General features: G+C 41.9%; 2 protein-coding genes across 2 annotated transcripts; both read left to right on the top strand.

The window, feature by feature from the left end:
* Positions 1-9,306: 9,306 nt before the first annotated feature.
* On the top strand, positions 9,307-55,833 carry GUCY2C (guanylate cyclase 2C; the record flags this gene model as incomplete). The annotated part of the gene is made up of 27 exons (XM_082014443.1): positions 9,307-9,517; positions 10,461-10,573; positions 11,868-11,935; positions 14,986-15,201; positions 17,566-17,687; positions 19,563-19,659; positions 22,377-22,491; positions 23,697-23,832; positions 26,059-26,144; positions 26,579-26,690; positions 30,637-30,718; positions 33,052-33,157; positions 33,707-33,769; positions 34,357-34,428; positions 35,369-35,473; positions 36,731-36,817; positions 40,944-41,076; positions 42,879-43,016; positions 46,668-46,756; positions 47,496-47,587; positions 49,205-49,363; positions 50,748-50,940; positions 51,332-51,506; positions 52,450-52,548; positions 53,309-53,403; positions 54,029-54,105; positions 55,659-55,833. 27 exons carry the CDS (start codon positions 9,307-9,309, stop codon positions 55,831-55,833), a joined length of 3,216 nt encoding a protein of 1,071 aa, XP_081870569.1.
* Positions 55,834-58,800: 2,967 nt separating this feature from the next.
* Positions 58,801-100,031, top strand: PLBD1 (phospholipase B domain containing 1; the record flags this gene model as incomplete). The annotated part of the gene is made up of 11 exons (XM_082014164.1): positions 58,801-59,067; positions 67,630-67,849; positions 75,126-75,209; positions 77,150-77,288; positions 82,911-83,075; positions 84,239-84,383; positions 92,303-92,503; positions 92,616-92,756; positions 96,812-96,997; positions 98,171-98,277; positions 99,864-100,031. Exons 1-11 carry the CDS (start codon positions 58,992-58,994, stop codon positions 100,029-100,031), a joined length of 1,632 nt encoding a protein of 543 aa, XP_081870290.1. The 5' UTR covers positions 58,801-58,991.
* Positions 100,032-109,307: the final 9,276 nt, after the last annotated feature.

Here is a 109,307-nt window from a genome sequence, read left to right as displayed (position 1 = left end):
CATAGGCACCTATGACTTGTGGTCTAATTCCAGCTGCTGGCACTTAAACCTCCGTACACACACACGTGCAGAACAGATTGTCCCTTCACCCAGGAAAACAGTTAGAAATGGAGTTCAAGGTGAAGACGAGACACTGTGCTGATCAGGTGCAGGGCACGGCTGGAGAAATGTACTGTTGAGCAACACGTTTGCACATCACCAGCCCCTTTTATCCCCTCGTCCTGTGTCCCATACCGGTTCCTCCCCAACCTCCCTTGATCTTTTCTTTTACCCACCTTTCGTCCTTCACTTAAACATCCGGCAATATATCTTGTGCAATCCCAAAATACTCTTCCCTGGCATGCCGCAGGGAAGTCTCATGTGCTTGCAGGCAGCAACCCCTCGCAGTCTGTACAGTGATCCAAAGAGCTTCTTCCACTGAGCAGAGACCTTCTCCCATTGATCTTGATGGGTTGATCACTCTCCTGTGACAGCCTTATAGGGAGGGAATCCCTCAGCTGTTTATACTTTTTCGTTAAATGTAGCCACTCCATCTGTATATCTATCATTATAAAGATGGAGAGCATAACATAAAATGTAGGTATGTGGGTTGTGTACATTTTAACTGCATACAGTAGCTGATCTCTCCGGCTAACTGGATAACTTTCAAGCACGGCTTGTTTCCTGTAGTGTCTCTGACATCGCAGGTTGCTGCAAATAAAACATATCTGTCCTCGTTACAGAGGAACACCATGTGGTGGAATTCCCCAGACTTTCGTTTTTATTTTGCCTGAATTGCACCATTAGCAATTCCGGCGCAGGGGACCAATACATTACACTACTGTTGACAGCATGCCCATGGACAGGACTGATCTGTGTTTCTACCATTTTTCCTTCCTTGAGAAGAAAAATTTTTTTCACTCCATCAGAAAAAAAAAGAGGCTTCTTCTGTATGAATAAATATATCATGTCACACTGCAATCATCTGTAACATAGCCCAGCAGTAAAGGACTCTGTGCTGCTGCTTCAGAGTGTGGATTCCACGCTCACCTTCTCCTGATCACTTCAAGATGGCTTGACCCAGGAACAATACACCCGGCTTGAAACTGTCCTGGAGAGGTTACTCTGCAACCAAGAACCTCGGGAACACAGCAGGACAATGATGGTGTCCCTTGCTTAGGAATGTGCTTTCATACCACAGGCCTTAAAGAAGGCAGGCAAATAATCCACTCTCCCACAAAGGATTTCTCTGCAAGAAATTAATTTTCAGTTAGTCAGTCAAAGTGATAAAGAATATGTGCCACTGCTTTGGTCTCCTTTTATAGCTCATCTCTACTAAGTAAGGTATTATTTCTGTCAGGAGAAAATTAATTTTCCATAAATAATTCTGAAATTATTTGCCTTTTCAGAGATTTGATTTTAAGTGTTTTTTAATGTTCTCAGGATTGTATGTATAGACTAATTCATATAATACAGATATCTGTCCTCTTATCAGTTGTCTAGAATTTTCTATTACCTAACAGAGAAAAAAATTGAGCAGGCTAGAAGGCTTAAGATTCTCCTCCATAAGAACCCGGTGAAATCAAGAAAAACATCTAGATTGACAGGGATATTGTAAGATGCCATTTTCCTTTCAGATCTTAAACAAGGCCTCAGAAGCGCTTCATTTCAACTGAAAGAAAATAATATCTGTTGTAATTACCTTGCAGTAACTTTAAGTACTGCCATAGAATATTCTGGCTCTGTACAGTAAGCTCAGAAAACTGAAGATTTTGGTTTCAGGTTTTTTTACTATACAAATGCCGAAGTAAACTCGGTAAAGGAGGAGAAACAGATGGAGCAGAAGGTGTCACTGATGAAGGTGTTATATTTTTGATTGAAATGCAAGCAAGCAGACAGTATAATTAGGCAAGATTCCTATTTTTTAAAACAAGTAACTGAAAATATAATTTTACTACATTGCCGTCTTCCACTTTTTATATAGATTCTTTCAGAAGGTCGTGCTGTTCTAAGAATCAACATACTAAATACAGCTAAAATATCGACTCAAATGGAAGAAAGCTCTCAGCTGCTCCCCTGGTTTCTCCCATTTTCCAGTGGCTTCCTGAATTCTTACGTGGTGGGTCCAAAGCTGGGGAATGTGTGAGAGCAGTGCCAGTGGGTTAGGGATGGGCGCAAGAAGGGCAGTGTCAACTAAGATAAAAAGTAGTAGCAGCCAAACCAGTTCCTTTTTTATTTGCAGACAGTGTTTTGCATGGCACCAGTGGGATTCCAGCATCTATCTGCATTGTAGGGGGGATTTTCTTGACCAGAAGTTTTGTGATCATGCAGAGTGGGGAGTGCTCAGAAGCACAACATGCTGCCAGCTCTCTGCCTGTCAGGGGGAACTCAGATGGGAGACATCTTCTAACCTTAACTGTGCTTTGGAGGCAAGTCCCCTAAGCGCTGCCTGTGCACTCATACCTCTTTATGTGTAATTTCTTTGCATCCAAAAAGATAACTTGTTCCATAAGAGTTAGCTTCAATTGAGCTTCAACTCATCTTCAAGATAAGAAAGTAAATATTTATTCTGACTGGACATAACGATCTGGCTTCCAGTTACAAAACTGGAGACATGTTATACGTAAAGCAGAACTGTAGGCTGCATTTAATAGCAAGAATCTTTCTTAGCTGCTTCAGCATGACTCAAGTGAGTTCTGGCATGTTCTCAGCAGGCAAAGCTGTGACTCTGCCTGTCAGATCATTCCCTCATAGGTGAGGTCTACAGCAGTATTAAAGGACAAAGTGGTGAGTTTAGTTGTGATTGTCATCAATCAAAACCATAGACTTTGCCATCAGAAGGATTGCTAATTATAAATTCAACAACTCAACATGTGGGCCATGGATTGAACACAGTGTAAAAATTAAGTTGTCTTCTGACTTGTAGAGGTGCTACATGTACATAGTGTGTGAGCAATATAAGAAGGGGGCAAAATTTGGCATTATGGCAATTGCTGTGGACTCTCTGCATACAGGAGTAGTCTAAAACCCATTCAGAGCAGTAGGAGTTGAACATCATATGTAATGTTCACTAAAGTCAATTGTGTAGGAGGACACATGTAATTTAATTCTGTATTCTCACTAGCATCAAATTGACCAAAATATTTTTAGCATGTCTGGTGCAGAAATTATTATTAAGATGCAGACCAAAGTAGGTAGAGATGTTTTAATCTTTTCCTCATATGAAATGCCAAGATGACACTTCATAAATTAAAGACAAGTCAAGAAGTTCAGCTACTCTATTAATAATGCTGGAAAACTGCTGCAGTTTTACCATCACCATTCTATTAGCCAGTGGCATTACCTTGGAGGTTGTGAGCTGTAAAATGATTAATGATCATGTTTATTCCCACACAGAATTGCTGGGAGAGAGGGAATTGGGGAAAAGGGAAGCAGCAAAAGGGAAGTCATGCACCTGTGACTAAACACCAAGATAAGCATCAGAGAGCATAATGAGTGTCTAAATAAAAAATCAGAGAGTGGAAAGTGAGTTCTAAGAAAAGGAGAGGAAGGAGGGGAAGGAAAGAAAAAAGGGAGAGAAAGGAAAAGCAAGAAATGGAAAAAAAAAATCATATAACCAAAGCAGGAGGTTAGGAAGTGACCTTTGTATCAGCAGCAATCACATGCTTCAATTTCTGTAATGTCTGGATAAGATAATGTTTTTTCAGTAATGACGTTTCACCATGTTCTGCGTCTTGTACCTTTGAAAATGCATCTGACAACATCTCAAGATAAATGATATACAAAAGTGAGAGAATTGAAATGCTTCCCTGATAAAGCTGCAAAGGCAGTCCCCTGAGATGAGTAAATGGGAAATGCTTCCTTTAAAAGCAAGGAACTTGAAGAATATTTTCTTCTTTTTCATGTGCTCAGCAACACCTGAGCCTTAATCTGCCCTGGATAGACCATCCATGATGAGACAAGGTGAAATATGTAAGTTGACAGCAAAGACCAGCCTGCAGAGGTGACAGATCATGTGGATGTTTAGGGCACTTGTCAGGTCTCTAGAGAGAGACCAGCTTGTCTGACCACTTGCCCAGCTCAAGAGAGCAAACAATGGTCATGTCAATTAAAGACCTCCAAACAGTGAAATGAAAATTCATAATTTTTTTCTTTATTTTGGTAGGGGAACCTCTTTCTTTAGTTTTCACTGGTGTTTATGTCTGTGATGTATGGGTTTGTGGGAACTGCACCTTCAGAATTTTCCTGATACTTCCAGCACCCAAACTGTCATCAAGATTCAGTCAAGTTAATAAAAGTAACTTAAAAGCTGTCCTTGTATTGGATTTCAGCATCACATTTAGGTAAGTTTTTGGAAGTTTATGTATGTAGAACCAAGGGAGGGGAGGGGAGACAGTCTCAGATCCAGCACAAGTCAGTGTCAGAACTGAAAAATCCAGTGCATGATTAGCTGGATCCACACAAATTTACCCAAGCCGGAAAGCCACATCATTGCAAATGCTATGTCCCAAAGAATGCAGTTGTACTGGTCCAGGATGCATGCTGGTACATCTGCACAATATTCCACTGCCATATTGGTCCATTACAGGTCCATTACAGGACCAAGTGTATTAACTTGAAGATCTCATAGCTCCATCCCATCACATAGTATAGATGGGCATAATATTTAATAAAAAGAGTTTAAGGAAACTGAAGTATGTGTTCAAGACTTGCAGCGTCTCTTTTATTTTAGTGGAACCTCAGATTCTTGTGTACTACCAAAGTTCCCAGCTCTGGAGAAAATAAAAGATAATGTACAATTGTGAAACTCATAAGTTGATCATAACAATTGTAATTAAATGACAATGAGAAAATAAATAATTGTAGCAAATATGTAGAAGAATTTTTCATTTGAAAGGACACTGTCAAAATATTTTATTCTGCAAAGTAAGATGATTTTATCACAATGCATGTTTCTCTACAAAATAGTGGCTTGAAAAATGCTACATTGGTTGTCTTTGGTACCAAAGAAATTGAAGATGAGCTGACACTATGTCTACATTCTTCAGACTTACTAGGGCTATTGGTGCCAACTTCCACAGTAGTAGTTTCACTGACCAGGGGCAGCTGATACTTTCACATAACTCTTGGGCTTTTCTGAGCTTTCTGAAATTTTCGTTCCATATCTTGTGTCTATTTGCTCCTCTCTGAGTCGTCAAGTGGAAGTAATGATTTATAATCAAGTAAAAAAGAAATTAGGCTACATGCCAATGAAAAGACCCTAAAAATTAATTGGTAAAGGTATTGGAAATACAGTGCCTTGTTCTGAGTGTGGTTGCACTTTTACAATATGAGCTGGATAGGCAAAGGGACTCTGTGATGCCGAGGTTGGCCTATCATTCCCATTTTTCAGCACTCTCCAACTCTGTACAGAAAAGAAGCCATTGAAATGAGGAAAGCCCTGTCACATGGACCATTAAAAAAGGACTAGAAAATATTCTGTAGACCATAATCTTACATGGGCTGAGAGACTTAGAGATAAAACTCTTGGCAATTTTTTGCTCTTCTGGTTTCTTTTTCTCTGAGTGTCTTTGAATATTCCAGAAGACTGAGAGAACCTCTCAGAGTAGTTTTAGATCAGGAATTCAGTGCTGATTATCTGTTTCAAACACACCCTGTAATATCTGGTTGTTTATTATCCAATAAACCAGAGGGCAGGACAAACAAATACTGCTGTAGAATCAGGCACTAAACATCACTTTTCACTAAAACCAGTGATACAGTTCTCCAGGGAGTTAATCTGAGTTGGTATTTCTAATCTAACACAGAACACCCACAGAGACCTATTATGGTGTTTTGTAGCTATGCAGTATATACACAGGTATTGTTGTTGTTGGCAAGGGACTGAATTTTGGCTTCAGACAAATGAAGGCCGGGCCTGCCTATCTGAATCTTTATCGTTGCTGTGCTTCTGATGGAAGAATAAATGGTAAACTACAGGGTTTGTATTGAGTGATTCAAGGGGAGACCTCCGTCAGCTGTTAAAATAATGCTAGGATTACAAAGATGAGGTACTCAAACTGATGTACACCTAAGAACTGACTTTTGGGTAAATACTTGCACATAGTGAAGATATTTAATGCTGGGATCTTTTATACCTTTCTGACAAGATTATAAAGGTATGTAATTCCTAGAAGCCGCAGCTAGAAAAAAATGCACTGGGGACATCAGATACAGTTTCTTAGCACCTTATTCCTTAGAAGGTTATTAAACCTCGACTATTTTAAGAGAGAATAAGTAGTTCTAGAAGTACTTTAAAGATGTTTTTGGGATAAATTTTGTGGCTTATCCTGGGAGTGTCAGGAGAGGTTACCTTAGGAAGGCTATTCCTGGTGTTTGAGTCTCTTGCTCTGCTTCTCCATGTTATTAGATTCTTTCAGGGGAAGGCAAAATCATTTGCATTGCCTTCAGGATGCTCCCATTACTTGTAGTTTTGTTGTAAGACAATATTTCTAATTAAAGCTGTAGTCGCCTATAGGAGTCAAAAAGCTTTTTTTTTCTTTCCTCTGATACGTAATTTGACTTTTAGGTTTCTAAACTGTATTTCTTCCTGACTAATCTTTGAACTGTGAGAGCTGGTTCACGGTTGGAGAACAGTTACTGAGGTAGCAAGGGCAGTGCCCTGAAGATATATGAAGACTTTTTGGGGTATCTGGCTGGTTTGTGTCACTGGTAACCTCTTCCTTTTATACACTGCTAGATTGGACGTTACAAAAGAATTAGATGAAGTTGGCTGGGATCCTTGGGAGCTTAGCTTTATTCTGCAGCCAGGGCAGTATGAATGGACTGGCATTGGTGTCTCACCTTTTCTGTTCCCCAGGAACTAAAGATTCCTTGGGCACAGACAGCAACAAACACAAATAAACATAAGTTTTTGCTTTTGCTTGTGGCAGGCCTATCACATTTTGTGCTTTACACATATGACTCACTCGTCTACTTTTTCTTCTCTCTACCCTTGCGATCATCTATAGTATCAGTAACTGTCACGTTTACAGCATGATGCCACAGCTTTTCCTTGTCTCTCTTATGCCATGAAGCAGATGTTACTGATCAGTCTGCCAGGCAACTGTGTCTGATGTGTACAGCCCGGAGGTACAAGGGAAAGCGTGGTGTACAGCTGGTTCCAGGGAGTGCTGGCTTCACCCCAGCTGCAACCTCCTGCTGCACTCCCTCCTGCTCCATGTCACCCGATGCTCAAGGTGCTCCCATCATGGGACTTGACTACACACACTGGGCAATTAAAAAGTTGAGAGGTCAACAATTCATTTATAACATGTTCTGTCTGGGACTCCCTATGGCACCGTGAAGGCAGGGGGCAAGGGAGAGAGTAAAAAGAAATGCTGTGCTAAGGCTATAGTTGATTTGTCCTCATGTTTTTAAAGGACATTTTTAAGCAGCTGCTCTGAAAACCAAGTAAATACATGAATAGATACAAAACCAGGGAGATCTCAGTGCCATTACATACTCCCTGTATGACCAGCAATGTAAAATGCTCAGTTCTACTTGCATTATCCACCCTATAGTATAAAAATGCAAATCTTGCTCTGCTGAAGTTAACAACAATCTCTTATAGACTTATATGGGATCAGTTTCAAGGACTTAAATACCTGTAAAATGGGTACATACCCTGCAAATACCTGTAAAACAGGGCAGTGATTGGAAGATGATCTCAGCATGAAAAGCTATATTCCATTCTCAGTCTGTGACTCTAGCCAGCCATACTAGTCCAGATGTTTACATGACAGACTGCTAGTTTAGAATGACTGTATTAGATATGCTGTGGTCTTCAAGGTCTGCTCTTAAATGCTGGCTCATGGTGTCCTCTGTTGTTGGGTATAAGAAAGAGTCAAGCAATAATAATTTGGTATTAAAATAGGATCATGTAAAAAGTCTGTGCAAATATATTTGAAGTATATCCAACACCTTTTAAATACAGGCTTTGAAAGAAACCATGGTATTGCAGTTCTCTTTTATAGCAAAAGAACTGTTACTTACACTGTTGCAAATTATTTTCCTTGTTTGTCTTAAAATAATTTCAGGAAATAATAAAAGTAAACTGATTTATTATCTGACAGCCTCAGTCCAGGTTTCAGCAGAAAACCAGAAGCTGCTGTAGGTGTGCACAAACACTACAAATTCAGAGCAATCACACTCAGTATTTATTTTAAATTGCCTGTTGATTCTTTTTATCTTGCAGTTCTCCTTTGTGCCCAAACTTATCCATAAGGCTTGTGGGTTTTTTGTCTTCCCTTCATTCTACCTGTCTTCCCTGAGACAATTCTCAGGAAAAATACTCAGGCAAGCCCAAGAGCCTTACCCAGGAACAATACTGCAGTGTCCTTTAGTGTATGCCTTTTAGCAATGCCATTTATAGTTTAGCTTTGGTCCCACAGGTCTGAGACGTGGCCTTCAGCTTTGCTAATCCTTACTTGATGCAAGAGGTTGCATCACATAGAGTATGAATATATTTGGCCCCCATTTGAGGAGCTGTCTGATGAGGTGGGAATGGGCAATGAGACCTGTGCTGCCTGGGAGCAGTGTGTCTGGAGCAGACCTGGAGCACTTTGGGGCTCAATGCTGGCTAAGTACAAATGAACAAGCTTTGTGCTGAGTCTACTCTGTAAGTAGAAATGAAGGTCGAGAGGACGGGAAGTCAGACATTTTTGACAACACAAAAAGTGCTTCGATGGTAAAAGTTAAAGGAATTAAATTATCACAGAAGAAAATATACCCTTAATTTATGAGCCCAGGCAGGAGAGATGGTGTGGCAATGTAACCAGAGATGTGGGGCAATGCAAACATGAAGTAACCATCTGTTTTCCTCTAGGCTTTAACAGACTTTGTATTTTATTTCCATTTTAAAGAGTCATCTTTACAGTCCATTTGTCCCCTCCCCTTCCTTCTTTCAGCTCATCCCTGTGATGAAGAGCTAGTGCCCTTATCAGGCAAGATTTCACGTAATGCTTCAGTTTTATAGCCTCAGCCATTCCATGAGCAAACATTCACAACAACCTTTAGCCTCTCTCCTTTCCTGAGTTTTGCTGTTGATAGATTTTCACAAACAGAAGTGCCACCTAGTACACCGGAGGGGCGGGCAGAGGTGAAGGCAGGGAGGGGGATAGGGAAGTGCCTGAGAGAAGGATCGTACAGCCTGTCTTTGAATCTACAGTGTGGAGATCTCTTTCATCCTACCCAGGAACAAAACCAATGTAGAGTATCTGAAAGAAAGAGGGTTGGAAGAGAAAAAGAAAAGAGAGAGCACACACAATGGGTCTAAACTGAGCAATAATGAAGCAACGGATTTTGGGTCTGGCCCTTTGGCCTTTGTTTTTCTCGCTCCAGCTGCAGCAGCAAGTTGGTTCAAATGAGTGTAGCAACAACAGTTATCTGATCAATGTGATGCTCATGAACTACTCGGACTTCCCATCAACTACCGATAGTTTGAAATCAGCTGTGAAGCAAGCCTTGAAAAGGGTACAAAATGAATTCCAGGTGACAGGTAAGGCAATGGTGTTGGTTATCCCTCTCCTCCTGCAGTTTCTTGTCAGACTTTGTGCCACAGCTTGCTACTCATCTGACCTCCAGCAAACTGCTCCTCAGACAGGCTCCTTGCCTGTCTGTTCTGCTTATGTAGGTCTTACAGAAATAACGACCTCCCTCTGTAAAAACAGAAGTGCTCTACAGATGGGCAGAACATATTTGCTTTCATGGTGTTTGGGCAGACTTTTCCTGCATGCTTTTCTGGAGGTGTTCAGTTGGGATTGGGAACATGGGAATTGCTGAACTGGATCAGACAAGACCAGCGATCCATCTACTGCAGTAACTGGGATGCCCTTGCTTCGTCCCCTGGCTGGATTAGCTTCTACTTTCTTAAAATAATTTTCCTCCTGACCCCATCTGTTGATCACATTATGACTTGAAGTGTGAAGAATCTTCAGTCTGTATATTTTTCCCTAATTTGGAGTCAGTGCAGATGATGCTTTATTTATTATGATATCTTGCCTCTCCTTTGAATAGCACCAATCTACTGTCACTCTCTAGAATATCATGGGAAAAAGAGGTTCCAAAGAAATCATATCTATTCCCTTTCTGCCCTCTAGTTCAAGAGATTTTGTCCAATTTTATTGGAAAGTGGTCTCTCAGTTACTTCCTACAGAGCCTCAAAAAATGTCTCAAATAATGGTCAACACTAGTTGGCCAACAAAGTACTTGGTACTGAAAGTCTTAACACTCAGCAGAAGTCAGTAGTTCGCACTAGAGCAAATTTTACAGTCTTATCCCAAATAGTGGGAGTTAGGTGGTAGGTGGACTTTCTAGCAGCTTTTTGGTGGGAGACATCCTAGCATAAGACTGCTCAGACCTGTGTCAGAAGAAGAGGGATACAGTGTATTAGTGGTTATCTGCAACTCATGATGCTGTTTACTTTTATGTTTGCGTTACAGGAGAAAATGTTACAGTCAATGCCACCTTCCACAGCTTTACCTCATCACTCTATGTCTCACAAGGCTGTCGTACCAGCACCTGTGAAGGTGTGGAGCTCATCAAGGAAATTTATGTGAGTAGCAGGCTTCTTTAAGTTGATTTCCTAAGAAGACAAGACTTTTTTTCTTTCTGTGTGTGTGCATGCATGTGCCTCTCTGTCTTTCCTTATTAACTTTTGATCCTGTTGTTCAGTTCCAAATAAATTTGACAGGGAAGTGAAGTTTTCAAACAGAAGATGTTCCTGTAGGTTTTGTGAGGACAAGAAGGCAAGTACTCGAGTGAGATTCTATGCATGCTTCCCAGAGGCCGTCATTAGACATTTGGTGGCAGTGCCGGCTAATGAAGCCTTCTGCTTCTGGCTCCTTTGCCCATGCTTAAGTTGTCCTCTTTTTTATATCTGCACAGCTCTTTGTGTGGCCACATAGCCAAAGCAATCCACTAAAAAAACCCCAACCAACCAAAAAACCCCCCAAAACCCAAACACTCCAACAGCCCAAGCAGAGCAAAAAAGGTCCATTTCCCACTAGATCAAACCCTGATCTGGTTCACCGTCAGTTTACACAAATACACAAAGGAGAGAGCTGTGCGAGAACGGGAGCATGAGGACAGAGAGATTATTAGGCTGTCAGTGATACTGAAGAAATGCTTATGGAACTATGCCCAGAGGGCAAAGATGAAGAGCTCACTTCTCACTAGAAATCACAGAAGTCACGTGGGAGAAACTATGTGCATACGCTAATACGTGGAAAAGCTTCAGTTAGAATTGGTGCCTTACAAGAAGCTGTGTTTCGGTGGATTTTCTCATGTCTGATAACTGTCACCTCTGAGTGAAGCTTTGTCAATCCAATGTGAATTCTCAAATATACCGATGTATGAGCACCTGCTATAGTCTTTGTCAGGACGAAGTCCCTCGTGACACACAAAGCTACTGGTCAGGCCTCATCTGGTCGTCATGGAAGGATTTCTTTTCATTCAAGCTTCATGTGCACATAACCAATTGCTTTCCGCATACACGGTATCTTGTAATTCCAGCCCCTCTTTCTTCTGCAAATGGAAGCACTGCTGGGGTGTGTAATTGCATACGTGCAGTTGTAACAATTGCAACATTTTAATCCTAACTTGTCTCTTAACATACCATTGCTATTCTGTCCCCTGCCTTTTCTTAGCTTTCTGTGATTCCTCCCTCCTTCACTCTAGATTTGTTCTTTTAACCTTTCTGTAGCTCCTTTGCTACTCTGTTCTTGCTTTTGCTGGGCAAATTCCATGACTCCTTCTCAAATCCTGAAGTTTTCTTCATTCTCCCATGCTCCTCCCTCTGCCAGTCCTCTGCACGGTCCCCACTACTGACCCCTTCTGATCCCTTGCAGAAAACTGGCACACTTGGCTGTGTCGTCATAGGACCTGCTTGCACGTATGCCACCTACCAAATGGTCTCGTAAGTACCACCGCTTCCCCCTAATATGGTGATGTTGAAGATACCAACTGCTGAACAAAGTTGTTTTGTGTACAACAAGCCAGAGAGACATTGGGATTTAGGATACATGAGACACCTCGAAGTCTACAGTCAAGGCAGTAAGACTCTCATGCATAGCCACTATGTTTGGTAGGGAGAAGAAAATCCCCTTCCAAAGCCCACTGATCAAATCCCATTGCTAGCAGGGAAACTGGCTGACAGTAAGTTGATTGATTGATTAAGGGCTCAAAAGACTTAACTCTTCAGCAACTGCAGCAGGAAAGAGGTGTTAGCTTGAGGCGCGTAGACATCACAATACTGCAGCAACAGGAGTCCTTTTGTGTGGGTGTTCAGTCATTGAGAGGGACCTGTGTTATATGTGTCAAGAAAAGACCCAAAAACTCCAATCACCTTCAGTAAAGAGTGTTTATATGGGGAGCAGCCTGTTTCATCCTAACTCTTCTGCTTGGTGAAGCATTCCTGCAGAATAAATTTCTCTACTATCGTATTATACATGAACCTGTATAATTCTACTCTATATTATACTATACATTAATATGTTCATTCTCAGATATTAGGAGAAGTGTAAGATGAGTCTGCAGACTTCTAGCATAAATGGGTTAAATTCATCAGTCATGACGTACAAATCTGTATTGCTACCCAAGTGAATCAATTCTCTTTTTAAACTTTGGTAGCCTTTTGGTTTCACTCAGAGATACTGGGAAGATTGAGACACTTTTACCTCAAGCTTTATCTGCTCTTAGCTCTATACTTTTCTCTGAGTGGCATGGCCAGATGTAAATAGTGAACGCGTGTGATTGATTTATAGAAGAATCGGAAGAATAAGTCTTACACCTACCTAGGTCCATCATAAAATATTATGCAATATGCCCTATTTTATTCATTGTGCCTCCTAACTTTATGTTTGCTTTTCTATCTGCTGGATATGGAGCTGCCCAGAATGATGCCAAAGTCTTTTCCTCGGACTCTGACAGAGTTTAACCAGTGAAAAGTATGAATAGCGGAAGAGTATGCAAAGCAATGAAGAACACTGAAAAACAGGCAGCTGGCATTTGCCCATGGTGCAGTAGCTTTGCAAATCGGAACAAGTGCCTTACTGCACAGCACTTTCGCCGTGGGGAGGGTGCTCCGTGGGCGGTGGCCCGGCTGCTGCCTGCACTCGGCCGCCGCTCTCTGGGCCTCATCTTTGGCTTGTCAACTAGACATTAAGCAACATGGAGTGTTAACTGCAAGAGCTCTATAAGCACAATGGCTGCTGGGATGTTGCGACAGAACGGTGGAAGTAACAAGCACGGTTGGAGATTAGCCCAACTGCCTCCCTCCAACTTCTTCACCATCTCTAATTCAGGAAATCGTTGGGCAATGATTAATGGGATGAAATTTAACAAGTCCAAATAGTGGCTCCTGCACCTAGGACAGAGTAACTGTGGGCACAACTATAAATTGGGAGAGGAGTGGCTGGAGGGCAGCTCTGCAGAAAGGGATCTGGGGGTGCTGGTCGGCAGCGGGCCCAATAGGAGTCAGCAGTGTGCCCTGGCAGCCCAGAGAGCAAACCCCATGTTGGGTACATCAAACACAGTATGACCAGATGGTCAAAAGAGGTGGTTATCCCGCTGTATTCAGCATTGGTGCGGCCTCACCTTGAGTACTGTGCGCGGTTCTGGGCCCTACAATTTCAGAAGGATGTGAAGGTCCTTGAATGCATCCAGAGGAGGGCACCAAAGCTGGTGAAAGGACTGGAAGGAACATCCTGTGAGGAGCATGGCCAAGGACTTTGGGCTTGCCTAGTTTGGAGAAGAGGAGGCTGAGGGGCAACCCCATTGCTCTCTACAGCTTCCTGAGGAGGGGAAGTAGAGTGGGAGGTGCTGTTCTCTTCTGCCTGGTATCCAGTGATAGGATGAGTGTCAATGGTTCAAAGCTGCACCAGGGGAGGTTTAGTCCAGACGTTAGGAAGCATTTCTTTACTGAGAGGGTGGTCATACACTGGAACAGGCTTCCTAGAGAGGTGTTCAATGCCCCAAGCCTGTCAGTGTTCAAAAGACATTTGGCAATGCCCTTAACAAGATGCTTTAGCCTTTGGTCAGCTCTGAGTTGGTCAGGCAGTTGGACTAGATGATCACTGCAGGTCCCTTCCAGCTGAAATAATCTATTCTCTTCTATTCTAAGTCAGTCAGAAAAATGTCCATTTCATTAGTGAAATACTCTCCCTGGCATTATTTATTACATCATCTGGGTCTGTTTCTGTTGCAACAAGTACAAACCCTGTAACTTGGTAAGAGGGCTTTACCTGGAAAATAAAGTTTTGTCACAATAATGCCAACAACTCTAATGGCCATGGTTTTTGCAGGCAAAATTCCCTGTCGTAGAAAAACACTTACCATATAAGAACGAAAATATTTTGAGTTTAGTCTGATAAGATTGCAGCATCTAGGAAAGTACTTTTATCCTTAAAAACTTATTGTCTCTGTGGATAAAAAATATCTTAGTTTTATAAATTCCCTGCCAGCAAAGAGTTGCCTTAGGCTTTCTCCCTGACTGGTGCTGTTGTACAGCTCCTAAAATATGCCATAGTGAAACTAAAAGACTTTTCCTTTGAGCTGTAGGAGTAAAGCTTTTTTGATAGCAAAAAGCTCTCATTGTCCAGCACTGCCCCAATAAAGAGATCATATCCATCCCATGTTACTGGCAGCCAGGGAGCAGAATCAAATGTGTCCTTGAAACTTTGGACTCCTGTCACAGCCCGTGGGCTGAAATGGTGCATAGTACCAAAAGGGCACGGGGAATTGGGGACAGTGGGAGAAGCTGCCTGGGCCAGTTCGACAGGGCTTTTCAGTGCCAATACTGGCTTGAAATCTGCTTGTGTTCTTGAGGAGCCTTCTGTTTCAGGTTCAAATTGCTGTTAAACTAATGCAGGGCACAGGAGGAGAGGGAGCTGAGGATGGAAATCACGCAGTAGCTGCCTTGGTGCGACAGCAATCCGTTCAGACTTGTCCTCTTGTCTCTCCCTTCAGAGTTGAAACAATATTGAGCCTGCCTCTGATCTCTGTAGGGAGTTTTGGACTGTCCTGTGACTACAAAGTAAACCTAACCCGCCTTCTGACCCCAGCCAGGAAAGTGACTGAATTCTTCTATTATTTTTGGAAAGAATCTCAGCTGCCATTTAAAACCACAGCCTGGGAATCTGCCTACATTTACAAGAGGAACGAGAACTCAGAGGCATGTCTCTGGTAAGATCTGGATCCACCTCTGACCTGGCTGTTGATAAACTGTCTCCATCATCGGACATGGTTCTTACAAGCTGTCCTTCAAGTCCTACATTTTGGGAAGTGCCTTACAGCTACCAAGCAATGAGAAAAGGAAAACATGAATTATACCCTTTAGCTGTTCTGCGTATCTGAATGTTTCACGCAGTCTACTTTTAAGTATTCCCAAGCCTTGGCTGTTCCTCTGGACAGCATAGCTCACATGTTGTCCCTGCTGGAAATACCTGTTTGCTGCATCCTTGATGTAAATAGTGTGACATGAGAGGCTCCCCTACCAGGGTCTCCATAGATGCTTTTTTATGTCAGGGGTCTTAGAAAGCTCTTGTAATGTTTCTCCACACTAATGGCTTCTATCTGTAGGCACTATTGTTGCTCCAAAACATTTCCAAAGTTCAAACTGTATCTTTCTTTGAACAAAATGACCCCCAATGATTGCAGAGTTTAAGCTATACTCTCAGCAGTTTGGAGCAAAGGAGGCAAACATCAGCCTGTTCTTGGTTCTCAAGAATGCTGGGTTTTCTCCTTGCCTAAAATCAAAGGCTGTTTTTAGTCAAATAGTCTCCTTAATATACTGATATTTATCATTACTCTCCTATTATTGACTCTGATTGAGTTTTCAGCTCATGTGAGTGTTTCTATGGTCCTTTGAATTTTTTTCCAATTTTAGGACATAAAATGTTGATTAATGAAAATAAAAATGCATTTCTCCTACTAATGTTATAAATGTACCTCAAAGGCAGCCAAGAATTCATGGGAATACATATTATTTATCTTTCCAATTCATAACCTGAGAAACTTGCAGAATTTTCAGGAAAATTTATCACTGTATTGGCTTCAGAGTGATATAAGCATATACTTACAGAATATTTTGTATACAGATTTTTTTTTTTCTGAATTAAGGGGCCTAAAAACTGATCTCTAATTCATTGTTTTAGATATTTAGGGTCTGTTATTGTTTCCTCCTTCTTTTTTAGTATCAATAGCAACTTAATCACACGATGTAATTGCAATGATTTCCTCTCTTTGATGCTTTGAAACATCAGTTCACCTATCTCTTACTACAATCCCTATTTCTCCATGTTTGCAGATATAATTGCCAACGCACTACATATGGTTTAGCTAAATCCCTTGAATCCTGCAGTTTTTGTACCTTTCAGGGAAGTCAATGCTTTTAAGTTATTTCCCAGGTGTTTCTTACCTTGTCTTTATTAATACTCCTGTTCAGGATCTTCTTTATGATTTCAGAATCGTTCAAGCTCCTTTATTGCTGAATTAACAAAAAAAAAGTAAAATTAATTTTGTATCTCTGCCTGTTTTTCATCCTAATATAACTGCAAAAATGCATCTCATTCTGCTTTAATAGAAACTGTCAGCTTGAAGGTTTTTGAACTGTCTAATTTTCTAATCTATTTTTTCTAAAGCACAAGTTATAATGTATGGCTAATTGTCTTCCCCATATATGTATAAAAATAAGTGAATACGCACAGTGATAGCAAAATCAAGTTATGTCTCAACTATGCATACGTTCCTGTAAATTAATATTTAATGATTCTGTTCCTGAAAAAAAAAGGGAAGCAAAAGATATTTAGTAGTTTATAGAACTAGAATTTTAGTGTTGCTAGATCAAAAGTTAAGCAGTTTGAAAACAAAGATATTTCTTTTGATTTTCCATCTGCATTAACTTTATTTCAGACAGAATGTCTCTTCTCAGACACAACGTGTTGAGGAAAGAATAGGATTTAGGAGTTCGCTGATTTTGCTTAATCTTTTAGCTAGCTTTTACTCACTTGGAGTTTTTTTTGCTGTCCTTATTTTTCCCCTTCAAGTTTTAACTGACTCAGTATAGGGTTCTTTTGTGCTACTTTCCTTCCTTTGCTTCTCTGACAGTCAGGGTACATGTGTGTTTTTTATCCCCGTTCTTTCTGCAGCTCCCATTTACTCCTTTGAACCTTCACATGTGTCTTCTAAGATTACCACTGATGTCTCAAACCAGCAGAGCTTCCTGGCTCTGCCTCCCAGTTAGTCTCACTTACTGTAATTAATTTCCCTATATCCCTGATTTCTTTTCTTAATTGTTAATGTCTTATGACATCACTGTATCCTCCAAACCCATCCTTTGTACAACTAAGCTTAAATACCTCTGTGTGACTTTCCAAACACTTCTAAGTCTTTCATGCCCTTTATTTCTATTGCTGCAGGAAAAAATGTTCCACACCAACTTACAAGCACTCTTGTGTGCTGTAAAAAGCCCATCTTGCATTTTGGCTTATTTAGGAGAATGTGAGGAGTTAGCAATTTTCTAACAATATCTGTGCTCCCTCGTGTCAGGTACATGAATGCGCTAGATGCTGGCATCACACACTTCTCTGAAAAACTGAAATTCAAGGAGATTTTAAGGACTCCAGAGCAGCTTAAAAAAACTGTGACAGATCCAAATCGGAAAAGCAATGGTAAGGGGGGGACCTGAGGGTGCACTCTCTCCTGCAGGTAAGTTGCTTTTCCCAGGAAATCAGAACTACCCCTTAGTTACATTTTAGTCTTTCCACAGAAATGGTGGAGAAATGCAGATATGCCATTTCACATGGATGCAAACTTGGTGGTGAATGGAGTTAAATCCAATTGGTGGCCGGTCACAAGCGGTGTTCCCCAGGGCTCAGTTTTGGGGCTGGTTTTTTTTAATATCTTTATCAATGATCTGGACGAGGGGATCGAGTGCTCCCTCAGTAAGTTTGCAGATGACACAAAGCTGGGTGGGAGTGTTGATCTGCTGGAGGGTAGGAGGGCTCTGCAGAGGGATCTGGACAGGCTGGATCGATGGGCAGAGGTCAACTGTATGAGGTTTAACAAGGCCAAGTGCCGGGTCCTGCACTTGGGTCACAACAAACTCATGCAACAATACAGGCTTGGGACAGAGTGGCTGGAGAGGAAAAGGACCTGGGGGTGCTGGTTGACAGCCGGCTGAACATGAGCCGGCAGTGTGCCCAGGTGGCCAAGAAGGCCAACAGCGTCCTGGCCTGTATCAGGAATAGTGTGGCCAGCAGGAGTAGGGAAGTGATTGTGCCCCTGTACTCGGCACTGGTGAGGCCGCACCTTGAATACTGTGTTCATTTTTGGGCCCCTCACTACAAGAAGGACATTGAGGTGCTGGAGCGTGTCCAGAGAAGGGCAACGAAGCTGGTGAGGGGTTTGGAGAGCAAGCCTTATGAGGAGTAGCTGAGGGAACTGGGGTTGTTTAGTCTGGAGAAGAGGAGGCTGAGGGGAGACCTTATCGCTCTCTACAACTACCTGAAAGGTGGTTGTGGTGAGGGGGGTGTCAGTCTCTTCTCCCAAGTAACAAACGACAGAACAAGAGAAAATTGCCTCAAGTTGCACCAGGGGAGGCTTAAATCGGATATCAGGAAAAATTTCTTTACTGAGAGCGTGGTCAAACATTGGAACAGGCTGCCTAGGGAAGTGGTGAAGTTACCATCACTGGAAGTGTTCAAAAAGCGCGTAGACGTGGCACTTTGGGACATGGTTTAGTGGGCATGTTGGCGCTGGATTAATGGTTGGAGTTGATGATCTTAAAGGTGTTTTCCAACATTAATGATTCTGTGATTCTCTGAAACATAAAATGGCACAAAGTTACTAGATTCCTCTCTCCATCCCCACAAAATATAGGGGAACATCCTGGTTCCAGAGAGCTTTGGGGGTGAATTATCCCATCTAGGCACAAGCTCTGTTTTGTGAAAGATTCAGAAATCCAGGAATCACAACTCCTCCTAAGAAGGCCTTAGGTACTACAAGAATGCTTAGCTCTCTACTATACCTGTGTTTGCAGCCCTGATACATATATGGTCCTCATTTGTGCCATCAAGGGGCACTTCTTCTGGAAGTGATCCACCTAAACTAGAAAAATGGATGAGTAAATACCTCATCTTCTCCTAAAACTGAGCACCTGGCATCAGCGGTCCAAGTGAGTGCAAGAGTAATAAGTAAGCCAATGAAACTATTACTTGAATGCCATTTAATTTAGAAATGTTCATATTCAGTAGCCCGTATTGCATCAGAACTGCTAATGCTTATTTGAGTGAGGTAATGGCAGTGCTCTGGTGCAATCAGACAGAAAATGGTGCAGGCGTTGAGGCACCTTTTACCACTTCCCCTCAAATATCCTGGTCTTAGTGCAGGCTGTAGCTCTGTGCCTGGGTCCCAGCACAGTGCAGGTAATGTGCCTTAGCCCAGCATTGCTCTACTGCCTACTACTCAAGCATGGGGGAGCAGGCAAATGTCCTCTTCTTGTCTGTACCTTTCACCAATCTGTCTCATTTTTGCCCCATCTGTAGTGATCATCATGTGTGGCTCTCCAGCTGATGTCAGCACAGACCTGGGGACGGGGGAAGTGGATAAGGACATTGTTATCATCCTGATAGATCTCTTCAAGTAAAGTATCACCTTCGCTTTTCCTCTTTTCTTTGCAGTTTGCTGAAGGATGGAGATAATGGAAATAGTCTGAGTAGAACTGTTTTGTTGAAGAAATGCTGTCTCACAAAATGATTTCCATTGCTATCTTTCCTCATGTCTTGTCATTTGTCTAAGTTGCTTAGTGTTTAATTCATGGCACATCCCCTACAACACCCCCTTTAGTTCACATAATATTTTTCTAAGGCAGTGATAGAGCAGGTAGGGTTAATGTCACCCTATGGACTCAGTGGAGGAAGCCATGAGAGAACAAGAGAGACAAAAGTCAGAATGGTCATGAGCTGTTCATATGAGATTTTGTACATTTTTCATACACTCTGCCCAACCAGACAATGATGTAAATGTGGCTTACAGTATATTTTTCTAGGCTCCATTTATTCCATTTTTAAATGATTTAAAAGAGTGGTACAACTGTCTCTCCCACTTTATAGCTCTTCCACTTTATAACCCTCCCACTTTATAACCCACTTTATAACTGTCTCTTCAACACCTTTATAACTACATAAATCTAAGTTTTCAGAGACGTTTCTTAGTATACAACCTAAGTTTTCTGTTGTTCAATTTCATCTTTATATTACTAATTACAAAATCTTTATAGGTGAGGACTGATATAAATTGGTCTCATCAATGGTAGCCTCAAAAGCTTTATCTGTACATGAGGACCGAGAGCTGATCTCTGTCTCTAAGCCTAAGTGACACAGCACAGCTCACATCCATATGGCCAAGTGTAGATGTCCAAACTGCTTTTTGGGTATGGCTCCGGTCACTGTAGCAAGTCACAGTGTGGGAGAAAGCTAGCTGTCCTAGACCAAAATCATGCCTCGGACTGTGCTGGCAGCTTAATGTTATGGATGATCACAAGGCAAATATATGTGTCCATGTCTCGATCTTAGTTATTTCACTGTTGATGTAGCAAAAGAATCCATAAACTTCCAGCGCCTGTGGGACTTCCCAGTCCTCACATCTAAAGCTGACCTTGACAGGGCAGGGCTGAGGTTCTTTGGATTAATGACTTGAGTAACTTAACCTTTGGGTCCAAACTGGAGCCTGTGGTTCAAGTTCTAACAGGATCTTTGCTGTCCTGTACACTTTCAAGTTCACCATATATATTTTTCAGAAGCGCCTTTAAGAGCTTTAGACTTTCCACCACTTTATCCAGGAACTAGGAATCCCCAGTTGCTTTTCCTGAGGCAATTGGCCACAGTTCCTGTTTCTTTGCAAATGCATAATGGGAACTACGTACATGAGTGGTTTTACTTACTGGTGTTGCATATATAATTGTTGCCTCACAATAGGTGAGGATGATTAGGGGCTTCTCTGCTGTGATATGCATCCTTCTGATATACACAGCTGCCTCAGCCCATTTTATATGCTGTCCTCCTTAAATTTGCTGCACATCCCTGATTTTGCTGAATATCTCAAATGATGTTCTTCTTAAAACAGAAACAAAATACAGACACGTGTTAGATCCAAACTCAAGCTGTAGGAGAAGACAGTAGGCAAGGTCCTATGCTTCTCCAGGAGTCAAGTCCCTCAGACAAAGTGATGGATTTAAATTTTCTTCAGCTCTGGCCTCTCTGGCAGCCAGGACACAAACAGTGTTTAAGCCTCCCTCAGGGGAGGTGGGATGCTGTGGGATTATCCAGTCTGGTGGAGTCCAATGAAGTTTCCTTTTCACCTGGCTAGTTCAGTCCAAGCCTGAATGAAAAGTACTTTGAAATTCTTCAGGGTGAAAAGAGCAATGTAATAGTCAGAAGGTTCAGGGAAAGGCAGGGACAGGTCTCTAGTTTCAGGATCCCATCTGATGGCCGTGGAGCAGTGCCTGTGGTCTCCAAAAATTCTTTATACAGTACTGACTGAAAAAATAAAGGGATGACCAAACATGAATAATGAGAGAAGACTTATACAAAATTTTTTTTATTAATCTAGCTATAGCAATGACAGATGCTGCCACTTGACACTAATATCTATTGCTAAATTGCTCTGTAACATGTGAATCCTATGGTTGCCAGTCTGTGAAGCACTTCCAGATGGCCTGTCAGGGTGATGAAACCAAAGATACCTGCAAGCTACAACCTTTTTTGCCTGTTTTAGCATAGTTTTCAAGTTCACATAGTTTCCTCTGATTTTCTTAGCTCACTGAATTAAACATATAAATCAATAAGCTGCTCTCTGCACCTCTCCAATTGTTTCATGCCCTCCTGTTAAATGCTTTTGGTGCAAATCCTGCTGTGATCAATTCTAGCAGGAAATACCAAAATCAGAGGAACATGCAAAAGAGTGCAGAAGAGGTGAGAAATATGCACAATAACATGAAGAAGCTACAGATTGCAGTGCTGTGGATTCCAAGAAGAGACTCAGTTTTAATAAATACAAACTCCTGCTTGAAAGAAGAGGAAAGAGGACAGAAACCAAACAGTTACAATAATAACAATAACTCACTACAACCTTTGAGTTTCAGATTGCCAGAACTCTTTGATATTACCTTTTAATGTAGCTGAGTACAGAAGCTGGCGTCAGACAATGAACAACATAGTTTTGTCCATGATGAAATTTTATTTTTAGAGCTACTGTTTTAACCTGTTGAATAACAGTGCTGCTGGGGAGAGGAGAGTGATTCTGTCATGGTTACTACTGCCTCTGTTTCTCATTGTTCGTGGGGTTCTTGTGCTTTGCAGTAACATGTACTTCAAGAACAACAACTCAGCCCGTTACATGCAGAATGTACTTGTCCTGACTCTGCCACCAGCTAATTACAGCTTGAATACTGTAAAGACTGAGGACGGCGTCCTGGTAACCACACTATTTTATATATGATTATTGCATTCAGTTCATTCATGTTCATGCACTAGGAAATGAAAACTAAAAATGCAGCTGTAATCATCCCCCATCATGCTTCTATGCTGATATTTTCTTACATTATTGCAGGATGACATTTTGCCCTGCTGTAATGATGTAAAAATATAATATCATAAGGCAAACATGCAGGCTCTCATACTCCTGCTTTGTGAAATTCAACTTAAGCTTTTAATTTGCTCTGCAAGTGTCATGTGCATGGGGCGTGAGGGAGAATTAGAGGTACATGGTCTTCTACCCCTCTTTTGAGTGACTGACCTTCTTATATGTAGCTGCAAGGCATCGCTGAAGGAAGATCTATAGGTGTAATTGAGATGTGAGTGTGGAATGTTCAGAACTAATAATTGTTGACTGATTTTTGTGTGCCCATATGTACAAGTGGTAGCAACCATCGCTGTTTCTGTGCAGGGGCTTTCCAGCTAAACTTCAAAAACAGGAACTTTTTTTTTTCTGTAGGAAATATGTATCGTTTTAATTTCCTGAAAAGCAGAAACTATGCAAACCCTGTATCTGCTTAATGAAACTGATACTCCTGCCATCTGCCCAGGAACCAGACTCTACATGTAGAGTTCCTCTCAGGTTTTGTGGCTTTGAGCTCCAGCTCTCCAGCAGGCAGCCTGAAGCTTCTGGCTGGATTTACAGGTCTTCTAGATCCCCCAGCCTGGGCTCAATGCTTTTTGGGTGCCAGCTCTATGGCAGGGTGCTGGAAATTCTGGCACAGCTCCTTGCCCCTGAGCTGTGGCCATCTGGAAGCCCAGATTTGCGGGGACCACACCAGATTATCTGCACTGAAAGTCTAATCCAAAGCCATGGGCTTTAGGTCCCACTGATCAGACCTGCTCAGAAGCTACAATGTAGGATTTCTCAAATCCTTTGCACACTAGGATCAGCATGCCAGAGCTTTACATTGGCCTCTCATAAGTTTTCACTACCTCTCTGTCTTCATACACCAAAAAAATAATTTGTTTACTGTTATTTTTCCAAATGAGAATGCTGATGTGGCATTGCCCATCTACTTACTCAGTGTTCAGCAGATTATGGTCTTCCATGCTGGAGTTTTTGCGAAATGGAGACCACCAAGGCAGCTTTAAGGCAGAAACATGAACACTCAAATTGCTGTTTTTCTTTCTCTCCTGTTCTAGATTGAAGATGACTTTGTTTTTGGCTATTTTAATGCAGTCTTGCTGTTTGGGCATATTCTGAAGAAATTTATCTTCTCCCAGAGCCCAGTGTCACCTCTCAGTTTCATCACTGAGTTACGAAATACCACTTTTGAAGGTAAAAAAAGTACAGTCCTGTGCAGGGTTCACTAAATTGATGAGGGGAAAGAAATTTGTTTTTAAGCACTCTTAGGATAAGTCACTTCTACACTAACCAAATCCAAGCCCTTCAATAAGTTTCACTTGCACTCTTTTTTCTTTTTCTATCACTGTTTCCAAGGATGTTATCTTCCGTATTAGCAGAAGCACTACATAGCAGTTGTGCAGAATCACCTCACTGTGTACAACACAGAAGAGATAGAAAGTAAAAATAACGATCATTTGAAACATTGCAATTAGCAACAAACTGAGGACCAGGCTCCTTTCTGGGCTGTTGCATCTTTCCTGCTGCTTTGAAATACAAAGGACATTTAAAGAATATTGCTGTCTAAGGAGGGGTGGAGGAAGGAAGCGAGACAGAGCTTCCCAGACAGCAGAGATGGAGGACAGGGACGAGGACCTGAAGCTGGTGTCATTCTTTTGGCAAAGGGCTGAACTCTCTATAGGGAAACTAGTTGGAGAATGAGAAAGGAGCGGGAGAGTGAAGCATATAGGTGGGTTTCAGAGTCCATGCTTCCCCCAGAAGCAACCTGGCATTCAGGTTGGCATTTCTTAGCTTTCCCTCAAAGGTCTAGTCTTGACTTGAGGCCAGTATGTATGAAATATGACTGATGTTCAAAATGACTCTGAAGTCCACTTAGCTAAGCTTTAATGAACTAGTTTCAAACTTTTTCCAGTTTACAAAGCCATTGTAGGCCTGGGTGCCTGCAGTGCGAGTGTAAGCCAGCTGGCAATGGGTTGGCTCTGCTTAGTCAACTTTCTTGTTCCTCTCACAGGTTGTCTAGCACAGGGGGCTTTTGTAGGCCACCTGTTTAAAATCACAGAATTCGATCATTAGGAAAAGACAGAAGCAAGGCTTACACAAAGAAGTGACAACATTACCTCTCTGGGACCAGAGTCATAACTGTCACTTCACATCAGAGATCTGTACTGTAATGACAACTCAAAGCTTTGTGTTTATGTCCCCCACCTGCTTTCAGCAAACACATTTGTAGAAGTTTCCCAGATTTTCCTAATATGACCTAACAGGTTTTAGGATTATCTTTGCTTCAATCATGGTATCCCAAACCTAGCAAATTATAGTTTACTAATTTCTCCTGGAGACAGCATCCTTTTTTTGATAATCAGTAGACCCATCTCTTCAGTTTCACTCTAAATTTGAAAGGTAAGTTGCACAAACATTTTACTTATCCAAAATATATCTTGCACTGTAATGCTCTACATTAGTTATAGGTTTATTTTAAAAGAAAAAATCCTGAAAGTGAAAGGTGTTGAACCACCTTCATTCTTTCTTGTGCTGGAGGCTGGTAGAGTAGGGAGTTTATGCAATAATTTTTTTGGTATTAAGAAGGTGGACCATGAAAAACTTAGCATCAGTTTTTGAGATGAAAAGGGAGAAGATAATTCCCAAAATAAAATAATGAAGATGCTGAACTTTAGGAAAAATAAAATAAGTCATCAGCAACAGTAGCAAAAGAGCAATCTGAAGCTGATCAAAAAAACTCTCCTGAAAAAAGAAGGGAAAAAATGAAGGTGAGACTTTCAGGAGTGGTGAGTATTGGCTAAGCTTGTGCTCTTGTTGAAATGACTGACTTCATGAGAGCAAAGTCAAGCCATGGTGAGGGACTGAGGAAGTTCCACCTTAAAGTCCTTGGACTGTGCTACATAGGCGATTTCTCAATCTGCACATTTGCTGACATATAGAGGCAGAAGGTTAAAGGCAAAAAGAACCTGGTTAAAATAATATTAGCGCCAAGCAGGTAGCTCTCAAAAGAGTAAGGAGAATTAAAGTATCCCTATATTTCCTTTCTTACTGGTAGATTCAAACTGCAGGTGGAAACAGGCAATTTCCCTTCTCACTTCTAAAATGGTCCCTTCAAGGAAGGTTAATCTGACATTCTTGGTATGCTGAAGAAACATGACAAATATATTTTTCCTATAGCTGGAGAGAGACTTTCCTCTTCAGTGCAGTCAGTTCAACACCTTTTATTGGATTTTGTAGAGAAAATGTAGCACGCTATTAAGGGAAAAGTAGTGCCATGCTAAGCTGATATGTATTCAGCTATGTACATGAACAAGAAAAATATCCCGAGCATCAGAAACCCTTTTATTTATCCCATCTTTCCTGCCACATATTTGTGTTTCTGAGAATGCAAGCCCTCTGACTAATTCCTTGTGTCCGCAGGTGTACTGGGTCCTGTGACTCTAGATGAATTTGGAGACATTGATACCAATCTGACCCTGCTGTACACGTCACAGACTGCAAATCATGTATGTATGTCCAGGGAGCAACTGTTTGACCTTACATATGAAAGGAGAAACAAAATGCCCTGTACTATTGCATACGAATAATGAAAATAACTACAGCAGAAATGGTGGCGTGCCCAGGGCATGCGGTGCGTGCCAGGAGGGGGTCATGAGGGGCGTGCTGGAGGCTGGCAGGATTGATGTCATCTGGTGATTCAGTAAGTGGAGCGCAGCTGGTATTTTGTGGGCCTGATACATTTCTTTTCAGAGAGAGGGCAGGAATGAGGAGGAATATAGCAGCCAAACATATGGCTAAGCTGAGGAATGCACCACTGTAGCAGAAAAAGGAAGAATTACTTTGAGTTTAGGCAATGCATTCATTAGAGGTAGTTTGAAACAAGGGACAAAAGAGGGAGAGCACACCTGCTGACTGCATTTCTTCCCTCCTACACCCACAGTTCAGAACTCTTTTGTATTTCAACACTCACAAGAACGAGACACACATGATGACTACCAGTCCGGATTTTGTCTGGAAGAACCACAAGCTGCCCAGTGATACTCCAGGCGCTGGTGAGGCACCCATTAAACCTTCCTCTTCTTCGAAGACAAGTCACACAGTCCTAAGATCCACCTACTGTGCAATCCAGCAGGTGGGACCTGGGGATCAGCAGGGCAGCAGAACAGCATCTTTCCTTCCTCTGCCCCAGCCCTCCACGTTCTCTGCATCTAGACCAATTCTAAACCTGCAGTTCTGTTTAGGTGCTACTAAGTCTCTCATAGACTCCGTACTGTACCAGTGATTGTGGGGAATACCATGGCATGTTTTGGAAGAGGTCACCCCTGAACATAAAACCTTCACTAGAAGATGGTGTTGGTGTGAATTTTTGAACAGTTTGAAAGGCTGTTCAGGAAAGGCAGCAGAATTAAGGTTATGATGGATTATCTGACTCTGCACTTCTGTATCGCTCATGCAGTGTGGTGGCTTCTGCTTGGCCCTTTATCCTTGTTTGTAGGGAGCTGGGGAGAGGACACAGCACTGTGCAGATTCAGGGTTTCTCTGCAGGGGTGTCTTAAATGAGCTGGCTCCTTGGAGAAAGGCAATGGGAAACTAGGTTATTGCTCTATCTCCACTCAAACATTGAATCTAAAATTCCAGAAATCACCACCTCATTTTCTTTTGAGTTTTTTTGTGACTCCTGGATAAAACAATTGAATCCCCTTTAGCACAGCAGAGTACAGCCTTGTTGGTCTGAGCAGATTGGGATTGTTTCTCCATGTAGACTGCTGCCACATGGTGATTGGCAATGGAAAGGTATATTCTTCAGAGCATGATATACAGGATAAAAATTACTGCAGTAGTGGTGGTTTCAAGGGTTAGGGCACAGTGGGTTAGTTTTCACCTAAGTCATTCCCATCAGTGAGTGTCCAAAGGTGCCACTGTTCGAGGTCGCTGCTAAAGGCCTCCATTAGTTTGCTGTACTGCTTATCTCCACTAGGGAATATTACAATGCAAGCCACTAACTGGAGGAACAAACACCTTCTGATAACTAAAAGTCCATTCATGGTAAGGTGGTAAATGGATTCACTTTTATTCCTCAGTAAAGTAAATCAAATGGCTTTGAATTAGGGCTTGCTGCTTGGCCCCAGCATTCTCAATGTGTGCTCCAGTCCCATTCGCATGCATCCCTTCATCCTCACAACACACTGTGTTGTCAGAGGATCGCTGTATCTTTAAAACATTCCCCTGAGTACATCCTTGTTTGAAGTTGCTGTATAAGGGCAAAAGAAAAGTGTTTGGGAATTGCAGAAAGCCAGTGACTACAAACTAGTAGCTTAACATTCAGTGCTTAATGAAGGCCTGACTTTGTGGCCAGGCTATACTAAATCAAAGTAAAACCACCTCCCATAGACATTTGATTATTTTGTTTTCACATTTTAAAAAAATAAATATTTCTTCACTGTGATTTTAAACAAGTATACTCATCCAAAGGGCAACTTTTTATGGCCAAAGTTTAAGTAAGTTTAAGTATGGATGAAGCCAGTCAAAACTTTCCAACCAGGAATATGTTTTTTCCTCCAGGGAGGTGAACAAACACAGCAACCAGAGCCCTGCTCCTTCCTAAGCTGTAACTGAGAACAGCTGATGCAGTTCTGCTACACTCCTTCCTCCTGGCATCCCTTAAAAAGGGGGGCTTTATCCACATTTTGCCATTATTCAGAAAGTTTGAACCCTCACTCCAAACATGGATAAGGTCAGCCTTCAATACACAAACGTTTCTGGTTTCAGAGGACCGGTAAACAGTTGATTTGTGATGCACTCTCCCTTTGTGTGTTGTAATACTAAGAGCCAGGAGGTGGTAGCAGAGCCTCAGGAACGTGAAACTCCGGTCCCACTGCGCTTCCCTGCGCAACTTCAACCTGCTGATTGTTAAGCTGCAACTCACTATTCACAAAGCTCAAATTTTAGAGAATTCGTAGGAAATGGCTTTGCACATTCTTATGTATACGTCCTTTTATAGTGGCAGCTTAATGGCCTTCCTTGGTGGAGGGAAATGTGTAGTACTAACAGTTTTCAACGGACAGCGTCAGACTAGTACTAAATTACTAGGAGGCCCTGAGACTGATGCTGGGGTGAACACACAGAAAGAAGGTGGGGAAACATGATACACAGAACAAAAAATCAAAGCCAGAAATCTGGGTCCAAAATCCAGGGTTCCTCAACTGAATTCTATGTCAGATGCAGACACACTGGTATGTTCAAAATGCCCGCCCAGCTGGTGTTTGATTCTGGAGGTAGCTAGTGTGTGTCTTGTTGCTTGTTATTTATTTATTAATTTTTACACTTTATAGTTTTCCTGTGTGCCTTTATTTCTGTTCCTGGGCACATGCAGAAGTGCATTAGCCTTAGTAAGGCTGAGCAGCTTGGCGCTTTTACTATCCATAACCAACCTGGCAATCTGTGAAACTAGATTCTCCTCTGCCACCTTTGCCTGAGAAACTTGCTCAGTAGAGCAGGTACACTCTAGACATGTGGCCAGCAGACGAAGCTCTGCACTAATAGCCTGTTGCTCTTCAAAGGAAGTTGGTGGCTACAACTTTCCTTCCCAGTACCCCTGAGCTCCAAGAACTGACCCAAGAGAGGCTTCAGTTCACTTTTGCACATTAAGACAATCAAAATTACAACCTTAAATCAGTTCCCAGCCTCGCCAGTTCTGTCTGCCTGCTCAGGACTAGGACTCTTGTGTGCTCTGTTGATTTTGGATCTAAGTCCTCAGATGCCTGAACAGCCCCATTTTCAAATTGTTTGGCACCTGGCAGCTTCCAAGGACACCTTCTATAGCATACAAATTCCATATTGAAGACTAGAGTCCACTCAGTACCACTTGTCATCCCAACACAATGTCTACAGATGTGTTCAGAAATGAGTCCACAGTCTCCAAAACTCTGTCTACAACAACTACAGAATCACTTCAAACAATTGGGCCAGTGAGGGGAGAACCCAGGTGCAAAAGGTTGAAAAGTTTGTGTATGTTAAAAGCTGTACCGTGATTTTCATCTTGACCTCTTCTTAGATTACAAGTTCTTGTAAGAAATGCCTTTCAAATCCGCAAGAGTCTGTACTCTGTATCAGCTGAAATTCTGGGTAATCTTCATATGTATCCCATCCTGAAGCAACTTATATCAGTAAAGACTGATTCTGACTGATTCTGACTGATCAAGTTATAAAGTAAAGAGTGACAAAGGTATGGGTAGTTGTGGAAAATCCACTGTCAAAGAGGCGTGGCTTTCTCACTGTGTGGGTACCCAGCATGACTGGAAAGGAAGAGACATACGTTATAAAGCCTGAATCAGAAAGTCATCACCGAGTATTGTGTTTACTGATAAAAACCATAGGGACCAAACCTTTGTTCCCCAGTTCAAAGAAAGCCTTATCCAAAGAAGTCAATGAAGAGCCTATTTTGCATTCAGCCCTGAGTATGCTGGGTGAAAATGCTTCCTGCCTGCCAGTGACTCTGACTGACTTCAAATGGTCAACTGCTAATTCCATCTACATCCCTATCCCACAGAGAGTTGTAACCAAGGTTTGCCTCCACCATCCACTATTAAGAAGTTATTGAAAGGATAAATTTGGCTGCATCATTTTTTAAAATGTGGTTACTAAGAAAAGTCAGCTTTATTCCTGGACTATCCTAGTTTGTTTTTAAAGAGGACAAGATCTGGAAACTCTCTGCTGAGCTGATGTGAGATCTAGTGCTGTTAAATTCATTTCCCATCTGGGTGTCCCTACAGGGTGCCCCTGCTTCATACTTCATTCTGCAATGAAAGAGGCAGGCATGTGTCATCTCTAGGCACTGCTGGACTTTACCAAAGTGTCTCAGTTGGATGCAACCAAAGAATACCCCTGCTCAGCTACTGTGACTTGCACATGTGTGGGTGAGGGTAATTTCTTAAATATAACATTGTTTTTCAGTGCCCTCTGTCAACTTGTTTATTTTTCAATTTTTCTTTTCTGCAGGCCCACACATCTTGACCATTGCTGTTTTTACACTCACGGGAACTGTGATCCTGGTTCTGATCATCTCTTTGCTGATTCTAAGGTACCAGCCCCTTTGGCCCTCTGTTTGTCCTTGAACAGTTTTCCTCCTTGGGCAATGTCTTTGATCTCTCCTTGAAGAACCATTCATTAGCTTACCTTACATACCTGGGTGGTTGCCCTCAGTGTGAACTCTTTAGCATATGCCAAATAGTGTCTGCATCCATGGCATTGCTATGTCAGATTAATAATCAAGGGAAAAGATGGAGCAAGGCTTAGAGTTTTTGCATCTGCTAAAAAGCTCTGATTCCTACAAATACACAGAAACATATGTCTCAGATCAATCTTCAAACCTTTTCCACTTACTGCCCATCTTTAGCTTACTTGGTGTTCACTTCCATTTCTTTAACCTATTGGTGATATAAAAGTTCAGTCTAGAAGGAGGTATTTGTCTTGAGTTACTATAGGAATCAAAACACCATGAGGTTTTGGTGTTTTCATTGCATCCTGTTTTTCAGTTTGCTCCGACTCAGTCCAACTCCTTGCATAGTGACTTTTCTAACAGCTAGAATTTCATAAGTATAACACAGTTCAGCTTTATCGTGATGGAAAAGGAGAAATAGAAATCAATGATGTCTCCTTTTGCTGGAACAAATGCCACACCATTTCCAAAGTATATGGTTTTCTTTCATATTTAAAAATTGTCTTACCTGCGCATCTGTTTTCAGTAGCTCAGCATCCCTCTTTGCTTTTCAGAGAACTTCAGAAAAAGTAAGAAAATCCGGTCTTAAGAAAACTTGGTTAGAAGCAGATCCTACCCAGGCTCCCTTATTTTGAGTGGAGCAATCTGCCTTGCTAACTAAAGCTTTGCACAAGGGAAAAATCAAAGAAGAAGGTATACTCATCCAGTTGTACTCAAGAAGTGGAAGAGCTAATCATTACCACATCTAAGCACTAACATATAAACAGACAAGTAAATTTTGTAATGGCTATAACTATTGATAAAAAATTGTCTGGACACAGTTTGGATTTGTTGTAAAGGGTTCTGTACTTTTCCATATTTGCAGATGCACAAAATCTAAAGATTCTCTTTAGATTATTAGATCATTATTGTATACATATTGTATACAATTGTAATATTCCCAAGCATCAAATGTAGAAGAGATTCCTGAAGACTTTTTAAATAAAGCTTGGCCTTTTAGTTTTGAAATAATAGCAAACTTCTCAACTATAATTGCTACTGAAGATTTTCCCCTAGCAAGCAAAGGAGAAGAGAGACTCAGCTATCAAAATTGACAAAATACCTCATTATTCTTTCTTTATCTCCCAAGTTTCTAGGACACTTGAACTATCCCACATCTCCCTGTGTAGTTCTGACTGCTAAGTAAAAACGTAAAGCCCTCAAAACCCCATAACTAAATATTAGATCTAGTAGATTTTCATTCAGTCTGATATATGCTTAGTCACCAGCTGATATCAGTTTGAATTGAGGTGCATCCTGGTGATACAACACAGTTCTACAAGATTGAACTGAGAAAAACAGTTCTTACTACAATTACTGGTCTCCCTTTTCTATTACATGTGTGAGTTAAAATATGTTGGAAAAGGGAATATTTGTGTTATTAGTTAATACTATGGGTTGTCCCACTTGGAGCATTTGCCAGCGGTCATCAGGGTGTTGGAATTCCCCTGCAATCTCTCCAGTTAGTCCTGTGTTTTTTTTAGTAGAGGAAGGACTTGCACGGGTAAGTCTGTGGTTTGATGAGTGCTAGTCTTCTTGCAGCTTTTCTCTAAAGAGAAGACAGTGTCTGCTCTGAAGTTCTGCATGGAAGACAGCAGCTTCCTTCTCCCTGTTCTGAAACCTCTTCCCTCATTTTCACAAAATGTGCAGAATAGAAGGGACATGCACAAAAAACCATCTCATCTCAACACTGTTGTTACCTCCTCTCCTGGCATTTTAGTCAGACCAGTTCTTACCATCCAGTGTTGATGCCAGGATTTCCTCTGGCTTGTATTGCTTGTGGGACCTCCCTTCAGAGTACATTCAATAACATGGAGGAGAAGACTATATAAAATCCAGACAGCCCTTTGTGCTTTAAATTGTTCTGACCTCCTTTGAGACTCTGGCAATTGCCTAGCAGTTGTTCTGCTAAATCTGTTCTGTTCTGCTATGTCTATGGAATTGAATGAGCATTTAGGTTTTCCCAAAGCTAGAGGAATTAGATCAGCCTCAAACTGCAAAACTGTACAAGAGCCACAGGTCTTGTGCTCAAGCCTTGCTCACCTGACACTCTGTCCTTGTGTCATCCTGACACTGGAAGCTTCCCTGTCCTAGCCTCCTGTTGTGGGTTTCGGTTCACTGGGAGGATATTCTGAACACGTTTGCTCGTTTTGCAGGAAGTACAGGAGAGATAATGAGCGTCGGTGGAAGAAATGGTCCCATATACCGCCTGAGGAAATCTTGCCTCTGGAGACCAGTGAGACAAATCATGTCAGTTTGAAGGTAAGCACGATGAAGCACGATGCCTGAAGCTGGGTGTTGGATTCTGTCCTCTAAACACCATTGATGGCAGGGTGTTGGCACGCTCTGACTACAATGCAGGCTATGGCTCTGGTAGAACTAGGATCTGTTAAAATTTTTTTTTTTTTTTGTAACCCTCACTTGCTGTATTGAAGAAAAAAGAGATTATTCCCCATCTGTTCCTCCCTAATAGAAATATATCTGTTTCCCAATGGTAAAGCTCATTTTGTGATGGGGGAACAGGCTCTGTATTGATTTTCAGTCTCTTCCACACCACCACTGTTACAAATTATTTTCCTGTGCCTTGTTATGCCTCTGTAACGCCCAAGAGCATGAAAGCAGCAGGCGGAGGCCCCGGCAGCTTGGGAGTGGCATGGATGTCCTACACTTTCTGTGGCATGTAGTGGCACTCCCTAGAGAGAGAGGCTCATGCTTCTCTGTGTGGCACACACTGACATTACTTATCTCTCTGGACCTGCCAAGTGGGAAGTAGGTGATAATTGCAAGTTAATTATTCTTCTTTGTTCTCAGATCGATGAAGATAAGAGACGTGACACCACCCAGAGACTGCGCCAAGGCAAATATGACAAGAAGGTAACCTGACCTCAGTGTCCATGCTCCCTCCCTTAGGAGGGCTCTTCAAGGGAGTAGGATGTTCTTCTCCAGAGACAATTCCACCTCTCCTGACCTTGCAAAATAGCTTGATCTTATGAAAGGAGTAAGCCATTTATTCCCTATCAGGTGTTTTGCATGTTGCTTACTGGTGGGAAGCAAAATATTAGAGTCCATGAACCCCTTGCCTAGTCAAGAGGCGCAGAAATAGAAATGGAGGGACCAGAAATCTGATACAATTTGGTACCGAGGAGATGAACGGATTAAGGGAGGACAGGCAATTTACATGGCGATTCTTGTACATTCACCACAGCTATCTGCCTGACTGAGATATATTTGTGTTAAAATTTGCATAATTGACAGTTCTAATTATTTCCTATCTACCAGGTAAATCTTTTGAAGGAAATATAACTCTGTTACTTATTAGCTGATTAACTGACACTCCAACAGCAAAGCAGTAGGCAGACGTTTCTGAAGTATTTCTTTGTATGGACATTTCTTGGAAAAGAAGGATGAATTGCTCTTGTACTAAACCTATGATTTTTTTCCCATTGTTATTTTTTCTTCAGGTGGTAATCCTAAAGGATCTCAAAAACAGTGATGGTAATTTCTCAGAGAAGCAAAAAATAGAACTGAACAAGGTAACTGTTGCACGTAGCAACTGGACACTGCAGGGTGGGATGGAGCCTATGAGTGAAGTCATTGCTTTCCGCTGTCAGCTTCAACAGCCATATGCTTGTGCATGTTTATGAGGTGGACGGGTAATGAGTTCCTCAAAGTATATTGCTTGATGAACTTTCTCTTTGTGTGTGTGATCTCATCATCAGTTCAGAGCCTGAATTGTATGCCAGTGAAGCTGAGGATGAATGAAGTAATACATGGTCTGTCATATGGCCTTGCTAAATACATTTTTATAGCTGATGTTAAAAGGCAGTGCACTCTTTTTGCTCACATCATGCAAATTCATTAGTAGTAGAATGTTGTAGTTAAATCTTATTATTGAATGCCAAGTACAGCTCTTTAAATATAAGTAACTGTCTGCTGACTTGTGCATACAGACTCTTCCAACATGAGAGATTAATTTGGCATCTTTTTTGAATGAATAGTTTTCCTTTTTACACAACACAGCTATACTGTGAATTCAAGAAGCTCTAAAAATATCTCAAAGTAAAATACAGTTATCTATATAAATGAAGAAATAAATAAATATCATGCAGCATCATTAAATTTTTATTAATTGCTCTTTTACTGAACGATTCACAACATTCTGTCACTCATAATGGCTATTCTGGTCAACTGGGAGGTTTGAATAGAGAAGCAATAATGGAGACTATAGTGGGCTCTGGAATTAACTTGCAGTATCCTACTGCAGCTACTCTTATCTCCCTAATCCAGAAAGCTCTGGAATGATAAACATCTTCAAGTGCTTCACTCAGTGCTTTCCTACACACGGGTTTAAAGGAAACTCATACATCTTATCAGGGCCCAAGTTAAAAAGCCAGGTCACACAAGTATCCTTGACCTGTGCTTCTGTACTAACAATGATTGCTTTTAAAAATAGATGCAATGTTTTTTCTCTAGCTCCTACAGATTGATTATTACAACCTGACCAAGTTCTATGGCACTGTGAAGATAGATACCATGATCTTTGGGGTGATTGAGTACTGCGAAAGAGGTTCTCTGCGGGTAAAGAATTTTGCAGGTCTCCTTCCACCCCCGAATTATCAAAGTAAAAAAGTAAGAAAAAAAATCCCCACCCCTATGTCTCCGGCCCTGATGCAGCAGCCATGGACTGAGCGAGTGGTGGCAGGTTTCCAACTCCGAGTTCCCCCTTCCTTGCTCGGTTCTCTCCAGCCTTCCCCAGGTACTGCCACAGCTGCCATCAGTTTGATTGTTCTCAGCAGCCAGAGGATGAGGTGACGTGCAAGCAAGGAAAAGTACAGGCAGAGCTCTGTCCAGGCACCAGCAACAGCCATTATTTGTATTGTGTCCCCTAACTGGGAGCATATAGGTATATAGCATATAGCCATATAAAAAATATATAATAAGCTATATAAAAAGCATATAGCTTTTTCTTTATTTTCCAAGCCGTAGCTTTTGTCTCTGCTGATGCCCTTGTGGACCCCACAATGACCCCAGAGTGTGAAAGGGTAGACAAAAGAATATATTCCATATTAATAAGGGACAAACAGTTTGAGGCTGGAACATGGCAAATCCTGTGCTGTAAGGGACAACAGCCCTTCATCTGTGTTTATAAAAAGAAATGGTAAATTGATGCCTGGCAAGAGTTATGGAAAGACTTATGGTTTATTACTACCAATATTATTTCAGTGCTAATCATGAAGTAATGGTGGCATCAGCTCTTCTGCAGGCACACATTGTCTCTGTTTCTGAGTTCAAACAAAGGCACTCATCAGTAGCAGTGGTCTCTGGAACAAACTCACAGCAAGGCAGCAAAACAACAGCTCTATCTCTAGTTCTTCTCTTGTAAACAGGCATACTCATGGAGGTTTACTTTTAGCAATGGAAATCATAGGGGCTGGAAGAACTGTAAATAACTGGCACTTAAGATAAAGGAATAGTCTACTTTGAACTTATAAGGCCATGAATAAACTGGTAGGAAATGGACTGTGAGCACAAGCCACAGAAATTCCTTTCTCTTCCTCTTGCACACCTTGCCCATTTCTGTCTCAGCTCTTTGGCTTTATTAAAGACTCAGCTTTAAAAGCAAAGTCACTATTTACCTTTAATTACACAACCCCCTCTTTTCTGGAGCCCTCAATTTTCTAGCTCTTTGTATACCTAAAATATATTTCATATTCCCCGTTTTCTGAGTATACTCTTGCTCTAGTGCATGTACTCCCTATAAAAAACAACTCTTATAGTCGCTGGTTGAAAGCCTGTGTAATCCAGTTTAGAACCACTCTTTTCTTCTCTTTACAGGATGTTTTAAATGATAAAATCTCCTACCCTGACGGCACATTCATGGACTGGGAATTTAAAATCTCCGTCATGTACGATATTGCCAAGGTAAGTGGGCTGCTGACAGTGCAATGGTGATCAACCTGTCCTGTCTTGCAAAATGAATCCTCTGGAGAAGGGCAGCTCTCAGGGTCTTCTGCTTTCCTTCCTAGAGGATGTAAGCCTTTCTACTCTTTCCTCCTCTGGGGATAGGTGTGTGAGGTAGGAGGAGACAGTGGCTCTTGAATTTAAGGGGGAAATGGGAAACAGAGCTGGCTTTGGGCTATTTATAAACAAACAAACAAAGTATGCCCCGAAGAAATGTGACCCAAAGATCAGAGGGTTACAATCTGTTGACCAGTGACTCTGATTAGTAGGACCTGTGCAGTCACAAGACCTACAAAACACACTGCTGTCAGGCCTCAAGTGAGGCATATAAAGGCATACTGTTGTTTTTCAAAATGATGGCATTATTCCAACTTGTATCTGGAGGCAGGATAAACTTTTTCTAAATAAATTGTTTATTTTGCATTCTGATTTTCTCACTCACTAGAGTGAGAAACTGGAAAATAGAGCTGTCTACTTCAGGCAGTACGAGAGGAAAGAAATTCATCCTGTACAGAAACAAAGATTGGTTTTCAGTAGCTTTCAACAAATCTTTACATTTTAGGTCCTTGTGGTAGGAGGACTCAATATGAATGGTAAAGGAAATTCTAGTCTACATTAGATACTTGTCTCTGTTTAGCTGGTAGTTAAGGAGCCTTTATATTTCACAGGTATAACTATTCATTATACCTCTGCAGGTAATGTAGAGAATTACCTCTGCTTTTTTGCTAGTGCTCAACTGCTCTCCTCTTCCTATGGCTGGTTTGCAGTTGGACAGTCCTCCCATTTTCCTACATGCATCAGTTCAGATTTGGTCTCCACGATGAATGACTCCACTGTCTGTTCTAAAGAGATATTGAAAATCTTGCTTGTTATTAAAGCCCCCTTAATCCAAATTGTCACAGTTTGTTGGCCTTGTTAATGACTTTCAAGTTTAGTTAACATTTAGCATTAAGTTTCATTTTAAATAGCAGCAGTGGACTTTCCCTTGCTCCTTATAGCATATTGAAAAAAAGGGTATTTTTTAAGCCTTTGCAGTTCACCTTCAGATGTTTCCTAAGAAAATAGTGATTAGCACTGTCTCTGTTTATGAGAAGGAGAAGAAAATCTCAGTCTCTCTGAAGGGAGCAACCAAATGCCCAGTGACTGCACTGGGACCAGGACTTCACAACCAGTCATTCACCACACCGTTGGTAATGGGGACGGAACGTGGAGTCTGAGGATTGGCGGTGCACTGCATCTCTTCTGTGGAATGACTCCTGAGCACTATTAGCCATGTTAGTAGAGATGGTTCACAAGATCTTCCTAAAAACTTGTATGTACCTAGGAATATCAGGAAACTTACTGTCATTTGGATGATCTGCCAGCCTCTCCTATTCCTTGACCTGGTGCTGTGGTGGAGCCTCTGGGACCTAGACATTTCCATGAACTTCTTGCATTGCTTTTCACAAACCACAGCTTCCCAACCTCCAGGCACCCTGTCTATTTTTACTTGAATGGCTTCTTGCTTTACATAACTCACTTCATAGCCCTTCAGCTCCAGTTCCTCTCATCCTAGCATTTGCCCTTTTCAAGCCCAGCCCCAGCTCTCCAGGCTGTTAAAATCCCTATGTCTAGCTCCTGCAGTTCCTTTGCCTTCATTTTGATATGCTCCTCCCTCTCCACACCATACTCCTCATACTCTGCCTACTCTTCATCTGGCACAGAAGCTGCTGCATCAGTGTTTCTGAACAGAGAAGGCTATATCATTTCTATTCCCTGGTACAGCTAGCCAAGCAGTGACTGTTCCTAGAGCATCCCCTAGTCCATTAGAGGAGGTGGGGTAAGCAAAAGGGAAGCCCTGAACTGGCTACATTTACTTTTTTCCCCCCTTTTTCCCCTTTTCTTTTCTGTCTTTACTGTCTCTAGGTCTGATGGCACCATCTGTAGCTACACGGATTTGGTTACATGTGATCAAAGAGCTCTGATGAAAGGTGTGCTAAGAAGGAATTGCAGTAATCAAGCCTTGCAGTTGTTAGTGCATACACTGTCGTTGCAACACTGTTTATTAAATAAGGGGCTGCTGCAGGATATTGTGCAAGGGATTATAATATTCTTGCACTGTGTCAGGAAAAGGGTTCTCAGTCAGAACTAAAGCTTCAGAGCTTCAGAGCAGAGGTCACAAGAATGCCACAAGGATTTAAGAGTACTGCACTGAAAGTCATTATAAATTTTGAAAATCACATTGTGGGTTCTTAATAGGTTCTGTGTTTTCAGGGAGGTGCATAGGATAGATGGAAGCAAAGAGGAAAATGTTATCAGGTACATTTATAGAACTTCTGCCTCCAGAAATTGTTAACAAGAAAGCACTGGTATAAGGAAATCAAAATTACCTTTGTCTGCCATTTGATGCTGAAACTGATTAGGAATTCTGCTGTAGCAATGAGTGTATTTCCTGGCTGATGAAAGCAGGTGCTGGAAGAAGGCACAGCTGGAGGAAATAGAACGAAAAGCAGGCAAAACATCCTGGATAGTAACATCAGGGCTGCATGATAAAAGCGGCTTAATCAAGAAATGTGTTCCTTGGATATAGTGTGCACACAGTCTCTGTAAATTTTGGCATGGTCTAGATAGGTCCAGGATAACCAGTCCAACAACATTCTCCAAGGATTGCATCTCTTGCAGGCTGCTTGTGTCTCAGACATACATCTACTGTGCCCAAAACTCAGCTTACGTCTTAGTGATCTCTTGTAGCATTTTCTGGTCTGTTCCCAAATATGGGTACCAAGGGAGAGAAAACCCAGCATGTCATACAGTGTATTCATGACCACAGGGGCTACATAACCCTGATTAAAGTCTATCTACCAGTTTGACATACAAGAGGATGAACTATACACATAGGACTCTAAGTGGAAGACCATTCAGAGAAGAAACTAAATAGATATGATGTACCTGTTCTGGCCTCCACAGAATATAGATTGTGCTTCATATACCGAAAAGAGGACTATAGGAAGAAAAACAACCAGCAGTAGCCTATAAGTAGGTGTGAGCTTAAGTAGTTCAGAAGAGAGAGATAAAACAGAATAAATAATAGCAAGAGGGTGCAAATTAGCATACCTACTCCCTTCTTCAGTTTACGCCCACTTACTAATGTTCTTTTCCTGCTATGCCTCAGTGCTGGCCCCTTCTTATGTATTGCACCATATTCAAGTGTCTTAGACTAAATGAGATAAATTCAGAGGTGATAAGTAAAAAGGGTCAAACTACACACCTTTGTACATCCGTGTATGTTGTGAGTCAAGAGTCTGAATCTTGGGAAATATAGTTGAAACTGCATTGGCCGGTCCTCATGGTGCCCACTTCCATGTTTAGCTCATAGAGAGCTGATATGTATTGACTAGTACAGAGAAAACTATAATCAGTCAGGTCAGAAGAGACCTTTATGATTGTGTAATCTGACCCCCTGCCTTATATAAGCCTTAGTGCATCATCTAACACTCTCTGCATTGACACCGCTTTAGCCCCCTGCTTTGCAGAAGAGGATGTGCTGCAATGTTTCTGAATGAAGACTCTGGTGTATGGTAATCTTAAAAGATGATATAGACATAAAGAGAAATCCCTCTCACACCTGTGGTATCTGTTGGATGAACATGTAGTAGTTGGAAGCACTTTTTTTTGTGTAATATTCCAACAAATCTGTACTAAATTTACCAAAAAATCTTTTATTGCAAGTGAAATAAAAAATTCTGTGGGAGGAAATAAATCTTCCTAATTCCTTAATTATGTTCTAATCTTATCAAAATCCAAGATGCTATGTCAGACTTTTGTTAACTAAAAGGAAGGATGGTCTTTCATGACATGATCCTTCTAATGATCCATCTCCTCATTTCTTAACATTGACTGTTCCTGTCATCTTGGAAAGTCTCCTCTGTAAAATAATATTTGTTTCCCTCGATGACAGGGAATTGTGATTTATGCATATCCATGCTGATGAAGGCCATTTAATTACTTGGACAGATATTACATTAATACTTCACATTCTTGTTGAGCCTGGTAACATCTGAGTGTCTCACAGAGTCTTGCTTTCTTCCTCTTTTATTATCAACCACAGGGGATGTCTTACCTGCACTCAAGCAAAACTGAAGTCCATGGTCGACTCAAATCTACAAACTGTGTAGTAGACAGTCGCATGGTAGTGAAGATCACTGATTTTGGCTGTACTTCAATTCTGCCTCCAAGGAAAGGTAAAAACAGTACCCAGTCGGACTCTCCTTCATGGTTTCCAACCCAATGGAATTTTCTCATATTCATAGGCCAGTAGGACCTCATTACATCTTGTACACAGTCCAAAATGTACGATATGATTTTGTTTCATTTTTTGTTTCATCATACAAATGATATTTGAAAACAGTGTCTTAACTTAAATAGCACTATAAAAGATAATTATTAGCAGGTAGAGAAAGAAATTAGGCAGTGTAGGTAAGAAGGGAAGGAAAGATGAATTTTCAGCTTATAGTTTAGAAAACAGAGATTTCACATGTGGCTGAGACACAAGAAATGTTTTCAGCATTCAAGGTCTTCATGCAAACAGCTCTATTCATCAGTAATGCTGAACTTGAGTGAAGAGAAAAATTAGTTAAGTACCACATGTCATTCATCAGGTGCACATGTTAGCACATCTAAACATTAACAGTTATGACTGCGATAATCCTTAAAAAAATCTGTAATGATATGCAATGATAACCTTAATGTTTTTCATTCCTTAGACAGGAATCTAGCAATATGCATTCAATCTGATTGGAATAATTTCAACAGTGTTTTAAAAATTTTTTTTAGTCATCTCATATTCATATGATATTTCTGTAAAATAGAGCACTCCTTTCTACTCATCTTTTCCTTCTTATTTGATCTTGAGTGAAAAGACCAGCCCACCTGAAATTATGTCATCTGAATCTGTATAGTAGAGCTTGGGGTATAATAAGCACAGCACTGTGCCATAACTGTAGTACACGATCTGAGAAGAAACTGTGCAACTGGGTTGAGAGAAAATTTTTACATTCAGACACAAACATGCAAGAGTGTCAATACGAGCAAAAAAAAGAGTATGAGAAGTGAATGTAAATGCTCTATTCATTCTTCATTTTATGAAATTAATATTTAAAATCATATTATTACATTGTAATGTATTTCTCTTCTTTCATTGCTCATAAGATAAATGCTTTGACAAGCAGCCTCAAAATTTATGGTTACTAGATTTCTTTCCTTGAAGAAAACTTACTGTTTCACAAGAGATCTACAGACTCATTGTGGCTGGATGTTGTAGCGTGATATCGTAACACTGTCTTCAGGATCACTGTGTCCAGGTCACTGTTATGATACATCACCAGCATGTCATAACAAACTGTCATACCATGGCAGCATTCTGGTTTTGAGTTAGAATGGTGCTTGTTGCACTAGAAATACAGATTAATAATATCTGTAGAAAGAAAGTGGTTATGAGCAGGTAATATTATGTCAGGCTCAAAAGCACTTGAGAATTATTTTAATAGATTCATGATATCAAGGCTGCTGGGAAATATTACAGTCTTCTCATCTGACTTCTTGTATAACAACCTCCATACATCTAGCTCAATAATTTATGGCTGATCTTTTTTTTTTATAGCACTGGCATTCCTTGGTTTTATACGCATACATTTCTAAGAAGCTCATAAAAGGTAGCGAAGAAAAGCAAGTTCATTGCCTATAACCATAACTTTTCTGGAGGTGTGAGGGTCTGCATCTACAGTGGAAAACAGCAGGGTCAGCAAATCCCAGACAATTGAAAACTACCACATCAGAGCTTTATCTAACCTGTATTGATGTCAGCTTCTCAAGAAAAATGCTAAAATAGGAAATAAACAGTACCAGTGGTCTCTGGGTTTGACATGGAAAGAGTTAAAGGAAATCTCACTACAGCCAATGTATGCTCTGTGAAGGATCACCCTTTTTCCATTACTTCTCTCCCTTTCCCCTTTACCTCATTCCCCGTTGTCATCTGCATCTTCAGACCTGTGGACAGCTCCTGAGCATCTCCGTCATGCTGATGTATCTCAGAAGGGTGATGTGTACAGCTACGGGATCATTGCCCAAGAAATCATCCTACGCAGGGAAACTTTCTACACCAGACACTGCTGGGACAACAAAGGTAAATGCACAAATTTCTCCCCCATTGCAGCCTTCTGGGATGGTGTAGCTGTAGCTGGCCCATTCTCCACGTTTTGTGAAAGGCATTGTCTTCGATAGCTGCTTGAACTGCTGCTTCTTTCACTGTGTGATGAATGAATAGCCTGTTTGAAGGATCTCACTGTGGGGGCAAGTGTCCTTAGTCTTTCTGTAAATAACATTCGCATTGAGTTTTCTTGCCCTTTCTCCTCCCTCCTCACCTTGGCCACAGCATTACAGAAGTTAACATTATACGATGCTTTCCAGACTTACTGTAACATTTAAAGGCCACAAAGGCTTTTCTATTATGAGTTGTGCACAACATATAATAATTCACTCTTATTAGGCATCGTAAATCAGTAATGTCAACACAGATCAACAAAAACTCAGCAGCATGACACAAGAACAGTTGGCATTTAAAAACTGTCAATTCGGACTTTACTCAAGCCTATCAAAAGTAACTTTAGTGATTTAACTTCTGTCAGAAAAAGCATCTCCTCCTGTAGTGCATCCATTAAACCCTATTTTGTGCATTTTGTGATATTGCCTTTGACTGGCTAACAGCCCAGTCAATCCCAGTTCCCAGAATCCAGGCATTATTATATATTAGAAATGACATAAAAGCATGTGTGGGTTCGGGGTTTTCCTAGTGCAGTTGCCAACAACAAGTTTAGACATTGCCTTTACCTCTGAGTCATTCTGATAGACCCGCCTCACATTTGTTAAAACATCTAAAGCCGCAGCTGGACAGCCTAATAGCTCTTTTCCTGAGTTACATTTGAAAATAACTTCTGGGGCATGTTCATCATCCTACATTATCACAAATCTATGTTCATATTTGGGGAAACACAGTATTTCACATCACCAACTCTTTAATATAAATGTAGACCTAGAAGAGATTAGAAATGCCTGTTCCCCTTCAAGCAAACTCTTCAGAACTCCATGCTTAAGATAGGTAGAGAAAATAAAAGTCTTTCTATTCCTTTTTCTTGGAAAGAGGCAGGTACAATCCTCATGAATGCAAGGATGTTACAAATATCGCTAAAATAGATGGAGAATGGTAAGAGCAATGCTCTTCCTTGCTCATTTTGACTTGCAAAGCAAATCCATAGCGAACTACATTCTTTTAACCGTTCAGCAGTTACAGCCTTTCTGTGTTATGCTAATGGTTATTAAGTTAGCCTCAGACAGTGTTTCTGGGCTGTTCTGAGATGTGGTGGCATCCTCACTGCTCTGTGTTTGATCCTGGCTGTCATAGTCACAATCTGGTTCCTTGTTTTAAGTTTGACCTGTTTCTTAACACTGCATTTTGTCATTTTAGAAAGGCTGTCCCTTTCAAATAACATTAGGTTAATCCATCAAACTGGAAGAATTTTTAGCACCTCTAGGTGCTGTTGCTGGAGGTGGTCACATATATCAGCATGTTTAGTAAGACAGCAATAAACTTGCTGGGTCTGAAGCCGGTTTGGTAAGTCTGGATTCAGGGTAACTTAAAAAAATTCTGCTTTGTAAACTTCGATTGAAGTTTTAAGTTTTGCATTCAGTGAGGAGATTGTTTTCTCCCCAAAGCTTTTTTCTTAAAAATGTTAGTAGATGTCTAAGATATATATTGCTGATCTAATGGCTTCTGTATTATTCTTTAGTTTTGATTATGCAATTTGAGTAAATGTGTTCAGTGTAGTTTCAGCAATTCATCAAATTTTGTGTAACAGAAAAGAATGAGTGTTATTATATATTGCTGAAGTGGCTCCCCATTTAAATGTCTGGATTCATTCATTAGCCAAGATGAGGCAGCAAGAGGGTGGACCATACCTATTCAAACACCTTTGAATTTTGGTTTTGGCGTCATCTAACTTTGGATGACAGTAGCTCAAACTTGGGGCTACCATTAGTTTACAGATATCTAAGATAAAAAGAGGGAAAAGAATATCAAATTACAGTCAATATTAATGGGTAAAGAAATGTCCCCATTGCATGTTAGATTAATTTGTTTTTTAAGTCTCCTGCAGAAAGTCTGTCAACGGCTAAGCTATCGGAAGTTAATCTCTGCAAGTTAGAAGACATAATACTGATATTTCAGGACAATTGATAAAATGGCTTCTCCAGGATTTCATTGGCAGCAGCAAGGACTATGTTCAGATGTTAAAAGAGTTGTTTAAAAAAACATGTACTTAGCCTCCATCCACAGACTTAGGAAAATTAAACTCAAACTTCCAGGTTCTCAGTGAGCTGATTTTATCAACCTGCAAATATGTATCAATGAACTTAACATACAATAATATTGCTACTAATGAGAGAAAGGAAGTCCCACAAAGACAACGGGCATACAGAACAGGATTTCTAATGTACAGAAGCAACTAGGTCATAGCCATCTTCACTGACTTCTCTGAGACAGCTGTAAAGGCTGGCTGGTTGCTCCACTCTTCTGCAGAAACACCTCATTCACTGCTCAATCTGTGAAATTTTGTCATGTACCAATGCTCAGTTCAAGCTGCCTCCTTGTTCCACTATTTTCTGGCACTGGATAATTGCACTGCTGCTAGTAGTTGCTATTTTTCCACTCTCAGGTTGTGCATAGCATGGAGATCCAACACATTCCTCTTGCACACATGAGGCTTACATCGATTCTTGTGTCTCTTGTGTCACAGAAGACTTCTTAGCAGTCTCTCCACTCCATAGCATTTGGGAGACTGAAGTCTCCTGCTCCTTCACTAGTCTGTAATTTCTGTACCACAAAGCTGGAAACTACTGCATCTTTTTAGGGTGATCATGCATGCTGGGCATGCTTAGGCATCCCTAGCTGCTCTAGACTTGCACATACTGTCACGATTACACACCTTCCTCATCTCATTATATGCTTTCTTCAGTAAAATTTTCTCCCAAATATAATCAGACATTATTAATAAACGTGTTTCACATGTGTTCATGGATCTCTTTCAGTTTCTCTTTCTTTCCCTCAGAGGTGAAAAATTGCTTCTCTTTTTTAACTCCCTCCCTCCGGAACTCTTGAGGTCTGGAGGAGAAGGACAGAGAGAGATATTTTTTGCTTTAGTTCTCACTTACTGTGCTTAAATCGGGTTGTGCAAACACAGCCTGCATTTGATATGTTCAGAATCTGAATAACTTTCATAGAACAGATTTAATGAATAAGAGTACAAATGAGCTAACAAATGCAATGTTTTTAAACCGTATGCAGTAATAATCTAGTTTCAAGGAAGCTGAGCATCTGCAGGATGATTTGAACTGCTCTGATGAGAGTTGTGTATCACCACACTCCTGATCAAGTCGCAATGGGCTTTTCAGATTGTTTTTTACTGCAGCTGTACTTCATGCTGAGAGGCACACTAATAATGCCTAATGTTCATTTGGGAAGATGCCATAACCATGTCTACCGTGACCAATAAATACTCATGTACATTCCTGTTCATTTTGCTTTCAGGGGCCTTCAAGCCAGCCTGTTTTGATCCTGTGCCATACATTTAGAAAAGCTCCAAAGTTGAAATGCACATCAAAATGAGGGAACTGTCTTCAAGGCTTCTGTTTGTACACTAACTCATAACATCATAGGATGTTATCCACAAGGAATGTCCTTATGTTTTTTTGTTTAAAACTTTCCATCTTTTTCCTGTGTTAGAGAAACTTTACAGAGTGGAGAGCAGCAAAGGAGTGAAGCCTTTCCGACCAGACCTGTCCTTGGAAACAGTGGGAGAAAGAGAGATGGAAGTAAGCTAATAATTAACTAAGCCATTTTCTGGGTGAAGGGTGGAAGTCCTGGCCAAATTAGAGCTCATGATCATGGGAGGATGAAAGCTATGCACATTTTATGCCAAATGCCCTAACCTCATGGGAAAAAACAGCATTCTGTAGCTGTTACCAGTGAAATGAAATACAACTCATGAAAATTATTTCACTAGAAAGAAACGGATGCTTACATGGTGCCACTCTTCTGACCGATTTTAAACATCTTTAAGATGGGATGAATCACACCTCAAATATACCTCTCTCCACTGACTATATAGACCCTAAGGCTTCTTGTTCAGCTGAAAATGTCTGTATCACAGACATAACATATTCAGCAATGAATCTCATTCTTTCTGGCTAAATCACCAGTTTCACAAAAATCCCAAACTCAGAATATTGGAAATACCAATGGAATTACCACAGCATTTACATCCATGTCGATAACGGTATCTGGCACCAGCTGCAAGACTGGATCATTTACTTGCCTTTAATTTATGTATTGAAAATTCAAGTTAAGATCATGTCACTAGTCACCACAGAGTTAAGTTTAAGGTGCCTGCAATGAGTGTCCTAACCATAGATTCAAAACAGCTAGTCACACATTTTAATATGTTGCTGGTCAAGAGTAACCGGAAATTCCCTAATGAACTAGTCCTGTTTAGCATCATTATCCTTCTATATCCATTACTCAGATGGACTTTCCTTAAATTTTTGTTTGAAGGTGTATACACTAGTGAAGAGCTGCTGGGAGGAAGATCCAGAGAAGAGGCCTGACTTTAAGAAAATTGAGAGTACTCTGGCTAAAATATTCAGGTGAGCAGCAGGGGCTCTGTTCTTTCAAGATGGTCCAAACTCCTCCTAAGTGTTAGAAAACTAATATTGTTAAGTATGTAAGCTGATGTGATTATGATTCAGTCAGTGGAAAAACTGAGTGTCTTCATTTAGATCCTCTTTTATTCTTTGGCAGAAAAGTAGGTGAGCACGTGCATGTGTATACGTAAATGTATGCACATGAGCATCTATGTATGTATTAGCTGAGTGAGGGTAAGACAATCACCATACCTCAAATTGGTACATTGTGAAAGTAGTAAGCTGGATAATTAGAGAGTTAAACCATTCAAGTAATTCACCCCCTGTCTCTAGTCAAGAGTTGGATGGTGACTCATGTCGTCAAAGTTTCGGGAAATGAGTGCACATAAATGTTTGGAGGATGATTTGAAAGTTTGGATGAGCTGGGTTGTGCCATAAATGAGTTTGAATGGTCCCAAATTAAGCTGACTAGAAGTGTTGGATTGTAACTCACCAGAAGTATTAATTACAGGGTTTTGTTGTTATAAAGTTGTGGGATAATAAGGGCCATAGCTGGATAAACCCTGTGGGTTTATACAGGCCTTTCACCTGGCCAGTGCTGCATTTTTCCTACAGAGTTTAGTCTGAATTAATTATTTCTATGTCCAAACAGTGAACTTTTCATCACTTCCCTTGGGAAATTGCTTCCCAGTTTTTAAATCTCTCCTCTTCAACAAACCCCAACAGTACTTACATAATAATTTTTCATTTTACATGAGCAGAAGGACAACTGCACTATGCATAACTGAATGTATCAATTGAATAATCTTACTGCAGCTGAACGGAAAGACATCTTGGTTCAGCTCCTAAGCCTCCATCCTACAAAAGCAAAGAGGTGGCCTCTTGCCACATGCAACATGGTGTTCTCCTCATGGGAGGGTCTAAGATGGTGCATCCCTGACATAAAGATTTGTTTAAAGTAACAGTGGTTTTAAAGTCCTGTACAATACTAATCTGACTCTTCCAGCCTGGCCCCATCTACTTTCAGACTGCTTTGGCAAGTGCAGGCTGCCCAGACAAACAGGGGTTATGAGTGGCTCGTGTCACCACACTTCTGCTTCCAGGAGTTAGTAGGCTGGAGTCTGCAGGGTCTTGTGAGCACGATTAGCCCAGGGGCTGCTAATTTTCCATTGAATTATTCTGTCTTGTATGCAGGCAGCCCCAAATTGTTTTAATCTTTCTGGCTGAAGTCCCCGTCTAAACATTATATGCAATTTTATACTTACTATCTTTAACTTCCTCTCAGGATTTGAGCTTGTCATTCGCTTTTTACAAACAAATGTTCATGGATTACCCAAGGTAACCTGGAGCTGACAATATTAGCAGGGCTAAGTGATTTAAGGGTGCTTTAAGAATTACCAGCTCCAAGTGACAAGAGTGGATCACAGACTCTCAATTCATATACATAAGCCCTACAAGCAAGAAAAAGAATGATGCACTTGAGGTACTTTGTATTCTACCTACATGGAAGTCAAACATTGGAAAGATTTTCCGTTGCTCCTTTTTGCCTCTTTTTTGCTTCTCTCAACAATGTGCTTCCATCAATCTTTCTTGTTGGCTCCTGATTTCTGTTGTTCGCAGTAACTACCATGGCCAGACCAATGAAAGCTACATGGATACCCTGATCCGGCGTCTACAGCTGTATTCCCGGAACCTGGAGCACCTGGTGGAGGAAAGGACAGAGCTATACAAAGCAGAGCGAGACAGAGCAGACAGGCTTAATTTCATGTTACTTCCAAGGTAACTGGCCAGGAGGATTTTCACTGGCATTTTATTTACGTATATCAACTGATTCTTGGAGAGTGGGCGTTGGGATTAATATTAGTCTTCTATCTCCCCCCTCTCTAATCTGATCCTGCTAGGGAAGAAAGAAGCAGCAGCTGTCCCTAGGGTCTCCATCCTATGGTGGAATTTCATGCCAAGATGGTACTGGGACCCATTATCTTCCTCAACCTCTCTTCATGCACAGGATCTCCCTTTCCAGCACAAACCTCTTTTTCACTGCCTTCCTGGGAACATATAGATCTACAGTGATCCCACATCACAGAGCTCTGTTCTGCTCCAGCACCTTGCTAGGTAGAAGGACTGTCTCCAGCTGGAGAGCAGGAGTGCAGTCTAACTTCAGGCTGGGGTTTAGCAATGCAACAGAGGGGCTGAGGTAGGCTGGGCCATACTGGGCCAAACTGGGCTAGATGGATGCTTCAGGGTATGGTATAGGACTATTATTATTGATACTATAATATTGGTAATACCAGTAATTTTGGTATTGCATACATTTGGAATAGTAAAACTATCCTGGTATGTCATTACTAGTTTCAGGAGTACTTAAGTAGTCAGGGTATTGATTTTATAACTCATCTTTAAAAAAAGGTATCTGTTCAATCCAGTTTTGTGGAAAATTTGAAATGATCTGGCTGTGTCAACTGTGTGACAAGGAATCCACTTTTCTTTCCACTCTTTGTTGTTCCTACCACTCTATTATTGTCTCATTGCAGATGGAACGCAGCATTGTACAACAGCTGTAATTTTCTGGGTCTCTTTCTGTTATTCTCTTCTAATATCTCCACTAGGAACAGTTTTTTTCCTGGATTTAGAAATGCAAGAAAATTAAGGTCCCTCTGAATAGATACTGGCTGTCATGGTATTGAATTTTTCTTCCATAAAATTATCAGACTATGATATCTCACCTGAACTCAGGATGAGGTGAGGTAACTATCAGGATGAAATTAGTTCTGTGCTGGGGAAACAGAAAAATATGTCTGTTCTTACCTACTGTGTGCATGGAATGTAGAAGTTTCAGAATTTCAGTTTTAAAGTTGACTCAATATCCCCATTTCTGACCTTATCCAAGAAGCTCAGTTTCCTGTGCCTCAGTTTCCTCATGGCTATAACACATTTGGATTTTGTAAGGCTGTAGTGCCTTAATTAACAGTAGTAAGTGCTTTGAGGTCCCTGGCTGAAAGGCATTATGGGCATCTAAAATGTGATTACAGTGGCAGTTTTCAGCAAACTATTAGATGTTTCCTACACAGAAAGCAATGATATGATTGGGTTGCATGAAAAAATACCTTTAATATTAAACACAGACTACTCATCTGTCTTCCTGCCTTCTCTATTTCCACAGGCCAGTAGTAAAATCTTTGAAGGAGACTGGCCTGGTAGAGCCAGAGCTATTTGAAGAAGTCACTATCTACTTCAGTGACATTGTTGGCTTCACCACACTCTGCAAATACAGCACCCCTATGGAGGTGGTAGATATGCTGAATGATATCTACAAGAACTTTGACCACATTCTTGACCATCATGATGTTTACAAGGTGATTAGCTCTGCAGTTTTGCTCAGTTAAAAACCAGGGGACACGTAAATCAAAATGGATGATGTGGTGGATTTGGGAATCTGCCTTTTAAGCAAAGACAAAAAAGAGGAAAACAGGTCAAGATTACCTCATTTCAATATGCTTTCAGTGTGCCTGCTTGTACCAAATTTTCTACACCAGCTGATTACAGATTCATTAACTGGAGTCCTGGGTACAGTTGTAAACATTCATATACAAAAAAGGTGTCAGCTACCTTAAACTAATCAATCCTGCTGTCTAGCAAAGAAATGTTTGCTCACGAACAAGAGGATCTGATAAAACCTTTCTGCTTTTAACTAAATATGTATTTTGCTATGCCTGAAGGTAGGGAGTTCAAATTTTGTTTCCACAGGTGGAGACCATTGGTGATGCTTACATGGTGGTGAGTGGCTTACCAAAAAGGAATGGCAACCGGCACGCGGTAGACATCTCCATGATGGCTCTGGACATCCTCAGCTTTATGGGATCTTTTGAACTGAGACATCTGCCGCGTCTGCCTGTTTGGATTCGCATTGGAATTCACTCTGGTACACAGTAGGGCTAAACAAAACAATGACAACGTTGTTGCCTTGTTTTTGAACAGAACAGACATCCATAGAAGATCTGGTAGTACATCATAAGCAACTGCTCTCCTCATGAAGAATCAGGTTGAAAACAATGTACCTAGAGGAAGAGCAATAGAAGTAAATAAGCCACTGGCTTGCTCCCCTGTAGTGAAATAGCCCATACCCGTTCATTCATAGCTTAAGTCAGTAGCAATTGCCATTTTTCCTGGTGTGATTAAGCCTGTTGTACCAAAAAGCCTTCGCAGATCATTCCTTCCCAACCAAAGCAGAGATCAGCCATGGCCAGATATGCTTGTCTAGCCACAAAATGCAGGCCTGTATTTTCTGCTTTTGGAGGCAAAAGTTCTCACACGCCTATGTGGGAATTAATGTTTTAATTAACCCATAAAAATATTTTTTCTCAAAGGGAATCTGTAGATAGCTCAAGCAGATAGATCCCAAGTACTTTGAGAAATTCTGTCTTTGCATTTTTGTTTGTTTCAACAACCACCTGAACACCAGCTGCCAGAGGAGGAGCATATCTGTGAAAGTGACTGAGGCACTGGGAAACCCTTTGAGGCACCACTATGCACCCCTCCATAATGAGGCTCATTTTCGTTTCCTCTTGCTTCCAAACATGACATTTAGTAACTGTATTTTTTTCTGCACAAAAATTGTGTTTAAATACGGTTAACACTGTGCAGCCATATCCTTTTTATGCTCTTATTGGATTATGCAAGATGAACAGATCTAGGCTTGGTTTGGAGTGGAAGGGAGTACTTTGGGAAGTGAGGTACAAGGTATTGTCATTGGTGAGGAATGCAGAGCTTCAGCAGGTACCGCACTGCTCTGCAACAGCAAGACACCTTCCAACCAAATAGTGTCTTGATCCACCTTTTTTTCATTCTCTGCATTCCATTTCTAGGTCCATGTGCGGCTGGTGTGGTTGGAATAAAAATGCCTCGTTACTGTTTGTTTGGAGATACAGTGAACACAGCTTCGCGGATGGAATCCACAGGCTTGCGTAAGGATTTAATTTTAGCTGTCAGTGTGACAGGACCAAAGGTTATTGGTTAGTTTGTGACTGAAGTGTCTGTTTTCAACTGAGAACAACTTATTATCAGCTCGCAGAAGTTTTAAAGATTAAGAAGCCCTATTTGTTTTGATTACCAATTGTTTCACTGTCCTGCTGGGCAACAAAGAATTGTTCCTTGTTCACGCTTCAGTGCTGGTAACGGGGAGTATGTAGGCTGGTTCGCTGGCTGAGTTCCTCTGGAAGATGTGATACTTATGTGTCCGGGATTTAATTTTACTCTATGAATGGGAGATTTTAGTTTGACCTAGGATTGTATTACAGCTCTGTTGTGTAAATATGCTGACGGTATATTTTAAGTTGAAGCAATTATGTCTTCAACTTCACCATTAGGGAACTGTGCCAAGAGCCAGTTTGTCTTCCTTCTGCCCAATGTCTTCACATGACTATTCTCTGTATAGGACACTCCCAATTATTCTTTTCCCTTTTGGCACCTAAATACTGCAGATACCACAGTCACCTGTATTTCAGATCAATGGCTGTACCAGCTATTCCTTCCTAGATACAATGCTGTGTAGTGGAGTCAGATTTTTTGTACAGCAGTGTATTTGATTCTCATTAATTTGACTCTCAGAATTTATGTTGATAATAATTGGAGGAGCTTCTGCTATAGCACCAGCTTTCACACATACTTAATATGATTATGTGGTACACTTCCAGATTGAGCTTTCATTGTGTCTTTATTTTCAAGCTTTAAGGATTCATGTAAGTGGTTCCACTATTAACATCCTGAAAAGAACAGACTGCCGATTCCAGTATGAAGTGAGAGGGGAAACGTACTTGAAGGTAACCTTTACCATGCACATGCGTGAACACAGAGAAGAGGGATAGTATAAAATTATTACATAGCTGAGAGTACCCTGCAACTTAATTAACAGCTGGGGATCAATTGGTATCGCAGTCTCTAGTGGTTGAAGACACTTCTATAAAGACAATGCAGGCAATGAAGAGCTCCCTAAGTCATAAATTAAACCAACATAAAGATGTGGCGAATAAATGAAGCATACCATTTGTAACAGAAAATTGTGGAGTGAATTAATCTGACGGAAGGGAAGCTGAATCTATTGTTAATTTGCTCATGCTCCAATATCTGACTGTCTATCTACCAATCCATTTTTTTCAGTCTATTATACCTGGCAGATGTCTGTACTTGGGAGCTGATGGCAGGCAGCACAGCTCACCTCTCCCGTGGTGTGTGTTTCAGGTCATGCAACAAGGGAGTGGGTGTGCAGCTGCATCTCCCCCATTATTCTTCTCACATCTGATTTTTAATCCTTTGCTGTGAGCATCAGTTACTGAAAACAAGCACACACACCAATGTGCAATACAGTATTATTTAAGTAAAGTAACTATGGGAAATTGCATTCTAATCCCTAAATTGTGCTTTCTCTTCTTTGTCATACATATTTAGGGCAGAGGAACAGAGATTACCTACTGGTTGACGGGTACTGAGGACAAGAAATACAATCTCCCAACACCTCCTTCTGCGTAAGATAGTCTTATATGTGAAAAAGGGATGAGAAATTCCCAGTCTTTGTCTTTAGCCTTCACTGTTTCTCCCTGGCACTTGTGGGTTTTTTATACCGCTAGACTTGCCTTCAGTAGTTAGAGGCTTAACAATGTATGTGCACATAAACGTGTGTAAATATTCATGACACGGGACTATGTGTGCTGAAGGTTATTTGTATATATAAGAGCTTAGCAGGTTCATTTCCTTGGAAGGGAAATACGACTTAAAGGACAAGTTGCTGATGTAGTAAGTGCAAGAGATGGACAGAAAAATGAAAAACATTAATATTCCCAAAACTTTAGTCCTAATGGCACCTGTGTGTGACAGTACAGTGAGAGGATAACTGCAACTGAATGTGCAGCTCTCTGTAATACCTTGTTATGCCTGTGAGATCTTGTGGAGGAATTTGTAGGAGGAATGAAACTTGAGGATTTTGAGCAGTATTCTGCTAGAAGAGACAGACAAAGTTACTGTAGCATTGCACAGGCATAAAGCCTTTAAAAATTGAACAAAAGCTTACTTTCTAATACATAAGAGATAAGTCACCAAGAAAAAAATACGAGGTTGATGTCTTGGAACTGAGCTATCATTTTGCATTAGTATTGAATAAAATACAGATATAGTGCAAGTGCTGTTTTTGAGAAACTATGTAAAATTGAAGTGAGAATAACTGGTTGCATTTATTTAATGTGTATTTTGCATACGAGTACTGCATTATTTCCTGCAAGTTCACTAAATGTGGAAGTTCCTCACTTTCTGCTCTGAACTCCTGTGTACAGTGGCTCTTTACTAAGTGGGAATTTGCTTTGAAATGACAGTGTTTCAGTACAACTTGAAGCAATTATATATAGTACAAGTTGTCTCTGGGCAGAGCAGGTAATTACTCTTGTCTAAACTCATAACTCCTTTTTTGAATTAATATGATCATTTGAGACTATCACAATTATTAAACTGTCAGTTCTTCTGGAATTCAACTATTGAAAGTACCTCTTGATCTGGATTACTGTGGTCAGTGGTGTCGTTGTCTTTGCTTCCTCATATAGGCTGTGACTGATAAAATTGCCCCTTAAAATTGTTATATGTGGGGTACTCCAGCAAAAGCCAGACACACTGCAGAAATTTATGAAAAAGTGGCAACCTGGTTATGAAGGCCGCCTGAAGTTGAATCGTGGAAGTGCTGGTACCAGTAATGGTGTTGAGAGCTAGAATCTATTTTGAGTTGAGTTAATCCAATTCATGCCTTCCTTTTCATGCAAATGACACTGAATTTTTTTTTTAAGGTTGGTAATGACACAGCTACAGACCTCCTGTGCAGAGACAGTGAGCCATACTATCTGGAAAAACCACATGTAAATTCTGAACTCTATTCCCAAATCCAGAACCTGAATTTGGTTCTGCCCACACTTTCTATCAGTAGTGTGTGAATGTCATGAAGATAAACATAGGATAGAAATGTTTAAAAACCACTATCTGGGGATCACTTAAAACATGTGAATCACTGCATTTTTTGTTTCCATCCTGTTGTTTTCAGGGAGAATCAGCAGCGGTTACAAGATGACTTAGCAGAGATGATAACAAATATTCTTAAGAAAAGGGAAAATGAAGGGTTCAAGACACGGGAGCTTTCACGGGTGGCTAGCTACCGATCAGGTACCCTGGAATATCTGCACCTGGCCAGCACAGAGAATTCTGCCACATATCTTTAAAACTGGATGTCTAGTATGACTCAGAAAGCTGCAGCAGCTCTCTGGAGTACTTCATGTGAAGGCTGGAGCCTTCTGTTCTCAGCTAGAGGAGAAAGAAAATACTTTTTCAAGCATCCTTTCTACGTCCTACCTGCTATCAGTAAATCAAACCTCTCTTCACTGTGATGTCAAAATTGTTGGATGACTTCAGTAGGACACATGCAGCCTGATTTGAGGTAAATGAAAATATCTGCACTTGCGTCTGGAAAATAGTGTTTTCTTTGTTTTGGTTAGTTTTTTAAATGTGACAACCTGTTCAATAATCCACTTCTGAAAATATTCACAGAGAAACCTTAATTTGTAATGATTTTTAAATGTTGTATTTAATTTATAATTTTTATTTGAAGAAAGATTGGCTGTAACATGTTTGAAAATAACATTAAACATATCATAGGTAAATCCTGGATATGTTGCCATTTTGCTTCTTCTGTTGTTTTCCCCTGTTTCTCACGTTTTGTTTAATCAAGTTGACTTTGTTCGAGAGACAATACTTCTGTTATTTACCTTGGGAGATTACTCCAGAAGCTGTATGGTTTCTAAAGCTTATCTGAATCTCTTGGGCCTGCAAAATGAAACTAGAAATATTGCAAAAACAGACACTTTCATATCTTTTCTCCACTTCTGTTTCTGTCCCCAAACCAGAAGTGCAACAGAAATATAGGAAACAAACTTATCTGAATTTCTTAAACCTCAGAAACTTTCAATTCAACTTTTGGATGAAGTTTCACAACCGGGCAGAACTCAGGTTTTACCGAAATGACTTGCTCATTAACTGATACCATGACATTTATAAACAGCTTTAAAAAGCAATCAAAGCACAGGTGACACATGTAAAAGAAAATCAGCATTCACACGAAGAAATAACAAACAACAAGCGATATTTTTGCAAAGGCCTCTTGTGCATTGGTGGCTTTCAAAGCAGAACTACTTCTTTCACAATTGTCAAATATTGGTCAGCATCCAAACCATAAAACTTGTTGCAAAATAATTTCTTTATGGTTTTTGAACAGCATTTTTGTCCAAGTAAACAAACCTAAATGTTAAAAAAGAGCAAGCTAATTCCCTGTGTTTTTTCTTTATCAACCTAAACTGTCTTTCTAAGAACACACATAAAGAACAACCTAGGTGTAAATAGACAGATCTGAAGTGCAAAGATTCCTGAAAAAATCTTCTGGAAGGTTTGTTTTCTGCATGGTTCTGTCCCTGCAAATATCTGTCACATATACACCACAAAAAAATAAATTTTGACTACCCTTTTTAAAAATTTGCTCCTCCTTTCTGGTTTGAATCTGTCTTAGATTCAGTATCTTACCATTACATCTTGTTATCAAATGTTACATCGAAGAGCCCTCTGCCATCAGAAATCTGTCACTGAAGGTCTAGTCATTCACCTCTACTTTTTTTTTAAGCAATGAAACATTATATTAAAAATCTAGTGTGAAATATAATTTTGTTTGCCAAGTGGAAAGGATTTTGGCTGCACCACCGCCGTTTGTTTGAACTTAACTCACATAAAAAAAAAAATCTGTGAATCCCTGGGCTGGGAGCATGTGGAAGTGAACCTTTCCAAACGGACATCAAGAGCTTTGTAGTTTTGGTCATACTCAGACCCCCACCTTGTCTCCATCTCATTTTTGTCATGCATCTGCACTCACCTCCTGTTTCAGCATTGTATATTTGTGCTCTCTATCCTAGTTTGCATGTGCCTCCAATTCCTGGCTATGCCCATCACCTGCATACGGAGAATCTTGTTTTAAATACTTCGGGGTTTTTTCCCTGTGGTAATCCTATACAGGGAATTCTGTGGAAAATATAATTTTGTATTTTACTTCACCAACACAGTCAAACTGAGAAGCATGTGACAGAGATGAATTTCTCATTTGGAAAAAAAAATTTTGGAAAATACTCCTCCAAAGCAAACACAGCATCCATTCACGATTACACATTGAAGAGTTATTTTACACTGGTGAGGCAAAAAAAAGTAACAGCACTGTGTTTTATCCTTATGTCTTAGTGAAAAGTAGCCCAGAACAAAACAGTGATGGGTATGGAAGGATCCCTGCAGCTGGCAGTAGTGTTATAGTGCTCTTACCCTGGGCTTGAGGCCAAGTTGTGGTATTTGGCCTGAACTGGTTGGCATGTGACCTTGTTATATGAGGCTGTTACAGGCACTGGTATCAAATTTGAACGATCCCAAACAATTACTGAAACTAAAAGACCTAATAATGGCTGTTTAGGACAGTGGTAGAATATCCAACACTGAGGGAGAAGGCAGCATCTCAAAAGGATCTGAATCACGGGGGCAGGGGAAGACCCCATAGGAAGTTGTCCCTATCTGGAAACCCTAAGAAAAGGACTTTTTTTGTCCCAGCTTTTCTGCTGGGACAGGCGCAGCGGTTGTTCTTCTCAATAGGGCCAAAAGCTGCTCTTCCTCTGATGTAAAATGTAGTTCGATAAGACACCACCTAACTCCTGTTGCTTTACGAGGGCCTTTCCTGATAAACCTTTGCCCCTTTCTGGTTAATCACCCTTGGCAAGCCCAGTGGCCCAGCAGGCGCCTGCCTGGGATTCCCTCCATAGGAGGCTGCCCAGCGTGGCGGTGAGGCCCAACCTCAGCCTGGGGTGAACCCCACATCCTGGCCAGGCGTTGGGGGCTCCAAACAAGCACCAGGGCCCAAAGGTGCCAGGGCCCCGGGCTTTCTGCCCAGCTTGACTTAACGCCTTCCCCAGCGCCTTCTGCCATCGCGGCCAGCACGCCGGGCTGTGAGGCGCCTGAGGGCAGAGGGCAGCGTGCAGGCCGGGCCGGCGGGGCAGCCGGCGGCCCCGGGTCCAACAGCGGCCACGGGGCCCCTGCCGCGACGCTTTGGGTGGGAAGCGCGGTGTGAAAAGCGGCCGCCGCTGCCCAACTCCCCCGGGGCAGATCCCGGGCCCGGAGGGGAAAGGACGGCCGGCGCGAAGGGCATCACTCGCCCCGGCAGGGCCACCGCCAGTACGGGTCGCCGGGGCCGGGGCGGGCGCCGGAGGAGGCGGGGGCAGCGGCAAGACCTGCCCTGAGCGAGGGAACTTCTTAAAGTCCCGCCGCCTCCCAGTGCCCAGAGGAGGCGCGGGGGAGCAGCAGCATGGCCCGGCTCGGCGGCGTGTGCTGCTGCTGCTGGGGGCTCGTCCTCCTGTGGGCGGTGGCGGGGGGCCGAGCAGGTGAGGCGAGGGGGGGGGCGGGAGGCCGGCCCTGAGGGGGCGGGCGGGACGCAGCGGGGTGTCCCCGGCGTCGGGGGTGCCCGGCTGCCGGGAGAGGCTGTCTCGCCGCCGGAGCCCGGCCCGGAGTTCTGCCGCGGCTCCCGAGGAGGCAGCACAGCTCCCCCGGGCGCGCCCTGGGTGACCCGCCGGCCTCCGCGCCTTGTCTTTGGTCCTCGCTGCGCCTCCTCCCTGGCTGGCTGCGGGGGGAAAGTCCCCTCATGCCGCCTTGGAAACGGGTGCGAGGCGCTGAGGGGCCTCGTCCCACGGCAGTGCCGGGGCCGTCGTGGCGGTTAAGCCCCTCCACCCCCGAGGGGCCCTGCAGGGCCCGGCTGCCTCATGGGCTTGCTGCGAGAGCACCTCATGGCCCGTCGGCTGGGACTGGCTCGGCTGTGGTGCCTCGTGGGTGCTAAGTGCTGGCACCTCATTCCTGCTGGCTTCTAAAACATTTTTCCCGGAATGGGCGAGGGGAACCAAACTAAGAATTTAACAGATGGGAAGCTGCCTCGAGTGGCCAGTGGTACTGGGTGTTAAGGTAATGTGTGTGCATGGGGGTCGTGTAGGATGGACCCTTCGTTTTGGTGCTGTGGCCTACAGCGTGCCACGAGGTGCATCTTTAACAGAGTTTTAGTACTAGCTTGTGGGTATAGGTCAGCGTCCGTGTTTCAGAATTTGTACCCATGCGTGATCTGATGTTTTCCCAGCAGATAAACTTGTGTTGCCATTACAGTAAGTAATTTACCAATGTCTAATTGACTTTAACTTTTAATTGTTTTCTATGGTGCAAACACCACTTCATGCTAATTTTGTGCTCACGGTTGCTTTTCATTATATATTTGCATAATATACTTTTTCAGTCAAAGCTGTAAGGCTCCTATTAGGGTAATTCAATAACTGAAACTTTTGATCTTCCTCTGTTGACTGCTGTAGTTTTTCTGTCTCCTTGGTTCACAGCTTTATTCTGGTTGCAACTTTAGAGTCATATTTGGATGCAGGCGGAATTTGCTAAATGCCATAATGGCACATTTTGGTGAGCTTCAGAGTTATCCATAGAATCTTAGCTTCCCACTTCAAAATTGAGTTTCTGCTTGGTATGTTTGAGAAACTTTGCACCTGTGGACACATGGTGGTAGCTAACGAAGTTCTAGAAAAGACATGTGAGTCAGGTATGAACATAGGATTTTATTTTTTATTTTTTCTTTTCAAAGTATGAAACAGGCTTACCAGCAACCAAAAGGCATTCCCTTTTGGGGAAAGGAGTCACTAAAGGAGGGAATTTAAGAGATGCTGAGATAGTGTGGAGTGTGTGAAAGTCAAGCTGCCTCTGGAGGATCAGTAAAAATTAGTGACAGGCAGCAGCCATTTAGAGCAGGATGCCCATCAGAGAATTCTGGATACCATTTGTACTGATGGTAATAGTTGGGTGATTTGTTGGGGAGCAAATCTCAACAGGAGAATATCTCCTTCTGCTGCTGCTTTCAATGAACTTTGAAGATCTTAAGGGCTGGATTTAGTGATTATCTTCTACGAAATTCCTAGTTCATTTATTAATTGCCACAAAACAAGGAGAAATTAAGGTAATAATTGTTTTAATGTCCAAAATGATACAAGCATCTCCTTTTGCTGACGATCCTCATCTTGGAGACCTACCAAACCTTACCTGAATTGGCAAAAATTTTTAGTGCTATATTAGCAGGATTGAAGGAAGGGTATACTGTGAATCATGCAGAGGGAGTAAAAAGTTTAGGGTATAAAGTAGTTTCAGCTAATACCTACCTGATTCCTCATATCATAATTGAAATACTGGTAGAAAACTACTAAGTAGCAAATAGAAATGCCTTTTGGCTATTTAATGGAGTAAACTTGGCCTTCAGTATGGTGAATTGTCTAGATTTTTTTTTTTTAATTGGTTTATTGTTCTTTAGCCTTTTGAACACCTTGAAGATTCTTCATCATACTGTTTGGAAATTGTTTCTAGAGAATGTTCTCTGGTAAAAATAACTTAAATTTAGGGACTATGAGATTAGTGAAGCTACTTGTGAAATTATTATTTTTGTTTCCTCTGTGGATAACCTGTACTGGGGACCTAGAACTGTTTTGGCAAGTTTTCTGCATCAGCTAAGCTTTACTTGTAAGTGTTCTTGTGAACATGAAAACCATACAAGACTCAAACTCTTAATTTATAGTTCACATCTGAATATTGCTTTGCTCTCATGTAAGCACAAATCAGGGGATTAAGGCTTCAAATAATGACAGGCTTGTTAGAGGCAAATTGAAAAATTAGTTAGACCTGAAATGTATGAGGAAATGGGATGAATTAAGGCCAGTAGAATAGCAAATGCAAATAGCTTATATTCAATCAGAACAAGAAAGCATTTACTCCTTTAATTGAAAATTACTGGGTTTCGTGTTAAGTTCTTGTGTGGTTTAAGCTAATCTCTAAAGAAGTCCTGAAGTACTTAGCATTCATTTTGTAATGGATTCCAATCATAACTGTACTTTGAAATCTCAGTTGTACTTTAGAGGTATACAACCTTTTTTTAAAGAGTTAAGAGGATGATTCTAAAATTTTTAATGTGAAAATAGGACAAGCTCTAGCAAATTACAAAATTTAACAGAAACATAAGATGCTCCTTATTATGGTTGACCTGAAATATTTAAATGCTATACCATGCTAATATAATCTTTACTACTGAACGTTATGTGTAGGAGAGGGTATACTGAAAACAGGAGATGTGCAACTTTGTGCTAGGTTTTTTGTGTTTTGAAGTTGGGCAAAACTAGTTTTCAGTGAAACAGTAGAGTGATAGCTTCCTTATTTAGTGGAAATAGGTAGAATCTACGAAGTACATCTGAACACCTATAAAAAAAGGCTTCACCTTTGAAAAGCCATAAATAAAAATAAGCATGTAAAATATAAAGTAGTAGCTAAGGAAGCCAGTGGTTTTCCTGTTATTAGGAGATGCTCACAGTTGTTAACTTAATTTGGCTTGTTATATGCAACCTAACCAGTGCTTCATTGCGTGTGAGTTTGCTTGTTTCTCAGACTCAGGAAAAATATGAATATTAATTCTTACCCCCTAGCCTTGTAGCTCTTTCATCTGCAAGGAGAAAAAGGGAGTTCTGTTAATTTCTCCAATAAGAAAGTCCAATAGCCTATCTAGATATATGTATGTTTTAAAAACAACTTATGGCTGGGAAATCATGAGGAAAAGCGGCTGTTACATATTGCCAAACAAATTTCACTGGCCTTCTTAAGGCATGTCAGGTGTTATTTTTGTATCTGTAATTTACTTAATAAATATTAGTGGTAGTTATCAAATAGTATGTTTGTTAGATGGTCTTGGGCCATCTCTCTGTACTGCTCTTTGTTTTCTTCCTCATCTCTGCCCATTCTGTTCTTTCCTTACAAGTTACTGCTGCTCTTTCATGTCCTCTTCAGCATCCAGTTTCTTTTGTTTCATCTTGCCTCAGTCCTCTTGCTTAGTATTTCCTTTAATTGTTTTCTCTATATTCTCATGAACATGTATGTATTTCCACTCTCCAGCTGCCACCAAATAAAAGACAAGTGCCACTTTTAACTTAACTTTGTCACTGCCTGTATTGAGCTAAACAGACAACAGATTTGGCATTTCAGCCTGAAAACCAAGGTGTCTACCACCACCTCCTAGCTACAGCTGAAATATCTTAATTTTTCCATTATTTAGGGTATAATATTGGCAAAAAGCAGATACTTCTCACTTGTTGAAGAAATTCCAGCACTCTCCCAACTATAGTCCCTATTTTTGGATCTTTATTTGGCAGAAGCATTGATGTATCTTTAAAAACAGGCAACTTGAGGAAAGGTTCCTCCCAGTCCCTACTGACTGCAGAAAGGAGAAGGAACGCTTGTTTATTTCCAGGCTTGTTTTCTCATTGCACTTCTCCACTTCTTTCTCCCACCATACAGGGCACTGGTGGTTGTGGTGGAACTGCGCATCGCTGATGCTATGCAGTTCTCCTGGCTGGCTGGTTGCACAGAGGGGAACGGTGACTCCACTGACCTACCCTATCCCCAGGGATTTTGAGTCATTCATTGCAGTAAATAGTGTGTGCCTTGGCTTATTATTTCGGTTGTTCTAAGCAATGCTGTTATGGAATAGTCACAGATTACCACAGTCTTTTCTGTTCTTCAGAGTCCTGAGAGGAGGCAGTAGGCCGAAATAGTCATCAGCATTTTTAGCTACACACTGGGAATTCTAACTTCTGTGATAAAAGGATGATTGTAGATTCATGGAGATGTCGTATTTGATTCGTATGCAAGAAGTTAACCAGTTTGACTGCTGGGATAAGAGTTGCTGGGGCTGCTGCCTCACCCTCCAAAAATAAATATAAAAATGCCAGCATTGTTCAAGGGGAAGGTTTCTGTTGTTGCAGGACACATATGGGGTTGTTTGGAAATGTGCAGTTGCTTCTTGTATGTATATAGTCAATGTTATACTTTAGTTCTGGATGGTTTTCTTGGCAAAGGTAGTGCTGCTAGTTTAGATGAATGCCGATTAATATTGTAACAGACTGGGTGATAGCAAGTGCTTCAATTACATTGTAGTGTAAGCATGTTTTAAGTGTACACAGATTTATAAGCTTGTACTTTTAACTCCATCTGTAGCAAGAGGAAGACTTATCTTCTAAATTGTAACAATTACTGTATGTATATATGTGTTCCTTGAAATAAACATAGCAATTTCGTATGTCGGTATTTTGACACTTCAGACCAGGGCAATTAGATATGCAGAAATGGACATAAAAATTAATGGGGTGAAATGTGACGATGATTGAATGAGTTGGGGAAAAAAAAAAAATCAGTAATGGGAAATGGTCTTCTTCAGCATCATTGTTAAGCCACATCTATTACAACTACTTTGATACTGTTCCTCTAAAGGCCTCTCCAGGTTTATTGCAAATCATCTTGTAATTTAATCTTGTAACTTTCACCTTCTCTCCTATCCTCTTCTAGTCCTGGTTTTCTTCAGTTTAATTTTGTCATATAATGCAGTTGGGGCAGGGCAAACTCCAAGGGTAATTTTTAAAGTTTGTTCTGACTTTTGAAAATAGCTCTGCATGTTCATGCTCTGGCAGAGCATAAAACAAAGAAACACAGCCTGCCGTGTTAGAATGCCTGTGTCAGATCAGTCTGGCACCGCCATCAGCCGCCTTTTAAAAAAGAAAGCAACAGCCATTTGACTTTAGGCAGAAGACATACCTGTTTAGTCTGTGGGCACTAATAACAATACCCAGCTGACCCGGTTCCCCTTTTCTCTCCACAGCCTACTGAAGAGATGGAGAGAGGATCATCTTTTCCCCTACTTTATTCTTGCTCTTTTTACCCATTCCTCAACTGTTTTGTGGACTGGGCATGTGGCCTGTCTCTCTTCCGCCCTGCAGCGGGCTTCTTGGTTGGAATCAGCCTTCCTCTTTACCGCTGGACAGGTTCGTTGTGTTCTGCGCTGACCCCTTGCACCACTCCACAGGACCTCCCTTTCCCTGACCTCTCTGCTTATACTCTAGCTCTGTAAGATGGCCTTTGGCTCTCCTCAGTGATGACCCTTATCAGCCTGCTTTTTATAGGTTTTCAATCTGAGTGATTCCCATGTTTACCCTTAAGCTAAAGTAGCAATTACCCCATGCATTACTAGAAAATACTTAAGGAGGCAACAGAAAAGTAAGATTATAGCTGCTTGAAGAGTTATCCAAAGTCTGTCATGGCTCAGTCCTTTAAATAGCCTCAGTACCTGGCAGATGAAAAACATGTTTTTAAATGCTGTGTTCCAAGTCCCTGGAATGACTTCATCTCTAAATAGAGATTCATGTGAAAACTTCTATTCATAGAATGGGAGGGGGGAATCCAGTTCCTTCCTGTTAAAATTCTGTTCTTGCTAATGCTTTTCCTCTTCACATGAGAAGTCTCTAGTACATCATGGAGACTGACATAGTGCTTAGTGGTACAAAGTCTAGCTGGAGGCCAGTAACTAGTGGTGTGTCAGCAGTTGATACTGTTCAGCATCTTCCTTAATGATCTGGGTGATGGGGCAGAGTGAACCCTTAGCAAGTTTGCGAATGATACAAAACTGGGGAGTAGTGGCTCATACATCAGAGGGTTGTGCTGCCATTTGGAGAGATCTCAACAGGCTGGAGAAATGGGCTGACATTCTCACGCAGTTCAACAAAGCAAAATGCCAAGTCCTGCACCCAGGGAGGAATAACCCCATGGACCAATACATGCTGGGGGCTGACCATTTCGAAAGCAACTTTGCAGGAAAGAGCATGGGGGTCCTGGTGGATGCCAGGCTGAACATGAGCCACCAATATGCCCTTGTGGCAAAAAGGGGTAACAGTCTCCTGAGCTGCATTAAAAGTGTTAGCAGCAGGTCAAGGGAGATGATCCTTCCCCTCTGCTTAGCATTGGTAAGGGCATGCCTGGAGTGCTGGGTCCAGTTCTGGGCTCCCCAGTACAAGAGAGATCTGGAGCTACTGGAGACAGTGTGGCAAAGGGCTACAAAGGTGATTAAGGGACTGGGGCATCTCTCACAAGAGGAATGGCTGAGAGAGCTGGGACTGCTCCACCTGGAGAAGAGAAGGTGCAAGGAAGATCTCATCAATGTGTAAAAATACTTGGAGAAGGTCTAAAGGAGATGGAGCCAGGTTCTTTTCAGTGGTGCCTGGTGACAGGACCAGAGGCAGTGAGCACAAACTGAAACACAGGAGGTTCTCTTGGAGCATCAGGAGATGCTTTATTACTATGAGGGTGAGCAAGCACTGGTACAGGTTGCCCAGAGAAGGTTGTAAGCATCTCCAAGGATGGAGATGCTTAAAAGCCATCTGGACATGATCCATTGCAACTTAGTGGTGGGTGGGGGCGGATGGAGTTTGGACAAGATGACCTCCAGAAGTCCCCTCCAACCTCACCCATTCTGTGATTCCCAGTAAGAAATAGTTTTAGCTGCTGTTGCTGGAACACTAGGAGGGAACAGTTTTCTGGCTGTTGAATGACACAGAGTATTCAACAGTCTGGTAAAATGGATCAAAAATGGCTTAAAGCAAGCAACCGAGTAACTGCTAAGTCAAGAAGTGATTAGCTGGAGAAAGAGTTTGGTTCTTGGAAAACATTGTTGCTTTTTTATTCAAATACTGCATGACTCTTCATAAAAATAGTTTCTTTGTTATGTTTTAGAGTACTGAATAAAGTGGGTGCACTTAATTTGAAATCAAACTGGCTGCTTAATCACAAACTTTTTTACTTGCTGCTTTTTGAAGAGCATTAGATATTGTGCTGGCATTATATTGCTTTTTCTATAGCTTTGTTATCATAGCATACATATGAAGTATTTTGTCTGAGATGATCCAGAGTTAGATCTAGCTGTCTATTTTGCAGCTGTTATGGGCATGATGCACAAAATGAGTTGTTGTGAGGAGTGGTAAACAAATTGTAACTTCTCGCTATAAACTGGTGGGACTAGTTGTCACACACTGGAGAAGGATCATGGGAATAAAAACATTGATGGTTTCTTGGTAGTTGTAAATGTTTATGAGCTTATCCCTTAAAACTTTTCAAATAATTCTGGGAACTCTGACTCATGATTTGTGAACTCTTTTCACTTCCAACACTGTAGCAGTGATTTGATCAGTCATGAACAGAGATCTGATGCAATCAGGTCCCGTCTTAGGGAAGGTTGAATTAGAGTTGTAGGGTGGTCTTTTTGTGTGTGTGGTGGTTTTTTTTGGTTTTTTTTTTTTTGGAAAGCAGTTTACCTTGCTCTTTGTTCTTCAGCTCAGCAGGATTAAAACCCAACTAATGAAGAATCTTTCTTAAACAGCAGTCCAAGCAGAACTCTTGAGCAGTTTAGTGCTCTTCCTTCCTGTTAATTTCACACTTGGGATAGATACTAGTCTGTCTGGGTGACAGGGATTGTGTCTTGTAAAGGATTGCATACCTGTGGTGCTTTGTCTTTAAGCCTGTGATCCACTATGTTCTAGTGCTCCTGTTTGGTAATGCCACCTCCAGGATTAGTTGCCCAGAAAGACAGTCTAAACTCTTGTAGCCTTTTGAATCTTTAGGTGGAAAACAAAGTCAATGGTAGCTTTTAATCCTTTGCAGTTGCTAAGGCATGCTGTATTCTCAAGTTATTTTCAATAAGACCTGTGTAGATTTTCTTCTGGGCCAGGTAAGGAAATAATTTTCTAAATCTTATATCAAGACTCAGCTGTGTTGGAGCTCTATACTGAAAGAGTTGTAGATAATTTCCAGAAGAGTAACATGAGAATATTTATCTGTAAGCTTTTGTCTTGGTAAAACTCCAGTTAGTTCTCGTGCCACTTTTCAGTGTGTTAACATTAGTGTTGCTCTCCACAGTAGAACCAAACCTGATGGAAAGCTATCAAATTAACTTTTTTAAATTGCCAAGATATTGTTTTGACATTTTCGTACTAGATAGGAAATACATACTCATGTTTGTTTGTTTCCCTTGCCCCCTTTCTTCTCCACCATAGAGATCAGCTATGCAACTGTGTACTGGAATAGAGCTGAAAAAACACTTCAGGTCAAGAATATACTGGACAGGAGTGGAGATGCCTATGGTTTCTACAACAACACTATACAGGCGACAGGTTGGGGAGTTCTGGAGATCAGAGCAGGCTATGGCAGTCAGACCTTAAGCAATGAGGATATCATGTATGCAGCTGGCTTCTTGGAAGGCTATCTCACGGCTCCGTAAGTACCTCAGGAAGCAACTCAACTTATGACACTTCCAGTGGATTTCTGTATACTTGTGAGTTTTCTTTTGTTTTTTTCCTTTCCCTTAATTCCCATCCATTTAAACTAACCATACATTTTGCAGTTGTGTACAGTTCTAATTAGCAGCCATGAAGTACAGCATCTTCATTATGGGATCAAGATGTGCCCTCTCCTTTTCATCCTGCAGGCTTTCCTAACACTTTGGTGAGATAGGAGTACTGTATCTATATTACTGATTAAGTAATGTAATCACAGAAGAGCGTATGTGTAAGGAAGTGCATAAGCCCTATGTTGTAAGTAATTACAGAAGTAGAAAGAATAGTTACCTCCCCAGCCTATAGTTAGGTGACTGACCAACAACAGGTGAGACAATGGAGAGCAGATCAGATAGGGAGAGGTGTTGCTAGCAAGGGCTGCAGGGCTTCATGAAGGACCTTTTTCACCAAAAACTGTTGAGAAACTGCTGGGGAGCGGATACTGAAACTTCACACAATAGGGAGTTTACTCTGTCTTGGACAAATAAAAAAAAAAAAAAAAAAAGCTGATATACTGATAGGCCTGAAGGCAGACTGGTGTGTGTCTAGAAGGGTCAGTGTAATCCTGAAAGCCCTTTGAAGAGAAGATGAGGGACTGAGTCTCTCCAGCAATGCAGATCTATGAAGACTGACAGAATTTTGTACTTTTTATGAATCCATAGCAGTTGTTTTCTAAAAAAAAAAAAAAACCAAACCAAAAAACCCAACCAACCAAAAAAATAAGCAACCTCAAACCCAAACTGTATTCTTTCCTTGACTAAGTTGGAAGACAGAATGGCACTATGACATACTAGCTGGTAGAATATAGCTGATGATATAGCCAAGAACACAAAATGTGGTTTGTTGAACAAGCTACATCTTTTCCTCTATCAACTTGGTCATAGGAAAATAAAAATTCCCAAATTATGATGCATGGCTGGGGAATAGTTGGGAGATGCTTGTGATGGATGTGGTGACATGAATTTGGTTTCACCAGCTTTGCTTCCAGAATAGTAAAATAAATACTCATAGGCTGCATTGAACAGGCCAGCAGGGGAGGATTGTCTGTCGAACAGTTGTCAGATATAGCTGCTGGACAAGATGATATTAAATTAATTAGTAAGGCATTTTAAGATCAGTTAAGATTTATGGATAATTCTCTGATTGTATGATATGTTAATGTGACTGTAGTATATTTTGCTGGAGAGGCAGCTAGGTCTCTGGAGAGTATAAAGGAAATTCAATAAAGAAATATTTGTCTATAACAAAACACTTCTGAGGGGAAGAGTAAAGGAATCTTAGAGTTCTGAGTGTACAACCTGTACTCTAGACAGGAAAGGAAATGAACATGAGATCTGTATGTATGTTGTTGGATTACTTGGCATGAGAGGTTACCGTTACGTGCTATTCAGACAGTTTATGTAAACTACGTATGGATCTGGGGGATGCTAGCATTACATTTAGAATATTGTTTAAATTGGGTATTGCGCAACAGATTTTTTTTTTTGCTAAGGCTTTACCTAGGTGTACTCCTCTCTAAGTGGTTAAGCTTAAGTTTTGTCATACTACATAGAAAGCCCAATCCATGCTAAGCCCAACTGATAGCCAACTAATGTTCTAGTAGCAACAACCTATGCCCTATTCCGCTTCTGCCTCCACTGTAGATTTATAAATCTTCCTGGCTGTCTTTTAAACAAACTTAAGTATATGCCCATTCCTTTAAACATGGTCTGAATGTGAAACAGTGTCTGCAGGAACTTTATCTGGTGTTTTAGTCTATGCTTAGGTTTAGGGGAGTGCGTTTCTCCCCTTTGTTTTTTCCACAGGTGTTAAGTGAAGATTTATAGAAGTGAAGGTACTCACAAGTTGTTCTGCTCAAGGCTTTTGCCTGCTCTAGGTCAGGTGCTTACTGAGGCTGGTTCATTAGCCCTAGCTGTTGTTCCTGTAGGGCTGCTAGCTCTAGCACTGAGTGGGCATTTGTAGAGAAGTGGATATAGCAGAAATAGTAATGAACAGAGATCTTAAAGTTTGTGGAAGTGAAGTTGAGGATTTGTATCTATGTGGAAAAGTAGGATTTGAGACTTTGGCTTTTAAGCAAAGTGGGAAACTCAACTATTTTAAAGGAGTTTGAGTGGGTTAAGACGCAAAAATAGAAGTAGCCAAAAGCCCTTCTCTTCTGAGGAAACTTTTTGAGGCAATCCACTGAGAAAATCCTCTGACAGTGCAAAACCTGAAAATGCTTACTATCATTAAAATGACTATCAAATACTATACACACCATCTGAATTTGGGTTTTGGCTATGTCTTTGGCCCACTGTACATTTGTACATGCAGTGGAAGCATATTTCTCACTGGGTGTTATGAATATGAGCTTTTTCTGTCAGGTCTTGTAAAGCTATTTTGGATAAAGAGGGCTTCTCTGTGAAGATACGAATACCTATTGAAAATGCTCCAGCTAAGGAGCGGAGATGAATTAGTGATGTAGTCCCCTGACCCTTGATAAGACTGAGAACCTATTACTTCAGGTTTTAGCTGTATGAACTTGGTGTTTTTTTGTTCCACAAACTGCAACTAGTGAATCCTCTTATACAGTGCCTTTTCAATTTCCTGAACCACAGGAGTAGAGAGAACTTGCTAAGTTTGCAGATGTTAAGATTGCTTGCAGAGCTCCATTTCTTTCTTCATCTTGCCTAGAAATTTGCAGAATCCCAGTTAACATGCTGTCAGATGTTTTTTCTTTGGGACAGTTACACAAGTCTTCCAAAGTAAAATCGGGAAACATTCTTTCATCTGTAACTCTATTCCCATCAGACTGTCTGGCCCATTCAGCCTATCTTCAGGGAAGCTCTCTAGCACCTTTGTGACTTCTTTTATGAGGAGGTGTCTCTAAACACTCTCATTCTGCTTTTGCAGACATCAGCGCCCACAGTAGTTGCACACAGCTTAACTCTGGTAGCTAAGTGGCTGTTGATGTAAATAAAGCCTTCACCACAGCTAAACACATTGTTACACTCTTCCTTGTTGTTACCAAATTTTTAAAAAGGAAGGTTAAGATGGTTGTGTCACTTGCCCATACAAGCACCATCTCAGGTGGCTCAGACACAGCGCCCCAATGTGAATACATTGGGTATGGCTGGTTATTGAAGTGCCCTCTAGCACATTGCTACCTGTAGCCTGAATAACTCCAAGGTCTGCAGATGTCTTGTATTTGTTTGTGGCAATGACTCCATGAAGTAGAAGTGACCCAAGGTGGCTCTTTGCAGAAACCCTGAAGTCCTACCAGGAATAGCTCTGATGTAATGCATTATTGGGAAGGATATGTTGCAAGCCTAATCATAGAATAGTTTGGGTTGGAAGAGACCTATAACGGTCATCTAGTCCAAGCCCCCTGCAATGACCAGGGACAGCTTCAACTAGATCAGGTTGCTCAGAGCCCTGTCCAACCTGACCTGGAATGTTTCCAGGGATGGGGCATCTACCACCTCTCTGGCCAACCTGTGGCAGTGTTTCACCACCCTCACTGTGAAAAGTTTCTTCCCTGTATCTAGTTGAAATCTGCCCTCTTTTAGTTTAAAACCATTACCCTTTGTCCCATTGCAACAGGCCCTGCTAAAAAGTCTGTCCCCATCTTTCTTTATAAGCCCCCTTTGAGTACTGGAAGGCTGCAATAAGGTCTTCCTGGAGCCTTCTCTTCTCCAGGCTGAACAACCCCAGCTCTCCCAGCCTGTCTTTGTACGAGAGGTGTTCCATCCCTCTGATCATTTTTGTGTTCCTCCTCTGGACCTGATCCAACAGGTCCATGTCTTTGCTGTGCTGAGGGCTCCAGAGCTGGATGCAGTACTCCTGGTGGGGTCTCACCAGAGCAGAGTAGAGGGGCAGAATCACCTCCCTCAACCTGCTGGCCACACTTTGTTGGATGCATCCCAGGATACATGTGGCCTTCTGGGCTGTGAGCGCACATTGCTGGCTCATGTCCAGCTTTTCATCCACCAGAACCCCCAAGTCCTTCTTGGCAGGGCTGCTCTTGATCCCTTCACCTCTCAGCCTGTATTGGTACTGGGGGTTGCCCCGACCCAGTTGCAGGACCCTGCACTGGGCCTTGTTGAACCCCATGAGGTTCACACAGGCCCATTCTTCCTGATCCCAATTTGAAGTACAGGTTCCTGCAGGAGCTCCGGTGCCTGCAATTTGTAGATCTCCAGGAATTCTCAGCTAGCTTAGTTCTTATATTACACTTAAGGCATGTAGGAGGGTTTCTAGACACAGCTTGGCCTCATGATGTAAGCAAAAGAATGATAAAATATCTCTCATAAAAGCATATGCTTCATGCTTTGTCCTTAGTAGGCGCCTAAGCAGAATGAAAGACAACAGGATTTAAAAAAAAAGAAACATACTGGGACTGTCTTTTCTCAGATTACTGGAGAAGAATTAATCTCTGCTCTAGCTATGTAGGTCTGTGGTAGAAAAAGCAGTAACTAAGTTACTCAGTCCTGTTTACCAGTGAGAGTAGAAACACAGGCCTTTTCTAGAGCATGATTCATCTTTCTAGTGTTGGCATCTGATTCAGATAGTAGCTGTCTATTTTGAAAACACATAGTTAGGGGTGGAATAAGTTTAATTCTAGTGTCTGTTTTGCCTGGAGATCAGACATTTGTTTTTATCACCAGTCTCTCACCTCTGTGTAATGTCCAGTCCTGTCATTCAGCCAAAGATGTTTGCTCTGGTTTTCTTGGGTATGAATTCTCTTCCTCCATTATAAGCAGAAGTGTTAATGAGGCCTCACTTTACTTGGGGAATGGCAGAGCACATCCAAATCCATGACGTCAAGCATATACTTTTAATCAGTTCCAATTGGGGCATGCCTGGTGCCTAAGAGCAGTATTTAAATTTGAAGCAACATTAGTTGTGCTTTTTTTTTTTTCTGATGTGACCTCGGCTGACCTGAGTCCTGTCATCTTACTCTCTAATTTGAAGAAGGGTTCTGCTTTGCTGTTTTTAGACTTTGAATTCTTGTCCCAACTTTGTAATTGCATTGTATTTGGCCTTAGATGCAGTTGCAAAGCCTTACCTTACTATAATGATCCAATTTACTTCAGAGGATAATACCCTTACAAAACATCCAAGTCATGCACATAGAAGCTTTGTTAAAGTGAAACAAAAAATAAACAGGGCAACTAGGGGAAAAGTTCTCAATAACCTTGGACATTTAAAAAAGAAAAATAAATTCCAGGAATTCTATGTCCTCTGTTAGCACATGCAAGAAGGAAGGCCAGTAAAGAAGTTGTCTTCAGTCCCCTGATTCTTAACTAACGTGGTTTCTACATGAGTCATCACAGCTTAAAGATATTTCTAGTGTAAAATCTGTCTTGTGTGGTATAACCTGTGCAAAATGTTGTGAGTTAGAGCTGATGGTTGAACCTGGAAGCCTGATCATCTGTCCTGGCCTAGGCATTGATTTAAGAGTAGTGTCCTGGCTGCTTTAATCCTCCTCATCTGTTTCTCATCCCGAAAAGACGATCCGCCTCAGGGACTGTTGTGTGCTCTTTTGCTCCTCTTCTGTAGTGCCATGAGAGCTCTGACTTTTAGTATGGGGTATGTCATGATATAATTTCCTTCCTAAAATTACTTTGAATTTTTATTTGCCATATTCTCTGTGACTGCAGGGGTGGAGAATATTGATCTGTCTCTTCAAGAAGTAGGTTATGATTATAGCATGTAGTCTTGTGTTAAATGGGAGATGGGAAACTCCAGAACTAAAATTGATACTGTAACTGCAGTTTCATGAAAGGTGTAATGGTGTGAAGCTTTGGAATGGTCCCCAGCTCTTGCCCCTTTCATGCACCAGTTCATTTGCTAACATAGTAGAGAGCTGCCTTCTTGCACCACTTCCGTTGCTTATCTCTCTACATAACAACCTAATTCAAACTACTAACTGCCGGAAAATATATCCCCTTGTTTGTTGGGTTAGTGTTTTGCCTGAATGTAGGTGGACTATTAGATTTGGTAGTCAGAATGGTACCAGAGCTGAGATAAGGCAGCAGGGTCATTGAATCAAGTACTTAAACAGCTGGGAATGGTGCAGGGGACAGGAGGAGAGCTCTGGTCTGCGTCCAGCAGAAGAAGTTGCTCTCATGAGTTTTTAATACAGAAAATTCTGTTTTGCTGTCATCTACTTTTCTTGAGGCTGGTATCTTTATTTCAGCACTTGGTAGGAGCTAATTTTACTGATGACTGATCTAGTTCTACCAACTCCAGACCTCAGCAAAATAATCTGCTGATTTCCACCTAGAACTAAATATTCTTCTCCCCTCCTTTTTTTTAATTCAGTGGCTGAAAAAAATGGTTGTTTGACCTAAATTATGGAATGTTGATAGGAGAAAAAATCAGAATGAGAAAGTCCAAAAGTTTTGTACGATTATGTTTAACCTAAAATGGAAGGGTGACTTTACTTTTGGGTTCCTGAGCAATTTTTGGCAGTTGATTTCATCTTGAAATGTAAAGTGCTTCACTTCAACAAAACTAACAAACAACAGCAAAAACTAACCAAAAAACCCCCCTACAACTTTTTTTTTGTTGTTGAATCCAGTTAGCTGTTTCATCCCCATTAACTGATAGAAACAAACCACGGTAATTTTGGACTCCATAAAGCTGAATCTGTTTAGGGCTGGCATGAGTGTGAGTTTCTGTGGGAACATGTAGGATCAACGCATACATGCTTTAAAATAGAGATATTTAGCTTAATCTGTAAGGAAGAAACATGGTTAATAGTAAGTAAAACCTGTTAGATCTCAGCCTGAAATTCTCTCTCTCATAACTGAATCAGCAAATTATATTCTCCTCACCTCTGTTTTCTTGGTTCCAGATAGAATAGCTCTGCAGTAAACTATTTTTGTTGTGATATAGTGTGCTAAGGCTTCCAAGATGCTTCTGCCCTACAAATATTCAGCAAATATGAAGTTTTGCCATGAAGTAGTTCAATCTCATTCTTGCTTCTCTTTCCATTGTATAGCAGTTTGAACAGGTGTTAGCAATGTCATTTATTTTAAGTTAAAATTTCAACAATCCATTTGTGTTACCTTTGCTATTTGTCATACATTAAAGATATAAAGTAATTTCTGTGGTTAGGGAAAGCTTACTTTGTAGACTGTGGTGCTTGTCTGTCAATGCTTGTTGACCAATGGTAAGCAAAAGGAAGGGAAGATGCAAAAGAATAACTTCTGCTAATCTTGTTCTTTCAGGCACATGTATGACCATGCTGCAAATATGTATCCGCAGTTAATTAAGAATCCTGCTGTTCGAAGTGGAGTTCAGAATTTTATGGCGTATGTATTTAGTTATCAGAAAAGAAATTATTCAAGACATGGGGTTGGAAGGTGACAGAATTTTCAAGGGTTTTTTTTTTTCTCTTCCTATGGGCTGAAGAAAGTATATGCTTCCTTTCCCTCTGACTGAATGCTATTAATATGAAAAAAAAATTCTAAACATACGGTAAGAAGGGCATATACCCTTCCCTAATTCTGATTCTTTCAAAGAAAAATTTAAAACCATTGCTACAAAGGGATGTGGATAATACCAATGAATTCTGAATGTCGTTCTAGTCAAAATCCTTTTCTAAAAAGCTGGTATTTTGAATGTTACACTGAACAGTGTGGTCTCTTGGCACCTTAACCTTTTTAGCACTGTGTATGTATCCTTTCCTTACTCTGTTAGGTTAGCATTTTGTTTATTCTACCACTGACGTAAATTCTGTTCTAATCACAAAAGTCCTGATTCCCTTTTCTCTTCAGCTGTATAAATCAAAAGTAAATCTGCTCAAATAACACAGCTACACTGGTGGGAAACTACAAGTGGGAGAAGAACCAGGCCAGGTACTAGGAAACTCAACTGTGACTACCACTTATTTAAATATCCTTAGACTTACGTTTTCTTCCATTATAAATACTTCTGTGAAACTTTGGTAATTTCTGGGGACTATTTTTTCCTTCTTTCCCTTGTCTTGTGCTTTCCACAAGGGTTTACATATCTGATTAATTCTGTTATTAGTGCACATATATAAAGTTGGTTGGTTTTAGCTTATGCAAAAAGAGGGGGGAGAAGAAATAAAATCTTAGTGCTCCCTTAGACAGCAATGCTGAAGAATGATAGTTCCTTGTGAGAAAAACGGGCTAGCTACCATATCAATGTGTATGTTTCTTTTCCAGAATGATTCAGCGTAGCAGCTCTATCCCCCAAGATGCATTGTTGGAGGATGGGGGAAATATTAGGTGGCCTTATGATTTTTCTGTTGCCTGTATCCTGGACTTCTGCATTGCTGCTTTACTTAATAGCAGTCTGGTAATATGGGCTGCTGCGTTGTCCTGAAAGTCTTTAGCCCTGAATGCTCTGACCATATCCCTGTTTCCTCTGACATACTTCTTGCATCTTGTTACTTCCAGAAAGCTAAGTCTGTCTGGTTTTGTCACCCATAGACTGCTGGAAGAGTTTGCTTCCTTCCCAGATTCATTTGCTCTTTTTTTTGCTGCTGTACATAATGTTGGATGGATAGATACAGGAGGATGGAAGAAGCTGGAATCTAGTCCTGACTGACTTTAACAGCTGTAGTTCTTCTGTGTCCCTTTGCATGCAGCAAAAGAGGGAACTCTGGGGGATCCTTCTAATGTTGGTTGCTCTTGCACTAGGGTCTGTTCAACTTGTGTTGCCTCATGCTTGAAACCTGGGTTATCTGGCTAGTAACCTCTTGATTGAATTTGGCACGTGGGATCATTGTGTTTGGCCTCCCACCTTTTTATCAGAGGATGATAGCAGTGGTTCTTCGGTAGTGTTTGAGCACCAACAGCAGCACACCTTCATTGCATTTGTATGTAGGGGAGAGAAATGGGCTCCTACAAGTTCAGTATATTTTATCCTTAAATAGGCATTTAAAGGGGAATGATTCATCTGACATATCAAATGCTTGTTTCCCTTTATGGACCATAAGGGGATGCTGTAGCAGAGTGCCCCCCCACCCCAAGGTGGAGTCCAACTCTTTCTTTGATACTAAAATCTGGTAGAGGCACACTACTGTAGAGTATGTTGCATGGATCTGAACATTTACATCTGGAGGATATAACATTTGTCTGCAGGATTTCCAGAGCATGATTTGTCTCAAAAAACTTCGGAAGGTTGGATCATCTGGGTCATAATAAATTTGCCCCTTCCCTTCATTATCAATTATACTCTAAAACAAAAACAAGAAAACCCCAACCTGTTTGTTCCTCTGCAGGAAACAAGATCAATGGACAAGACAACAAATCAGAAATAATAAGGATGACCCCTTTTGGAGGCATGCTGGCTATATTATTGCACAGTTGGATGGTCTGTACATGGGAGCCCTCAAGTGGGCTAAACTACACAAACGAACAGTAAGATTACTGCATCTCTTTTTCAGTAGCTGGGGATGGGATGTTAGAGGACAAAGATGGGAGAAGGGAATCTGATATTAAAAAAGAGGAGGATAATTAATGGCAAGTAGTCATTCTGCATGCCATTCTACAAAAACTTCAGTGGCTGTTCAGTGTAGATAATGTGACTGAGCTGTTGGGTCTTGTCACCACAGATCTTTTGCACTGGACTTGGAACCCTGGCCACTCACATGCCGATTAGATTGGGGGTGGCTTCTGTATCCATGTGTGAATGCTGGAAGGACAGACACTTCTAAAGTGCTTGCTGTCATTTCTTTACAATTGTTATTGAGCAAATGACACTCTAGGTATAAAGAGTAGCTGCAACTGCATGAATCAGCACATACAAAGTGTATTAAAGCTTTCATTCTTACCTCCAGGCATCAGATTTGAAATCTTCAAAGCCTCTCAGTTTTGGAGTATGTTTTATGCTGCTAAATGTCTTCTCCTTTTCTGTCTTCTAAGTCTCCCATTACAAAATACATAGTCGGTGCTGTAGCAGATGGTGCTGCAGGTTCCTCTGTTTGCCGGAGCCAGTAAGTTAATATCAGTCTCTTAACTTTGAGTACAGTTTGGACATTTGCTTTTGCACCTACATGTTTGGTTTTCCTTGGCATCAACATGATACTGACAGGTCTGCAAAGGTACATGCAGTTCGCTTTGAATACCATGCTACTTTTCAAATACTCTTGGGAGATTAGGCTACAACAGTGCTATTTGTATACATATTTACTACTGTTAGGATCCCTTTTAGGAAATGACGAGCTTGAAGGTTGTTGCTCCAAGCTTACACAGACAGTAAAAACAGGTGGAGATGCAGTGTTTAGGGACTAGCATTGAAATGAAACTTGACAAATAAAAAAAACCCCAGAGAAGACCAACAGTATCTTCCTTATTCCTTATGATTAAAGAACATCTGCCCTCCAAAGAGGCTGTTTTCAAATTTGCTCTTGCAGTACATATTATGAGAATGTTAAAAAGGTACTTTTATTTAATCCTTTAGGTTGTTGGTAAGTAAATGTTTGACAAATTTCCCATATAGATTCCCCCCCCCCCCACCCCCCCGCCCCATTTCTAAGTATTATACTTTGGTTCAATTCATCCAATGTTGTTTTGATCTTTGGGCAACAACTGCAGTAACAAGTATTTACTATTTCCATTACTCATTTCTCACCTTAAAAAATAATTGAAGAAACTTGTTACTGAAAGACCCCACAACAAATTCTACATGTTTTTAAAAGCAAATCTCTTTCCTATTGCATGTTTTCCATAGTGCTTTGAGAGTCTCTTCTTCCCTCTTTCCTTTGGTAGATACTACTTTTGTTTCATTAAGAAAATAATCCTCTCTATATGTGTATTGTCTTGGGATTATTATCATTGGGAACAAGTTTATCTTATGATCTCTAGTGGTGCAGTACTTTGCATCCATGGTGTTAATGAACATCAGAAATACTGAAAATATCTTGTGTATGGATTGTGTGGTGTTTTTACCGCTGCGCTCCTCCCATCCCCCTCCCCCCAAAACAAACCCAAAACCTAATCAAAACCCAAAACGTGATAGGCTGTATTTTGTTGCCTTGTGTTCTAACTGCTGTTGGGAAAAACTATGCATACTTCTAAATACAACTGATTACTCTGTAGTTACTCTTTATGTGCAGAGTGCAATTTTCCCACAATGTCCTAAGCTTAAAAGAAGGCTAAACTCTGCAGAAAAAAGGCTGGGAAGTCTTACTTTTCCCTCTAACTCCCAAAAGTTAGACAAACATGGACAAAGTTCTGTCCTGAACACTGAGAAGTTGGTTGGTTGGTGGGTTGACAAAGGTAGGTCAAAAGATGGAGAAAAAGGACTGTGTTTACAAAGTGTGTGGATTTCAATACAGGCAAAGTTGAACAAAATTGTTCCATTTTCAGGAGAATGGAAACAAGCTGTATCAATAGCTAACCTGCTTTTAATCTTACATCTCATGTCAAGGTTTCTTATCAGCACTACGCATCCCTTTTCAAAGTTGCAAGTAGCTGGAGTTTTACACATGGTGGATTAGTTGATGTACACTTATTTGAGGAAGACGAGTGGAAAGATCTGGCTTCCCATTGTCCTGTACAATGCAGAACAAATTTCTACGAACTACTACAATGTAGTTTGAAGCTTTGCCGAATCCAGAAAGTGCTTAAATGAGAGTTGGATTATGTGCACACAGGCCACTCTGAAATGTTCCGTTTTTCTTTTTTTCCCCTAAACTTCAGGTCTACTTCACTTGAATATTGTAGAACCATTGTGTCTGCCACACATAATTAAGCCTTGCTACAGAAAGAAAATTTGGTTTGGATGTGGAAATGTTTGATAGTAGTACTAGTACATTTTTCTTTTTATTCCTATAGGTATGAAGCATATGTTTTGTAGTGTACTGTTCTAAACTCTTTTTAGTTGCATGAAATCTGGTTTCCTGCAGAGCTATTTTAGATAGGTGCTTCCATTGAGACCTTCATGAAGGCAATGTATACTGTAAACTTACCTATTTTTAATTTGATATTTACAGGTAACATTAAGAATGATGTCAAAATCTGAATACATTTTCATGTTAAAGTGTGACATTATTGTGTCTGGTTTAGCAACATTTTATACCCAGTAAACAAACCCAGCCCTTTTGTCAAGACAATTTCTGAAGGAGGGGCACTCAAAGAACATTAAGCCTTTTCATCTGCCTAATGCTCTCCCAACGCTGTGATTAATCTTGGGCTTGTCTACACAGGGAAATTACCCTTGAATAAGGAGGTGTCATAGTTTTAAGTACAATGATTCTAGGACAGCTCTCTATTTGTGCTTCCTTATTTTGTATTGAAAATGCTCACGCATGGGGAAGTTACTGGAGAACAGTTGTTACAGAATAACATCTATTTTACTGTCCCATGTAGACAAGCCTTTAAGGCTGGTTCTCTCCTATCTGCTCCCCTTTCTAAGTTTATTTCTCCTTACAGCTCATGTAACTCAAACTCAGTTTGAAATTTTTTTTTTTTTGCTGTTCAGGGTGATACCCTAGAGGAGGAGCCACACATTCTAGAAAAAGACCTTTTTCCTCTTCTTGTGTCTATACCACCTCTCCACTTGTCATTTTAGCTCATTCATTTACATCCTGAAGAGTGAACCATGCACGCAAGGAGTTTTTCTGACATTGCTGTGTGAGATGGGAGAAGGTGACTACAAAAGATTGTAATATGCCCTATATTATGCACTTGTTACAATGCACACTTTTTTGGGGGGGGTCTAATTCTTGCTGATGGACAGTGATTAACTCCTCATAGAGAATACTTCTTCATATATCCTGGAAATCGGCTGTAATAATTCCCAAGCTGTGGCGCTCTGCTTTGTGGTAGATGCCTGAGGCTACTCCTGAAATTCCCAGATTTGGCCTGCATTGTAGATGCCCAGGTCTTCTGTTTGAATGCATTGTTCCTCTGGAGTTTCAGACTCCAGAAAAGCTCTGTGCACTGTGCTTGTGTGATGTCTTAAACACAAAACCAGGTTTATCCAAGCAAAGGAATGAGTTCTTGGAAATAAACTGGAATGAAATTTGCTTGCCCCTCAAAAGAGAAATGAAAACAGAACCCTAGTGGGTACTTAGCCTAGTTCTTCTCTTACTTCTCTGATACTTTGGCTGACTTAGGGAGCTGGCAACCTAATGTCACCCAGTGGAGTCCTAGGAATTTATATAACCTTTGCTGCTTTGAGTGGGCCTTTTCTACTGCTCTCTGGCCACCTTTCTGTGCATATAGTTCTGATAGCTTCCTTGCTTGGCACCTTTGTTCTAGTTCTAGCTTGAATGGACTTCCTAGTAGTTACTGAATTTTTTTACTTGAAATGACTGTAAGATAGCACAGAAATGTGAAACTTTAAAAAAAAAAAATACAGTCAATTCAAGTGATGCTGCAGCAATATCAGTGTAGCTACCTGTAGATGTTGCAATGAAGGCAGGTTTTATGGAAGAGAAGATGGAGTGGTAGCAAATGGGTGGCAAGTACAATTAAAATGTCTTGGGGCTGGCCGACCATTCTTATATGTGATCCTGTTTTATCCCCTCCCAGTGGTACTGTACAGTAATGGCTGTGTAAATTGGACACTCGAAACAGCTGCTTCTGATTGTGTGGTGGGCTTGCAGACCTTTAAGCGCAGCTGGATGGGGGAAAATTGTACTGAAACAGTGCCAAGTCTCTCTATATGGATTCCAGTGAGATAGAAGTTGTTGGGACTTGTTTGTAAATGATTCATACCACTGAGTTGCTTAAAACTGTCCAAAGATACTTGATGTTTATTAGTTGTGGCCTTTGCTGCTCCCTGTTTGGGTCCTTACAGCACAAACATGATGAGCTAAAGCAATGTAACATATATGAAAGTTTGCTTGGATTTCTTCCTCAAACTATAGCTGCTGTTAGGGCCTTCTGTGGGGCAGGATTTTACTTGCAAGAATGGCTTATTTCTCTCACTTGTCTTGGTAAGCATTGTGCGAAGGTTTAATTCCTTCCCCTGGGATATATGGACTAGAGTTTACATTATTTTTGGTTTTCCTGTTGGTTATTCTCTCTGCCAGAACAGCAGATGGATAGTACAGAATTCAGCCTTCTGAATAAAAAGTAAATGGATTTGGTGCTATTTATTTTTTTTCCACGTCCTTGTCTCCTCTTTATTGTGGTTTGCAGAGAGGTCAGCTATATGGTTTAATAACGGTGATTTATATAGCAAGCTATGTGTTTCTTTGCTATATGATTGTGTCCCATTCTAAAATTACTGTTCATAGCCCTACAGTGTTGTGTGTTCTGACTTGTTTTCGTTAAGCCTTGCCTTAACTAAAGGCACGGTGCAAGCAAGAACAGGAAAGATTTAGAAAACGGTCTTTGAAGGTTGAGGTTAGACCACTGTTGAGTTCCTATTTCTGAAGAAGCAAATTAAGAGAAGGTTCTGAAGAGCATATTGCACAAGGAGTTCTGTGTAATTAACCCTGGATAGTTCTAACCATAAGCGGTTTTCGCAAGCATGTAGCATAGCAAATTGCCTTTTGACTGACTTCCTCTCTTCAGCTAGTTCCATACTTCATTAGTGTTTTTATCATATCTTGCTTCCCTTGCTTACTTCCTCCTCAGTCCTGAGGATGTCTTAAAATTGCAGTCTTTATAAAGATCTGAAAACTCACAAGAGTGTTTGTTAAGGTAAGGCTCTTTAAAAGCATCTAGATAACAAAACAAACAAACAAAAAATCTTACTATTACCCCAGTGTAACAGTAACAGCAGACTGATTCGTATGCTGTTTGTGAAGACACACAAAAGTTTTGTAAGTTACTGCTAGTGTCGTCTTTTTCCTCAGAAATGTTAGTGGTAATTAGTGGTAATGCCACTACAAGGGCCAGACCCTTAAAGATACCTAGCTGCCTAATTTGACACTAAGTTTGGAGCATCTGGGCCTTGTGAGCAGGTATTTCATAGATCATGTAAAAGCTTCCTTTGAGAACAAAAGGAAAATTCTAACAGCTGAGACTGTCTTGATGCTTCTCTGAAAGTGCTTTTTGTGGTCTCTCTCTTCTCCCTTTCCTCAGCCACTGAGCATCTTTGATGTCCAATTTCTGAATGCAGTTGGAGACCTGTTGGACCTCATTCCTGCATTATTTGAGTATTCTGCACGGAGTGGGCAATGCAATGTGGAGCCAGGAAGCCATGGGAAATATCAGTGGGATATGGGTCACTGCTCTGCGCTCATCAAGGTGAGCACCAAGAACATAATCTCCAGTGACTGTGTTGATTTGCAGTGTCATGAGTCTGCGTTTCCGGAGTCTTCACTGTTTATGTTGTATGAGCCTAAAGAGGCTCCTTGTCAACCAGGGTGTTTTTATGCAGTTGTCATTTGTGCCTCCATAGAATTCTGGGTCCAGTTTTGCTCACTTGTGTTCAAAGGCAGGGAAAAAAAACCCCAAAACAAAACCACAGAGACTGACAATGAAAAGCTACTAGAATTACTACAGAACAGGGAACTGCCACAGAGAGGAGACTGGAAGAGGGTAATTTGTTTCACCTAGCCAAGTGAAGTCTGAAAGGGGGTATTGTGAATATCTCCAAATGCATTGGATAAATAAGCAGGGAGGAAGGGAAGAGGATTACTTAAACTAAAGGACAGTGCTAGCACAAGAACAAATGAGTGTAGGTGGCTATGCTTTCTAAGTGTTAACATTGATACTCTGGAATGGCTTTCCAATGGGAGTAATGATGGAAAAAACGCTTTTAAGATAAGTCTGATATATCATCACAGCAGTTAAATTTTTCAGTTAAAATTATCAAGGATCTAGTCGGAATAGGGAGATTCCATGTATCCCAGAACAACAATATTCACCTTAAATTGAGATGCATTTACCTACAGCAAGAGGTTTCTGAGCTAACAACAAATCTTAGAATCAGGGAAATAACTTGAAAAGATGTACTATTAATATATATATATTCCTTTTCAGAATGAATTTACTTGCATTTGCTTACATACTTTAAAGTCACCCAGAGGCATTTTCACAGAAACAATATGTTCTAAGTTAAGGCTGGATATGTTTGCAGAGAGCTGATATGAATGTGTAAATACAAGTATTCAACAGGAAACAAAAAATACCATGTGATGCAGGTGTCCCAAAAAACTCTACGGTGTTTTATTGTGAAAAATAACAACTGATTATTTGAAAACAATATATGGGCAAGAATTATTTCCAGAGGTTTCAGAAATTCATTATTAAGTACACAGTTAAAAGCACAAGAATCTGCTCCTTCTTGAATAATACAATTAATCAAACTAATTAAAACAAGTTGTTCTTCCAGTTTCTATTGAGTACAAAACATGTAGAGTATAATAGGGTCTGAAATTATTAATCTTTCTGCTTCTGTTTTCCAGGTTCTACCTGGATATGAGAATATATATTTTGCCCATTCCAGCTGGTTTACATATGCAGCCACGCTGAGAATATATAAGCATTGGAACTTCAATATAGTTGATCCAGACACTAGCACCAGCCGTGTCTCATTCAGCAGTTACCCAGGTACAGTCAAGAAACCCAGAACAATGTAGATATCCAAGACGGTATGGACCATCTTACTGTCTTGCAAATGTCTTGCCTGTAAAAAGGAGAATACCTCAACAAGCACTGGCTTCAATCTACCTTGAAACTTCTAGCCACCGAGAGGACAAAATGTCATCTTCAGTTTTCTGGCTTGAACATGATGTTGTCATCGTCTTTTGTTGTTGATTAATCACCTTCAGTGCTCTGAATAGTACTAGTTAAATATTCTACCTCTGGCACAAACATGCTGCTTTGAATTCTGCTCGTGTAGTCTGCAGTCATCTCAACTGTTCAACTTCTCACCTTGCCTATAGCATTCAGATGTTTGGTAATAAGTTTTGAACGCCTCTGTTTACCACTGTGGCATGACTCGTGCTCTAATGGGTTTATTAGAGAGTACCAAACATCAGCCATTTCAAGTTGTACTGACTTTTTTGGGTTAGCAAACCTTCAGTAGTTTTTGTTCTCCCCTCAATCTCCCTCTTCCAGCTTCCCTATAAACTGTTGCAGAGGGGAGTATTTTTTTTTTTAATTCTTATGTCATGTATTAGTAATATAGCCAGCCAGGATATTTAAATCTCCTTCAGGAAGCTTAGGCAGTGCATAACATTCTCAAGTTGCCTGGAAGAATGTTAGACATTGCCAGCAGTTAATGTTTCAGTGGTAAAATATGTACTCTTACTAGAGCAGCACCAAGAAATGTGAACATGAAAAACCAAAGCAAATCTAAGACTCTAAGAGTAAGCATTGGCTAAGTTTTTAAAGCTGGAATTTCAAATTCAAGAATGCCCAAACACTTGAGAACCTTTGTAATTTTTTTTAAGTCAAGTATGTGCCGTAGGAGACTGTCTGATTCTGATGAAATTTTGTTGGTTGAGGATTTAAAAATGTGTTTTATTGAATTACTGTGCTTGCCTTACTACAAAGGTAAGGGTTCTTCATGGCTGGGACTCTTGAGACTATGAAACTGTTCTTGAAAAGCAGTTGCATTCATTTAATGTTGAAAGCAATTTCTTTTTTCTGTGGGGTTCTGACGCTCTTCAGTGACCCTCAGGAATGCAGCATTTTCTGACCACTGAGATTTCTGCTTTGAGGAAGGAGTAGAAGTATTCTGGCAAATGTCTTAAGTGTACAGCCTTTCAAGAGCATGGGTTTATCTCTGATTCCTTTGGGGAATTTCACTCACTTGTTGCAAGGAATTTTGCCAAGTCCATGTAACCTGGTAGAAAGCCAAGGTTTCGGTCTGAGCTCTGTTCATCAGCTGAATGTACAGAAGGTTGTTCTGGGTCTTGTATCTCTCAGCAGAAATACTGTTGGGGGTAGTGCTATGCTTCAGGAGAATGTGTCTCTCTTTCCCAACTGTTGCATGCTGCCCTGTGCTGCAGATTCAAACTGGGGATCAGGATCAGCCATACAGAACATTTATTTTATTTTTAGTGGGTGTCCATGGTCATGCCTCTGGGATCCTTTTGTGGATTCTTTGTATAAAGTGAAATATAAGTCTTCTGTTTTGATGAGACTGATAAAGCTTGCTGTATGGGAGGATACTGGAAAATCAGCTACTACTGTGCTGAAATGTACACTACTGAACAGATGCTGTCAAAAATCCCAGTGTGCTTCCCTGAGGCTGAAGTCTGCAGAGATGGCTGATTTAAAAGCTTTGCTTGTGCCGGGTTGACTCTGAGACAGTGATGTAGTAAGGTGTACTTCTATCAACAAAATTGAGGGAGAACTGTTGCAAAACAGTTCCCATGGCTACAGTGAAGTTTGAGAGACTTGCGGTATGCAAAGTGTACTCACTGGTTGCCTAATTACAGGGTACCATCACAAGCACTAGACAAGCATGATCCACTGACTTCAGCAAATTACATTAGCTCTGGGTGTAGCTCACAAACTTGCAGTTTTCCAGAGAATGAGCAAGCTCTAAGCACTGGCCTGGTAATGATCTAGGGACATAACACAGGAAGGAGGGATCTGCCAAATTCCTTTCCTGCATGTTGTGATGAAGCTTTATATTTTCAGGGCATCTGGCCATGGAATCTGCATGATTCTTGAAGACTGCAACTTCTCCCTGCGTGCAAGTTCCTGTTCTTATTCTCCATCCTGATTAGACACTAAGAACCAGTAAGAAAGACCAAGCTAGTGAGCTCCTGTGAATTGTAACATGATCCTAATGTACATAGAAGTATTGACTTTTGGAGGAAACAAAGAGCATTAAAAAACAGGTGTCCTTCCAGGTCTTCAGTGACACTTAACTGAGTGATTAAAAGATTTCTGTCATCTAGTAGATTGGATATGAAGTAAAACTCTTCTGGTGTCCAAAAGCTGTGTCAGAAAATCCTCAAGGAGTCGTTTGCTTTCTGAGAAGGAATGTGCCAACTCCCTGATTTCTCCTGGGATCACAGAGTAAAGGTGTACCGATTGATTATTTACTGAACTTCAAAAGACAGACTACTACACTGCAAAAATTAATATTTGTTGTGATTCAAAGGATCTAAGACTGTTCACTAACGATGGTGCATGTCAGCATGTGCCTTATGATACAGCTAGATGGCCTCATGCTTCCTAGCTTCTGCTGTGTTTGAGCAGGTAGGAGGTCAGGCAGGAATTGCAGAGTCCACCCTGGCTTCACTGGCAGTTCCCCCCATTCCTGCCAGCATGCTCAAATGTCTGCTGTTACAGCAGGTCTTGTCTTTGTTGCTTTCTCCCTTTCAGACCAACAGTAGTACTGCAGAGGCACAGTCAAGTGGAAATGAATGGGAGTATTAATCTCTGCTTTTCCAGGATGATTTAGCCACTTGCTGCTCATTTCCACACTAATCCTCACCTCAGCTCTGCTCGTAGTCTTATCTTTCTCTTCTGTTGAAGAAGCTGCATGTAGGATAGCTCTGTGAACCTCTGGAAAGGAGGAGTGTCTCCAAGCTGAATGCTTGGGCACCCCTGACTTCAGTGTCTCGTTCAAGCTCTGGACAGAAGTACTTAATGTGGTTGGTGAATCTATGCACAGAAAAGAGAACTTAAATTGTACAGACATGTTACATTTGCTCACGAATGTTGTGTGAAGCTGTACTCATTTGCGGGGGGTAAGAAATGTGATGACAGAGACAAAGTAGGTGTTGTGTTGTGCAGGACATATCTAGTAAAACATCAGAGAACCCCCCCATGCTATGCAGGCACTACTCTACACTGCCCCATTGAGGCATTCAAAGAAATGAGACCAATTAACTGATGAAATTTGCAGTTTTCCTTGGACAGCAGGGAGGCTGCAGCTCCCAAGACTTATGTATGTTTGGATGGACCTCTTGAACAGTTCGTTTTGAACGCCAGTGAAGAAAGGGAGTCTACCATTTGGACCCAAGCACTCTGGTTTGGGTAGTGACCTACTCTTCCTGAGCTGAGCCACAGTCTTGTTAAGTATGCTACTCTGATTTTTAGCTGTTTAAGCAAAACAGTTGAGAAGAACTTTACTGCCACCTTTGCTCCTCTGGTCTGCTGTTATGATCTGGCTTGGTTGAGACAGGCTGTGACATAGGAAGAACAAGATGACACAAGTTGTCTTGATGGATGGCTAAACATGTGCTCCTGAGGCAGGAGAGAGAAGTAACATGTGCCACTTGCTTTGAAGCAATCTGGTGTTAGTGCAGGATCAGAAAGTGCAGCATGATCCTTCCCCACAGCCTGAGCAAGAGCTAGAAGGAACATAAGATGGAAAGGGTGGTAGCTCTTGTAGTCAGGGGACCAGCTTGGTCATGAAGTATTGCTACACCACTTCTTACTTCCCTGCTCCCTCCAAAGCTGGAGGTAGAGGCCAGTGTCTGATGTACTTTGGACATGAGAGGCCAAAGCTATAGTGTGGGATGTGCTATTTCTTAGTGCCTAGGAGAGGTCTGCAAGTAGGAGGAAGGCAACTGGCAGGAGCTCAGTCTTAGTGTGAGAAGCAGCTGCTGCTGTGATTAAGAAAGCTAATCTGGAGAAGACATTTCCTTTCCCATTGTCAAGTGTGTTTATAGCCCAAAGCATTGAGCATCTCAGCTGGGAGCTACTCTCATCCTTGTGAGGTGATGGCTAGACTTCATGTCTCTGACTTCCAGCCTATAATACTGACCTTTTCTGTACTTGAAGGAGCACAACAACCTCTTAAAACACAAAAAAGGCTGATGCCATCAGGTTCAGAAAGCAGCAACCTACCTCTTTAGGAACAATAGCTGCCAGGAATGTGTTATACATACCTCCCCCCACCCCCCATACACTTTGGTGTGCTGGCTGTTCGGAGAACACTGTGTCTTAGATTTCAAAAAATATTTTGCTTTGCTTGGCTGATTAATATTGTCATGATGACTGAAACTCCAGACTATGGAAACTTCCGTTTTCCAGTGGTGTTTGGAAACTTAATCTAAATGGCTCCGCCCCAGAAGATGCAATGAGAAGTGCTTTTGCTTTTTTTCTGCATAGGAAGAGTCAGGTTCATTGGAAAGGAGGAAAAGGGGGGGGAATACTGAGAGTTGCTGATAAAAAGGAGAGATGGGTTTACAGTAAAAAATAGGTGAACTGTACACTGGGATGAAATAAAAGGGATTTTCAATTGCAACAGATTCTGATACATACTTACAAGCACAAGAATGACACAAGAGGACATCAAATATTTGGTGATACAGGATCATAGAATAGTTTGGGTTGGAAGGGACCTGTAAAGGACATCTAGTCCAACCCCCCTGCAATGAGCAGGGACATCTTCAACTAGATAAGGTTGCTCAGAGCCCCATCCAACCTGACCCTCCAGGGATGGGGCATCTACCACCTCCCTGGGCTACCTATGCCAGTATACCACCACACTCATTGTGAAAAATTTCTTCCCTGTATCTACTCTGAATCTGCCCTCTGTTAGTTTAGAACCATTACCCCTTGTCCCTTTGCAACAGGCCCTGCTAAAAAGCCTGTCCCCATCTTTCTTATAAGCCCTCTTTTAAGTACTGGGAGCCTGCAATAAGGTCTCACCAGAGCCTTGTCTTTTCCAGGCTGACTGAGCAACCCCAACTCTCTCAGCCTGTCCTCATAGGAGAGGTGTTCCATCCCTCTGATCATTTTGGTGGCCCTCCTCTGTACTCGCTCCACCAGGTCCATGTCTTTCCTGTGTTGAGGGCTCCAGAGCTGGATGCAGTACTCCACATAGAATCTCACCAGAGCAGAATAGAGGGGCAGAATCACCTCCTTTGACCTGATGCGGCCCAGGATACTCTTGGCCTTCTGGGCTGCGAGCGCACATTGATGGCTTATGTCCAGCTTTTCATCCACCAGTACCCCCAAGTCCTTCTCGACAGGGCTGCTCTCAATCCCTTCACCCCTAGCCTGTACCGATACTGGCGATTGCTCCAACCCAGGTGCAGGACCCTGCACTTGGCCTTCTTGAACCACATGAGGTTCACAAGGGCCCATTCCTCGAGCTTGTCCAGGTCCCTCTGGATAGCATCCCATCCCTCAGGCGTGTCAACCACACTTGCCAAGGGTGTACCCGATCCCACTATGTCATTGATAAAGACATTAAACGTTACTGGTCCAATATGGACCCCTTAGGAACACCACTCATCACTGATCTCCATCTGGACATTGAGCTGTTGACCACCACCCTCTGGATGCGACCATCCAGTTCCTTATCCACCCAACAGTCCACTTGTCAAATCCATCTCTCTCCAATTTAGAGAGAAGGATGTTGTGGGGGACCATGTCAAAGGCCTTACAGAAGTCCAGACAGACAACATCCGTAGCTCTTCCCTTGTCCACTGATGTGGTCACTCCATCATAGAAGGCCACTATGTTGGTCAGGCAGGACTTGCCCTTGGTGAAGCCATGCTGGCTGGCTGGAATCACTCCATGTGCCTTAGCATAGCTTCTAGGAGGATTTGTTCCATGCTCTTCCAGTAGTTCCCAGGGTCCTCCTTTCTACCCTGTTTAAAAATGTGTGCAATGTTTCCCTTTTTCCAGTCACCAGGGAAATTCAGACTCTTCAAATATCTCTAGGCTTCCCCCAGGTTTTATTTTTGTGGTTGTCTTTGCCTTGGGTAAACTAGTTGTTTGTGTGTTAACTTCCCCTTTTTTTCAGGGTTGCCTATGTCTTAAATCAAAATGGTATATGTTGCCTTGGAGTAATTAGGCTAGTAATGGTGTATCATCGAGGGCATGCTGTAGTATAAAACATTGCAGGATAAAACTTGGGAAATACTAAGGCCCAGAAGGAAATCCCCTTGTTTTCAGCTTAGCTGAGCTTTGCAGTTTATTTGAATTACAGAGATCAAACTTCAGTTAATTCAGCATCATTACTTGTGTTGACACTTGCTTTGAGTTGAGTTTTTCTGTTTTATCTCAGCTGTTGATTAAAAAAGAAGAAAAAAACCTATTTGCTTTATTCTGAAGTAGGGCACTTGGCATTGGCACCCACATGGGAGTTGGCATTCAATTCAAATCACAATTGTTTAACAATTCCATTTCTTGTCTCTGGGCAAGCAATTGACTGATTACACAACAGTTTATTGTTGGAGTATCCCATGTCATTCTATAAAACAGACTGGCAGAGCCAGGTTTAGTGTTTCTCTTCTTGTCCTTACTTATTTGGGAGAGAACTCTGCTGTTGATGTACACAATTTCTTGGAGACAGAAAAGGAGTATCAATAATAAAATACTAGGAACCACAAGCTGCCAGGGTGCTCTGCCTGTTCTATACTGACATTTTAGGTGACAGGTGACTACAGAGTATATTTTCCTGGATCTGTTTTGATTTGGGAACTTGGGACATTAAATAAATCTCGCTGAAACGGAGTCCCTAAACATTACATTTGCTTGAAAGAGATCTGCCTTTTGATGAAAGCCTAGGAATAGGAGGTAGAGCGGAGTTGTCCTTCTGGCTGTCACAGGTTGCTGACCTTAATTTGTTTGCAGACTGCATTAATAGAGCTTGCTGTAGAAGATTTCATAGAACTCAACTATTATGCTGTTGTGTAGCATTTTAATATTTTGTGCTCTTTGAAGAGTGATACCATTAAAAACTCACTAGCAAGAGACCAGGTTCTGGATGACTTCCCTGTCAGGACCTCAGTTAACAACCTTTCTTCCCCAACCTGGAAGCCCTGTATCTGCTGGGGAATCTCAAAGTCAAGTTATTTCTGCTTTGTAAGTCATCATCATGCGATAGCTGACCTTTGCAGCTCTGTATACCATCTCCTGGCGTGGGATCTGCAACTGGACCTAGTACTTCTGTTGGCATGTAACCTGGAAGGGAATCCTGCCTAGAGATCTATCGCTGTGTTGATTTTGCAGGGCTGATTGATAGGCAAAAAAAATCAATTACAACATGTCAGAAAGAGGAGCGGGTAAAACTTTGTCTCATATACAGGATGTGGTTTATGATTTAAGAGGTGCCCATTTCTTGGAGATGCTTTTAAGAATAGTTAGACTGGAAAAGATTAAACTAGAAGGAAGACTTTTCTGCTTGGCTTGATTTAATCCAGAAGGGATTAATTTAAAGGAATATCTGTTGTCCTTACAGAATAAAAATCTAAAACTAAAACTGGTTGATGAAAATCTCTTTGTGGAGTTTGTACTTTTGTTTTGGTTTTCTTTGTTGTATTTTTAAAGGAATTTCTTTGTTAGAAACAAACACTCACTAGGCATTTATAGTATGTAATCCTCAACATAAGAATAAGACATAGCTTGACAAATGAAAAACTGTGCTGACAGGTGGGCTTAAAGCACTTGCAGAAGTCACCACCTCATTTTTAATATTTGTACAGTTTGATTTTAAACATGCAGATGTTGACTCATTCATATCCTCTTGGCTTGTCTCTCTGTTTTGTTCTACGAGTATCAAAGGCTCACAAAGAACAAATTTTGTATTATTGCTATTTAAGGCTTTTTGGTGTCCCTGGATGACTTTTACATACTAGGCAGTGGCTTGATAATGCTGCAGACTACCAACAGTGTATTCAACCAAACCCTCATGAAGCAAGTGGTGCCTGAATCCCTGTTGGCTTGGCAGAGGGTCCGCATTGCTAACATGATGGCAGATGGTGGCAAAACTTGGGCAGAAACCTTCTCGAAGTGCAACTCTGGTAAGTACACTTTCGTATGAATCTTAGAAAAAAGAACGTGTTCCCTCTCCCCCTTGTACCCTTTTCCTTCCCCAAGCAGGACACGTAACTCTCTCTTTGCTCTTGTACCTAGGGACTTACAACAATCAGTACATGGTGCTGGACCTGAAGAAGGTCAAGCTGCAGAAGAGCCTTGATGATGGTGCATTGTACATTGTTGAGCAGATCCCGACCCTTGTGGAGTATTCCGATCAAACAAATATTCTCCGGAAAGGTAATAACTCCTATAGTAGTTAGTGGCTTAGAAAAGCCATCTCTTTGTGCCAGCTGATGGAGAACTGTGCTTTGTACCTAGGAAGGGTTTACTGAATGCTAGTGCTGAGTTTCAAGTTAGCCTTCTGTTGCCAGGTCTATTACGCTGTTTTCATTTCTCCTGTATGCTGTGGCAGAAATGTGGTGAGCTTCTGTGTTTCTTAGAAGCTGGGGAAGGAGAAGTAGACTTTATCTTCTTGCTTGCTTTTTCCTGGTATTATTTTGCACTGTCTTAGAGACCATGAGGAAAAAGATGAGGTCTATTTGAAGCAATACTAAATAACTGTGATGCTGTGGGCTACTTGAAATGTTTGGTGAGTGGGTCACTCTATAAGGACATGAGCTTTTAAATACGAGAGAAGTTCTAGGTTAGACTTAACTCCTGAACGTTTCTGGAACTCAGTTTTCTGATTAATATTTGCTGTTTAAAAGATTCCTTAATCCCATGGCAAGACTAGCAACAACTTGATGGAAAACAAACAAACAAAAACCTAGGTGAAGCAAAACACCCACTTGTCAGGTTTCATTCACAAGTGTTTTCTAGATACTTTATGTTGGCATCCAAAAGCCTGAGCTCATTCCACAAATTTAAGTGTCTGGTGCTTTGTGCTCCCTCCTCTAATCACATGCTGAGGATGTGAATTGATGAATTGCTATTAATCATCAATTACTGGAAATGCATTTATGTTAGCAGCTGGGGTGGTTTCGCTTTTGGAATTCTTCCTTTTGTCTGGCTCCCTGGAAAATTCTGGCTTACTTTAGGCATTGCCACAATGTCAATATGGTTTTATGAGATGTTTCATATCGGTAACTTGGAAAAATCCCGTGTCTCTCCCTTAGACTTCTCTGGCTTCTTTATCCATTGAAGGTATGAAAGTAGGCTGTTACACCTTATGTTCCAGTGTTTGTGTGTAGTTCAGATGGTGAAATGCCTTGGGCTTATCTGTGCTGTGGATTGTGGTGCTGACAAACAAACTAATAGAAATCCTCTAGCTCTGGCACTTGAAGCAATGCAACGACATCATGGCAGTGCTGCACCTGTGCAGAGAGACCAGGCTTAGAGGGTTCCCTGAGTTCCTTTTCAGCAGTAACTTGAGAGCTGCTGTGTGGGATTCTCTGTAGGACTGAACCCAACCCCTGGGCTTGGGCACACAATGTTCACTTATTCTCTCCTTGGAGATCCTGTGGCTGCTCTTTTCTTGAAGGTGGCAGCATGTATTAGAAGTTACATATTATTTTACAGTTACAGTATGGCTTTTCCCAGGTATCTAAATGCACATTGTGTGTATTGGGATAATGCAGCCATCAGTCTCTGGCAGTTTAAACATTGGAAGGACAGCCCTCAGCACACAGGGTGGGTTAAGCACTGCAGTAATGCTGCCGTAGAGACCTCAGCTGCTATAAGCCAGCACTGCTCCTGTAAGCAGCAGATTTGGACTCCTCCATGCAATGCAGGACACCAGACAAGACCCATCAAGGCCCCTGTCCTGTTCCCTGGTGCTTGGAGTAGCCCAGGTGAAGGAAGTTTGCCCTTCTCAAGAGCAGTGCTGGCTTAAAGTGTTTGTAGAGCAGCTGACCCTGGCACACTCCATAATTGTCATGTAGCTGGTATCCAAAGAGATAATGCACTTCTGACACTCTGGTTTGGTCAGAGTGGGTTTGTACCAGCCTTGGCTTCCTGCCCCTCCCCTCCCCCCAAGCATAAACCTTGAAATAACAGAGAATAAAAATTGAGTTTTCAGGTGAACAAAGGCAGGCATTGCTGTAGTAAGCCCTGTATCTGAGGAAGAAGGAAGCATTTTCTTATATGGGTTTGAAAATGGAAACCTTCTTTTTTATGGCTTCTGTCAGCTTCTTTTGTAGTGCAAGTGAATTCTAAAAACCAGGCATCTCTTACATTGCCCTTTCCACGCAAAGATGTCAAGGTGCTTTCTGTATCTTGACAAAGAAAACTCAGGAATCCTTTAGAAGAGGTGGGGGAGGGCAATACTATCTCCAGTATAGGGATATAGGGGACAGGAGTGGGCCGCAGTTTACGTTTCATGATGAGTGAATAGTACATAGATTTCAGCATAAAAAGCAGCACATCAGATCAGAACATGGGATCTCAGTCTCTTCTACCATACATGTAAATATTCTCATTGCTTTACCTCTCGATATTGCTGAGATCTCTTGCTCTGATGGGTAGGGACGCATTTTGTTTCAGAGAATTCTTGCTGCCTTCATGTCATCCACCCTCCTCTCTTTCAACCTTATACCATCTCTGACTTGGTTTTGTCACTATCCACTCTGTCAGGCCCAACAGGCAGGTTTCACTGGCTTATAGCAGCAGCCCTTGGGTGAAGGCTGCATTGGGTTGGGTGCTGTACTGTCTGCATGGGATCTGCAGTCTTGCAGAGCCTGAGACAGAAGAGCTCTTGCTGCAGGAGAACTTGAATAGCTTCCTCTGTTTTGGCAATTTAAACAAAAAGTTTTTCCAGGTGGGAGAAGGGGGTCATACGTATGCACTGCGTTCATGTGAGACAATAGCACCTTTTTGAATTGCAACTAAACCCTGCTGGTTTGGAAGCTGATGTATTCATATCCTCTGGCCTGCATCATTAGAGGCTGGCAAGTGAGCTCACATCTGGAGGACACCTGTATTACAACACAACACGTACACAACCTGTTTCCTTCAGGTAGGCTCTAGGTCACGTAAGCAAATGCCAGCAGACAAGGTATTCCTGTCTCTGGCAGGACCCAAGCTTGTAAGGCCTCCGCTCAGGCAGCGTTCCAGTGCTTACTGTCTGTGTATCTGTCCTTCGGGAAGTTTGGTTTGTATCTGTGTGTATCACTCCCAGTGAGTCCCAGTTGATTTTCCTGAGCATCTCACAGCCAGGCTCTTCCGGTTGTGCTGGGCTGATGCTAATACATGGAGTGCTGCATTTACCAGTGTCTAGATAGTAAATCTCTAAACCAGATCCTGGTGTGTTTGATTTAAGAAGCAACATTCCTCACTGACAACAGAAATGCTAGTTCTTTGGAGATGACCTGAAAGTATGCTGCTCTTGGGACTAGCTCATGTTAGATACTCTCTGCCTAAACACTTCTTGGTGCCTGCCTTGCAAAAAAAAAAATCTAAAAATTTATGTTAAGGTATAGGTTTTTATATATAAGGTATATCTGTTTTTAATTCTCACAGGACTTGCTGTACCCAGATCCTGACCTGGATTGTCCCCTGGCTCTTTACAAGTTTTTCTGCTTTCTAGACTAGTCTTGTTTCAGTTGTATGTCACCTACCGAAAACTCTCTTTGGAGTTCTGGCTGGTAACCCTGCTCTTTAGAGTTAACAAGACTGCAGGATTCACACTTGTTCTTGGAAAAGTTAGGACACTTCTTAACCCTCAAAGCCAGATACTGGCAAACATGCATCTATCGCCCATGTCTCCTTATCACTGTGTGCAATCGCAGCTTTCCAACCACCATGGCACAAAGCATGTGTATGTTCTTTGCTGACCTGCCTCCTGTTCACCCCTATCAGCTCTGTGGTTCCTGCGTGTGTCCATCTGTCCCTGACATCTCAGCATGGTGTATTACCCCATGTAATACACGTGGGGTGGATGAGGAAAGGGAGTGACTTCAAGCCTCTTAGTGGCAAGTTTGGACGTAAATGATCTTGCACTCCTCTGAGATTGAGCAGGGAAACCTCTGTAGGAGGGCTGTGGCTGCTCTGCGTGTTCACCTCAGACTCCTGCAAGTCTGATCTCAGCTGTTTTGCAGGATGAGTCCTCAGGGTGGAAGTCTAGGGGCGGGTTGCCTGGGTGCAGTCTCCAATGGTGTATTACACTGGGAGTCAACCCTGGTCATGTCATTCACTATTGCCTTATTTTCTTGTGTTCAAACCAGTTTGACGTGTTGTTCCTCGACGTGCTGTTAAGGCAATACAGCATGGAAAATGGTTTATTTTTCTTTTTTTGAGGTAAACAAGAGTGCTCAGCTTTTCTAACTGATTAACAGACTGGGTTTTGTCTCTTGCAGGTTACTGGCCTTCATACAATATCCCTTTCCATGAAAAGATTTACAATCTCAGTGGGTATGCAGCATATGTTGAGAAGTATGGCATGGATTTCTCTTATGAGCTTGCTCCAAGAGCAAAAATCTTTCGTCGAGACCAGGGCAAGGTGACCAACTTGGAAAGCATGAAGTACATCATGAGATACAACAGTAAGACATGTGTTTATGTACTGTGGAGCTGATCTTAATAAAGCACTGTTACTTTTATTTCTTGGATTATAGTGGGAAGCTGCAGCCTCCCGTACAGATCAGAGTTGTATTACCCTAGGTGCAGAGTACACATAAAGCAAAAAGATAACACAAGCTTACTGTCAAGGTAGAAAACCAGGCTAAAATTACTCTAACGGAAACAAGACTGGGTTCCTTCTAGAACAAGGGCCCTTGGGCTTACTGTTTGACCTTTCCTTGAGCTTGCTGTTTGACCTTCCAGAGAGCTTCTAGCACTCAGAGAGACTCTCTGGACTGCTGTTACCCATTAAATCTACAGCCAGTCAATCCTCAAAGCCTTCAATCCTAAGCATGAGTTAGGTCAGATCAGACCAGAGAATTTGGTGTAAAACTTCAGATCAACTTGGCCTCTTTTTTTTCCCCTGTTCAGGCAGAATGATCTTTGGTAGGTAATGCTCTGCTCTGCTTTTACCTGAGGAGTTTCTCCTTAACAGCATTAAAAATAGCTTAATTTACTTCTCACTAAGCCCACCTAAGTACAGATAGTTTTAGATGCTATATTTTTATTCCCAGTTATAGGGTCCATGCTGATTACCAGGCTTGGGTTTGGAAGGCCTCTCCCAGGGTGGGGTATCACTACTGTTACAGTTGTGAGTAGCAGCATGCTCATAGACATTGAGGCTTGTCCACCTTCTCCTCCTAGCTTGCAGCTACTACAACGGGTGTTCAAAGGCTTTGCTCTTTAACACTCATTTTAGTCCAGAACAGGAAAACAAAGGCTCTTGCTGCTGTACTTTTCCTTCCCTCCCTTTTCCTTTCTCTTCTGCTTTTCTCTCCTGACAAAATTCCCGCAAGCTTTCATCATGCGGAGTTGCAGATGTTTGTGGTTAGAGGTTGGCAGTGGTGCCCTGGGATGCAGAAATAGCTGTATGGACTTGTATTAGGAGCTCTTCTACTTAATACCCTGTGTCAAGCACTGACTTCCAGCTGGTACCTGGGGAGGAGCATGAGAGCAGTGTGATAGACCTGTGTTTCTGCCAGTGCACTTACCCAGCTTTTAGTGGCTCGGGTACTTTGCATCAGTGGTAGAGGCTTTTTGTGAGGGGACTAATTTGTTTTCTTTTCTTCCTTCCCTCCCACCATATTTCTCCCCAGACTACCAGCGTGATCCTTATGCTGAACATAATCCTTGCAACACCATCTGCTGCCGGGAAGACCTGAATCCTTCTTTTCCAGTGCCTGCAGGCTGCTATGACTCCAAGGTAAATTACCTCAGTTTCAGTATCTGCTGAATGTTTCCTGCAGCCTGTTTGTGCTCCTATCAGACCTGTAGCATGTTTGCCTGCACAAGGGCAGGCATGGCCAGGCCTGTCTGTTCCCTCTTTTCATGCTTTCCCAGTGCTTAGGCAGATCCTGAGATGGTAATTCTGTGCAGAGTCCTATCTGCTGTCCCTGACACCAGTCCCATCACAGTGGCAGAGGATACAGGGGGAGGTGTGCAAAAAAATTATGTTCATGGGAATGGGAACTTCTGCTGTTTAGGGGTTAAACCCCAAAGCCTTGCAGCAGGAGAAGCCTAAGAGAAGGCTGAAATGAGTCTTCACATCACTTGGGGAAGGTGACTGTGGCACAGCCTCAGTCTCCTGTTCATGGGGACCTGTGGATGCCTCCCCAGAGCACACAGGAATGTGTTTTCAGCCTAACTTTAGCTTTACCTTTGCAAAAGCCCACCTCTCTTAGTGAGTCACCCTACTCCAGGGCTTCACCCCCCTGTGCAACTGCTTTGGGCAAAGTTTGGTAAAGATCACTTGGCTTTCTGGGGCGATGTGAGGAAAATTCTTAGACTGACTGTCCTGGAGAAAGCTGCAGTTTTTCTAGGCAGCTCGTATGGTATTTTCACTGGGAGGAGCAATACCTGAGTGAGCAGCTGCCCAGCCCTGGTGTGCTCGGAGGTCATATGGTGCTTTATCCTGTGGGGACCAGCGTGCTGCATTTTTGGATTGTGACTTTGGTTGCTAGGATGGGTGCTGTGGAAGCTGTTTTGGCATTGCCAGTGCTGTGTGTCCACTCAGCTTGCACAAGCCCGGGCCAGCTGCCTGCTGCAGTGGCCAGTAGGAGCTCCCAGAGCTGGTTATTACAAGATGAATCCATAAAATTGCTGTGTAGAGGTGTCTGGTAAGGGAGCAGGTCAGAGCACAGTGGTTGCGATACCTTTGCCAGGACAGTTAGGCAAGGGGAATGGGCTGGGCAGGGGGAGGACAGGGGACCTGAGAGGCCCTGAGACAGCCTAGAGCAGAAGCAAAACCCGGCAGTGAAGCTAAGGTCAGTCTGCTGTAAACACTAAAAGCAATGTTAATGTCTCTAAGTTTGGGAAGATGGAGCAGGCAGGGAACCTCTTGGGAGATAATGAAGGAACAGGACAAGGTCTGGGCAGCAGCATTAACTCTGTGCTGCCTTTCTTTGTCTTTTCCTAAATTACTCTGACAGTGCCCGAGAGGACAGCCCAAGTGTTTAACGTGCAGCAGAGCTTAGGTCAGGCCTTCTAGGCTGCCTGCTGCAGCTCCAGCTCTTTTGGAGACACCCAAACCCAGGGAGGACTGTCCTGAGGGCAGATGTGCTGCCTCTCACCCTGGATAGCACAAGGGCTAGAGGGCATCGTGGGCTTGTGCTTTGCTACTGCCCTTCGGCGCTGGCTGTTCTGTGGCTGAAGATGCCTCTGTGCAGCGGAGGAATGCCTGACCAGCATGCATTTCCCCTTGTTCACTTTATTGTTATCAGATCTCTGAGCTGCTCCTGCTCTGTGGGATGGATGCACCATTTTGCCCTGAACTCCTGTCCTTTATTACAGGTGTCAGATTTCCGCCTGGCTTCAGCGTTCACAGCCACTGCAATCAATGGCCCCCCAGTACAGGGCGGTCTCCCGGTCTTCACTTGGAGGCGGTTTAACCACACACGACACCAGGGCCTGCCAGAATCATACAACTTTAATTTCATCACCATGAGGCCGATTCTATAAAACCAGCAGCAATATTCCCAAAGGGGATTTTTTTTTTTAAATGGAAACTTTCATTCCTGTGTGTAATAAATTGACCTGGATGTCCGTATCCCTGTGCCTTACCTGCCTTCCCCTGTCCTGCCTGCAAGGCACTTTTTATTGACATTGTCTGCCTCTGTGCAGCCCAATGCATGTTCTGCTCTTCTGAGACATTTAGGTGGCCCTTGCTCTGACTGGGATTGATGGGAAGCAGGTGTGGCATTGCTTTTTGGTGATTTGAGCTGTCATCACAGCTGCTCCCTGAGCAGGAGTGAACCTCAATACGATCAATGAGTGATCTGTCTCTAGTAAGCAACATGGGACCTGCCTCGAGGGCTGGGCCAAGCTAGGTGGCTGCTTTGGGCCATGGCAGCCTTATCTCTGTGCTGGTTTGGTGTCTGCCTTTTGTCTGAGCAGCAGCTGTGAGCTGTGCTGCAAACTGCTTCTCGTGCAGGGATGTCACTAGCAAAGAGTCGAGGCCCTGTTCTCCATGGCAGATCAGTAGACAGCAGGCACACAGGGGATGGCTTTTGCAAGATTTCCTTTGGCTCTCCAAAGCAGCATGCAGCGGTTGGGCTGCTAAAGGTGGTAGAGAGATAAGCCTGGTGATTTCTGAAAGAAGACTGATGTTTTTGGAAACAGCACCCCACACCTCCCCCTGCCCCAGGCTGCAGCATAGCAGCAGGGAAAGAACTGTGGCTGTGCAACAGGTCTTTTACTGATCGGCCCACGCGGTTGTTCAGTGACCTCTTTGCCTGCTTCCTCCACTATCGAGGTGGAATGTGAGAGTAAGAAAGACGGCTGTGAGGGCTGGCGCTGTACATACCACTCTTAGTTACCTATGCTTACATCGAGGAGGCGAGTCACTGGGCTGCTTTATGCTAGATGTTATACATGCAATTAAGTAAAACAAAATAAACAGCTCTTGCCTCATGGCCTTGGCAGTCCAAGCTAAACTGCCCTGTATTACAAAGGTGAAGGATGAGCAGTGTGAGGTTTTGATCAGGCCCCTGGAGTTTTACTTGTGTGATGGAGGAGTGAGTTACTGTAGCATGGGTGATGTTCTACCCTAAGTATTTGACTGTCACAGTAGGGCTGATTTCCCTCCAGGGGAGGAGGAGACCACAAGTTACAGCAAAACTTCTGCTGAAGATGAAAATCTGCGTGAAGAGTGAAGTAATTTGCTGGAGCAGAATGAGGTAAGTGTGAGAGGCTGGAGAGAGCATCTGTGTCATGTGCAAGGGTAGAAGGAATGGGTGGGTTACAGGGGCAGGAGAGCATGGTGTAAAATGACTCTAACAGCCAAAGTACTCACCACAGAGCTGCTTTTTGCCCTGCAGCACAGTTCTTCATTGGGTAAAGCAGCAAAATTGCTCAGCCACGGTAGCTAGACACACACAGCCACACTGTAAGTGTATGCACTGGTGTATGTGACAGCTGCAGCTGTGCCTGTGCTAGAGGGGGGTGGGTGTGATGTTCACTTGGTGCCTCTTACGAGCCAAACCCCAGCCACAGAGGTTTTTAAATACAACACCCCCTTTACTCCTACCCCTGAGGTTCTCTATCAGTGAAGGTGTCTTGCTTGCCTGAAGCTGGGGACCCCAGGGACATTGGTCCCTGTGCCAGCCCTTGCCCCTGCGTGGCTCATCTGTGCCCCACCAGACCACCTCCAGGTAATGTTTTGTCATCCCAGCCACCCCTCCCTGCCCTGCTCCAGCTGTGCTGAACGATGGGCGGTGGGGCACCGGGGACTTGCGATGTCCTTCTGAGCATGAACAGCAGTGCTCAGCCAAACAGCCCTGCCTCTGAGTTGGGCCCTGGCAGCTCTAGGTGTGGGGAAGCTCTTCCTGCCATATGTCACTTACCTTGTGGTGTTTGCTTGGAGACTGTGAGGGCCTGTCTGTTGTTCCTGCTGGCTGTCATCAAGGGTGTCTCACCCTCTGCCTGGTTTGTCAGCTTTCTGAACTCTTGCTGGGGCACTCTTGATTGCAACTCCAGCCTTACAGGGCAGCAATCTTGATGCTTTTTGGATAAGTACCAAATACAAATCAAGCACTTTTTTGTGTAGCCCTCAGGTGTTTGCAGCTGATCACTGCCTTGAGAGACATGTTTTAAACTCCTGTACTGGAGACTGGCAGCTACAGAGCCACTGCCACAGAATGAATGGAATCGAATTGAACAGGCTGTAACGGGCATTAAGGAGCACCCTTAAAAGGAGGACTGGAGCTGGGTCACGAAGGGCAGTACATGGGTATGAGCTGATGGCAAATAAGAGAATCAGCTGCTTGTTTTGAGACTGGAAGCACAGAGCGGCCGGAGGATGGCAGTTTGCTACTTGACTGTTGCTCCTAGGCAACACAAGCAACATTGCAGGTTGTATTTATTTGCTGCCTTTTCACCCAATCTTGTATATAAATACTAATGGAAGAGTATAGTTTAAAAGTTTGTTCCCCAGGGGCCAGGAAATTGCTAATTGATTACTGGGGTGGATGGTGTTCTTGATCGGGGCAGACCTGGATGGGGCACTCCCTGCAGGGGGTGGAGGCAGGCAGCAGCAGGGCCCATCTGTCAATGGGCACAGAAATGGAGATCTGCTGTCCCCCAACCGACAGCTTCCAGCCCTGAGGCAGGAGCTGCTTTGTGCTCAAACCCAGAGCTGTGGGAAAACAACTCCACTTTGAAGAGCTGTTTTCTATGAGTAAATGTTTACATCAATGAGACCTTAAGAGCCTTAGGACTCTAATCCATGTGACTGTGACTACTTTTTAACCTTTGATGGTTGTGCTGTTAAAGGCCACTGCATTCCTCTTGCTGTGCTGTCCCGTGTGCTTCCTTTGTCAGCAGCCCAGCCTGGGTTGCTCTGCCAACCACAGCCACAGGAGCTGGGTCCAGCACCTCTTCCCCAGCACAGCAAGGTCAGGGACTGGAGGAGAAGGCTGTGAGTGTGGCTGCATGCACCTACAGGCAGGGGCAAGTGAACTGATAGCTTAATTCTCAGGCAGCTGCATAAAGTTAAAAGGTCTCTTTGATCATCTTACTCCCCTCTGCAGCTCTTGCTGGGAAAATAAGAGCACACCTTCCCCTAAGCAGAGGGTTTGTGGCAGAAGCTGCCCCCTTTTTCACACCCCACCTGCAGGCTTTTCCATGTTGTGGGATGTTCTGCCTTTTAAACTTAAGGTTTTCAGGCTTGCCTAGAAAGGGACTGACTGACTGACTTTTTTTGTGGGGGAGATGGAGAGGTGGTTGTGATAAACCCCTCCCTTGCAATAATAATGATGGGAAAGGTGCTGTTCAGTCACCAGAGAATGCCTACAGAGGAAATGACTCTTCCCAGCAAGACCACTGGCGTTACCATGTCTAATGCAAGTGTTTCCCTCCTTGGCCATCCCCCTTTTCCGAAATCCTGTAACAACCTCACCCCTACTCGCTGCCCCTCCCAGTTCAGCACAAAGGCACTATTGGCCATACCCTGCATGGCCTCGGCTCTTGCAGGGGCCTGATGTGACGACAGCTCCCTCACAGCAGAGACGCCCCAGCAGGGTCTGACAGGCGGGGGCTGTCTGGATGTGACTGTGCAATGCTCCCCAGGGAGAAACCAACTTCATTTCTTTCTCGGTGTGCTGGTGCTGTGCTGCTGGGTCAGATTACCTCTCAACCCATTCCTGGTTGTTTTTTAGTTTGTTGCACAGTAGAAACACTGGTGGTCTACAGAGGTGTGCTTTGCTGTGTGTACTTTCTGTGCTGAGGTTGTAGCTCATCTTTCCAGACAAACCAGTGAGCGTATGGCAGAGCTACCCTGAAGCAAAACAGCGAGTGCTGTGGGTGTTCCCTGGCTCACTTTAATCCAGCAGAAACTGCAATTACAACAGTGCTTCAGCAGAGTGGTTAGTTACACTGTATGACAAAACCAATGGTCTGAACTACATGCAGTATGTATACTCTTACTCTAAGTAGGCAGTTTGAGAAACTCTCTGGACTTTCAAGTGTGATTGTGTTCAGGCATCACTTCACAAGCGTCCATCATCTTTTGGCCAGTGACTTGAAGCAAGTTTTAGTAAGTGCTGGAAAACTATTTGCTACCATCACAAATTAATTACATGCCCTTGAAGTATGGGCTTAGCACTAAGGGTAGTAGGCATGTGAGTAACTCCAAGTTTTAAGTAAGTACTCAAATAGATTTCTCTACAGTTTGGCAGCAGAGCCAGTTTTTATCATACTGCGTTCTTGTAAGGCAGTTTATTGGTTCTTTCTTAAGTTGCACAACATGTGTCATGGTGCTATACCTGGCTTCTGCCCTTGAAAAGCAACGGGGAGGGGGGGCAGACACTTTCTGGATCCCTGCACTAAAACACCCTTTTTATTACCCCTGATTTCATTATGTTCAACTGATGCAACGCTGTGTACAACAGCTTGCCCCCTTGCTTCTGAAGCTGGGCTGCCTGAGACCACTGCTGCAGGCTCAAAAGCTTAAGCGTGCTGTGAAAAACCCAAGACAGCTCCTGTACTTTGTGTAAAGAATGACCACTTTTTTTCTAAGGTCAAACCCAGCCTCTTGGAGGGCAAAAAGTAGCAGCAGCAATCTGGTTTCCATTCCTGTCCCCCTGTGGGGCTACTCTGGGGCGCCAGTTACAGGATGCCATCTGTCCAGGACATATAGCCCCTCTCAGCTTTGCAAAAGCACCTGGAAGGTGACTTTTGAGATGTTACCGCACTGCTTCCGCTTTTTGCTTGTGTGAGAAGGCCGGGAGGGCAGCAGCATGCAGTTGACTTTCTGGGAATGAGCTAGAGCCAAACCATTGCTGCTCAATGCTCTTTGAGCAAGGTGACAACAAGCCTGCCCGCCTGCCATGCCCAGTGCCCCCTCCTCCAGGTGACAGCACTGCTGAAGGGGAAGAGCATGCACTGTTGTCTCCTGAGATGTCTGGAACTAAGCACAGATGACTCAAAATGTTAAAAACCCAGTAGTTTATTTCAAAGTATAAATTTCAGGCTTGTCAGACAAAACCTCACTACAGTTAACACAGACACACACACACTCTAATCTACAGTACATAGAAAAATGGGGAGAGCTTGCAACTGCCCAGTTTAAAGTGGACATTAAATCAGTCCTACTTTTTTTGTATTTATAAGTCCAGCTGCAAAACAAAACAAGAAATCGGATTCTGAGTTTCCCAACAAAGATTTTGCACGTTTGACTCCCAATAGCCAATAAATTACAAAAGCTGAACAGGACTCCCCAAACAGCTACTACCCAGTTGTCTTATTTACAGCTATACCCCATTAAATTAAAGACAGCACTTCAAATATATATATATATCTCTCTGTATGTGTGTGTATATATATATATATATAAAAAAAATGCTCAGCGTGCATCATGACAATGAGAAATAAAGATGCATTTTAATGGGGACTTAGAAGGGATGAAAAGGAAAACTCATTTATTTGCTTTCTCTTAGCTATCCTCATTTTCTTCTTTCTCCCCTTAGACAGTGGTTGGAAGGGAATACAGATTTTGGTGTCAGGGCTGGCTCAGTGTCACTTGAACTCCTCTCCCTCCAGTGTTTCCATACAATGCCCACCCCTATCCAAACCAACAAATTAAAAAAATATATATTTAATATATCAAGCTTCTATCTAAAAAATCTGGATACGTATTTTTGACTAAATTAAAATACTGAAGAGTTTATAAGAAGGCAGAATCACAGCTTGATTTTGTACAGTGTATGCAATACTCCAATACTGGGGCATGTCTGTTTGGGGAGCAGGAACAGATTTGATCTGTCCCTACATATAATACAGATTCTGATTTATTGGACATTTATGACAAATAGCATAAAGGAAGGGCTGAAGTGACTATTTTTGTCACAGTACAAATCAGCACTCAGATCCTACTACTGAGCCCAATCGTGCTCCCACTGCAGGCACGAAGGGTTTTGCTGCCGTTTTCAAAGGAAGCAGGGTAACGCCCCTTATTTTTACAGGGAAGACACCATGGGCATTTCCAGCCCCGTGCTAAAACCCTTGGGATGGGCAAGTGTCTCAGTGCTTGTGCTCGGTGATGTAACATGGCCAGCGGTAGCACAAATAAATCGAAGGAGCAAAGTCTAATACCAACTGCTGCTCCTAGGGAAGCTGGTCAGAGCATGGAAATAAATACAGGCCGAGGGGAACCTGCCTCTGCACCCTCGCGTTTTCTCAAGCTGCCACTTGCAGATACAGCACAGACGTACAGACCTACAGTCTGCCCCCTTCCTAGCGTGTAGTTATTTGTCCAATGAAGCTTTTTGAAGAGATAGATACACTAAAATAAAGGCAGCCAGTGAAGCTGTGACTAGGAGGAATGCAGTGGAAAGGAATGGCATTTTGCCATCGGCACTCCACAGCAGGGCTCCTCTCCAACCAGAAACTGAACGAACTCAAATTGCTTTCAACCTGGACAGTCCAGATGCCCTTGTATCCCACAGAGAAAACAAACCAAACCTAAAACAAACCAGAAAGTAAATGAGGGTGGAAAACACAGCTGTAGAGTCAGTGCTGCATTTGCAAAAACACAGGGAACTAGATCCAAGGTGGTACTGCTGAAATGTCATGTGCCCAGTGGCAACAGCAAAACACTAAGTCAGGAACAACTTATACCAGGGTACTGAAAAGAAGATGGGAAAACTTGCCTGAAGCACAGCAGGGAAACTAAAACCAACCCTTCCACTTAAAAGCCATATAGAGATTTTTAGTGCGTTTAAAAGTGGATTATTGTACGCCTCCAGCAACTAACACTTTTATGAAGAGCCCAGTCTAGAAGCACGGTGCTAGAAGACCTGTACTGAATGTTCCCAGATATTTTGGCAATACTTTCAAATAAAGTCTATTAAATGAAATCCATTATTTCTGAATGTTTGCTGCTAGCAGAAATTTAGTTTCGCAATTATTGTTTCTGGGAGGTAAAGGATAATAAAATTAATCAGCCACCCCACAATACAGGGAGAAGTGCCACGACTTAAGAAATTAAGCAATACTCCTGTTCGTTATCATAAGGGGTGAACACTCACTGCAGAGGTCTGCTCCACCATGAAAATCGTTTTGCAGAAATAGCATAGTTCTCTCTTTGTGTGTCAGTGATTTAAGAACCCGCTACCTTTAAGGTCTCCAAACTAAGGTAGGTGTTTGAAAGTCAAGCCATGCTTTATCACATGCTTTGCCACCACTGCTTGCTTAAGATCCTGAAATTGGACCTTTAGCAGCTCTGCTGGGATGAAACAAGAGAAGTCAGCTGTCACCCCACAGCTGCGATGGCTTCAGTCAAACAGTAGGTAGCTTATTTAATCTATTCACAAAAAATCAACTGCACTCTGCTGTGCATAGCAGAAATGGATCTATTATGCCAGAAGCCAGGTTTTACAATCAGTTCAGTTGAGAACTGCATCTTTCTTCAGTAAATAAAGACGAGTCTTCTTTCTCTAAAGATACAGCCCACAAAACCTACAAACACAATACCAGACCATACCTAATCCCTCCGCTGGAGGAAAGAAAAAAAAAATTCTAACGCAGGACTCTCACCCCCTGCCTATCCCAAGCAAGACATAGCTAAGAACAATTATGACCTAAATGCAAGCACAAACTATAGAAAAGCTCATGTATAGTTTGGGCTGGAATCACAATTAAATAAGCAGCGTAAGTTCTAGGTTGTATTCTAATATTTATTTTAACTTTCAAACTAGAAAACCTCATTGTACTGATATGGCCAACGGCCCTTTGGTACCACCTCAAAGACATAAAAAAAAAAACCTGCCCAAGGAGGACTTTGACAGCCATCAACTGGAATGAACTGCTCTAACCTCTAATACAAAACTGGCTTCATAAGGACCCAACTTTCTATAAGTCGACTAAATGCATTATTAAGTAATTATTCCTTGAGAGAGGCAGACAAAACATTTAATTAAACATAGAAAAATTCAAGGCATTATTGATTATTGGCACCAGTAATACAGGGACAACTGTTACTCAAAAGAAAGGTTACACATGGTTCATACATGAGATTTTGTGTGAACCTTCTCTCCTGATACTTTTAGACAGAATTTTTGCTCACCCAAATCAATAAAACTGCTGTACTTTAAATGCAAGTTTCCTTACAGAAAATATTTGCTACTCACCCGACAGAAGTGACAATCCCAGCTACATGGAGTGCAGTAAAATAGTATAGACAAAAGTCTACAATGCAGACTGATAAAAGTTCTCAAAGGGAACATATCTAGAGAACCCATAATCCCATGGCATATTTCACCAGCCATATTTTGGGATTTAATTTTTCCTGCCCCTTTTCAACCTTGCCTTACATTTAAAAAAGTCAGTTTTAAGAAAGAGCACACTGAAATTTAAAAATGTTACCTTCTATAGCTTTGCTATATGGCAAAGTGGATTAACAAAAAAAGACTCTTTCCCTTCTAAATGCACTGTTTGGTTCTGCTGGGCAGGAATGAGACTGCTGTCCTTGTTCTGAAAAGTGCCAAAATAAAAACCTTACATATACTTTCTTGTCCAGGTGCGTTACGATTTGGTTCTGCAAAAAACAAGTTTAACATGTCCACGACAGTGGGACAGATGCAGCAATTTCTTTTCTCAGCTCGGAAGCATCATGAAAGCGTCTATTAACGTTTGCAAACTCTCACAAGTTTTAGGCCAGTGTCTAAAATTGTTTCTCTACCGCTTTGGGTGTGTTAGCTTTCTGCAGAGGCAGGCAGGGAACTGAGATCAAAAGGAGGACTGGGAAGCCAACTTCCTAGCTTTTTGTACTAGCTGAACATCCAAACCGAGTGCAAACAGCTAGAAGCTTTCATGGTGCCCCAACCACAGAGGTTTCTTCTTTGGCTGAACTGCAGCATACAGATTTCCCAAAAGAACAGGGAAAGGCTCTGGTGGAAAATACTGTCTGTATACTGTAATATTCTTGACAAAGACAACTACACGAGAACTACAGTGAGGACAGGGTTGAATGATACCGCAGATAAAACCAAATCCAGCATCAGCAGATGTTACACTTCCTGGTCTTTACAGAAACAGGAATTACTGCAGGCCAGGAAAATGAAAAGCAATAATGAAAGGCTAGAAGAATAAAGGGAAAAATAACTCCAAGCAAATAAAGGAACACCACAAGGTATCTGGCTACATTTATTTCTGAAATTATTCTTTAAGGCACAAAATAAATCTAAAAAATAGGGTTGGATGTGTGACTTGAGGGGCGGAGAAATTATCTGAGCTAGAGAG

Source organism: Phaethon aethereus, assembly GCF_964289735.1.
Source record: "Phaethon aethereus genome assembly, chromosome: 1".
NCBI classification, from domain to species: domain Eukaryota; kingdom Metazoa; phylum Chordata; class Aves; order Phaethontiformes; family Phaethontidae; genus Phaethon; species Phaethon aethereus.
This window is presented reverse-complemented; position numbering and strand designations above follow the sequence as displayed.